Here is a 144,179-nt window from a genome sequence, read left to right on the forward strand (position 1 = left end):
CCTAATCTACCCGCCACTCTGTCCCTGCCTACTTGCAACGACCCGCCCTAGGCGACGGGGTACAACTGGGCGGCGGTCCCTACGCTCAGTAAGTGCACGAGACAAACATACAAGGGAATACAAAGCAAAGGGAAAGGGGCAGTTGCCCACGGCAACACCGTGAGCAACCAGAGTGGTGAACGAGCCAAGTCAAACCAGGAGAGCACGAGGTACCAAACGCAGAGCAGGAGAGTAGTCAGTAAGCCAGGGTCAGTATGGAGCAGGATCAAATAGTTAGGAGCTGTAGCTGGGCCAGGAAACCACACGAGAAGAATCACAAGCAAAGGAGGAACAGGAAAGGCAGGTATAAATAGACAGAGGGCGGGAGCTAGATCCGTCTGGCCAGGCTGCGATAGGCTCTCCCACTCCTAAGCCTGCCATCCTGAGTGGTGGAAGATGGAGTCAGTCTCAGAGACGTAGATTCAGGTGCAGACTGATTACCTATGGGAGTTAACCCCGAAGCTGTGTCTGGCAGATCCTTTACAATTACTTTCAATTTTGCTTATTTTTGTTGGGTTGTGTAGTAACCCTTGGGGGGTGGGGATTCCTAGAATGGGACTGCCATCCATGGGTAGATTCCTCTGTATACAATGATTTGTTCACTTTACCATATTTTTGACTTTACCATGTTACACTATTTAACAGACGTTTCATTATTTGGACCTTACCCCTGATGAAGCCGGTAACACGGCGGTACACATGGGGTCCTCTTATCCTCATGGAGCCATAGCCATAAACCCACCCGTTTTCTTCACAGCTTTTGTAAGATCGTACATATTTATATATGCTGTATGCAGCGTCGGCAGTCGCTGGTCCCGCTCACCCCAGCAGCCTCGTTGTTCTCTGCGCCAGCGTCTCCCTGCTCTGGGACGCTGGCGCACTCTGCTCTCTCCACAGATCGGTGTCTGTAGGGTGCGTGTGCTCGCCACCATTCTTAAAGGGCCAGCGCGCAAACCAGGAATATTGATCCCCAAGCTATCCCAGCACACCCTGGACTTTAAAAGGAACTCTGCCCACTTCCTCATTGCCTGAGGAATGTTGAGTCTTACCCGGTGTTTGTCTGCAAAGGTTCTCCAGCCCAATCCTGTATCTGTGTCCGAGCCAAGCCAAGTGTTTGAGACAACTGCACTATCCATTTCCGGTGTCATTGCCAAGTCAAGTGTCCGAGACGACTGCACTATACGTGTCCAGTGTCCGTATCAAGTGTCCGAGTCTACTTCAGTGTTCAAGTCTGGTTGTCCAGCACCAGCCAGCTACCCAGGTACTCTCGCGCTAGTGCCTGTCATAGACTTTCCATTTGACCAGCTGCTACTCCGCTACAGCGGAGCGGCTCAGTGGGTCCACATACCCCAAAGTCGTGACACTCTCCTTGTATTGCAGGGATATTTAGATGGTTCTGATCGGGTAGCGCTACACAGAGGAGTACCTAGGTTCTCCTGCACCCGGGACAAAGGTTCAAAATTGGCACCCCCCCCCCCCCCCCCCCACAACTTATTTCTCACTCTTTACTTTTCTCTCAACATGTTTGCTTTCTCTACCAATTAACGAGGTGTAATTTTTTTCCCCACAATTTTTATTTTTTTAATGTAACTCAAACATAAAACCATTTCTACATTTTACAAGCAATATAGTTATATAAGGGAGTTACCATAACAATAAATTAAAAGAAAATTAATTAGAAAGGCACCACGCAACCCCCTGTAGATAGCGCCACACATAGCCCCTCACTTGTAGATGGTGCCACACAGCACTGTAACAATCCGATTCCCTTTGCCACGGGTGTGTTTAGGTCCGAGGTACTCAACTACTCCCAGGAGTTTAATGCCTCTAGCTAGCCTGGCAGTTAGTTCTCTGGATAACGTCAACAGGTAGGGAATAGAACAAAACAGAGGGACTGGAGATAGGGACCATGATGGGTATAACACAGAGAGGAATGTCAGGTAGAGGCAGATGTGCTACCTGGGAAGAGACCTAATGTAGTCAGAAGAGATAACCCAGATAAAGCAGCAGTGCCGTTGTAGTAGGTAGGAGAGTAGTCAGACAAACCAAGGTTGAGTAACAGCTCACACCACTCCATCCTAGATCATCCCATATCACACCACTTCATGTTATATCACATACCATATCACACTATTCCATGCGGTCATCCTAAATCATATCACACCATTCCATGCTATATCATCCCATACTATATCCCACCATTCCATGCTATCCCATACCATATCACACCACTCCATCCTATATCACCCCATACCACACCACTTTATGCTATATCACATACCATATCACACCATTCCATGCTATATCACCCTATACCATTTCGCACTATTCCATGCTATATCATCCCGTACCACACCATTCCATGCTATATCACCCTATACCATTTCGCACTATTTCATGCTATATCATCCCATATCACACCATTCCATGCTAGATCATCCTATACTATTTCACACCACTGAATGCTATATCATCCCATTCTATGCTATAACTTCCCTATACCATAGAATATCCCACCATTTCTTGCTATGTTATCCCATACCATATGAGAACATTCCATACCATTCCATGCTATAGCATCCTAGACCATATCATACCATTCCATGCTGTCATCCCGTACCATATCACGCCATTCCATGCTATATTATTCCATAACAATATCATGCCATTCCATATCATATCACACCTTTCCATGCCATATTATCCCATATCACACCATTTCATAATATATTATCCCATACTATATCAGATAATTCCATGCTATATGACCCCATATCACTCCAAGTCATGCTATACCATCCTATAGCATATTACACCATTCCATGCTTTAATCGCCCCATACCATTTCACCCTTATCCATGCTATATCATGCCATACCATATCACCCCATTCCATGCTATATCATCCTATAGCATATCAAACCAATCCAAACAAAATCATTCTATACCATGTCACACCATTCCATATCACAGGATTGCATGCTATAACATCCCATCTTCACTCCATTCAATGCTATATCATCCCATTTCATTTTTACATCATTCCATGCAATATAATCCTATACAAGATCATACCATTCTATGCTACGTATATCATCCTATAGCATATCACACCATTACATCTTAGATCATATAATACCATAGCACACCATTATATGCAATATTATTATACAATCTTGTTCTTTGTTGATGCCATGTATGTGTGTGTGTATATATATATATATATATATATATATATATATATATATATATATATATATAAAATATTTTTTTTATTTTTTTTACGATAATGTAATTAGTAATGTGTGCAGCAGACTTTATTGCCTCAGCCACTAAATTATTTACTGTACTACAAGGGCTGTTTCACATGGATGGGTTCCCTAGAGGTACAATATAGCAATAAGTCACTAGAGATGAAGGAATCTTTTGTTGTTTCTCCAAGTTGTAAATCCATCTTATTCTCGGTGAATGTGACACCTGGTGAATTGTTTCTACCACCTCTGTGTGTAAAGAATGTATTGGTGTTGGTATTTGCAAAATTAGTAGTTTCAGAATGGAGACAATGTACACTCCAAAAAAGTAACAACCCTTCTAAGATCAATATGGGGTGAAAAGAGCCAGTTTGGTTGATAAAAAAAAAAAAAACACCAAAATCTGGTGAAACAAGTATAGGACTCTATTCATGTTTATTATCCTCAAAGAGAATCAAACTATAATTTACCCTTCACATAAATAGCAATTAAACCGGCTTCACAGGTGAAATGTCCACCCCTACTATGATACATGGATGTAGGATTTATGGTGTATTGCAACATAGCCTGCGTTGCATTGCAGAACATTGTATGTTTGATTTCAATGGCTGATTGGAGAAGGGGTTGTCTCATGAAACAAGCCCTTTTAAGATAGAACCTAGGTGATCGCTGCGTGTTCAGCTTCTCTATTGCTGCTATCGCCTTGTAAGTAAATCTCCAATGTGTCATGCAATAAAATCCAGATTGATCCTGACTGAGGGCCCCATGCACACGACGGTGCCCGTAATCATGGTCCGTGATTACGGTCATGGCCGCCTGCGGACAGTCATCCACATTTGCAGACTGTGCTCCCATTATAAAAGTATGGGAGTAAGGTCCATAAAATAAAAAAACAGGACATGTCCTATTTTTTTATGGAAGGTTTCTACGGCACGGAAACCTTTGCATAAATATACGGGAAAGTGTCTGTCGGCCATTGAGATGAATGGGTCCGTAATTATGGGCGAAATCTACGGTCATGTGCGTGGGGCCTGACATTGCACTAGATAGCCACAAGAATTAGATATCAGAAAGCAGGACATGCTGTAAACGTGGAATGTAGTGCAGGAAATAATGACAACAAGAAACAATGAACCAAAACAACAAGTAAAATATAACTTTATTACAAAATGATCATACAATTATCACATAAATATACTCCCTTTTAATAAGAACATGAATATGCAGCCTTTAGAAACCCGACTGATGGACATCCAGGCTGCCCGTTTCATTACTTGGAGACCATTAGGACTAAAGCTGCTGGTTGCAGTAGGTGGTGGTTGACCGAACAATCGTTAGGGTATGTGCACACGAGAAGTGGCTTTTACGTCTGAAATGACAGACTGTTTTCAGGAGAAAATAGCTGCGTCGTTTCAGACGTAAAAGCTCCTCTTCGCATTTTGCGAGGCGTCTTTGACGCCCGTAATCTTGAGATGCTCTTCATTGACTTCAATGAAAAACGGCTCAAATTACATTGCAAAGAAGTGCCCTGCATATAATGTATATAAGTGTCCTGCACTTCTTTGACGAGGCAGTCAAATTACGCGTTGTCGTTTGACAGCTGTCAAACGACGACGCGTAAATGACTGGTCGTCGGCACAATACGTCGGCAAAACCCACTCAAATGAATGGGCAGATGTTTGCCGACGTATTGTAGTCTTATTTTCAGACGTAAAACGAGGCATAATACGCCTGAAAATAGGTCGTGTGAACCCAGCCTTAGTCCGACAACCATCTTCCTTGACTCCCCCATAAACATGCCTGTTCAGGTCGGGACAGCAGGAAATGACTGCTATAGAGGTTGCCTTCCAGCTTTCCCTGAACCCTGAATGGCAAATCAGTCAAGTAAGGCAGTGATGCACAAGTAGGTGATGGATCCACTGCAAAACTTTTCAAATGTACTATTCAGTTGAGTGAGAAATCTGGGTGACAACCCTTGTGGGATTTTAGGATTCCTAGGCAAAGGAATAGATAACCAAGAAACCGTTGACAATTTCGTTTTTTTAGTGAAAAGTTAAAATTTTTTGTTTTTGTAATTTCATAATATACATTGTAGAGGTCTTTCTTATACAGTGCTTCAAATCCTCTGCTTCCATTCTCAGCCCTCGCGTTAAATGATGACATTCAGGCCACCTCCAATCACCATTAGGGGGAGTTTACTGTATACAGATTTATACAGCTCCCATCCAGTTCAATGATAAATCTGTATGCAGGGAGTTTCCAAGATCCCCCTAGTGGCGACTGAAGGCGGCCATTATTTTATCATTTAACTCTAAGGGTCTATTCAAATATAAGGGTCTATTCACACAGGGAGCTGACATCACTACTAATTGCCATAGTTACAGCGAATTTGCTAAATCATGGCTATAAATTACAATTTGACTGCACTGTGTGAATAGACCCTATGCAGGGGATTTGGAGCTTTGTATCAGAAGAATAGAGTCCAGACCACACTAAACATATATTAAGAAATTAATCTGCACGGAATTTTGGACCCAACATGAATTGGTGAATTTTTATTAAAAGGAGGAGATTTTTTTTTTTTTAATTCTGTCAACAGAATTTCCACTAAAAAAATGACACTTGAGAAAACCCAAAAAAAAATAAAAACCTGTTGTAAGCTAAACAGCACGCTTGTCTGGATACTGGGAAACAGTAGGATTAGGTTACATGGCTCTTTGACAAAGATGAAAAGACTGCCGAGAAGCCACCTAGACTGCTTTCCAGTAGGAAACACTACGTCACGTACTCCTATACAGATGATGAGGAGCCGAGTTGGTCAATACAGCAGAGCCGAATTTGTCAGGGCCAATAACCATGGAGATTTGAGGGATCATAATGACAGTGTGAGGGAAGGAGAAGATAAACGGTTAAACTATTGATCTGGCCAATGTAAAAATCATCATATCGTCATTTACATTACACAAAGCACTGCAGGCTGGCACGCCGCTCTTACGAGAATCGTCACTAGGCAACAATGATGCCGGTTGCTAGTGTCACCCTGATAGCAAAGTCCATCAGATCCTCGCCACTTTTCAAACCACTGATGAACGTGGCCATTCGCGCAACTCATGTAGCGATCTGAAGGCAAAACTACTGCATTGGGGTGAATTATTCACGTTTATTTCATTTAAAAAAATGTGGTGCTTTGGGTTTTGGTCATCACTGCAAAAAAGGGCTAATGTAAATACACTTATCTTAATGTTAAAACAAACACCTCGACGTCAAATTCAGCTCTGCTAATCAGCGGACAGCGTCATTCAGCTCGTCATGTAGCTCTGATACAGAATATATAATTTCCTGGTGTTGCAACATCTGAAAGTTTCAATGGGCTCGTTAAGTAAATATTTAGGGGATTGCTGACAGATAAAGAACAGGTGGCTTTGAACAATGAGCGATGATGCAAATAGTGATCACTAACTACGAAATGGAAATGGCTTTTACGGTGTCTCTAAATAATAAGGTGAAAGTGCTCTGTGGGTTTTGCAAGCACAAGGATGCAGATCCTGGACAATATCTCGAATGTTGCTCAGAAAGAAAAATCCTTGCTGAACACCTGCAAGGTTTTGTTAGCAATAGTCTGCATGCTGAACGTAGGTACGTCTGGCTTGAATACGAGGAAGAGCAGATGCAGCTCGGTCTTCACTGCATAGCATTTGTGGGTGCTAGATACAGTGTAGCACTGGTGAGCATGGTGAGTGAAGCCGGATGCGAATGTCTCCTCATAAGGAACTGAGAGAAATACAAAATGTGAAAAATTATGGAAAGAAATTAAAGGAACATTGCAGATTTAGAGTCATGGAACTCTACCTTCCCCAATAGTTTCACCGTTTTGGAGATCCATGGCTCTCCTATTCTAGGGCTGGGCTGAAGCCTGTGCTGACCTGACTTCTGAGCAGCACTGTGACGCGGAAGTTCGTATAGGACATTCTCCAATTGCCAACCACAGCAGGATTTCCGATAAAAGCTCCTATGTTTCTCATGACATCACTGCGGAGTTGTCAGGTTATCGAGGCCAGCAAAGGACTCAGTTGCTGCCTTGAAGAGGACAATTGGGGGAAGATTGCCATTCAGACGAGTGATAAATTAGGAGGGGCAAACATAGCTCTATAGACTGGCCAAATTTTCAGTTTTCTTTAATACAAAATGTACTATAATATTTAAAGAAGCGCTCCAGCGTTGTTGTTTTTTTTTTTTCTTTACATAATCATGCTAACTCACCTGCAATATTCTAGCAGTGTTATTTGTTTCTTCCCAGCTCAGTTGTATCTACACATTTTGAACCCTTTCATTATGGGCAGCAGTGTCATGTGATCTCAGTCTGATCACCAGAATAGACCATGTGTAGACAGAAGGTCAGCGTCTGCTGTGTAGATGACTTCCTGTGAACTACAGGATCATTTCATCACCAATCACATCCCTCCTGGTAGCTTTGAATCTCCTCCCAGGTCTGCCCACCCATCTACACCCTCCTTGTTCCTCTGTATGTCCATCATGTATATAGTGCTGCTGAAGAAATTATTTATGCCCTAAGGGGGAGTTCACACAGAGTTTTTTGATGCGGAAACCACGTCACAAAACGCGCCAAAAAACGGCCAAAAATGCCTCCCATTGATTTCAATTGGAGGCGAAGGCGGTTTTTTCCCGCGAGCGGAAAAACCGTCTCGCGAGTAAAAGAAGGGACATGTCCTATCTTTGGGCGTTTACGCCTTTGACCTCCCATTGACATCAACGGGAGGCAGAGAAAGCGTATATCGCAGCGTTTTTTTGCCCGCAGCGCTCAATGGCCGCAGTCGAAAAACGCCGTGAAAATCGGCGTGCAAGCAAAGCAAAATCTGCCCCAAAATTCCAAACAGAATTTTGAGGTCGATTTCCGCCTGCAAAAAACTCTGGGTCAACCCAGCCTAAGGGAGCAAGAGTGAAGTGATATAATTGGCGAGTCCATACAATGATTAGCTGCAGAGTTATAAACGGACTCACACGGACTGTCCATACTATCTGTAAATGCTTTGTGCAGAGTCTAGTGTATTTCTATGAGATGCTGCTCTCCCGTGCAACAACGGACATGGAGAAATAGATCACTAGCAAGAGGCAGAGGATACATGCTAAAGCTGCATCACATAGGATACACAGACACTGTAGTGTGAGTACATCAGTTCTGTCACTGATCTATCACTTGCTGAACTTAGGACTCAGAGCAGAGCACGTGAAGTGTGACTCCGTCCCCTCTACCTCTGCAAAACCAGAAGAATCGTGGGAAATGTAGTCTGCATTAGGGGAAACATATCAGAGGGAAAGAAGGAACCAAGATGGCATACAATGCATAAATGGCACATCAACTAGAACAGGTATATACAAGACTCTCTACATTATTCTTTAATAATAGCCTATGCTGCACTATATAGGCAAACATTTTTTTGCTGGAGTACTTCTTTAAAGGCAACTTGTCACCACTATTAAAGGTTTATTCCTAGCTCATAAAGTGATGGCATATGCTTAGAATACAGGACCCCCAACTGATCCTTAGAACGATGGGGCAGATGCGCTGAATAAGCGCTGCATCCCCTTCTAAGTTTTCCCTGGACCGCAGCACTCCCAACTGCGCAGGGAACTGAAGACAGCCGCATTTACTTAAATGGAGCAGTGTCGCAGTTCCCTTCACAGCAGGTGGCCAGGGTGAAAACGGTGAAGGGGTCAAAGCACTAAATCAGCACTGCGGCCCATTCACCGTTTTTACTGCACAAAGGCGATCTCTGCAGTCCCATAGAAACGAAAAGAAGTGGCAGCTCACATGTGTGAACTGCCACTCCGTTCATACAGGAGACTAGGAACTCCAGTTTCCTTGGTCGGTAGGGGTACCAATGGTGGGACCCGCAGCGATCAAACACTTATCTATCCTGTGGATAGGTGATAAGTTGTTGTGGTGGAATAACCCCTTTAAGTCTGCAAGGATACTGCTGACCACGTGGATGCAGGAGGTCCAGAGCTTTTTGATGGTGGCCCTGCTTCTATAGGTCAACTGTAAATGGTGAATAAAGGTGAACATAGGCTTTAATAGTTTCTGATATTAAGGCTTTCTAATTGGCCCCTGATCTCGGGCCTCAAGTATCCTAGTTGAGGCTCCAGCAGTGTTTACACTGCAGCATTTGTGTATAGAGCTACAAGGATGAATGACATTTATAGGGGTCAATGTATGCAGTTACGGTAGTTTTATATCCAGGTAAATGGATACGGCAGTTTAAACAAACATTGTGTCTCCTCGACAACAGGTTGTAATTCCAGAAACTTCTAACTTCCACAACTCCTCTAAGCCACTCCCCCATAATAAATTTAGACCACGCCATGTAACCAGTTTATTTTGGCACAATTAGAGACATAAATTGGACACATTTTGCCTAGTAAATCACCCCGTGTTCCTAAAACCATACATCACACGTTCATGCATCATTTTTCAGGGTTGCGTTATATTGGAGTCGTGTATTCTATGGTTGAAGTTGATCATGACATTACTGAACAATGCCCGGGCTCATTTTACAGAGCCTGTCAGAATAGAAGGGAGCTCCACTGAAGAATAATGGCAGGTGAGATACAATACTCATGTAAGAAAAGACCTCAGAGCGGAATCAGATGTCACTGAACTGAAAAACGTTCCGGTGAACACGGCATAAAGCGATTTCTGGACACCTTCATTCAATGCTTACTATCGCTGGGCTTTAGTTACTAAAGCAAAGGGGGTGTACAATTTTGACCACAGGGCTTATAGGTGAGAACAATGGGATTTGGTTATCTTGATATTGATATCCAGAGCTGAAACTATACTTCACAGTGCGTGCGAATCTCTTGACAGGTTTTTGTAAAAAAAAAAAAAAAAAAAAAAAAAAAAAAAAAAAAAAAAAGATTATGCTAGTTAAGCTAATTTACAGAAAGTCAGCACTGAAAGGGTTAAATGGAGTCTGTCATCAGATTTTAGCCTTCCAAGCGGCTAACACCGCAAGTTAGCGATAGGGTAAGGCCAAATTCAGACGACTGTGGTATACGCCCTTGTGACGACCTTCACACGGACGCATATATTTCAATGGGGCCGTTCAATGGAGCGTGTGAAGGGTCTGTTGAAAAATGGAACATGTCCTATTTTGTTCCATTTTCACGGATCCCTCGATAGATTCAAGTCCATGGGGATCTGAAAACGGGACCCGCAGGGGTGCAATCCAGATGTGAAAAACGGCTGTTATTCACATCAGAGTTTGCACTCGTTCGTGTGAATCTGGCCTAAGGGGGTAGAAACATACAAAAGGTAGAATATGTTAGTCCGTGCGTCGTGGTAAGGAGGACGTTTTATTCTGTCGCACACTGTATGCCAATTAGCTTTCCCATGTCCGCCGAACCAGGAAGGGTCCGGCATCTTGAGCTCCAACCCCTCCCTTCCGCAGTTGACAGCTCCGAAGAGGAGAGGGAGCTCAAGGTGCCGGACACTTTCTGGTTCGGCGGACATGAAAACCTAATTTGCATACGGCATGTGGCAGAATAAAACGTATTTTTTGGTCATTTGGTCTCCATTAAAGAATAGAGTAATCTGGGATTGGTTACTAGGGAAATGCTGCTTGACAACCACATATAAAAGCCTGCAGCTAACAGGCAATGTGTCCATAGCAACCAGTCTGTCTCAAGTATCTTAGCTGTTGGGCTTGATAAAGCTCGGTAAAGCTATCCCAATCATCATCATCTATGCCTTACAGTCACCCGTGTCTCCTTATGTAACGATCACTAGCTGAACCTTACATACATACGGGTCAGAGAATTTGGTAATGATTTCAGATTACTACTTTACATTTCTTTCTATATGGCCTCTCCACGTTACATAGCACAAGGCAGGCTCTGTAGCGGTCGTAGCCGAGTCGTAAGCATGTAGAACATGTATTTACTGCCATCAACGAAGCATGAACCGAAATTTAATTGGCGATGCATCAGTGGCGTCACTAATTCAGAGTTATGGTCTGATGAATATTAGCTCTGCCCCAAAAAATTCCTGACTTAACTATGTATAAGTAAAAGGCACAGCCCTGACCATAAACATGCTGCGGTGGGAACTGAAACCAGTAGTAAATGCACAAAAACCGGTCAAAGTGAAAAACAGATGAAATTATAGGAAGCGTTAGGCACTGGTGCTAAACTTGGTGCTACATTGTCCTACCACATCACATAAGAAATGTACAGTGGGTATACAGTATATTTCAATTAGTTATGTGGAACTAGAACTTACTGTTTTTTCCATCAACAACGTCAGGGTTAAAGTAGCGCGAAAGAGCAAGTGTATAAAAAGAGCGAAGCGCTGCTCTGCGCTGCTCCAAAGAAAACTTCAGCTCTGGAAAAACAGAAGCAAAGAACATTAGTATCATCTAAAAGATTTGCATAGTCCTAGATATAAGAAACAACACATCGTAAAAAAAACAACAAAAAAAAAAAACAGGCGGTATTGCTAACGGAAGTAGTTGGCATCCAGTAGTGACGCTGTAGGGAAAATGTGCAGAGCAGCCACTCACATGAACGGGGGACCATGTAATACATGGTCATGGCTCTCCATGCTGGGGGTTACAGAGAAGGGAAACTCCTTCAGCCGATTTGTGCCACTTTTTAGCGCCGATTCCAACACGGTTCCCGTGTCAAAATCAGCAACAAAAAAACTGTGTGAACTGACCCTATTACATCCTGCGCCGCATTTCCCCTACAGCCAGTCTCGCCTATTATTCCCCACAATAGTAAGGGGAGGAATTCGACTAGTAGAAATATAATAGGGATTTTTTTTTTTTTATAAAAGATGTTCCCTAATATTACCTCAGATTCCCCCACACAATTTGACTATGTGATTAAAACAACTAATATTAATATGTAGCAGACGCAATTCAGTCAATTAAAGGGACCCTAGACTTGAAGCGTGACTTTTCCTAAAATGTTGGGGTCTGCAGTTATATATTCAACCCTTACATTTTATTTCTTAGCACATCATGCGGGCAGTTGTTACCATGGGGTACATAGTATACAACACAGAGGTATTTTCAACTTCCTCCATAGACTGTCGATGCCTGTTGTCAGGTGCCAGTATAGTGCAGTGAACACAGCAGACTGGCACACGGATCTGACATCCGAATTTCCCCACCCGCTGCAGTGTTTTTATTCTTTTTTTTTTTTTTTTATGCAAAACATAGTTGGGCTTCAGACCAAAGGATTCCAGTACCACGGTTTCTAAACTTACATAGGGAGCATAATGTAGTGCGTTCACCTGCAAACCTATATCAAAAGGACAAACTGAACACTGCTACATCTGTACAACGTACAAATGCAAAATAGACAAAACACGAAGTTACAGGTAAGGCAGAAAGTACACGGCTGATTAAGTAAATCCTAATGTGACATAATAACACGACATGCTACGTGACAGCTAATCTGGCCTCGCCTGTAACTTGTACTTGTTGGGTCTCTGCCCATTCATTATTGTTCTAATTGTCATGGCATCAACAAGGATAAGTCATGTGTACGATAGCTTCACCCGCCTTACCTAGTCTCATGTTCATTGTCACAATTAATGTAAAAGGTGCCGCAACTGGCATTATATTCTTGCATTGTGTTTGACATAATGAAAGAAAGAGATCAAGTACCGACATAGATACACAATCATGTTACGGATTACACACACAAATAAATTACATATTTGTAGATTTTTTTATATATATATATATATATATATATATATATATATATATATATATATATATATATATATATATTTTTGTAATTCATATATGTGGGGTTAGTGACTGCCTCCATTTTTTGATCTTGCACTCCTCCCACTCCTCCCATTCAGTACTGGGTGATTTTAATTAGTTTAATGGTGGTTCCTACCATCCCTAGATATATGTAGGCTTAGTCCCAGTTCTGGGTGTATGTGCAGCGTAGGTTCCCACCTCATAGAGGTCACCTTGTCGTGGCAGGTGGGCTCACACAATTTGATCAAAATGTGTGCTAAGAACCTCCCTATTGTAAGTAGATTGAGCAGTAATGCATATTTATTTACACTTAGCGGCTTATGTGGCATTCGTGTTTGCAGTGTACAGTCGCCATTTTATTGTGTGCTGTGTATACACACACATACATATATATATACACACATACATACATATATATATATATATGTATGTGTATATAGATGTATGTGTATATATATGTATGTGTATATAGATGTATGTGTATATAGATGTATGTCTATATATATGTATGTATGTGTATATATATGTATGTGTGTGTATATACAGCACACAATAAAATGGCGACTGTACACTGCAAACACTAATGCCACATAAGCCGCTAAGTATAAATAAATATGCATTACTGCTCAATCTACTTACAATAGGGAGGTTCTTAGCGCACATTTTGATCAAATTGTGTGAGCCCACCTGCCACGACAAGGTGACCTCTATGAGGTGGGAACCTACGCTGCACATACACCCAGAACTGGGACTAAGCCTACATATATCTAGGGATGGTAGGAACCACCATTAAACTAATTAAAATCACCCAGTGCTGAATGGGAGGAGTGGGAGGAGTGCAAGATCAAAAAATGGAGGCAGTCCCTAACCCCACATATATGAATCAAATATATATATATATATATATATATATATATATATATATATGCGCATATACACACACACACACACACACACACACACACACACAAACTAGTCCTTCTCAGTGAATTAGAATATCAAAAAGTTAATTTATTTCAGTGATTCAGTTCCAAAAGTAAAACTCATATTCTATAGATTCATTACACACAGAGTGATCTATTTCCAGCATTTTTTTCTTTTAATGTTGATGATTATGGCTAATAGTTAATGAAAATCCAAAATTTAGTCTCTCAGAAAACTAGAATATCATATAAGCCCAATTTCAAAAAAGATTTTTAATAATGATGCAGCCTAGTTTGGGCCTTAAAGAGGCTCTGTCACCAGATTTTGCAACCCCTATCTGCTATTGCAGCAGATCGGCGCTGCAATGTAGATAACCGTAACGTTTTTATTTTTAAAAAACTAGCATTTTTGGCCAAGTTATGACCATTTTTGTAGTTATGCAAATGAGGCTTGCAAAAGTCCAAGTGGGTGTGTTTAAAAGTAAAAGTCCAAGTGGGCGTGTATTATGTGCGTACATCGGGGCGTTTTTACTACTTTTACTAGCTGGGCGCTCTGACGAGAAGTATCATCCACTTCTCTTCAGAACGCCCAGCTTCTGCCAGATCACGCTGTGACGTCACTCACAGGTCCTGCATCGTGTCAGACGAGCGAGGACACATCGGCACCAGAGGCTTCAGTTGATTCTGCAGCAGCATCGGCATTTGCAGGTAAGTCGATGTAGCTACTTACCTGCAAACGCTGATGCTGCTGCAGAATCAACTGTAGCCTCTGGTGCCGATGTGGCCGACACGATGCAGGACCTGTGAGTGACGTCACAGCGTGATCTGGCAGAAGCTGGGCGTTCTGAAGAGAAGTGGATGATACTTCTCGTCAGAGCGCCCAGCTAGTAAAAGTAGTAAAAACGCCCCGATGTACGCACATAATACACGCCCACTTGGACTTTTTCCTTTAAACACACCCACTTGGACTTTTGCAAGCCTCATTTGCATAACTACAAAAATGGTCATAACTTGGCCAAAAATGCTCGTTTTTTAAAAATAAAAACGTTACGGTTATCTACATTGCAGCGCCGATCTGCTGCAATAGCAGATAGGGGTTGCAAAATCTGGTGACAGAGCCTCTTTAACCCCTTCGCGCTCAGCGACGTAATAATCCGTCGCGCTAACTGTATCGTTAGCGCTCAGCGACGGATTATTACGTCGCGGGAATAACGGCCATTTCGGCCGTCTTCCCGACACATACAGGAGCTGTGACAGCTGCTGTCTCGTACAGCAGCTGTCACAGCTCCTACAGCGGGGACCGATCGCTGTGTCCCCGCTGATTAACCCCTTAAAAGCCGTGTTCAATAGTGATCACGGCTTTTTAGGGGTTAAGCTACAATCGCCAGCCTGCTACGCGATAGCGGCTGGCGATGGTGGCTATGGCAACCGGACACCAAACAATGGCGTCCGGCTCTGCCATCGACGGAAGCCTAGTGGGTCCTGACGAAGTCAGGACCCACTATGCTTGCTGTCAGTGAGTAGCTGACAGTTCTAATACACTGCACTACGCATGTAGTGCAGTGTATTAGAATAGCGATCAGGGCCTCCTGCCCTCAAGTCCCCTAGTGGGACAAAGTAATAAAGTTAAAAAAAAGTTAAAAAAAAGATGTGTAAAAATAAGAAAATAAAAGTTTTAAAAGTATTAAAAGTAAAAATCCCCCTTTTTCCCTTATCAGTCCTTTATTATTAATAAAAACATATAAAACAAATAAACTATACATAATTGGTATCGCCGCGTCCGTAACGGCCTGAACTACAAAATTATTTCGTTATTTATCACGCGTGGTGAACGCCGTAAAAGAAAATAATAATAAACCGTACCAGAATCACAATTGTTTGGTCACTTCACCTCCCAAAAAATGGAATAAAAAGAGATCAAAAAGTCGCATGTCCCTAAAAATGGTACTGATCGAAACTACAGTTCGTTACGCAAAAAATAAGTCCTCGCACGGCTTTATTGATGGAAAAATAAAAACGTTATGGCTCTTAGAATAAGGCAACAGAAAAAGTGAATGATAAACGTATTTTATTGTGCAAACGCCATAAGACATTAAAAAAAACTATAAACATCTGGTATCGCCGTAATCGTATCGCCCCGCAGAATAAAGTGAATATGTCATTTATAGCGCACGGTGCACGCTGTAAAAAAAATTGATTAAAAAAACAATAGTAGAATTGCTGTTTTTTAGTCACCACGCCACCTAAAAATAGAATAAAAACTGATCAAAAAGTCGCATGCACACCAAGAAAACTACAATGGATTCCTCAAGGGGTCTAGTTTTCAAAATGGGGTCACTTTTGGGGGTTTCCACTGTTTTGGCAGCACAAGACCTCTTCAAACCGGACATGGTGCCTAATAAAAAGGATGCCTCAAAATCCTCTAGGTGCTCCTTTGCTTCGAAGGCCGGCGCTTCAGTCCATTACCGCCCGAGGGCCACATGTGGGATATTTCTCAAAACTGCAGAATCTGGGCAATACGTATTAAGTTGCGTTTCACTGATAAATCCTTTTGTGTTATAAAAAAAATGGTATAAATAGGATTTTCTGACAAAAATTTTTTTTTAATTTCACCTATACTTTGCTCTAAATTCCTGTGAAACACCTAAAGGGTTCATAAACTTTCTAAATGCTGTTGTGAATACTTTGAGGGGTCTAGTTTCTAAAATGGGGTGTTTCATAGGGGTTTCTAATATATAGGTCCATCAAAGCAACTTCAGAACTGAACTGTAACCTAAAAAAAAAAAAAAAAAAATCAGGCAATACTTCGCTTCTTACATTATACTGATAATGAGCCGTGCCCACCCCGAGATGACCCCAGTTTTGACCGTTTGTATAAATGGAGACCCCTATTAGACTGTTTCAGTGCCCGGTTTTCCCAAGCATACACCCCTGAGAAGTGTCTTTCTATTGATGAGTCCTTGGTGGATTTTAAAGGGAGGCTTCAATTCCGCGAGTACCTGCCGGGTAAGAAGGCAAGGTATGGCGTGAAGATGTATGAGCTGTGCGAGAGTGTATCAGGGTATACCTACAAATGTAGGATATATGAAGGGAAGGACACCAGTATTCAGCCCCCAGAATGCCCCCCCCCCTTACTGGGAGTTAATGCAAAAATTGTGTGGGATTTGGTGCACCCACTGCTGGACCAGGGTTACCACCTCTACCTGGATAATTTTTATACCGGCGTCCCACTCTTCAACTGCCTCGTTTCCAGTCCTGTGGCATGCGGCACTGCTAGAAGAAATCTGAGAGGCCTCCCTAAGACTCTGCAGGGCAAACAAGAAGGGGTGAGCGCAGGGCACATTCTAGCAGCAACATATTGTGTGTCAAGTACAAGGACAAGAGAGATGTCACACCAGTACCCATGTACCTGTACGAGGTACCAGTACAGAGACCCCTAAACCAGACTGCATCCTGGACTACAATAGGTACATGGGAGGGGTGGACTTGTCAGATCAAGTCCCGAAGCCCTACAGCGCAATGCGGTGTGGTATAAGAAGCTGGCCGTGCACATCATACAGATGGCATTGTACAATGTGTACGTGCTACATCGATGTGCAGGCCAGACGGGAACTTTCCTGGAATTTCAAGAGGTGATTATCAAGAACCTAATCTTTAGGGACCAGGAACGGGGGGGCACCCAGTACTTCTGGAAGCGGGGCCACACGCATCGTACCAGGGCAACACTTTCCAGGAGAAGTTCCCCAAACTGGCAAGAAGGGAAAAAGTCAAAAGAGGTGCAAAGTCTGCTATAAGAGGGGTATAAGGGAGGACACAATATATCAATGTAACGCGTGTCCCGAAAAACCAGAGCACTGTATGAAAGAGTGGTTTAAAATTTATCATACATCCCTTGTTTTATAATTTACCCCAATTCTACTTACCCTGATGCACTCCGCACAGCTTATCCCCCCTCGTCTTTCCCCTCTGAGCCCTGCTGTGTGCCCAGGCAGCTGATAACAGCCACATGTAGGGTATTGCCATACCCGGGAGAACCCACATTACAGTTTATGGGGTGTATCTCTCCGGTCAAAATGCTCACTACACCTCTAGATGAATGCCTTAAGGGTGTAGTTTTTAAAACGGGGTCACTTCTTGCGGGTTTCAACTGTACTGGTACCTCAGGGGCTTCTGCACACATGACTTTGCACGAGAAAATCCCCAGTAGGCCAAATGGTGGTCCTTTCGTTCTGAGCCCTCCCATGGGCCCAAACGGCAGTTTATCACCACAAATGGGGTATTGCTGCACTCAGGACAAATTGCGCAACAGAATGGGGTATTTTATTTCTTGTGAAAATAAGAAATTTTCAGCCAAAACTACATATTATTGGAAAAAATTAATTTTGTTTTAATTCCAAGCCCAATTCAAATAAGTTCTGTGAAAAAACTATGGGGTCAAAATGGTCACAACACCCATAAATGAATTCCTTGAGGGGTGTAGTTTCCAAAATGGGGTCAGTTCTAGTGGGTTTCCATTGCTTTGATACCTCTGGGGCTCTGCAAATGCGACATGGCACCCGAAAACCAATCCAGCAAAATCTGCACTCCAAAGAACACACAGCGCTACTTCACTTCTGAGGCCTCCCATGGGCCCAAACTGCAGTTTATCGCCACAAATGGGGTATTGCTGCACTCAGGAGAAATTGGGCAACAAAATGGGGTATTTTGTTCCCTGTGAAAATAAGAAATTTTTATAAAAAATTACATCTTATTGGAAAAAATGTAATTTTTTTCATTTCACAGCCCAATTCAAATAGGTGCTGTGAAAAAACTGTGCGGTCAAAATTGTAACAACAACAATATTTGAATTCCTTGAGGGGTGTAGTTTCCAAAATGGGGTCACTATTTGGGGATTCCTACTGTTTTGGCACCTCAACACCTCTTCAAACCTGGCATGCTGCCTAAAATATATTCTAATAAAAAAGAGGACTCAAAATGCACTAGGTGCTTCTTTGCTTCTGGGGCTTGTGTTTTAGTCCACGAGCGCATTAGAGCCACATGTGGGACATTTCTAAAAACTGCAGAATCTGGACAATACATATTTAGTAGTGTTTCTCTGGTAAAACCTTCTGTGTTACAGAAAAAAAATTAATAAAATTGAAATTCAGCAAGAAAAATGAAATTTGCAAATTTCACCTCCACTTTGCTTTAATTCTTGTGAAATGCCTGAAGGGTTAAAAAACTTTCTAAATGCTGTTTTGAATACTTTGAGGGGTCTAGTTTTTAAAATGGGGTGTTTTATCAGGGTTTCTAATACATAGGCCCCTCAAAGCCTCTTCAGAACTGAAGAAGTACCTTAAAAAAAAGGATTTTGAAATTTTCTTAAAAATATGAGAAATTGCTGTTTATGTTCTAAGCCTTGTAACGTCCAAGAAAAATACAAGAATGTTCAAAAAACGATGCCAATCTAAAGTAGACTTATAGGAAGTGTGAACTAGTAACTATTTTGGGTGGTATAACCATCTGTTTTACAAGCAGATGCATTAAAATTCTGAAAAATGCTATTTTTTCCAAATTTTCACTAAATTTTGCAATTTTTCACCAATAAACACTGAATATATCGACCAAATTTTACCACGAATATGAAGCCCAATGTGTCACGAGAAAACAACCTCAGAATCGCTTGGATAGGTTTAAGCATTCCAACGTTATTACCACATAAAGTGAAATATGTCAGATTTGAAAAATGGGCTCTGAGCCTTAAGGCCAAAACTAGGCTGCGTCCTTAAGGGGTTAAGGCTCAGAGCCCATTTTTCAAATATGACGTGTCACTTTAGGTGGTAATAACTCTGGAATGCTTATACCTATCCAAGCGATTCTGAGATTGTTTTCTTGTGACACATTGGACTTGATGTTAGTGGTAAAATTTGGTCGATATATTCAGTGTTTATTGGTGAAAAATAACAAGAGAGAGAAAATTTGGAAAAAATAGAATTTTTATGTATTTGCTTTTAAGTCAGATGGTCATACCACACAAAATAGTTACTATTTCACATATCCCATATGTCTACTATATGTTGGCATCATTTTTTTAACATTCTTTTGTTTTTCTAGGACGTTACACGTTCAGTCCTGAAGTAGCTTTGAGGGGCTTTATATATTGGAAACCTCCATAAATCAAGCCATTTTAAAAACTAGACCCCTCAAAGTATTCAAAACAGCATTTAGAAAGTTTCTTAACCCTTTAGGCGTTTCACAGGAATAGATAGCAAAGTAGAGGTGAAATTTACAAATTGCATTTTTTATTTTTTTTGCAGATAAATCCTTTTCAGTCCATTTTTTTGGGTAAAACAGAAGGTTTTACCAGAGTAACGCAACTCTATATTTATTGCCCAGATTCTGCAGTTTTTAGAAATAACCCACGTGTGACCCTAGTGTGCTTATGGACTAAAACACCGGCCTCAGAAGCAAAGGAGCACCTAGTAGATTTAGAGGCCTCCTTTTTATTCAACTATATTTTAGGCACGATGTCAGGTTTGAAGAGGTCTTGTGGTGCCAAAACAGTGTAAACCCCCAAAAGTGAACCCATTTGGCAAACAACACCCCTCAAGGAATTTATCGAGGGGTATAGTGAGCCTTTAGCCCATACGTTTTTTTTTGCTGCATTTTTTGGAACTAGGCTGTGAAATTGCAAATCACATATTTTTCCGATAAAAGGTACACAGAAAAAAACACCCTAACATTTGAAAAGCAATTTCTCCCGATTACGGCAATATATGTGGTCATAAACTGCTGGTTGGACAAACGGCAGGGCTCAGAATGGCAGGAGCGCTATTTGGCATGTAGATTTTGCTGGATTCGTTTCTGGGAACCATGTCGCATTTGCAGAGCTTTTGAGGTATCAGTATAGGGGAAACCCCTTAAACGTGAACCCATTTTGGAAACTAGACCCCTTGAGGAATTAATTGTAGCTTTCATGGGGTGCATGCGACTTTTTGATGAGAATTTATTCTGGTTTTTTTAAGAGGCTTGGTGACAAAAAAATAGCAATTCTACTATGGTTTTTTTTAGGTTTTTTTTACAGCGTTCACCGTGCGCTATAAATTACATTCACTTTATTCTGCGGGGCGATACGATTACGGCGATACCAGATGTTTATAGTTTTTTTTATGTCTTATGGCATTTACTAAAATACTTTTTATAAAAAATCTCATATACTTTTTGTGTTGCCTTATTCTAAGAGCCATAACTTTTTTATTTTTCCATAAAGAAAGCCATGTGAGAACAAGTTTTTTGTGTAACGAACTGTAGTTTCAATCAGTACTATGTTTGGGTACATGTGACTTTTAGATCTCTTTTTATTTCATTTTTTGGAAGGTAAAGTGACCAAAAAATTGTGATTCTGGTATGGTTTATTTTCTTTTACGGCGTTCACCATGCGGGATAAATAACTTTTGTAGATCATGTCGTTACGGACGCGGCGATACCAATTATGTATAGTTTATTTATTTAATAATAAAGGACTGATAAGGGAAAAGGGGGATTTTAACTTTTATTACTTAAAAACTTCTATTTTTATGCAACTTTTCTTTTTACTAGGGGACTTGAAGGCAGGAAGCCCTGATTGCAATTCTAATACACTGCACTAAATGCATAGTGCCGTGTATTAGAGATGTCAGCTACACGCGGACAGCAAGCATAGGGGGTCCGGACTTTGTCAGGACCCACTAGGCTTCCGTAAATGGCATAGCCGGAGGCCATTATTAGGCTTCTGGTTGCCATTGCAACCGTCAGTGCACGCGACAATGTCGCAGGACGTCAATGGTGCCTAAACCCCTGAGAAGCCGCAATTGCTATTGAACGCGGCTTTTAAGGGGTTAATCGGCGGGGACAACGCGATCGGTCCCTGGGGAAGGAGCTGCGGCAACTGCTGTACAAGACAGCAGCTGTCACAGCTCATAAAAGTGCCGGGTGAGGGAGCGGAAGGGTGGTCATTCCCATGACATACTATTAGGTCACGGAGCGCAAACTTTCTATTTAGCGTGACCTAATAGTAGGTCCTGGAGTGGGAAGGAGTTAATACCGAAATGTTGGCCTACTGAAAAGTATGTCCAGTATATGCACTCAATAATTGGTCGGGGCTCCAACTCTGCATGAATTACTGCATTAATGCGGCATGGCATGGAGGCGATCAGACTGTGGCACTGCTGAGGTATTATGGAAGCCCAGGTTGCTTTGTTAGTGGCCTTCAGCTCGTCAGCATTGTTGGGTCTGGTGACTCTTCTTCTTGACAATACCCCATAGATTCTCTATGGTGTTTAGGTTAGTATCATTTTCCAGCACTACTTGGCACCTGCTCACACTGCCAAAAGTACCAATACCTGTTTAATAACCCCAGTATCACTGCACTTGATTGGCCAGGAAACGCGCCTGACCTAAACCCCATAGGGAATCTATGGGGTATTGTCAAGGGGAAGATGAGACACTAGACCCAACAATGCAGACGAGCTGGAGGCCGATATCAAAGCAACCTGGTCTTCCATAATACTCAGCAGTGCCACAGCCTGATCACCTCCATGCCACGCCGCATTGATAACACCTCAGCAGTGCCACAGGCTGATCACCTCCATGCCATGCCACATTGATAACACCTCAGCAGTGCCACAGGCTGATCGCCCCCATGCCACGCCACATTGATGCAGTAATTCATTCAAAAGGAGCCCCGACCAAGTATTGAGGGCATACACTGGACATAGTTTTCAGTAGGACAACACTTCGGTATTAAAAATCTTTTTTGAAATTGGGCTTATATAATATTCTAATTATCTGAGCCACTAAATTTTGGGTTTTCATTAACTGTTACCATAATCATCAACATTAAAAGAAAAAATGCTGGAAATAGATCACTCGGTGTGTAATGAATCTGTATAATATATGAGTTTCACTTCTTGAATTGAATTACTGAAATAAATTAACTTTTTGATGATATTCCAATTCATTGAGAAGGACTAGTATATATATATATATATATATATATATATATATACACATATATATACATACACACATATGCTGGAGACATCACAATTTGATTGTTGTCACCTTATTCGATTTTATCTACAGGATCCATAGTCATTAAAGTTACAGAGTGCGTTCTGAGAGCCGTAAAACCTTTCTATTTTTCTATCAAAGTAGCCTATGAGGACTAGTATTTTCCGAGATGTGTTATATTTTTTAATGCCAATAATTTGGAGATATATATATATATATATATATATATATATATATATATATATATACACACACATACATAAAAACAGAAAAACTTTTTATTAATTTGTTTTTGGGAGGGGGGGGGGGATATATGCTCTCTTGTCCCATCGAGAAAACCTCTGTCCTTGTGCTGTTTTAGGGCTTTAAATGCCCTTCTATGATTTTCCTTACATGGTCGGCCATTCATTTGAATGCTACATTTTCCCTGCAGCAGGACGTGGCTTCCCCTGACCACTGTAGATGATCCTCGGGGGTTAGGAAAGTCAGACCAGCAGTCATTAGCGGATAACCTGGCTTGCTTCGAACAACCCCTTTTCTTGAGAAAAGAAAGCACCCCTTTAAGGTTGGACGGTTTTAACGAACACCCTAAGGCCTTACATACGACAGGGATAATCGGCCGGGTGACGGCCGTCTTTTTTTTACGGCTATCACTCGGATGTATTAAAATCAATGCATATCTATAGCCCGATTTGACACGCAGTCGTGTGAATAAAAGCGTTAGACACAACCTCGAGAATTTCTGTTCACTACAATGTATATCCTAGAAAGCATGCTCACCTGTTCTTTGTAAGTCTTCCATAGGATGTACCTGCACGGTGTATAAGCTTTTATTCAGATCCTGGTTCACTAGTAAGAATCTATAACAGGATGGACATATATTAGGGAACAGACTACAATCGTGTAAAGCAAATATAGTTTTGCGAGAAGTTACAAAAGCCAAACATGTTACCAATAACCTAAATAAAATGCAAATAGCCTGCTGTCAGCTTTGTAGAATTTAGGGTATGTTCACACTATGAGAGGCATTTACGTGTGAAAAGACAGACAGTTAACAGCTGCCTCGTTTCACACGTAAATGCTCCTCCTCGAATTTTGAGAGCCGTCTGAGACGCTCGTAAATCTTGAGCTGTGCTTCATTGAGTTCAATGAAGAACAGCTCAAATTACGTGGCAAAGAAGTGTCCTGCACTTCTTTGCCGAGGCAGTCCATTTACGCATCATCGTTTGACAGCTGTCAAACGACGACGCGTAAATTACAGGTCGTCTGCACAGTACGTCGGCAAACCCATTCAAATGAATGGGCAGATGTTTGCCGACGTATTGTAGCCCTATTTTCAGGCGTAAAACGAGGCATAATACGCCTCGTTTACGCCTGAAAATAGGTCGTGTGAACCCAGCCTTATAGTGCCAGAAAACATGGGACGACAGCCAAGAGATTTAATAGGACTTCCTTTAATATGTGTGGTGGTAGGGAACAGATGTGATGCAATCTTGTAGTAACTGAACATAGTATAATGGCTCTGTTTTATCATCTACTAATACCTAAAAAGAATAAGATCCTCATTTAACAAAAGACACATGAAAAAAAAAGAGGAAGCAAAAGTTTCCCATCAATAACGTAAATCGCTTGAGTGACCTACTCCCATGTTACGGTTTGTATAGTGTCATACAGCTGCATTTTAGGGCCTGTATTACGGACGCAACATCCAGTTCTCCAGTAGTTCCACTGAACTGAAATGACCATAGAACCCTATTGCTATCGAAGTTCAGTAGAACTACAGGGGCCCTGGTGTTGTAGTTATAAAGCAGACCAGAAAATGTATCTCTATTATGAACGGATACTTGCTTTTCGTACGTTACTTTTTGCCCCCGAGTACAGATTCAGCGTCGGTCCGCTCTATAAAAGGGGAGTTCTGTTCTTTTAAAGGAAACCGATCATACTGAAAATTCAGTCCGATCTGCAGCATGTGATGGGGCAGGAAGAACTGAGCAGATTGATATATGTTTTTGTGTAAAAATAGTCAGTAGAACTTGTAATTTATTTATCTAAACCTTTGCTCATTCTGTGCTTAGGAGTCCAGTGGGCGGTCCTAATCAGTGATTGACAGAGATCTCTATATTCACACTCATGCACGGAAGGCTGTCAATTAAGGACTAGGACCGCCCACTGGACTTCTAGTCATAGAATGAGCAGAGGGTTTAAATTAATAAAATACTAGTCATACTGAATATTTTCTCACAAAACTATGTATCAATCTGCTCAGCTCCTCCTGCTCTATAACATGCTGCTTGCAGACTGGACTACATTTTAAATGTGACAGGTTCCCTTTAATTATTGATAACATATCCCCAGAATATTCCATTAATGTGTGCTCCGTAGGAGTCCAGCCACTCGGCCCCACCAATCACAATCCCACTCTTATACTTACGTTGTGTCTGATACTGAAGCCCAGTCAAGCAGGCAGCTCCCACCGATCACAAATTGATGGTATATGCTAGATAAGCTATCCTATATGTCATCAATAGTTAAAAATATAATCTTTTTCAAGCAGTTCTTCAAGTCTTTGATAAAGACAAAATCACTTTGAAATGGTCTTTATTGTCACCTGTACCAGTAGGAGTATTGCGTAACTAAGCACAGATTCAACATAGGCATGGGGCCACCAAGAACAAGGAGAAATCCTGCGCCACCAAATGCCACTTACCCCAAAATCCCATGATGGAGCGGGACGGTGGCTGGAAACGATCTTAGTTGTACTCTTAGGCAGGATTTGAGTGGATCCACAACCGGTTTCCAAAACCTCTCCACCAGCTACACAGCAAGATAAGAAAAGATCATTAGGCCATGACCACACTGATAAACAAAAAGTTACTTTATTTAAGTGCCATTCTCCATAATGGGGGGGGGGGGGGGCAGCAAAATAACTATCTCCTCCTCTATTCACCCCTGTTAAAATCCCAGAAGCGAGAGATGGTCAGGATTTTTAGCACATTCCTCTATAGAGGGTGAAAGTCATCAGTGAGACTTATACTGTATTGCATAAAGCACAATACTTGGGTAGGAATGGGGCAGGGGTTCTGGAACTAAGATAACGCCATCATTCTGACCCACTGGCAACTTTGAGTACATTTTATTTTTTAAAAGGGGAAGCCAAAATTCAAAAAAAGGGTCTGCCCCCCCCCCCATAACAGCGCCATCCTCGTCTGTTGGCTGTGTCTGGTATTGCAGCCCATCACCATTCAAGGGAATCGGACCGAGCTGCAATACCAGCCTTATTTTCTTTTGCTGGACAGCCCCTTTAATGTTACTTTCCCTAGGAGTGGTAATTATTTTTTTTCTAGAAGTATTTAGCAAGTCTTACAGGGGATGTCGATCGGCTTTCCCAGGCCCCTGAGTGCCAAATCTGTTTCCTTGTGCCTTGGTATATGCTTGAAACCACAGTGAGGCACATTTGCTTATATTGGAGTTGGGAAAGCTGAGTGACAACCGTTGGCGGAGATGTAATAGTGGCTATACTGGTTGTCACCCAGTAGAAATGTCTGAATAAGATTATTATACTTGATAACTTGCTAGACGAGGACTGCGCAATAAGTGTATGTGTACACACACTAATTACGTCCGTAATTGACGGACGTATTTCGGCCGCAAGTAGTGGACCGAACACAGTGCAGGGAGCCGGGCTCCTAGCATCATAGTTATATACGATGCTAGGACTCCCTGCCTCACTGCAGGACAACTGTCCCGTACTGTAATCATGTTTTCAGTACGGGACAGTAGATCCACGGAGAGGCAGGGACTCCTAGCATCGTACATAAGTATGATGCTAGGAGCCCGGCTCCCTGCAGTGTGTTCGGTCCACTACTTGCGGCCGAAATACGTCCGTCAATTACGGACGTAATTAGTGTGTGTGCGCATACCCTTACACATTTACCAGGTGGATTTTAAATTTCAGGGGAAATGCGCTTTTAGGTTCACCCTTAGTATGAAGAAGCCCTTTACTTGTAAAGTCACATGACTTGCCCCAGACAGCAATATAGGACTGGATAATTTTCAAGAAAAATCATTCTCGGGCATGACCAGATATTTATTCATTAATGTAGAAAACAAGCATCAGAGGACACTGACAGAACTGAAGTTAGGGTATGTTCACACAGGGCGGATGCGCTGCGTAAAAGTACACAGCATATTCGCTCTGGTCCCCGCAGGGAAAATGATGGTGCAGTTTTTCAGCCGGAATGTCCTCTGCGGAAAGCAACACTTTAAAAAAAAAAAAGTCTACACTTACCTGTAGCCATAGCCACATGTCCCTCTGACGTCGTGCAGCCCAGCCTCCTGGGATGCGGTTTCATCCCATGTGACCGCTGCAGCCTGTAATTGGCTGCAGCTGTGTGTATATATATATATATATATATACACACACACACACACACACACACACACACACACACATATATATATATATATATATATATATATATACACACATATATATATAAAAATAAAAAAAAACTCACCCAGATCTCTCTGCTTCTGCGTCCAGCCCTGCCTCCATGGATGAGGTTTCATCCTGTGTGACTGCTGCAGCCAAATCACACACACACACAAAATATATATATTATTTTTCCTGAGTAGCGAATTTTGCGACATAATCGCAGCTTTTCTAATTAAAAAAAAAATCACAACATCTGCTATTTGTTGCCGCCCCCCCCCCCCCCATTGAAATCAATAGGGAAAAACCGCAACAGAATAGCAACAATAAATTGACATTCAGCAGATTTTTATTTTTATTTAAAAAGCGGATGTTTACACAGCGTGTGGATGAGATTTGTTCAATTATCACCCCCTCTGCTGCTACTGTATTACGCTGCGGATGCTCCGCAATTAAATAAGTTGCGGAAAATCCACAGTATTTACGCTACGTGTGAACCCGACCTAATACTCCCAACTGGATGCTCAGCTTCCAAGGGTTGACTCCAAACTTATTCAGTAGTACAAACGAAAAAAAAGGTGAAGCGGCACTCCAGAGAAATGGAAAAAAAATAAAAAAATAAATGGTATAAGCTTTATTCACCCATGGTACATAAAAGAATGCAACATTTCAACATCCATGCTGGATTATCAGATAGAATGGGTTAATGGACGCACATAGGAAGGTATATTAGACGTTGAGTTCTCACACAGAAGACTTTTTTGTAGAATTTCTGCATCTGTCCAGTTCATCTGAATGAGGCTTGAAGAAAGCCATGTACCTCTGCGGGCTACGCCATTTCCCTAAGTTCCATAGGACTGAATGGTAATTACGGAAACGGAGTAGCTCGCATGCTACGCTGCATACTCCGCTGCACAAAAATGGGACAAAGCCCTGCTGCGAACGCACCACACACCTCTGCTGCGCACACTACACGCGCACGCATGCTGCTGCTCTGCCAGGCACGCTGCTACACACACAGCTTTGCTACACAAACACACAGATCTGCCACACACCCACACTGCTCAACTCTGCTCCACACACAGCGCTACACACACCTCAAGGGGGTGGGTGGCCGTAAGACAGACATCCACACATTACCAGCAGTGCGACCCGTCTCCAAGATGGCACTGGCTTTTCCCCCTACAAACCTGCTTCTATGCAGGGTCGCTCTGAACTCTGCATGCGCAGTACAGAGCGAGACAGCAGAAGCACAGGATGTAAGGAACAGGTCTCGTTTGTTATATCCCATGCACTGTGGCTGCCATATTCCATCTGTGTATGTGTCGTGAATTGACACATACACAGATGAAAGAAAACATGGCAGCCCCCAGTAAAGTACGAAAGTGTTAATAAAAAAATAAAAAAACATTGTGTGTGAAAAAATAAATAAAAAGTCAATATAATATTTTGTTAAATAAAAACACAAATTAATAAAAAAATAAAAATCATGACACCTTTCCTTTAGGCTATGTTCACACGGGGTATTTTGCCGAGTTTTGACGCGGAAACCGCATCGCAAAACTCGGCAAAAACGGCCCGAGAACGCCTCCCATTGATTTCAATGGGAGGCGTCGGCGTCTTTTTCCCGCGAGCAGTAAAACTGCCTCGCGGGAAAAAGAAGCGACATGCCCTATCTTCGGGAGCTTCCGCCTCTGACCTCGCATTGACTTCAATGGGAGGCAGGAGAAAGCGTATTTCTCGCTGTTTTATGCCCGCGGCGCTCAATGGCCGCGGGCGAAAAACGGTGCGATAATCGCCGCGAAAATCGGCGTGCAGGGAGAGGAATATCTGCCTCAAAGTTCCAAACTGAATTTTGAGGCAGATATTCCTCCCCCAAAATACTCCGTGTAAACATAGCCTTAATGTATAAACTGAATTTTTTTTTCAGATTTCACTTTACTGAACTAATATTTAGTGGTATAACCGTTATTTGTGAGAACTGCTGGACATCGGTGTTGCATGGAGTCGACCAACTTCTGGCCCCTCTGAACAGGTGTCCAGTCCAGGAAGATTGGACGGCATAACACAGTTCTGCATTTTTGGGTTTTGCCTCATAAACCGCAATTTGGATGACACCCCACAAGTTTTCTTTAAAATTGAGGTCAGGGCTGGCCAATCCTGTTTGTCTGTAACTGCAGTGTTGTTCGCTTACTGCTGTGTTTTGGGTCATTGTCGTGTTGAAACACCCATTTCAAGGTGTTCAATTTCTTCTTCGGCATAGGGCAACCTGATCCCCCTCAAGTATTTTGATATATTCAAACTGATCCATGATCCCTTGCATGCGATAAATAGGCCCTACACCAGGTATGAGAAACATCCCCATATCATGAATTTTGCAGCACCTTGCTTTACTGTCTTCACATTGCACCGTGGCTTGAATTCAGTGCCCGGGGTTCGTCTGACTCACTGTCTGCGGTCACAAGACCCAAAAAGAAAATTTTTGCTTTCATCCGTCCACCAAATGTTGCGCCATTTCTCTTTGGGCCAGTCAACGTGTTCCTTGGCAAATTTTAACCTATTCAGGACATGTCTTTTTTGCGGGGAGTTCTTGCTGGTAATGTGGCTTCACGTAATCGTCTTCTGATTGTAGCAGATCACTGGTAACTTCACATCTTCTTTGATCTTTCTGGAGGTGATCATTGGCTGAGCCTTTGACATTTTGGCTATTCCAGTCGGACAGTAGTTCCCGCTTCCTTCCGCGTCTTTTAGGTTTTGGTTGCCACTTCAACACATTTCAGATCATTTTAGCTGCGCAGCCTATAATTTGCTGCACTTCTCTATAGGTTTTCAACTTTTTAATCAAAGCTCGTTTTTCATCAGAACAATGTCCGGAACGCCCCGTTTTCCCCAGTATTTCAGAAGGAAATACACTATAACCAACATTTGCCACCTTCTACTTTAAATAAGTGCAAAAATTGACACCGGTTGTTCCACAGAATGAAGGACTTCACTAATTTAACTCCTCACTGCTATTTTTAATGATTCAATTCCTCAGTACAAGCGGCTCGCATGTCCTAATTGTTGGCTCTGTTTTTTTCTACTCCACTTACAAGTAAATTATTTGCCATGTAGAAATATCACTCCTACCAAAAACATGGATTTATCAGGTTAATGATGATGGACTGATATTTGTTTGAACACAACTGTATAGGACATATTAAAAATGAAATTCTACATAAAATGTGCTTCATTACCTCAGACTCCACCTTCTGTAGCGATGGAGTGGGGCCGCAAAGTACACACACATCTACCCCCGGAACCAACTGAAAGGTGAGCAGCCTGTGAGGAACCTGAAAAATACCAGGCGAACCATCAAAGTCTGAAGTGATAACTGTTTCCAAGAAACAAAAACATTCTGTGTATGTGTCAGAGAGTCCAAAATATACAGTATATATACAGTATATATACACAATATATATACCGATCAGCCAGAACATTAAACCCACCTGCCTAATATTGTGTAGGTCTCCCTCGTGCCACCAAAACAGCTCTGACCAGTCGAGCCATGGACTCTACAATATCTCTGAAGGGGTCATGTGATATCTGGCACCAAGACGTTAGAATCAGATTCTTTAAGTCTTGTAAGTTGTGAGGTGCGGCCTCCATGGAACGGACTTGTTTTTCCAGCCCCTCCCACAGATGATCGATCGGATTGAGATCTGCTGAATTTGGAGCCCAAGTCAACCCCTTAACTCTTTGTCATGTTCCTCAAACCATTCATGGACAATTTCAGCAGTGTAGCAGAGCACATATTTTCTGACACCATCATAGCCAGTCGTACATTTTTCAGCAATTTGTGCTACAGTAACGCTTCCTTAGGATGGGACCAGATGCGCTAGCCTTCAATCCTCACGTGCATTGATGAGCCATGGGCGCCCATGACCCTGTCTGTCATTCACAGCTTCTCCTTCCTTGGACCACTTTGGTATGTACTAACCACTGCATAACGCAAAACACCCCACCAAGACCTGACATTTTGGAGATGCTCTGACCCAGTCATCTAGACATCACAATATATATATAGATCTTTCAAGTAAAAAAAAATTGAGGCAGCACTCCAAAGTAGTGAATGAAAGAAGGAAGTACGTTTAAAATCACACCACTGTGCTGGGGGGTGATAAAAACGGACTTCCTTTTTTCATTCACTACATTGAAGTGCTGCCGCAATTTTTTTTACTTGCTGTCTATCTAAAAGGGCTCGTAGCCTGAGCCTAGGAAGTCTGGCACCCACCACTGGCGCTGTGTGTGTGTGTGTGTGTGTGTGTGTGTGTGTATATATATATATATATGCTTGAAGAAAAGTATCCTATAGCAGGATGGAAATGTTGCAGCTTGTGCTGATTGAATAAACCACCATTTTTTCACTATATCGGAGTGCTGTGGGATTTTCTTCCATATTTACCCATATCCCCTGGGTCGGGATTACCTGCCTGCACCCTATACCATCTTGGAATTGGATTTTGAGTGCTGCTTTTTTCTGTTTGTATATACTATAGATGTACTAAAGTTTAGCGCCTGCGCGGAAACAGCCATAGAAAGCGGAGGAAGTGGTCAAGTGCGTAGATCACATGATCGATGTCATATTATATCATGTCAATTTCATGGCATACTTTGTTTGAAGAATACAATGTAGCATATGCTTTCCCTTGTGGTTTTGTCAATGTTTTTTCCATTACATTCAATAGGAAGCCATTTGTAAAAATCTCAGTTTCTTAGTATTTAAAAAAGCAGTTTTAGGAAATATTTTTATAAGACTGTTCACACTTACAACACGGTTTCTGTTCACAGCATCCATGACAGATCAGATTGTTTCTAAACAGACGGAATAAAGCTCTGCTTGTTCTTGTGGTCTACGACATGGGACACGGGCCCTCCCTTCTCCCAAAAAAGTGTAAGTCCCAGCAGTAAGACTCCAATCTAACAATCAACTATGGCAAATTCTGTGTCTGTTGTCGGAACATCTCTTTAAGAAGTGCAAATCATCCTACACACTTCAGACAGTTGCAAATTTCCCAAAAACAACTCACCGTAGGGCTCCCTTGAGGCAGGTACACCGGGTAATCCCGTGATGAATGAGGAGACAAGGAGGCTACCAACCAGCACAGAAGCATCACATCTTGAGACGCCAGTCTCCACCACTTTTCTGTGGCTACAACTACTTTTCCTCCAGCCATAAGGCAGCCAAAGTCACTTTCTGCAGCTTGGGTGAAACCATCAAGGCATTCCTGGAACGATAAAATATCACAGCTAAAAAAAAATATTACAACGTTTTTCTTATTTTTTCATTTTGACAGGTTCAAGGATTTAGGTTTTGAAAATGTATAAAATTTCAAACATCGCCTTTAAGGACACAGCCAACTTTGGCTACAAGGAGTAGAAAAATTGTTTTATGCCTAGGCAATGTATGGACCATCATTTTTTTTTTATTCATAGCTGTATGGTCGTATTTATATGTGCCAGTTCGGGGGTAGGTTCATATGGGCTTGAGAAAGGCCATTGTATGGCCGAAACGTCGCCTTCACTGTATACATATCTGTCTATCACGAAATAAAGAGATCGTCTTATTGGTAGTCCGGATTTGGATCTGGTGTAGTGGCATTGTATGTTGGATGGATATTTATGCCAGGAACTGGTGGAACCTGATCTCCACAGATGGTGGTAGGGGTCCACGCTTTACCTTTGGGTCATTCCTCCTGGAAATGTATGAAAAAAAACTTACAACTGGGTATTACCATTGCCCTTGTCAAAGGGGTGTTGCCCTTAGACACTCTGGCAGATGGATAAAACTCTGAACTGGTAACACCCAGTTGTCAATTTATTCATACATTTCTAGGAGGAATAATAGAGGCACGGCACAACACAGAGTTCTAAGAAAAGATGCTCCAAAATTGTTATTTTATGGGGTATACAAGTATTTACTAAAACAGACAAATAGTATGAAAAAGATCCAAGTGTTGAAATCTCATTGCACCTCTCTGAACGGCTGATATGACATGTCGTTGCAATGACACCTTTGTGGAGATAACCTACAAAAACTCAACAGAGATAAAGATCTCATTAGAAAATTACAAGTTAAAAACATACAATTGATGGATCACCCTTTTAAAATGTTGAAGGACGGCATTTCCAATATTCCTCCTTCAGGGTAATCTAACTGAAGATTGCTGTACAGGTGTTAGTCAGTCTTGTATGGAGATTATTGTACATGTCACTATTCATACTGGGTAGGTAATTGGTCTATTGTTTCTTTTTTCTGCTATGGAGACTAGACCGTCTTGTTCCTTGTAAATGAATAGGCTTTTAGCTCCATTGAGTGGTGTGTTATATCTTGGAGTAGATCAGGGTCAGGGTCAGAGTGAGAGTGAGAAATTTGTCTCAAACTTACATTAATATGATGTTGGACTCTGACCTCTGAGGATGTACTACTATGGACACTGTACATGAGAGCAATCTCAGGTGACGACTAGAATTAATATGCATATATTGAACTATCAATTGGTTTAATGACATTTGCGGAATTAAAAAAAAAGGCCCTCCCACTCAAAAGAATTAACAAAACCTAACAGAAGAAAAAAAAAACAGGTGCAGCATCTACCGAGCCTTAGGAGACTAAGATGGTCATAAGTCGTACGGGAACATTTTTGTGTACGGAAAACGGTTGGCAAATTTTATAAATGTTTTAAGTTTTTTTTTTTTTGTATGTTTATTTTTTTTTATAAATGTGCCCCATATCCCTTGATCGGTTTCTAGTTCCCCAAACCGGTCTTAGCACATTTATAAGGGTTGAAACCGTGTTTTAGAGTAGGCCTGGAGCAGAACATTACGCATTCACCAGCACCAAACTTATACACGGTCATGTGCAGCCACGACACGTCAACACCGGCAGCTTCTAAACAAAGACTGGCGAAGGACCACCCGAGCTTCTGTGCTGGATCACTGGGGTACTGGAGAGAGGAGTAGTGTTTCTTTTTGTGATTTAAGAAAATTTTCATTTTTTTTTTTTATTTTTTTTTTACTTATGTATATATTTTTATAACAACCTCTGGTTGTTTTTTTAGGACATTTTTTGATTTCTTTTTTAAATAAGTCAATGTTTTATGAGATTTGAAACAATGTTTTTACTTTTTAAAATACAGCTTCTATGTACCCCGTAGAAGCTGTATCGTTCCATCAAAGCTCATTCCGTCAGTTCAGCTGAAAGCTGGTCCTGCACGTCTCTGACACACATGATCAAGCTGATAATGAGAACTTAGATGTGATCGATATTAGCTGTATCCTGTGTCTCAGAGATACCCAGGATCCGTTTACAGCTGAGCCGTCAGTTCATCTGAACGGACGGCCGCGGCTTTGACAGAACGATACAATTTCTATGTATACAGGATACATAGAAGCTGTATCTTAAAAAGTAAAAACATTTTTTTAATAAAAGTCTATTTAAGAGTGGTTTAGAATCACATAAAAAAATTAGTTTCTTAAAAAAAAAAAATCCTTTCAAAAGGTGTACATAGCCTTCAAGGCTCTGTTTACATCTGCCTTATTGGTTCCATTTCTAACGGAAGCCATAACACTGTGCCAAAACCATCGTATGGCAGTCCTGAAATTAGCCAGACAGACCCCATTGACTTAAATTGGGGTACCCCGGAGTTCCGTTCAGGTTTCCATTGTTTTGATGGCAAGAACAGCAATGCATGATGCAATATTTTTGCCACTAAAACGTAACAAAAACCTCAACAGGACCCGACTGAAGAGACAAATACAGGTGTGAACACAGCCTGAGGTCAATCTGCTACTTCCACCTTCCCAGGAACTAACCTGGAGAATAGCCACATCATGAGCAATGATGCAGTCCACGCATTGTGTTAGGTCTGCCATCTTCTCAGACTCGGATAAGAAGCTGTCAATCAACTTGTAGCACGCCTGGGGGAAAAAAAAACAAAAAAAACAAAAACACAGGTGTAAGAAAACCACTCCAAAATTACCAAGCAGAAAAATAAAAAAAAAGTGATGCTGATCCTCACAGACAAGACTATGTTTACGACTAATAGCAGGAACGTCCTTTATATTTGTTAAAAACACTTTAACCCTTAGGCTACATTCAGACGAGTGTGTCCAATTTGCGCGCGTAAAAAAACGCAGCGTTTTTCCTACATTTTTTTTTACGTGCGTTGCATATTGGCATCGGTGCGCTTTGCGTGTGGCATGCGTTTTTCACGTCCGTGCAAGCATTTCATTTAAAAATAAATAAATGATTTCTCTGCTTTTCAGCGTATTTGATGCGTGAAACACGGACAGCACAAGGATGTCGTCCGTGTGCTGTCCGTGGTTTTCATGCACTCAGACTTTAATGGGCGACTAGGCGTGTGAAAACGCACAAATATAGGACACGCAGTGAGTTTCACGCAACGGACGCACGCTGTGTGAAAAACAACGCATGTGTGAATGGCCCCATTGAAATGAATGGTCCGTGTGTTGAGTGATTTCAACTCACAGCACACGGACGAGTATTACGCTCATCTGAATGAGCCCTTAAGGACACGGGCAATTTTGGCCTTGAGGACAGAACAATTTTTTTAATTATTTTTTTCCTCTTTACATCCCAGAGGTCATAACTTTATTTTTTTTGGACGTAGCCATATAAGACATTGTACCAACAAATGACACCTACATAAAGTACAACTTGTCCCGCAAAAAAACATTTACATTATCTTTAAATTTTTATACATTTTTATTTGGGCAAAAATGCAGAAGAAAAAAAAAAGAAAAAAGCAGTTCCGCTGAAGTATTCATTTATTTTTTACAGCATACACCAATCACCATAAAGGACGCTATGCATTTGTTGTGCAGGTTGTTTTACGGTTGTAGCGATACAAAATAGGTGTATATTATTTTAGGTTTTGGGACTTATATTTTGTAAAGTTTATTCATTGTAAAAAAAGGTGTGTATTTTCTTTACGGGTTTTTTTTTAAATTTATTTAACTTTTTTTTGTCATCTCACAGGGGTGTTTTTCACTATGATTTTTATTTTTTAACTATAATGTACTGGCATATATCTATATAAAAGTACATTAGCCTGTGTAGTGAGAGCAACATTCAAGGGGTTAATGGCATAGAGAAGAGGTTTCTCTTATCTCCGCTATTAGAGCGGGAGTGCGGCTTTGTATTACAGCTGTTCCCCCGCTCCTGATCGCGCGTGCAGCGTTGTTGTGCCCGCGTGATCAAAATGACGTCTATGCTCGTCATGATGCGGGAACGTCCAGCCGCTCATGAGAAGCATAGACGTCATGTGTCCTCCAAAAAGATGAAAGAATATATTAGGAAATTGCTTAAACAACAATTCTGAATAGAATATTATTGCCTTAAAGAGGCTCTGTCACCACATTATAAGTGCCCTGTCTCCTACATAAGGAGATGGGCGCTGTAATGCAGGTGACAGTAATGCTTTTTATTTAAAAAAAACTATCTTTTTTCACAACGATTTTGGTTTATGCTAATGAGCTTTCTTAATTACTACAGTGTCCTGATAATGACTACACATGAAATCCAGCCTGGACGTCATGTGTACTCAGAATCCTGACACTTCTGAATCTTTTTTTGTGAGATTCTGGCAAGTGAAACCAAATCTCGCGAGATCACGGAGCTAAACGAGATTTGGTGTCACTTGCCGGAATCTCACAAAAGAAGTGTCAGAAGTGTCAGGATTCTGAGTACACATGACGTCCAGGCTGGATGGTCATGTGTATTCATTATCAGGACACTGTAGTAATGTTAGGGCTTGTGTATGAGGCTGCACATAGTGATATATCTATATCGCTAGTGCAGTGTAAATGAATGGAGAGGAGTGCATGATGCCGATTGGTCAGCATCATGCACTCCTCTGTACAACGCCCACTTGGTCGAAAGTAAAAGTACGCCCACTTGGGCATTAAGAAAGCTCATTAGCATAAACCAAAATCGCTCCTAACGTGAAAAAAGATCGTTTTTTTAAAATAAAAAGCATTACTGTCACCTACATTACAGCGCCGATCTCCTTATATAGGAGACAGGGCACTTATAATGTGGTGACAGAGCCTCTTTAAGAACAGGTATTCTGCCCGTGCAGGTCATCTGGTCTGCAGTCCCTGTTGGTCTGATGTATTTCTAAGGCTTCAGCGACGTTGAATACGTAACGTCATATGGCTGTGTCATCCCATACCGTGTAGCTGCAGCAGGACGCCACATTGGACAACCTTCACTATAGGCGAAACCTCATTGAGGCCTAGTAAATAAACAAGACGGTCAGCGAACATTTCAATGCTACTTATAAAAAAATTTGTCAATGTAGGGTAATGCACGGCTACAATATTTCCATCAGGAAATCATTTATATTGAGATGGGGGCAGGTGTATGGCCAGCTATAAACATGCCGTGGAGATAGAAAAACGTAGGTAACAACAAAGATGGAAGGCGGGGGGAGGGGATGTTCTTCATCCAGACCCGTCAGCCTTTTCGCATAAACAATCTCCTATTCTTCACGTAGAATATTTGCTCTGTGCATAACACGTGCTGGAGAAAACTGGTTTGGCCTAGATGCTGCACATCAACGGTTGTTTAATATGACAAAATAGAGTCCTTAACAATAGTTATATATATGGTTGATGTAAAATATGTTGTAATACTGGTTTAAGGAATCATTCCAGGAAGCAAACTGCTGTGAAGTCACCTATAAAGTAGATAATGCCCCTAAGATACGGGACCCACACTGATCACTAGACTAAGCTATTTATTTATTTTCGATCGTCACATTCAAAAAGCTAGAACTTTTTTAATCTTTCCGTAGCCATAGCTGTGTGACGACTTGGTTTTTTGCAGGAGGAGTTGTATTTTTCAATGGCACCATTCTGGGGTACACTTTTTTTTTTTTATCACATCTTAATTAACTTTTTTGGGTGGGGAAATAGAAAAAAAGAAAGTCTACGAGTCCGTACACCGCTTGCTCGGCTTTCCCAGGATAGGCGATCTGAAACTAAGCGGCACAGCACTCACCCGAGTGATTCCGCCATTTCGTATTAGCGATCAGTGGGGGTCTCAATGAAATGTCAAAAGTTTTTAAAAAGTTTAGTTACACTTTAACCCGTTAATGACCGCCAATACGCCTTTTAACGGCGGCCACTAACGGGCTTCATTCTGATGCATATGCCTTTTTACATCACTGCATCAGGATAAAGTAAACAGAGCAGGGAGCGTCAAATCTCCCTGCTCTCAGCTGCTAGAGGTAGCTGAGGGCTGGGGGCGTCCCTGCTCTGCCGGGTGAGATCGATATAAGTATCGATCTCACCCGTTTAACCCCTCAGATGCGGTGCACAATAGCGTGCACCGCATCGGAGTGGTTTTGGAGAGAGGGAGGGAGCTCCCTCTCTCTCCCACCGACACCCGGCGATACGATCGCCGAGTGTCTGTGTCTCCAATGGCAGCCGGGGGCCTAATAAAGGCCCCCAGGTCTGCCTTGAGCGACTGTCTGCTAGATCATGCCGGAGGCATGACCTAGCAGATGCCTGTCCGTGTTAAACGGACAGGCAGTAATACACTGCAATACAGAAGTATTGCAGTGTATTATAATAGCGATCGGAGAATCGCATATTAAAGTCCCCTAATGGGACTAGTAAAAAAGTAAAAAAAAAAAGTTTAATAAAGTTAATTTAAAAAAAAATGTGAAAAAAAATAAAAAACCCAGCTTTTCCCCTTACAAAATGCTTTACTATTAAAAAAAACTAAATAAAGTTAAAAAGTTACACATATTTGGTATCGCCGCGTCCGTAACGACCCCGACTATAAATCTATTACATTATTTAACCCACACGGTGAACGCCGTAAAAAATGTATGGAAAAATTGCTGTTTTCTGTGAATCCAAACTTTAAAAAAAATGTGATAAAAAGTGATCAAAAAGTCGCATCTACTCCAAAATGGTACCAATAAAAACTACAAGTCTTCCCGCAAAAAAAAAAAAAAAAAAGCCCTCACACAACCGCATCGGCGAAAAAATAAAAACGTTACGGCTCTTCAAATATGGAGACACAAAAACAATAAATAAAAATAATTTTGAAAAAAAAACGTATTTACGGTGTAAAAGTAGTAAAACATACAAAATTTATACAAATTTGGTATCTTTGCAAGCGTAACAACCCGCTGAATAAAGTTATTGTGTTATTTATACCACACGGTAAACGGCGTAGATTTAGGACGCAGAAAAGAGTGGCGAAATTTCAGGTTTTTTCTATCCCCCCCCCAAAAAAAAGAAAGTTAATAAAAGTTAATCAATAAATAATATGTCCCCCAAAATGGTGCTATTAAAAAATACAACTTGTCCCGCAAAAAACAAGACCTTATACAGCTATGTCGACGCAAAAATAAAAACGTTATAGCTCTTGGAATGCGACGATGGAAAAACGTAAAAAATGGCTTGGTCATTAAGGCCTAAAATAGGCTGGTCATTAAGGGGTTAAAGGCCCACCGTGCCCAGGAAAGCCAGAAAGAAAGAGCCAAATAGAGAAAAACTCCTGACAGATTGTAGCTAAAACAAGTAACTGTGATAAGACTATTCGGGCATTGTTGATTATACCTGCGTTGCAGCAAGTCATGTGGCCTGACCCAGAAAGCAACCAAGTTCATAGAAGTGCCCCTGCCCTCTTATCCTTACACAATCTCTGCTTCCCTCCATGGCCGACCCATTATTCTCAATGGTTAACCACGCAGCATCCAGAGAAAGCCGAGCAAAGCCAACAAGGGGACTAAAGTGGCTCGGTGCTTTGCTAGCGCCGCTGCCACTTTGTTCTAGCCACTGGCGGGACTCAAAGCGGACCCCTATCAATCAGGCATCCTAGCGATATGCGATTCATTAATCTCCCGAGACCACTCCTTTCATTTGGATTGTGCGGTTCATAATATGGTCATCCTCTTACACTTACTCTTAGGTCCTTCTTCAAACGTTCCACATTCTTTATATTGACAATGTCCTCCAAGCCAATAACAAGAACCTATAAAAATAATATGAATATATGATCTTTGGCAAATACAATAACGTCTAGGCTTTACACTGTGTAAAGTTCTTCCGCCTTATATGGAATAGGTAACTCATTTTTACAAGTTCTTCACAAGTTTTACAGCTGTTCTATGTGCCCAAGAGCTGAAAACCGCTCCACCTACCTGCCCTTTAGCCGAAAACCCACATAACAAGCGCTAAAGCACACAAATGACTTCTAATAAAACTTTATAATACAACCTTCCGTGTCGGCAGGAAACAAAATTACGTTCCTACCTATAGAATTTGGACTGTGGCGACTTAGATGTGATCGGTATTACGTGGATCCTGTGTGTTAGAGACACGCAGGACCCGCTCTCAGCCAAGCCGTCAGTTAAGCTGACCTGACAGATTCAGTTGAGAGAGAACGATACAGCTTTTATGTATAGAGGAAACATAGAAGCTGTATTGTAAAAAGTAAAAAAGATAAATTAAATTTGAAAGCTGCTTAAAAAAAAACAACACATAGATTTAATAATAATAAAAAAAATTCCTTCCAAAAAGTGTACACAGCCTTTAAGTAATCAAAGACCTTCAACGGCCAGTAAATCAGCCATAAAGGTCTGTAATAATGGGTTTTATTCTTTATACCATCTGAGTAACAAGGTCTTTCTTATTGTAAGAACGACATCAGCCCTTGTGCTTCTTAAAGAAATACTCTGAGCATAACTGATACCAAGTCCAGGGCCTGAGGGGGCGGAGCATGACACTGGGATTCAGAACACAACAAAAATAGAATCCATGTGTTATGTACCGCCCCTCAGGCCCTGCACCAGTCACAACACAGTATCAGTTTGCCTGGAGTGTTCCTTAGATTACGGACTATAAACAGGGTAACCGTCAGATTAGTTACAATTCTCGCTCTGATCACACAATGTACACTACATGGCAGTGAGATCGCAACACAGTTCTCCTTGCAGGAGGGAAGACCACCAAAAAGTTTTAAAAATCCTATTAAGCTATTTTTGGCGGTTATATTTGGTTTCCCGGGGCAGTATTGTCGCCATTACAGCTACTCACACTCGTGAATGGAAAATCTGCTAAGTTATGCCGTTAACCCTGACTCTCCCATAATTTATCATAACTATGGAGAATTGGTCTTCAGGTCTCTAGGAGAGTTGGCTGAACAGAATGCTTAACAACTAACAACTTGACAGAAGATGATAAATAACCTTTTAAAAGGACCAAGACATTTTTCATTTTTTTCATCGTCGCATTCCAAGAGCGATAACTTTTTTATTTTTCAGTCGATGTAGTTGTATGAGGACTTGCTTTTTTAAGTATGAAGGTATTTCAATGGCACCATTAGGGTACACATAACTTATTTCATTAACTTTTGTTGACTTGGGGGAGGTGGGGACACACAGAATTTCCACCAATGTTTTTTGCATTTTGAAATTCAAAAATAGGGGCGTTAATTGTATTTTGTTAATTGATAAAAAAAATAACTAAGTGAATGAACAGAAGAGAAATCTGAATCAGGTCAATATTTGGTGTGACCACCCTTTGCCTTTAAAACAGCATCAATTCTTCTAGGTGCACTTGCACACAGTTTTTGAAGGAACTCGGCAGGGAGGTCGTTCCAAACATCTTGGTGAACTAACCACAGATCTTCTGTGGATGTCGCTTTCCTCAAATCCTTCTGCCTCTTCATGTAATCCCAGACAGACTTGATGATGTGGAGATCAGGGCTCTGTGGGAGCCATATCATCACTTCCAGGGCTCCTTGTTCTTCTTTACGCTGAAGATAGTTCTTAATGACATTTGCTGTATGTTTGGGGACATTGTTCTGCAGCAGAATAAATTTGGAGCCAGACGCCTTCTTGATGGTATTGCATGATGGATAAATACTCTCTTCTGTTCATTCACTTTGTATTTTGTTAAAATGATAAAAAAAAAATATTAACACTTCTATTTTGAAAGCATTTTTCCACAACTTTTGCACAGTACTAAAGATTATTAACTTTGTTATGATTTTAGGAGGAAATGGGGGGGGGGGGGGGGTTCTGCCATTATTGCCTGCCAATGTAAACTGACTGGCAATCTATTAGGCTTAAAGGGGTTTTGCAGCCACTAAAAATTGATGGCCTATCCTCAGGATGGGCCATCAATAGAATATTGGTTGGGGGCTGACTTTCCAGCTGCTTCCCCTTCATTTCTTCTTGCTCACTGTGAATCGTCAACACGCATTTAGTGGCGATTCACAGGTATTGCAGCCTTTTTTCCCTTTCAATTTCGTTGTACTACTGTCCCCTACTGAAAACATAATTACAGTACGGGACATTGTCCCCCAGTGAGGCAGTTACACTTAGCGTCACAGATAACTATGATGCTAGGAGCCCGGCTCCCTGCAGTGTGTTTGGTCTGGGAAATGCGTCCGACGTACGGACCGTATATCACGGACCGAACACGCTCGTGTGAATCCGGCCTAAGGGGTTAACCTTTTTAAATGAGGTTGTCCCAAATGGACAATTCTTCCTCCCAGCTGAAACTCCCAACAATCACAAGTTACCGCCGAGTCGTCCAGAGCAGGAGACGCTATTTGAAGGGCTCTCAATGCGGTCTATATAACCGAATAGAGCTGAGGCAACTGGGACAGCCCTGTTGCGTAATAAAAAGTCATCCCCATTTCTAAAATACTTTTTGTTTCAATTCCTCCAAGGTTTCAATATCCCTGCTTGATGTAAGTGAATAGATGAAGGCTTAATTACATCAAGAGGTTTTAAAAAAAAGATTAAAGATGGTATGTAGTGCCAAGCAGAACTATGAAGGCAGCTCTAAATTTGATGACCTACATACCATGGCACCGAAGACATTCTCCAGGAGTTTGTTCAAAGAGAAGTCGCTGGCTGTGTTTTCACAGGACATCACAATGAGGTTGATGCTACAAAAAAAAAAAACAGTCAAACATTGATGAAATACCATATAACATTTGCGCCTTTCCTGGCAGATATCAAGCCTGGGTCTGTTTAGCATAATCGAAACGAGTTATACAAACAAATGTGTCAGAAATAGGAGAAATCAGGAAGGGGCAAATACTTATTTACGGCACGGTACACAAGGCAGATCAGACTAGCAGGTATTTGTTTGACTGAGGCGTCTGTCAGTGATTGTAGAGCGTGCTGTATCATTCGTAATCTCAGCTCTGATAATAGGATACGTTATCTGTGTTAGTCAATAGAAGAGATCATTTATTAATAGTCTGTACGTAACGACTAGCACCTACTGGACCTGCAGCTAAAAACGTCCTGTACGATACGTTATCATGGACTTCTACTGATTCATCGTGATTCTGGGGCACACGTGTCCTCTACGGATACATTGTTAGAAGGTGCGGCCTATTCCCATGTATCATATGAATGAGTGAAATACTCTACTAGCGTTATACAACGCCATGGGAACTCACATCAATATGTCCGTACATAACATATAATCGATGTGTTCTCTTATTAGAAGCCATCTGTCACAAATCAATTCTGTTAGGCCGGAACTTCCTCCTCCTGGCACAAGTTGGGAATGTTACCGGAGGCTCCGGACGGTGCTGCTCGTAGATAACATGAGGGTATATGCTTGTGGTTAAAGGGGTATCCCCCATCTCAGACATATATGGCATATCCGAATTAAAAACTAATAGAGAGAGGCAGCATTATGTCCATTCATTCTCCGCCTGGATGCGGTAGCCCTATCAGACCTGCACCTAAAATAAAACCTAAATAAATGTCTGAGATAGGAATACCCCTTTAACACCTTCCCGACCGCTCCCTGTCTTTTGACGTCAGGCGGTGCGGGTGCTTAATCTACAGAGACGTCTTTTGGCGTCGCTGTAGATCAGGCTGATGAGCGCTCGTGTGAGCACTCATCCTCTAAGCAGGAGCTGTTACTAACAGCTCCTGATCTTAGAGCAGCCTCCTGAACACAGCTGGGGTCGGCAAACATTCGGACCCCAGCTGTTTAACCCTTTGATTACCGCGGTCCGTGACCGCGGCATGATCAAAGGGAATTCCCCTCTTTGATCGCATCACCGGGATTCCAGTGATGCGATCAAACACTGGGGAATCCCTCTGCAGTCAGCCCTGGGGACCTACAAAGGACCCCAGGGCTGTCTGTTCCGTGTGCCGGCTGTTCGGGCACACTATGTGCTGCCCGATCAGCAGCCTGTGTCATAGTGACACAGTGTAATGTATTAGCGTACAGAAGTATGCTAATACATTACAAGTAAAAAATAAAGTTACAAATAAAGTTATCCATGGATGGGATAAAAAAAAAAAAAAAGGAACAAAACAAATAAATTAATAAAAAAAAGTCTCAAAAAGAGTCTTTATTTTGCATTAAATACATTTTATTGCCCCTACACTAAATAAAAACAAAAAAACCTACACATATTAGGTATCTACACGACCGTAATAACCTGAAGAATTAATCGAATGGGTTATTTAGCGTGAAACATGAACGGGATAAAAAACAAAAAAAAACTATTCCGAGAATCGCTTTTTCCTATATTCACGCCGTAAAAAAAAATTTTTTTACTCCCAAACTGTGGGGAAAAAAAAATACTATTTCTCTCACATAAAACAAGGCCTCATACAGCCACGTCAATGAAAAAGTAAAAAAGTTATGGCTGCTGAAACGCAGAGAGGCAAAAACAGAAAAGTTGAGCTGGTCATTAAGGTCTTTTCAGGCCCGGTCATTAAGGGGTTAAGTTTTGTAGCTGGGGATGCGGTGTCTGACGCCGGAGTGAGGATTTTGGCAAACTATGGAGGGTATTTTGGCTTATTTGAGTGGCGTTTTGGCAAGCTTTTGTGGAAACTCTTCAGCTGTTACTGTATGTGGGGGGGGGGGGAGGGGGGTACACTGTGGCTGGCACTGCAGGGGGGGGGGGGGGGGGGACATTGTTTGCCGGATCCTTGCACTATAGAGTTGCCTTAAGATTGTCACAAATGTATAGATGTCTTAGGGACATTATCTATAAGTGAAACAGCTGCCCGTCCACAGATCCCCATGCCATGCAGCCGCAGCACAGAGACTTAGGTGATCACAGACCTCACAAGTATAGTATATGTAACATGTCTTTACAGCTACGGTAACCATTTCCGGCTGTCAGAGGTGCAAGACTTTTACCATGAATGGAATCATTATTGTGGAGGATGAATGTATGTCGGAGAAATGGCAACAATGATAGGGATGATGATGAGGATTATGACAATGCTGTGAAGGATGCATGTCTCCCCCCCCCCCCCCCCCATCAGTCACTTACCTATCATGGAAGCTTCTCCACACCACCTTGCTGTTCCCGGTGCGGGTAGATGTCAAAAGAACATCCTGATTATTGGCAAACATGTGCACGCCATTCAGTGACCCGATAACAGAAAACGGCAGCTGGAAAAGAAAGTACAAAAAGTCACCATAGAGAAATACATTTGTCGTGCAGGTGAAATAGGACAATGTAAGGTTTTACTGCAGCCAAAATTTGACCGGCACAACATGAGGAAACACTTGCCTACTCTCCAGGTCCTCTGTTAACCCCCTTCCCTCTTTGGCCACTTTTGACCGACTCATTTTTCAAATCTGACATGTGTCACTTTATGTGGTAATAACTTTGGAATGCTTTTAGCTATCCAATTGATTCTGAGATTGTTTTCTCTCATGACACATTGTATTTCAAGTTAGTGGTAAAATTTGGTCGATGAAGTCAGTATTTAATAGTGAAAAACACCAAAATTTTCTAAATTTATATGTATCTGCTTGTAAAACAGATAGTAATACCACACAAAATAGCTGCTAATTGACATTTCCCATATGTCTACTTTAGATTGGCAGCGTTTTTTGAACATCCTTTTATTTTTCTAGGACGTTACAAGACTTAGAACTTTAGCAGAAAGTTCTCACATTTTCAAGACAATTTCAAAATGCCATTTTTACAGGGGCCAGTTCAGTTGTGACGTGACTGAGGGGCCTATACAATACTAACACCATAAACCACCCCATTAAAAATTGCACCCCTCAATGTATTCAAACCCGCATTTAGAAAGTTTCTTAACCCTTTAGACGTTTCACAACAATTAAGGTAAAGTAGAGGTGAAATTTACAAATGTAATTATTTTTGCAGAAATTCATATTTAATCCATTTTTTTTTGTAACACAGAAAGATTAATGACGTCGCCGTACACTGTCTGCCCCAAAGAGATCAGGGTGCGCCCAGTCAAGATTGTGAGGCCCGCCCCAAGTCCAGCTTTGTAGCTCCGGAAGTCCAGCGCCAGAGAAGGAGAAGTCCGAGCCAACCAGCCTGGCTATGGAGAGCACGTCAGAACGGTCGTAACCGACCACTGGGTACCAGAATAGAATAATGAACGGGACGTCAGCGGAAGCACTGAAAGAGCAGAAGATGGGCCTCACGTGACCGACCGGCAGAGCGAGGGAAAGAAGAAAGCAAAGAAGTGAAGGTACATTAGAAAGATGTTGTTTTCAAGGTGTTAGTTTAGTTAGGGAAAGGTTATATGGGACCGGAAAACTCCTTTAATGTGTCACTGTTTATTGGCGTAGCGACCACTCCGCCGTCACTGTTTATTGGCGTGGCGACCACTCCGCCGTCACTGTTTATTGGCGTGGCGACCACTCCGCCGTCACTGTTTATTGGCGTGGCGACCACTCCGCCGTCACTGTTTATTGGCGTGGCGACCACTCCGCCGTCACTGTTTATTGGCGTGGCGACCACTCCGCCGTCACTGTTTATTGGCGTGGCGACCACTCCGCCGTCACTGTTTATTGGCGTGGCGACCACTCCGCCGTCACTGTTTATTGGCGTGGCGACCACTCCGCCGTCACTGTTTATTGGCGTGGCGACCACTCCGCCGTCACTGTTTATTGGCGTGGCGACCACTCCGCCGTCACTGTTTATTGGCGTGGCGACCACTCCGCCGTCACTGTTTATTGGCGTAGCGACCACTCCGCCGTCACTGTTTATTGGCGTAGCGACCACTCCGCCGTCACTGTTTATTGGCGTAGCGACCACTCCGCTGTCACTGTTTATTGGCGTAGCGACCACTCCGCTGTCACTGTTTATTGGCGTAGCGACCACTCCGCTGTCACTGTTTATTGGCGTAGCGACCACTCCGCTGTCACTGTTTATTGGCGTGGCGACCACTCCAATGTCACTGTTTATTGGCGTGGCGACCACTCCGCTGTCACTGTTTATTGGGGTAGGGAACCACTCCGTGGTCTCTGAGAAGAGAGGGGGGAGACCAACCTGCTGGCAGTGGTGATGTGGGCTGTACCCCTTTGCTGAGGGTGGGGGACCAGGAAGCTTTCTCCAGGCAGTGTTTTTGAGGGGAACCATTCTGCAGGCACTGTAATGGAGGCCCTTTGGGTGTCATTCTAGGGCATGGCTTATACTTGTGGTCATAGTTTACATAAAAAAAAATTTTAAAAACTCTTCCAGAAAAAAATTCTCAGAAGTAGGTAAGTATGCATAAAGAGGACTTGTCAAATGGGCACAACTTTATGTAGTAACGGGTTTTTTCTCGTCTGGTCGATCCACTTTCTAAATGCAGCCCACACGTGATCAGCCGTCTCCGCTGCGGGATGCAAGTACTGACTTTATATGATTCGGGGACACCCAGTGTGGTTATTTACATAAGGTGCCAGGATTTGGAGGGGCTTTCTTAACGGGTAGACCCTAGAATACTAAGCATTATATCCCCAAGATATAAATCCAGTGGTGGCCACGATATCCCAGTATTTATATCATTTTTGTACGTCAATGTAATGACGCAGGTTAATAATAAGCGTTTCAACTAACTGATATTTAATCCTTCCACATAGATTGCTGCGAATAAGGAACAAGGAAAGAGAACAAATGATGAGGTTAAGTAAATTCTAGCAGGTCGGCTCTTCCCTTGTTTCCTGCATTCGTTATGGAAAATAACAGAAGAAACTAGATTTAAAAAAAAACTGTTAAAAGGAAAACGGCACGGGTCAGACTCCCTTTAGACTGGGAAATCTTTGTTATGGCCTCTCTAGGTTGAGCTGGTGGGGGAAATTGCACCAACGAAAACGCTGCTAAAAACAGAACACCAGTAAGGTCTTATTCACGCAGCCGTATTGCGGCTCTGCTTTGTATGGAGTCGTAATAGGACAACCATAGTAGTGCAAAGGGCCATATGTATTCCTCCAATCTTACTCAGCAGGTTAAACGGATACTATTACGGTTTTCGAGTGACGAATGCCACTATTAGGCATCTGTTTAAAGGGGTTGTCCAGGATCGGGGCTTTTTTTATGCTGATGACCTAACCATGATAGGTCATTATATGATCGGTGAGGGTCTGACACCCGGACCCTGTACCGATCAGCTGTTCCGGCTGCTCTGAGGGCAAGAAGCTATGCAGGGGGTCGATGCCGGAAGTAGATGGCTCCGACCACTGTATAGAGCCGTGCAGGTTTACTACAGCTCTGCTCCTACTGCACCGTCGATGGGTGCGGGGTCCGGTGTCAAACCCCCACCGATTATATACCGATGACCTATCCTGTAAATAGGTCATCAGTATAAAAAACAGCCCACAGCCTGGACAACCCCTTTAATGCATCACCCATAGGCTATAATTGCATCAGTTTAACGGATACGTCACGAAAAGCTATTGAAAAGCTCATGACTGACAGATTCCATACAGTGAAATCCATCACCTATAGGCTACCATGTTAAAAACATATACAGTAGTCCATACTTTTTTTTTTCTGCGGTATACTAACCTATACTGGCCAGACAGAGGACAAAGGGACACACTCTTCACCTCCGTCTGGCAATGGAGCCCTCTGGACACATTTAGCGTGTACCTCGGTAGCCTTCCTGACGTATACGCTCAGGGCCACCATCAGGGCAGTACTACTAGTACTGCCATCATGGGCCCGGCCACAATGATGAAAAAAAGGGGCCCGTCCGCTTCTCAGCCGCTTTAAACATTTGAATGAGGGCCCCAGCGTTAGTTACTTGGAGAAAGGAACGGACCCTGCAACGTAATGAGGCCCCTTCTTTACTCTGAAATAACGAACACTAGGGCCATGAGAAGACTTAGGGCTTGTCCACATGTAACGGAATTGCTGCAGAAAATTTCTGCAGCATTTCCGCTGAAAATAGCAGACATTCCGCTGCGGAAAAACCGCACCATTTTCTGCGTTTTTTACTTCAGAAAATAGTGCGGATTTTGCTGCGTCTTTTTTCAAGTCTGTGAGATGGTGCAATTCAGTCCACTTTCCGCATGCTGTGGAACAAAAAAAACGCACCGCAGATGAATTTCTGATCGGAAATTTTACGCAGCGTGTGGATGAGATGTGTTAAATCTCACCCACTTTGCAGCTACTGTAATCCGATGCGTATTTTCCATCAGTAATTCCGGACAGACAATACGCAGCAATTCCGTTACATGTGGACAAGCCCTTACAGAAGCGGAAGATGCTGCATGTAAACAGAAGCTCCGTTTGGAGAGAGCTGCCCCCCCACCAGACACGTCCTTCTCTACACAGCCGACTGGACCTGCAAGTTGGGGAGTGTCCCCCATGCTGCTTCCCATTCCTCCCGACCCTACTTGTAGAATATATAAAGTATAGTTTGTTAAAAAAAAATAATTTTGTTTTCATAGCGTTTTTGTCACAATTTTCGTTTTTTGCCTCGATAATCTGCTGGTCATACCGTTTAAAAAAAAAAAGTGAAACATTATCATTGTTGGCAGCACATCTCCCTGTATAATGTGTAGGGACGAGCGATCAGAGTAACGACCGCTCATCCCCATCCATAGCTCCTTGTGGGAGGAGCAAATGAGCGCCGATCAATGATGTCTCGTTGATCAGCGCTCGCTGCACCGGCCGATTATCGGCCAGTGTAAAAGGGCCTTAAAGCCTCATTCAGGTGGCCGTGTTCGGTCCGTGATATACGAACCGTGCATTGGCCGTATTTCCCAGGCCGACCACAGTTCAGGAAGCCGGGCTTCTAGCATCATACTTACCTATAATGATAGGAGTCCCTGCCTCTCCACGGGAATACTGTCCTGTACTGTAATCATGTTATCAGTACGGGACTGGGGACAGTATTCCCGCGGAGAGACAGGGACTCCAAGCATCATAGATAACAGTGATGCTAGAAGCCCGGCTCCCTGAACTGTGGTCGGTCCGGGAAACACAGCCGACACATGGTCCGTATATCACAGACTGAACATGGATGTCTGAATAAGGCCACGTGTCTCCTATATTTGGTGCGGATTGCGCACTGAAAACAAATTACAATATATATATATATATATATATATATATATATATATATAGCAAACAAGAAAGCAGCAGCACTCACACGGAATCAATCGATCAGGTGCCCAGCAAAACGTCCCGATCCTCGGACGTGTATTGATATATAAAGAAAGAAGATTTGCAGCACTCCAATGTGAAAAAAGTTGTGGTTTATTCAATCCAAGAACAACAGCAACGTTTCAATCCTACAATAGGATCTTTGTCAAGCCTAGTGACACATCTACTACAGGAAACTAATATAGGGTTGAGACTACTTAACATAATTAGTCTCATTATAATACAATCAAGTATACAGTGTTGAAAAACTCATATAATGCATGTTATAAGGTATCATTATGAAACACAAACATGATACAGAAAGTGCGAATGTGTATATATAACAGTGTAAGTGGCAATGTACAGTGACACAAACATTAAAAACAACTGATTACAACATAATCATTTATGCCTCAGTGGTGTTAGAATCAATCGTCATAACCACACTCACCAACCAGAACTTCAGATACATCAGGTGAATCATTAGTATGTAAATTCGTAAGCATACATTGTAGCAAACCACTGCACACCTAAAGTCATTAGACTTTAATACATACGTATAAAGCCAAGAGACGGAAGTGTAACGTCGATCAGTAGCGAGACGCATCGGACGCATCAAAATGATGTAATGCGTGTCAATGCGTTCCACTGAACTGGTCATGTGTGAAGCGGCTTCATAGGTTGCCAAGCAACTGATGCAACTATGTAACGGATAACTAGTAACACGGCTGTGTCGGACAAAAAGTCTGTATTGTAACCAAAACAAGTAAATTAATCAATGCTCCTCATGGTAAGGAATGGAGATATTAAAATAGTTTTGCAATATTATGTTATTATATCAGCTTCTTATGAATGATCCACACGTTGGCACAGAGAGCTCTGTCCGCAATTAAGTATTCAGAGCGTCCTTCTACCTAGGGTTTTAGGAACCACATAGCATCGTCTTCACATGCATAGGATGTCCCATCCCCCTCATCCGTGTAACGGACCAAGATTGTCGTATCAACGACCCCATTTCTCATAAAGCATATATATATATTTTTTAAAAGAAATCTTTTATATATAAATATCTCTACATCACTAACACCACAGTAGGAGACTAGAAAAAATTCAACAAATGATAAATATCTTTATTGATATCATAAGACAAGATGAATATGGCACAGCCGTGTCAGGTATCCCTAATATCGTAATATTACTATTAAAAATAAAAAAAGAGAGATTCCGAAATTCTGTTGGGAGTGGTATTTCGATCTAGAAAAGTACAAAAATATAAAAATTAGTATTAATCACATATTGACAAGAAATTCATCATAAGAAATACAAATACTAGTGTGTCATCATTCTTTATACTAAGGAGGACATCAAAGAACTCAAGGAGAGAGATATGTGAGCGTCATACAGCTAACCTATCTACAGCAAATTCAACATTAAGTCCAAATGGTTTCAATGTATTTAATTGGAATATCCACCTCAATTCTTTTTTATGTAATATCACATGACGATCGCCGCCTAATTGTAGTATAGGAACATGGTCCAGGATCATAAATCTTAGATCCCTCTCATTGTGACCATACTCCGAAAAATGCTTAGACACAGGTAAGTCAAGTTTCTTTTTGCGTATCGAGAAACGATGATTATTTAATCGGGTTTTGAAAGCACAAGTAGTCTCCCCTACATATAGGAGGCCACAGGGACACCATAACACGTATATGACCCAATCCGAATCACAAGTGAAATTGTGTCTAATTTTAAATTGTTGTCCAGTAACTGGATGTTTAAAAGAATCACCCTTGCACATCAAAGTGCAATTGACGCATCTGTAACACGGAATATTACCCGGTTTCAGGGGTTTAAAGATTGATTGTGATACTTTCTTTTGTTCTGACACTCTGGTTTTCACCAGTCTATCGCGAAGATTTTGAGAACGTCTATAAGACATAAGAGGATTATTATTCAATTCCTCAATGTGTCCAAAGCTCTTGCTAATAATTGGCCAATGTCTGTTCATAATCTTAGAAATATCCCCACTAATATCATTGTAAGTTGAAATGAATGGAATACGTTTCCGTTTTCCACCCACTAGAGTTTTTTTAGGTTGTAGCAAGCTATCCCTCGCTGTATTGTCAATCTTATTTTTATATGTACACAGTAGTGCTTTAGGGTAGCCTCTTTGAAGAAAATTGCCCATCATAATATCTAAAGATGTATCAAGATCTTCCTGTCTGTCAGTGTTACGTTTGGCCCTAATCATCGGGCTATAGGGCAAGGACCTGACCATGTTCCTCGGATGACAACTGTCAAATCGTAGTAAAGTATTGCGGTCAGTCTCTTTGGTATACATTTTAGTTCTTAATGTGTTGTTATCAATCAATACTGTAACATCCAAAAATTGGATATTGTCCACAGAGTGTGTCATAGTAAACTGAATATCCTCATCCAAGGAATTGAGAAATTGATGAAAATCAGTTAGTGTAGTGACAGAATCAGTCCAAATGAGGAAGATGTCGTCTATGTAACGCCACCACCTCAAAACATGTGAGAAGTGGTGGGATACATAGACTGACATCTCCTCAATATTGTCCATAAAAATATTGGCATACGTGGGAGCCATATTGGATCCCATGGCCGTCCCTTTCAATTGTATATAATAACTATCATTAAAAAGAAAATAGTTAGAAGTCAAAATAAGTTCTACCAATGACATAATGAACTCGCATGAATTATTATCATAGTTAGAAGTCATTAATTTCCGTCTTACAGCATCAAGCCCTTTAACATGACTAATAGAAGTGTAAAGAGAAGTGACATCAAAAGAGACCAAAATAGATCCCTCTGGTAAGTCCACTGATCTTAATTTTTGTAAAAAATCAGTGGTGTCCCTGATATAAGATTTGGAGTTAATGGCAAAATTTCTCAGCACTTTATCCACAAAGATAGAGATATTACTCATTAATGAACCCCGGCCAGATACAATGGGGCGGCCTGGGGGGTTCATTAGATCCTTGTGGATTTTTGGTAATAAATACAGGCAAGGAGTCACAGGAGATTCAATCATGAGAAATTTATGTAACTTCTGATCGATTATGTCTTCATCTAACGCTGTCTTAATAAGTAAAGCAATCTTATTTGTGATGTCATGTTTAGGATCATTTTTCAATAATCTGTATACATTCGTATCGGATAGTTGTCTATAACATTCCCTCATATACATGTCTGAATCCATAACCACGATTGCTCCACCTTTGTCAGCAGGTTTTATTGTGAGATCGTGGTTATGGATCAGTTCATCCAATGCCACCATCTCAAGAGTAGTCATATTTGGCTGTTTAAAACCCAATTCACATGTTTGGGTCCTAAGTGTAGCAATATCTTTCTGTACCAGTTCTCTAAAGGTTTCTATTGCATGTGATGTTACAGGAGGTTGAAACAAACTTTTATTATATAATCCCAATTTTTTAAGTGATAATTTTGGAAGGGTATCCTGAACTATTACATTGGTAGGTTGTGTATCAAACCTTCAATTTAATAGCTCTGACAAAACTATATAAATCCAACTCGAGTTGAAACCAATCAACCTGTTGATTGGGGCAGAATGACAATCCCTTAGATAATAATTGCAAATTAGACAACTGATGACTAGAAATATTTACCACTGTTGTTTGGGCAGAGTCCCCTTGTTGCTGTCTTGCAGCGGTTTCTGTCCCTTCTGGTAAACAGATTTTTGAAAGCGGGTTCTTCCTTCCTCGATTTCTCCTGCGGCCTGCTCGTCTGGTTTTCTTCTTTTTGATTTCTCCAATGGACTGGAATCTAAAAAATCTTGGTCGTTTCTTGGAGGATTTTTCTTATTGTGCTCTTGGATACGAAAGTCCCCCTACACAACCTACCAATGTAATAGTTCAGGATACCCTTCCAAAATTATCACTTAAAAAATTGGGATTATATAATAAAAGTTTGTTTCAACCTCCTGTAACATCACATGCAATAGAAACCTTTAGAGAACTGATACAGAAAGATATTGCTACACTTAGGACCCAAACATGTGAATTGGGTTTTAAACAGCCAAATATGACTACTCTTGAGATGGTGGCATTGGATGAACTGATCCATAACCACGATCTCACAATAAAACCTGCTGACAAAGGTGGAGCAATCGTGGTTATGGATTCAGACATGTATATGAGGGAATGTTATAGACAACTATCCGATACGAATGTATACAGATTATTGAAAAATGATCCTAAACATGACATCACAAATAAGATTGCTTTACTTATCAAGACGGCGTTAGATGAAGACATAATCGATCAGAAGTTACATAAATTTCTCATGATTGAATCTCCTGTGACTCCTTGCCTGTATTTATTACCAAAAATCCACAAGGATCTAATGAACCCCCCAGGCCGCCCCATTGTATCTGGCCGGGGTTCATTAATGAGTAATATCTCTATCTTTGTGGATAAAGTGCTGAGAAATTTTGCCATTAACTCCAAATCTTATATCAGGGACACCACTGATTTTTTACAAAAATTAAGATCAGTGGACTTACCAGAGGGATCTATTTTGGTCTCTTTTGATGTCACTTCTCTTTACACTTCTATTAGTCATGTTAAAGGGCTTGATGCTGTAAGACGGAAATTAATGACTTCTAACTATGATAATAATTCATGCGAGTTCATTATGTCATTGGTAGAACTTATTTTGACTTCTAACTATTTTCTTTTTAATGATAGTTATTATATACAATTGAAAGGGACGGCCATGGGATCCAATATGGCTCCCACGTATGCCAATATTTTTATGGACAATATTGAGGAGATGTCAGTCTATGTATCCCACCACTTCTCACATGTTTTGAGGTGGTGGCGTTACATAGACGACATCTTCCTCATTTGGACTGATTCTGTCACTACACTAACTGATTTTCATCAATTTCTCAATTCCTTGGATGAGGATATTCAGTTTACTATGACACACTCTGTGGACAATATCCAATTTTTGGATGTTACAGTATTGATTGATAACAACACATTAAGAACTAAAATGTATACCAAAGAGACTGACCGCAATACTTTACTACGATTTGACAGTTGTCATCCGAGGAACATGGTCAGGTCCTTGCCCTATAGCCCGATGATTAGGGCCAAACGTAACACTGACAGACAGGAAGATCTTGATACATCTTTAGATATTATGATGGGCAATTTTCTTCAAAGAGGCTACCCTAAAGCACTACTGTGTACATATAAAAATAAGATTGACAATACAGCGAGGGATAGCTTGCTACAACCTAAAAAAACTCTAGTGGGTGGAAAACGGAAACGTATTCCATTCATTTCAACTTACAATGATATTAGTGGGGATATTTCTAAGATTATGAACAGACATTGGCCAATTATTAGCAAGAGCTTTGGACACATTGAGGAATTGAATAATAATCCTCTTATGTCTTATAGACGTTCTCAAAATCTTCGCGATAGACTGGTGAAAACCAGAGTGTCACAACAAAAGAAAGTATCACAATCAATCTTTAAACCCCTGAAACCGGGTAATATTCCGTGTTACAGATGCGTCAATTGCACTTTGATGTGCAAGGGTGATTCTTTTAAACATCCAGTTACTGGACAACAATTTAAAATTAGACACAATTTCACTTGTGATTCGGATTGGGTCATATACGTGTTATGGTGTCCCTGTGGCCTCCTATATGTAGGGGAGACAACTTGTGCTTTCAAAACCCGATTAAATAATCATCGTTTCTCGATACGCAAAAAGAAACTTGACTTACCTGTGTCTAAGCATTTTTCGGAATATGGTCACAATGAGAGGGATCTAAGATTTATGATCCTGGACCATGTTCCTATACTACAATTAGGCGGCGACCGTCATGTGATATTACATAAAAAAGAATTGAGGTGGATATTCCAATTAAATACATTGAAACCATTTGGACTTAATGTTGAATTTGCTGTAGATAGGTTAGCTGTATGACGCTCACATATCTCTCTCCTTGAGTTCTTTGATGTCCTCCTTAGTATAAAGAATGATGACACACTAGTATTTGTATTTCTTATGATGAATTTCTTGTCAATATGTGATTAATACTAATTTTTATATTTTTGTACTTTTCTAGATCGAAATACCACTCCCAACAGAATTTCGGAATCTCTCTTTTTTTATTTTTAATAGTAATATTACGATATTAGGGATACCTGACACGGCTGTGCCATATTCATCTTGTCTTATGATATCAATAAAGATATTTATCATTTGTTGAATTTTTTCTAGTCTCCTACTGTGGTGTTAAGTGATGTAGAGATATTTATATATAAAAGATTTCTTTTAAAAAATGAAAAAAAAAATATATATATATATGCTTTATGAGAAATGGGGTCGTTGATACGACAATCTTGGTCCGTTACACGGATGAGGGGGATGGGACATCCTATGCACGTGAAGACGATGCTATGTGGTTCCTAAAACCCTAGGTAGAAGGAAGCTCTGAATACTTAATTGCGGACAGAGCTCTCTGTGCCAACGTGTGGATCATTCATAAGAAGCTGATATAATAACATAATATTGCAAAACTATTTTAATATCTCCATTCCTTACCATGAGGAGCATTGATTAATTTACTTGTTTTGGTTACAATACAGACTTTTTGTCCGACACAGCCGTGTTACTAGTTATCCGTTACATAGTTGCATCAGTTGCTTGGCAACCTATGAAGCCGCTTCACACATGACCAGTTCAGTGGAACGCATTGACACGCATTACATCATTTTGATGCGTCCGATGCGTCTCGCTACTGATCGACGTTACACTTCCGTCTCTTGGCTTTATACGTATGTATTAAAGTCTAATGACTTTAGGTGTGCAGTGGTTTGCTACAATGTATGCTTACGAATTTACATACTAATGATTCACCTGATGTATCTGAAGTTCTGGTTGGTGAGTGTGGTTATGACGATTGATTCTAACACCGCTGAGGCATAAATGATTATGTTGTAATCAGTTGTTTTTAATGTTTGTGTCACTGTACATTGCCACTTACACTGTTATATATACACATTCACACTTTCTGTATCATGTTTGTGTTTCATAATGATACCTTATAACATGCATTATATGAGTTTTTCAACACTGTATACTTGATTGTATTATAATGAGACTAATTATGTTAAGTAGTCTCAACCCTATATTAGTTTCCTGTAGTAGATGTGTCACTAGGCTTGAGAAAGATCCTATTGTAGGATTGAAACGTTGCTGTTGTTCTTGGATTGAATAAACCACCACTTTTTTCACATTGGAGTGCTGCAAATCTTCTTTCTATATATATATATTATAAGGCTATAGTCAGACAAACGTGTGCGAAATCAGCCGTGAATAGCGACCGTTTTTTCATTGCCGATTTGCACCCATGCGGGACCCATTTTCACAGATCCCTCAGACTTAAGTCTATTGAGGGATCCGTGAAAATGGACAAAAATAGGTTATCTCCTATTTTTTGACAGGCCCTTCACACGGTCCGTTAAGACAACGACCTTGTGAATAGCCCCATAGAAATACATGAAGCCGTGTGACGGCCATTAAAAAAAAACGTCCTTCGCACGGACGATTAACACATTCGTCTGAATAAACCCTAACTCATGTGAATGGGGTTTTCAAAACCCTATGTACATGCAGCAGAAAAAAAATCTGCATGGAATTTAGGACGTGCTGCTGATTTTGAAATCAGCTGCATGCCTATTATGTTGCAGAATTGTAACGTATTTCATCCTTCACAATGTAAAGCCTTCAGCGTTGGGAAAACTTCTGTGCGATGTATCTCACTGTATGTCATACAGTGGGATACGTTTTGCCTAAATACATCAGAATCCAGAGCATTAACCGGTCACTGACTGCTCCATGGTTTCGTTCACTGTAATTGACATCAGGACCAAAGTTAGTTAATACGTATAACGTACAAACGTGAGTTCCACACTTTCCGTTGCCCAACCACCGGTAATGGACAGGGGGGCCCAGACATCTTGGCTGTATGGGGGCCAGAAATTCCTGATGGCGGCCCTGTATACGCTAAAGGTATGGCCATGTGTGAACAGGCTCCAAGTAAATGTGGACCAAAGCTTCAACATGGAAAACAGTGAAGTTCAATGTCGCCATCTAGTGGACAATAAACATCATTAACTATAGGTAGATCAAAGGAAACAACTGCACAGTAAGGCCTCATGCACACGGCCGTGCACGCAATTACAGAGATTTTTCACGGTCGTGTGCACAGGGCAAAATTCCACTTTTTTCTATTGCTACACCCAGAGGCATAACTTGAAGCTCCTGCACCCCAATGCAAAATTTGTAAAGGGGCCTCCACCTATTTCATACCATTTATAATATTGCTGTCTTCCTATGTGTCAGTCTTTAGACAGTGAATTGGTGCCACTGCTACCTCTGCACCCCCTACAGCTACACCCCTGGTCACACTGCAGGATGACAACTAAGGAAAAAATAAGTGAAATGTTATGGACGTCGACTCTGCGTGGCAAAGCTGACGGATTTCCACACGCGGAAAAGCCCCAGTGAATAGGGCTAATCCTCATGTGGATCCGCAGCACATCAAACGAGAAATCCGAAAAAATTAATCTGCGAGTAAATGTGCGTATTTACTTGAAATCTCTTTTGGGTTTCCGTGTGAACATATCCATGCCCACACCAGTAATATCTTCTAGAGAGCACTTTTCCCCCAATACTGCCCCATCACACACCTGCTGGCATGTTTTGTTAGATGTCCCGGTGATAGATTCCAGCAGGGGGCGCAAGCAATCAAACTGACTGCAACGTCAATAAGTATTTAAAGAGGCTCTGTCACCAGATTTTGCAACCCCTATCTGCTATTGCAGCAGATAGGCGCTGCAATGTAGATTACAGTAACGTTTTTATTTTAAAAAAACGAGCATTTTTGGCCAAGTTATGACCATTTTTGTAGTTATGCAAATGAGGCTTGCAAAAGTCCAAGTGGGTGTGTTTAAAAGTACAAGTCCAAGTGGGTGTGTATTATATGCGTACATCGGGGCGTTTTTAATACTTTCACTAGCTGGGCACTCTGATGAGAAGTAACATCCTCTTCTCTTCAGAACGCCCAGCTTGTGACAGTGCAGATCTGTGACGTCACTCACAGGTCCTGCATCGTGACGGCCACATCGGCACCAGAGGCTACAGCTGATTCTGCAGCAGCATCAGCGTTTGCAGGTAAGTCGATCTTACCTGCAAACGCTGATGCTGCTGCAGAATCAGCTGTAGCCTCTGGTGCCGATGTGGCCGTCACGATGCAGGACCTGTGAGTGACGTCACAGGTCTGCACTGTCACAAGCTGGGCGTTCTGAAGAGAAGAGGATGTTACTTCTCTTCACAGCGCCCAGCTAGTACAAGTATTAAAAACGCCCCGATGTACGCACATAATACACACCCACTTGGACTTGTACTTTTAAACACACCCACTTGGACTTTTGCAAGCCTCATTTGCATAACTACAAAAATGGTCATAACTTGGCCAAAAATGCTCGTTTTTTAAAAATAAAAACGTTACTGTAATCTACATTGCAGCGCCTATCTGCTGCAATAGCAGATAGGGGTTGCAAAATCTGGTGACAGAGCCTCTTTAATAAGAGAACAACATGTAGCAAATTCCTGTGCAAAAACGTCTCCAGGGCCGTGGTTGTAGATGTGGGGGGTTCACATAAGCTTATCCATAAGGACAATATAAATACACAGATCCCTATGTGCATATCACATATATACAGACCACTTGTACATGTAAGAAGTGTCCACCTGCTCATCGGATTAGTGCTCAGACAGAACTTTAGGACTGGATATAATACAAATTTTCCTGCCCTGTGTACGGAGATATACGAGTTCCTAGACCAATCCAAATACTAATAGTCACACTCCACAGGAGTCAATAGGAGCCACTCACAACAGTCACTCTCTCTATAGAAATCAATGGGAATCGCTCACAACAGTCACTCTCTATAGAAATCAACGGGAATCGCTCACAACAGTCACTCTCTATAGTAATCAACGGGAATCGCTCACAACAGTCACTCTCTATAGTAATCAACGGGAATCGCTCACAACAGTCACTCTCTATAGTAATCAACGGGAATCGCTCACAACAGTCACTCTCTATAGTAATCAACGGGAATCGCTCACAACAGTCACTCTCTATAGTAATCAACGGGAATCGCTCACAACAGTCACTCTCTATAGAACTCAACGGGAATCGCTCACAACAGTCACTCTATAGAAATCAACGGGAATCGCTCACAACAGTCACTCTCTATAGAAATCAACGGGAATCGCTCACAACAGTCACTCTCTATAGAACTCAATGGGAATCATCACAACAGTCACTCTCTATAGAAATCAACGGGAATCGCTCACAACAGTCACTCTCTATAGAAATCAACGGGAATCATCACAACAGTCACTCTCTATAGAAATCAACGGGAATCGCTCACAACAGTCACTCTCTATAGTAATCAACGGGAATCGCTCACAACAGTCACTCTCTATAGAAATCAATGGGAATCATCACAACAGTCACTCTCTATAGAAATCAACGGGAATCGCTCACAACAGTCACTCTCTATAGAAATCAACGGGAATCGCTCACAACAGTCACTCTATAGAAATCAACGGGAATCGCTCACAACAGTCACTCTATAGAAATCAACGGGAATCGCTCACAACAGTCACTCTCTATAGAAATCAACGGGAATCGCTCACAACAGTCACTCTCTATAGAAATCAACGGGAATCACTCACAACAGTCACTCTATAGAAATCAATGGGAATCGCTCACGACAGTCACTCTATAGAAATCAATGGGAATCGCTCACAACAGTCTCTATAGAAATCAACGGGAATCACTCACAACAGTCACTCTCTATAGAAATCAACGGGAATCGCTCACAAGTCACTCTATAGAAATCAATGGGAATCGCTCACAACAGTCACTCTCTATAGAAATCAACGGGAATCGCTCACAACAGTAACTCTCTAGAAATCAACGGGAATCGCTCACAACAGTCTCTCTATAGAAATCAACGGGAATCGCTCACAACAGTCAGTCTCTATAGAAATCAACGGGAATCGCTCACAACAGTCACTCTCTATAGAAATCAACGGGAATCGCTCACAACAGTCACTCTCTATAGAAATCAACGGGAATCGCTCACAACAGTCACTCTCTATAGAAATCAACGGGAATCACTCACAACAGTCACTCTATAGAAATCAATGGGAATCGCTCACAACAGTAACTCTCTATAGAAATCAACGGGAATCGCTCACAACAGTCACTCTATAGAAATCAATGGGAATCGCTCACAACAGTCACTCTCTATAGAAATCAACGGGAATCGCTCACAACAGTCACTCTATAGAAATCAATGGGAATCGCTCACAACAGTCACTCTCTATAGTAATCAATGGGAATCGCTCACGACAGTCACTCTCCATAGAAATCAATGGGCATATGTGTGTGCCTCCTACACCCACATGGTCGGGGGCCCTGAACCCCCTATTATGCCAATCAAACCTCCATCTTCTACCATATTGCGGACATTTTCTGGGCACCTGAGGAAGACTTCTCAACACGAAGGGGAATAATATGATCTATATGCACCCTATAAAGCCCATACCATATATGTGGCGGGGCTGAGGGGGGTGATAAGTTGGGCCTAAAAATGTACACTTATTGAAATGAAGGGCACCGTGTTGGGTACCAGTTTTGTCCATCATTACCTATTAAACAGATACTTACATTTTATAAGGGAAACATCACTGCCCCCCCTGCAGCGCCTATTAAGTAGTAAGATGGCAGCAGGTGCCAGGCAAATTTTGGACCCTATATGTCTGGGGCCAATCAGCAGTATTGGAGCGCGCTCACGTCTGCGCAGCAGATCCAGCCAAAAATGCAGAAAAAAGTGCAGCATTCGGCGCTACTTTTTCCCGGTAAAAAAGACACCCAACAGAACCCATTAATGTCAATGGGTTCTGTCGGGCGCCGTTGCATCCGGCACTTCCGTTTTTTTCCCCATTGTTCATCTCCTTTGACAGAGCAGAACATCGTAAAACTGAACACAGATGTGAACAGCGCCCTGTCACTGTAGAGCGCTCAGGATACTTCATAAAAGTCATTGTAAACATCACATGACCTCCGCCATCACCATTAACTCCCATGAGGTGCGGTTTTATTGGTCGCCGCAACGGTGAGGCCCATACACTGTGCGAATCAGCGCTCATCTACAGCCCACGATGTGATGCCCTGGTCCATGCCACGCACCCCCAAAGAAAAGTAGTCATCATCCAGCCCCAACTTACTGCTAAGAAATCCACATACCAGGGACTCAGCCCAGATCCCTGCCCCCCATGTGTTCTTATTACCTGCCTGCTGCTGCCCTTGCTCCTGCAGTACAGTGGCACACCGCTACTAGCCGTCAGGCACAGCAGAAATACGGAACTTTCCTCCATTTCATTCACGAAACATCATCTCTCCTCGAAATCATCACAGCTGATAGCAGCCATCTTGCCTTCCAGACGCATGCCGGGAAGAGAAGCCAGCAACAAGAAGCCGTTGCTCGGTTACAGAAAGGGGCGGGAAAAAATGTCACCGAGTGACGTAGAATTGTAGTAATAGGACGTTACGGTAAATAACCGCTAGAGCTCGCTGTGGAGGTAGTTTCCCCCTATTTAGAACAGCTAGTGGTACGATCCGGAGCGTCGCGCTGTCAATCATAGCCCGCGTCATTTGTGCTAGTGCAGTACTGCTGCATGTGGGAAGCGGTGGAGGAATGCAGCAGAACAGCACGTACCATATTAAGTTATTAGGGGGGTGTGGCGAATCGTTATTGTAGTATCAGATGTTACTGGAATCAATGAGTAAAAACAGGGTGGGTTTTGGGATAGAAAAATGGATCAATTTGCGTTATATTCAAAGCTTATTGATCTTATAATGAAAAGTTCGGCAACTTTCTGTCAAATGCCCTATTGGTGGAAATGCGTCACATTTATTAAGAGGAGCACCTCTAATTTGGCGCATCTTTGGCTGACTGAAATGAAAATTTACTCCTGCGATGAGCAGGTGTGGATTTGCATCATAATTTACATCAGTTTATGGTAAATCTGTCAGAGGTCCCGTCCCCTCTCGCTAAACCCCGCCTCCTTGTCTCGACACTTTCGTAGTTTTAGCGCAACTATGTTGTGCTCCCAAAATTAGCTTTTTTTTTTTTAAATGGTCGTTTCATTACTTCACATTTTTCAATAGCTCTGCTTGCAGCCAGTGAATCAAACCCTGTCCAGATCATGTTCAACTGACACAGGAGAGCGCTTGCTTATACTCACATTGCAACGGAAGATTTGCGCCAAAATCTGCACGTTTTACATGCAGACTTATTTTGCCGATTTAGTTGCATTGCAAAATCCGGAGCATGCAGCGTGTGAACATAGGCCTAGTTCACAGTTTGCAGTTTTTTGGAAGCCATATATAAGATTATATTCTTCGCCGTAGGCTCCACTTCTGCTTTGGGCTAAAAACAAATATAACTGCATCAAAATTTCAGTGTGAACTGGTTTTTAACCCTTCCCTGACATGCACCCTATATACACAGCGCTGTCGGGAAAGGGTTCCCGCAAACTGCAGTACAGTTACGTCGCGGTGATGGAGCGGGCTCAGAAGCTGACACTCTGCTGTAACGACCAGGATCAAAGCTAGCTCCGAATCCACGTCTTTTCACTTTTTAAAAATAGTGATTTTATTATACAAACACTGTAAAACATAAACAAAAACGACATACATATGGTATCGCCGTAATCGTATCAACCCGCAGAATATGTCTACGGGAGGGTGTCCGTGCCGTAGAATCCTGCCGAAAAAAATGGGACATGTCCTATTTTTTTATTTTACGGACCGTGCTCCTATACTTTATAATGGGTCGTAATTACGGGCACGGTCGTGTGCATGAAGCCTAACACAGCTCCATCGACAGAAAAATAAAAAAGTAATGGCTCTGGTAAGGCGCGGAGGAAAAAACATCCAAAGGAAAACATTCTTTCCTGTAGTAAAATATACAAAAACGATAAATTTGGTATCGCCGTAGATGTACTGACGCGCGGAATAAAGGTAACATGTCATTTATACTGCACAGTTCAGACTGTAAAGGAAAATAAATAAAAAAAACAATGCCAGAATCACTGTTTTTGTTGTACCTGGCCTCCCAAAAAAATGTAATAAAAAGTTATGAAAAAGTCGCCTCCCCCCGAAAATGGTAACAATAAAAACTACAGCTCGTCCCTCAAAAAAAGCCCTCATATGTCTAGCTGGATGGAAAACAAAAAAGTTATGGCACTGGTAAGGCGGTGATGAAAAAAAATACCCGATGTGCAGGCCAGAGGGGAACGTTCCTTCAGTTTCAGGAAGTGACTATCAAGGCCCTAGTATTTGGGAACCAAGAAGAAGGGCAAGGCCACAGCACATCTGCTGGAAGCGAGGGCGCCCGTATTATACCAGGGCACAACAAATTGTGCGGTGGGTTGCTCCCTCTGCAGGCACTGGTTGTATACCTCCCAACTTTTGAATTCGGAAAAGAGGGAAATTTTTAAGCCACGCCCCTAACCACACCCAATATCCGGCATAAACACATCAAATCAGTGGCGGATTAAGTAGACGATGGGCCCTGGGCTGTTACCCAAACTTGGGCCCCCCTTGCGCACCGCCGCCCTGCCGCGCCGTAACTATTTTTAACTACCTTTTTGGGCAAGCATTAACAAATGGGTGTTACGGATTCCCTACATACTGACAGGATCCACACTGCAGGGAGACGTCCTCCTGACAAGGGGAATTGTCTATCAGTCCTGGACTGCAGAAAGACTTTTTGTGAAATACAAGGATTTCCTATAATAAAAAATGTCAGGAGAGGTGACAGATTCTCTATAAATCTAGTGCCTCACAGGTGACGACGTCTCAGATTCTAGTAGTTTTTTTCCTCTTTTCTTCTCCATCCGGTCCAGAGCACATGACGACTTCTCCCGGCCATCACGGATTTCTGCAGAATTTGCTAATCAGATGTCTTCGACTCCTCACTTTTTCAACATTTCCACACTTAGAAATGAAAATAAAGTTATCATGGTGCCACATACTGTGCCCCTAAATATAATAGCACCAAATACTGCGCGTCTGAATATAATAATACCACACACTGTAAAACACCACATACACACAGCCCCCTGTACATAGTTCCACACATAGCCCCCTGTACATAGTACCACACACAGCCCCCTGTAGATATTACACACCCCCATAGATAGCGCCATACACAGCCCCCTGTACATAGTGCCACACACAGCCCCCTGTACATAGTGCCACACACAGCCCTTGTAGATATTACACACCCCATAGATAGCGCCACACACAGCCCCCTGTACATAGTGCCACACACAGCTCCCTGTAGATATCACACATCCCCCCCCCCTGTAGAGAGCGTTACACACAGCCCCCTATAGATACAAATGAATATCCCCCCAAACGGAAATCTTTAGCAAAGTTTCCATCACTATTGAGATCAATGGTGATGCAAACGGAAGCTCAGGTTTCCATTTGTCTTTCCGTTGAGGGGTTAACCAGACGGAGCCCCGCAACGGAAGGGCAGCGGTGATGTGAACAGGGCCTTAGATACAGGGCCCTAGATACAGGGCCTATGTGCATGTGTGATACTGTTTGTTGGACCCTGTATCTAAGCTTAATGTGGGCTTAGATACAGGGTCCAGCAGACAGTATTCTTATGCAGTATAAGCTGGGGCCTTGTATCTAAGCCCAACACATGGTAGGCTTTAAAGTTTGTCCAGTCCCTAAACATTGATGGCCTATCTTCAGTATAGGCCATCAATAGCTGACGGGTTGGGGTCAGACACCCGGGACCCCCGCCAATCAGCTGTTTTGAAGGGGTTGCAGCCGCTCGTACGAGTAAAATTGTTGGTGACTTTTCTCCTTAATTTTTTCAGAAAATGAATAATTTTGAGCTAAAGCTACTGTACATCTTATTGGAAAAAAAATTGTTTTTAATTTTCACTGCCCAATTGTAATAAAATCTATAAAACACCTGTGGGGTCAAAATGCTCACTACACCCCTAGATAATTTCCTTGTGGGGTGTAGTTTGTAAATGGTGTCTTTTTAGGGATGTTTCCTTTCTTTTGTCACCACAAGACTTCTTCAAACATGACATGGTCCCTAAAGAATAATCTAATAAAAAGAATGCCCCCAAAATCTTCTGAGGCCTGTGTTTCAGACCACCAGGACACTAGGGCCACATGTAGAATATTTCAAAAAAAGTCAGAATCGGGGCAATAAATGATGAGTTGTGTTTCTCTGGTAAAAAAAAATAGGCTTTAGTTGGTCATTTTAAGCTATAATTAAGAACCCCAGAGGTTTGAAACACGTAAGCGTGGTTGTAGCGTCTATGGCCGAGGGCCGTCGCTCAGACTTACCCTCTGACGGCTCCGGCTGTGTTCTCAGCGACATATCCCTCCAGGGAGACGCCGGCACTCACTTCCGGTTTCTGGGACTGTTTCCTGCAGGGCGCGCCCGCACATGCACGGCCTTAAAGGGCCAGTACGCGTCCAGCTTTCATCACATAATAATTTGCCCAGAATGCTGCTGAACTATAAAAAGGGCTCTGCCCACTTGATCCTTGCCTGAGCGTTGTTGTCTACCTAAAGTTTGTCTTGCAAATGGTCTCCCAGTGTTTTCCAGTTCCCAGTGTTACCCATTCCTGCTGCCTGTACCCTGTAGCCCGTGTAATCGTATCTACAGAGAGAGTCAAGTCGTGTCTTCCGCTGCATCTACCAGCCTTCTACAGTGAAAGTCAAGCTGTGTCTCCGCTACTGTCTACATTGCTTCAGGTACCCGTTCTGGACTATAGACATTGTTTTGTACCTAGTTGGCCAGCTGCTAACCCGCTATGCGGTACGGCCCAGTGGGTTCACACCCCGCGCCGTGACAGTGGTTCCGGGATTTTAATTTTAATTGTTCTGTTTTTTTTTTTAAATGACCAAATAAAGCCTATTTTTTACAAGAGTGCTGGATACACCATTTTTTATTTTTCCATTGCCTTGTATACCTGCTGTCGATTCAGTATTCTCCTTGGGATATTTTCGAGCACCTTTGCCATTTATGCCGTGGATTCAACTAATGCAGTGGAAACGCGGTGAGTGAACCTTTGTAATCTTTTTTCTACTTTTTCTCTGGTAAAACCTTCAGCGTTACAGAAAAAATTGATCAAAATTTAATTTCTGCAAACAAAATGAAATTTGTAAATTTCACATCCACTTTGCTTTAATTCCTTTGAAATAGCTAAAGGGTTAAAAAAAACTTTTTAAATGCTGTTTCGAATACTTTGAGGGGTGCAGTTTTTAAAATGGGGTGATTTATGTGGCGTTTCTATATACAGACCCCCTTAAAGCCACTTCAGTACTGAACTGGTCCCTAAAAAATGGGCTTTTGACATTTTCTTGAAAATTGAAATTGCTGCTTACGTTCTAAGCCTTGTAACGTCCGAGAAAAATAAAAGAATGTTTAAAAAACGATGCCAACATAAAATAGACATATGGGAAATGTTATTTACTAACTATTTTGTGTGGTATAACTATCTGTCTTACAAGCAGATACATTTAAATTTAGAAAAATGCTAATTTTAGCGAATTTTCTCTAAATGTTGGTGTTTTTCACAATTTATCGACCAAATTTTACCCCTGTCATAAAGTACAATGTGTCACGAGAAAACATTCTCAGAATCGCTTGGCTTGGGGAAAGCATTCCCAAGCTATTACCACATAAAGTGACACATGTCAGATTTGAAAAATGGGGTTGTGTCATTTAGTCCAAAAGTGGCTGCGGGAGAAGGGGTTAATGGGAAGCTAATGTTTAGGTATGTGGGAAGGAACGGGAACACCCAGAGAATACCTTAGTGCCACAGAGCAGCAGCGCTTACTTGTCTGCCAACTGATTGTCTGCCCCTTCTGTATGCCACTGCCCATCACAATCAAGTATATGGTATACAGTATATTTGTGGCAGATTAGAGTGTCAAGTCTCCATCAACTTCTAAGAAAAGAGAAATCTGAAAAGGCGGAAGATTAGTAATCTTAATTGCCGCTTGTGCAGTGAGATGACTCCATTAGCTTTTCTGCTGAAACTGTATCAGAACATGATTATTAATTGGTTGTCTGATCAAGTGAATAGAGAACAAAAGACGGAGCTAAACAATTCATTTCAAGAACAGCAGCAAATGTAATGGTATCAAAAATGAAACCGACTGACCTGCAAGTCAGAGCACATACAGACAAAGTTCCATGTAATTGCCGTTAATAGCTTTTTTTTCTTGTATTATACTTATTTGTATCTCGGGTATTGAATCTTTCACCATTACACTGGGTACGTTGTGTCTTTTGCTAACAGAGATATTGCTGGATCCATAGTTAAAGATATGCAGGGTCAGAATACCTACAAGGCAACCTTGGCATTGCCCTGTGGGGGCATTAACGCAACTCAATAGAGACCTTATGCATGGGGTGCCACAGGCCCACCAACGCAGCAGAGGAAAACAGTAGCTATATAGCATTGCAGTTTGGACACCCCATGACATAGGCTGGTTATGATGGCTGTAATATGGCCACATTTTAAAGCCAAAATTACGCCCCAATTGACCCAGAACCAAACTTAGATAATTATAGAACCATATGTTGAGTTTGGTGCGTGATAATTGTAGAATGATATAGCGTTATCTCATTATACAGGTGAATATGTATATTGTATATAGTTCCTGTCACATAGGCCAGCATGTGATGCTTAGGTTGTGTGCCCAAATATACTACCAGTCCTTAGGATAGTCAAGCTCAGGGGCAGACTGACTGATCTTATCAACCAGGCATTAGAGCTCTGGTCTTCTTACCAACCACTATAGCCATGATACACCTGGTTTGGGTAGCTTTAAATGACCAAGGGGCTGTGGACTCTAATGGTCAGTCTGGACCCGGTCAGGCTACAATCATGACTTGAACCAATGATCATAAATGCCATGTTGGAAAAAACTGTACTTTTTATTTTTTTTGTATTGTTACAGGTGAAATTCTGTTCCTTTTGTGCACTTTAAAAGTTAACGGAGTTAGGCCTCATTCACATCGAGTTATTATTTTTCACTGTCGGAGGTGTACATTCGGTGGAGTCCTGACTTATATCTTCTATGGAAGGTAGCGACGTATCCCACTGTATAGGCATACAGTGGGATACTTCGAACTACTTGAAACGCTGTGCCCAGGGAAGCCCCTGATGTCACTATCCATATTTGGACAGTAATGTCATGGACTTTCAACTACAGAGTCCGCAGTCAAAGCATCGGAAGCTCTATTTTCGGGGACTCCTATCTTTGGAAAGCCATGTGGATAGTGACGTCAGGAACTTCTTCAGGCCCGGAATCTCCAGCCAGAGCGCTACCGATGCTCTCGCCAGGAACTCCGTAGTTGAAAGCCCCTGACGGCACTATACATATACGTATGAGCAATGCTCTTTGTTGTAATGGTTCGTTACAGTGTACCTAATATATATTTTTCCCCTTTCCTACTTGCTAAGAAGATTACCGAATATGTAAGTGCCCTTGAGTAAACAGTGGATGCTACATCCAGATCCAGTAGTGTCACTCACTATACTAGTTAAGAGTTTTTGGCATGTTTTGGTGCAGCACAATCATCTATTTTGCGTCCTCAAGGGGTTTTCTACTCCTCCAATCTTACAACAACTCAGTTAGAAGATTACATTGATGGGAGTCCCAGAGTTGGGACCTCATCCATGCCTTAATCAATGCCCTTGTAAATTGTTAGACTCCTTCATCTCTGGTCACCATTGCCCACTCTGACAAGTACTGGCAACTTTCAATAATGAAAATCCACTTAAAGAGGACCTGTCGCCTCTCCTGATGTGTCTGTTTTAATAAATAGCTGGATTCCCCATTATATAACAATTATACTGTATCTTTACTTAGAACTTTACTTGTGCCATTCCTCTGTTATTCCTCCTAGAAATATATGACTACATTGACAACTGAATGTTACCATTACCCTTGTCAAAGGGGAGTGTGCCCACAAAGTCCGGAACACTGATTGGACAGTGTCAGACTGTGTAGGAACACGCATCCAACTGGTAACACCCAGTTGTCAAAATAGTCATTCATTTATAAGAGGAATAACAAATTGACAACTGGGTGTTACCAGTTGGGGGTGTGTCCCTACACAGTCTGACACTGTCCAATCAGTGGTGACAGTGCCAGACTGTGTAAGAAAACGCCCCTTTGACAAGGAGAATGGTGACACCCAGTTGTCAATGTGTCATAAATTTCTATGGGGAATAACAGAGGAACGGCACAACACAGAGTTCTAAGAAAACATTCCCCGGAATTGTTATTTCATGGGGAATACAAGTATTTACTAAATCAGACATGTCAGAAAAAATATCAGGTCCGTTTTAAATATTTTAACAAAACAGTGAAGATAGGAGGCTGCCAGGCACCTCTGGTGCCACTTATCTCTGGGGGTGGGAAAGTAGACTGTCTGCCCATTCCTCCCGCTTTCAGGCATCTGTTATATGGTCACATTTTAGCATCTGCGTTGCCGCTGCAATACCCGGACCTCCTGCAGATCTTCTGAACACACTGCAAAATCACATGTGATACATGTTATATGTTATTACATGACAGGAAATCGTATTTGTAAAATCACATGACATTTTAAATGGAATTTTGCTGTGATTTAGCGGTGGAACCTTTTTTAGGTACAAAAAAAAAAAATCGCATTGTGATATCACCTAACATCACGATTGTATAATATTGCATACAATTTCACTATGCCCCTATGGAGGAAAAAACATCACGTCATTTGCGATTATTGGATTATGGATTTTTTTTGCCATCCCAATAACGTAATCGCATGCAATGGTACGTGTACATGCAATATTATGCAGCCCCATAGGCTTATATTACACGTGATAATACCTGATCTCACGCTGCGATCCAATGCAGCATGTTACGACTATAACCTTCTCTAGAAGGTTAGCTCCATAATACAGCATCAGATGGAGCAACAACTAGTTTTCAGTTTTTAGTAACTGCGTTCCAGATTTTTTCATATCAATTATAAAAAGTTTTTGCACCCAAAAAATAAAATTATTCCAGCAGCAACTTTGTTGTTTAAGGGTTAATTAGAAACGACCCACTTCCAAATCCACTATTGAGCTGGTTGACCGTCAGCAGCTTCATCTCATGGTTAGTCATGTGCTTATTTAACAATTATCATCCGAGTGTCTGGACCACAGAGTGACAAGTGAGAGGACCAATTCTGTGCCACGCAGAGGGGCACGTTACAATCCGACTGCCCACTGGTATGCAGAAAAAACTCAGCAAACACTCCACAAGATGTAAAAAGTTGACTGTGAAAACCACCAAAGAGGAAGCTAGCTGAGCAAACGAGACAAAGCGAGCTGTGTGCGCTCTTCAATAACTGCCCTGACCTCAGACACGACAAGAAGCACAATGAAGATTCAGATATGTATACTTCTTTTCTTAATCTCATGGAGCACCAATGCACTGATTCGGTGAGTGATGGTTATATGCAGGACCTATGGATATAGCAGTGATAAGTTTGTCACTTGGTCGTACTCAATTGTTTTAGCCTGGTGTTATCTGTGGTTGTGTGTTGGATTTTAGGTGAAATCATGCAACGCGGCCCCAAAGAGTTCAGATCTGCTACATCTGTAGGATGGAGTCTCACACACATTTTAACACCCTACCTAATCTATACTTCAATACGTTACAACCTATAGTCCATATTATCCTAGATTTGACACGTGCCATCACAATTTCGAATGACCCTATGCAATATTTTTGTTATATCAATCCCTCAGCATGCACGGTCACACTTTTCCTATATATTGTGCTTAGCTCTTCCATGATGCCCCCTATAGAGTGGCACAATAGGTGCAGTATTGCTTGCATCACATTGTAGGCCGCATGCCCACAGCGGAGCCTGTAAGGTGGCACACAGTCTCCCTATGGTTCCATACTATGGACCCGTAGGCACTCCATGTGCCGCTCTATGGTGGAAGCATTGCTCCGTATGGCTGTACACGAGTCATAGTAGGGGGGCATGTATTCTATATTATGTGTTATATTATTGTATATAATATAAAATACAGTTTGGCCTTGTTCACATGACGAAAAATTCAGACTCATTTTGATGCGTATTCCATGTCGGAATCAGCGTGAATTCCGCTTGTAAAAAGACTTTTATCGCTTTTAATGGGGAATTTTAAGCAGGTAGAATTGCAAATCGTCTCTCTGAAAAAAAGAAGTGACATGTCACTTCTTAGGCTGGGTTCACACGACCTATTTTCAGGCGTAAACGAGGCGTATTATGCCTCGTTTTACGCCTGAAAATAGTGCTACAATACGTCGGCAAACATCTGCCCATTCATTTGAATGGGTTTGCCGACGTACTGTGCAGACGACCTGTAATTTACTCGTCGTCGTTTGACAGCTGTGAAACGACGACGCGTAAATGGACTGCCTCGGCAAAGAAGTGCAGGGCACTTCTTTGCCGCGTAATTTGAGCTGTTCTTCATTGAACTCAATGAAGCACAGCTCAAGATTTACGAGCGTCACAGACGGCTCGTAAATTACGAGGATGAGCATTTACGTGTGAAACGAGGCAGCTGCAAACAGTCTGTCTTTTCACACGTAAATGCATACCCTTAATGTGGTTTCCGCGTCTTGTTCTGCGTTGGGTAGCCACAAGCAGACTATCCTTATTGAGTGGGACTAATCTGCGCCCAGAAACGCGGCTGTTTTTACTGCAAAACAGTGGACGAAATTCAAAGGTCAGCTTCATACTTTTGCCGCAGAATCTCTGTCCACATCGGATGTTTCCACATGACAAATATGCCGTGTGAAATTTTGTACCCCCTCCTATATGGGTGCTTTTATCAGAAATCATTCTTTCCCTGTCCAACTGTACAGATAGTTATCGCTATATCTGGTTAACTCTTTGCACTCTTAGCAGTTGGCTCAAGAAGGTTTATCTGCGTAAGGGATTGACCACACGTAACAGAATTTTCTGCAGAAATTCAGTTGAAAATAGCAGACTTTAGCGTTTTTGACTGCAGAAAATGGTGCGTATTTTGCGGCGTTTTTCTCATGCTGGGAGTTGGTGATATCTCCTCTGAAAAAAGCAGGAATTCACATGCTGCGGTCCAAAAAATACGCAGCGCAGGTAAATTTCTGTTCGGAACTTGTACACAGTGTGCGGATGACATTTGTTAGATCTCATTCACTTTGCTGCTACTGTATTCTGCTGTGTTTTTTCCGTCTGCAATTCCATACGGAAAAAACGCAGCAATGCCGTTACGTGTGGACAAGCCGTAATTGTGCTCTGACTTACTGCTACTATGTACAATAAAATAATAATGGCCTGTGTGAAGCTCAGCATACCGCAAGTTATGAATATGTGTCCGTACGCCTCATCCCTTTAATAAGTAATGCCATACTTTACAGGTTATTGGCATTCGCAGGGACGCTGACTTCTACAACACTTTAAAGATTTGTCTTATAAAAAAAAAAATCAAAAGTTTAATCCAGTAGATGTCTTAAAAATTATGCCAAACCAGGGGCATAACTAGAGAGTACGGTGCCCCATGACACTTTTTTGAATGACCACCCCCCCAGTATAGGCTCCCCAGTATGGAACCCCCAGATCTAACGCCTAAATCATACACCGCCCATGACTTCTGTTCATGGCCCGCCCACTCTGAATCCTTACAGACTGCCACATCAGGCCCCGGCACGCAAGGTCTGTGCCGCGGCACATAGAAGGTCCTGACATCGGGCAGCGTCAGTACATTGTTTGCTATTCAGCACATAAACCCTTAATGTCAGGACATACGATGCAACATTAACTCGCCCACTTTCTAATTATAATGTGATGACCTTGCTAATCTGTCCCAATCTATACAGCAAAGTCTATGGATCTGTTCTAGTGGCGAATGTGAAAACTGGAATATTTAAAGCTTTTCGACACATAAAAAATATGAAAAATAACATCACCAAAATGGTTTGAAAACATATTTGTAATAAATACCTGATTTAAATAATTTGTAATTTTCTGATGATAATTCTGTTTAAAGGCCTCTTTCTCCACCTGTCTCCTATTGCCACCAATGTTGCTCCACTTCTAGGGGGCCAAGAGGAAGGTGTCCAGTCAGGGGTTGGAGAATACTGGGCCCACCCACAATTTCTTGCACAGGGGCCCTTTGCTGCCTATGTCAACCCCTGCTGCTCAATGATTGGCAGAAAGCCGACAACCGTACAGGTATTACATTTCCAGGATTTTTTTTTTATTTTGAAGGGTGATGCTCTTGAAAGATCGTGAAACTATGGTTTAAGATCCTCCAACATAATGCAAAACTTCAGCAGCTGTCCTCCTTGGTATTGCTAGCAACAACCATATGTTAAAGTTTATATCCATCTTTGAACACCATTTTACCATTTATATTTAGATATATTCTACATAAAAAGTGAGTAACTTTGTGAATACATTGCATAACCTACCTTGCACTGATCTTGAGTAACAGCCTGTATTATAGTTCAGAGCTGCATTCACAATTCTGCTGGTTGTCATTGGAGTCAGTCAACATGCTTGTCATCAGACACACCCCTAACAACTTAGCTAAGCTCCTATAATGCAGTGGTACAGCTTGTTTTTCCTTCAACTCATAGTCTACAGAGAGCAAAATATCCTGGCAATCCTTACAATCCTGGCGAGCAATGGTGATGAGGTGCCTTTAAAGGTTGTAACTAAATTATGGAATGGATGATCCTTTTTCGATATGCGTCATGGAAATTGAGGTGGCCAGTGTAGGACAGAAGTCATTTGGGTCAAATAATTGAAGATGTAAGGAGCTCCAAAAACTGGTTCTTTCAACCTAGCACAATGTTTAACTTGGGTAATTTCAGGCCCCCGTATACCTTATGGTCCCCAGTGTTTTGGGCATGAGCAGATCAAGGGTGGAGAGTGACCCACTCTTGATGGCTGCCCTTCGTCTTCCCTCTGGCTGGCGAAAGCCATTCCTTGGCAAAAATGACTCTCCCGGATATATGTTCATCAGATCCTTAGTCAGTGGTTTGAAAAGGCTGGATGATCTTGGAGATGTTGGATTTATCCACCTCCTTGACTGCCATTCCTTATGGGAACTCGGGACATCATTACATCGTTCAGCCAGTGCTGAAGAATTATGGTAAATAAGATGCGCACCATTTCCTGTTCTAAAGGGATCATGAACAGGGAGATCAATGTAAGATAACTTGGTGCTATATGTACTATATGTTATGTTTTGATAAATCTCCACTCCATTATATATTTATTTAGCACATAATAACTGAAATGTTGCAAATTAAATGTAATAATTAATTGGAAATTATCCTACGATAATGTACAACATTATACACTTTAGAAAAACCTTTCAACAACAGGTCCGAGCCATTCGGTAGCTGGTCCACAATGTTTTGGAGTACAAAATGTTGCATTCTTAAATTAATTTCAGGGTGAACTGTTTTGGATGAATTCACATGCAACAGATTGGTTGCAGAAATTTCTGTGAACGAAAATCAGTGCCATTCATCTGGGGTTTTTGCAAGCTTTTTCGGATGAATAGGACAGTTGCAGAAATATCTGCAACAAATCCTCAGAATATCTGTGAATATATATGCTGAAAAAGTCTTTTTTATGTAGGCGAAGGCGGCAGTGGCTGGAATTTTAGCAAGATGCATTAAAAATAAATTCTAAGTATTGCTCTATAAGGGCCTATTTAAACGAGTTGTATACTTTGGACTATCTCTTTTTGCTGTAAGGGTTCCCCCAAAAATAAGCTGGGTGTTCGTTTACTAGGATCCTTAGTGGTCACCTGTAATCTGTGAGGGAACTTGGCATTAAGTGTGCAATTTCCCTGAAGTGCCACCACAGGAGAATTTAGGTATTACACATTTCCAAATAAAATTAATGGGTTGTCCTTGTAATGCACAAATATGCCAGGTTCTCTGGAGCAAGAGACACTCTTTGTAGGCGCTCTACAGAATGCCGGCACCTACACACACTATTAGCTCAAAATTCCCTAATAGGGTATTTGGAAATGTGTTTTTTTCTAAAGCAGAGAACTCCTTTAATCAATCAATGGATATGCTGGTACACAAGATTTTTGGTTGAACTGTTATAGTTTGTTCTGTACATCAAGTGCATAAATATGTAGGCTGAATAGATGCAAATAATGAGTGTCATATTAACAGCTTTGGATATTGTTAGCATTGCTATTTCCTCTGCATTTCACAAACCCACACAAGTGTTTCTCAGAATATGGTTATACACTCACATGTATTATATGTAGACCGATCTCCTTTATAACTTCCTGCTTCACGTACTTCTTATTTCTTTTTTTGCGCCCAATCATAAATACAAGTGCCGACTAAAAGCTCTAAATCTAAATGCATGCGTTTACAAATAATTAAAGTATGTTTCACCAGATTATCATATTTGTGGATGCTTTAGATGAAGTGTGATGGGTGGGGGATGTTTTCCTGCACAGACTTCCTGTTCCATTATCTCATTCGGGCTTTGATCACATGTGTCTATCAGCTCTGTATTCCCAGATACATAATACACCATAACATAAAAATCTACTGCCTAATATTGTGTAGGTCGCCTTCGTGCCGCAAAAACAGCTCTGACCCGTCAAGGCATGGGCTCCAAAAGACCTCGGAAGGTTTCTGTGGTATTTGGCACCAACACGTTAGCAGCAGATCCTTTACGTCCTGTAAGTTGTGAGGTGCGGTCTCCATGGATCGGATTTGTTTTTTCCAGCACATCCCATAGATGATCGATCGGATTGGGATATGGGGAATTTGGAGACCAAGTCAACACCTTGAACTCTTTGTCATGTTCTTCAAACCATTCCTGAACAATTTTTGCAGTGTGGCGATGGCATTATCCTGCTGAAAGAGACCACTGCCATTAGGGAATAGGGGAATAGCGTTGCCATTAAGGGGTGTACTTGGTCTACAGCAATGTTTAGGTAGGTGGTACATGTTAAAGTGACATCCACCTGAATGCCAGGACCCAGCGTTTCTCATCAGAACATTGCCCAGATCATCACACTGCCTCCTCCAGCTTGTCTTCTTCCCATAGGGCATCCTGGTGCCATCTCTTCCCAAGGAAATTGATGCACACACACCCAGCAGTCCACATGATGTAAAAGAAAACGTAATTGATCAGACCAGGCAACCTTCTTCCATTGCTGCATGGTCCAGTTCTGATCCTCACGTGCCCATTGTAGGTGATTATTCCGGTGGACAGGCTTCAGCATGGGCACTATGACTGGTCTTCGTCTATGCAGCGCTAAATGCTATGTGTGTTCTGACGCCTTTCGGTCATTAGCCAGTATTATCTTTTTCAGCAATTTGTGTTACAGTAGCTCTTCTGTGGGATCGAACCAGAATTGGTAGCCTTTCCTACTCACGTGCATCAATTCGCCCAGAGCTCCCATGGCCCTGTCGCTGATTCACCGGTTGTCCTTTCTTGGATCACTTTTGGTAGGTACTACCCTTCATACCAGGATCATCCCACCAAACCTGCCGTTTTGGAGGTTCTCTGACCCAGTCATCTAGTCATCACAATTTGGCCCTTGTCAAAGCCGCTTAAAAGTAGCTTTTTAGATATAAAAGCCCATTAAATGTGTTCTCCCGACTGGAAAACCCCTGTACAAATTCCCAATTATACTCTGTATTATCTAGAATGGGGAGATGCTGGGAAGGGCGCCTGCAGCTCCGATTTCCCCTGCGTGACCATATTTATCTGAATGGACGCCTTCTAATATTATATTTCTCCCCTTTACAAACCCTTTACAGGTCCCTGCTGCACCTGTTGTTGCCATGGTGCCATGCCTTATGCACCTGAAGAATCGTGCTTTTTGGTTGGGAACTGCCTGTGGTTAGGCATCTCTCCTACCCTCTGCCAGTGATTAGGCATCTCTCCTACTCTCTGTCTGTGGTTAGGCATCTCTCCTACTCTCTGTCTGTGGTTAGGCATCTCTCCTACTCTCTGTCTGTGGTTAGGCAGCTCTCCTACTCTCTGTCTGTGGTTAGGCAGCTCTCCTACCCTCTGCCTGTGGTTAGGCATCTCTCCTACCCTCTGCCTGTGGTTAGGCATCTCTCCTACCCTCTACATGTGGTTAGGCATCTCTCCTACCCCCTGCCTGTGGTTAGGCATCTCTCCTACCCTCTGCCTGTGGTTAGGCATCTCTCCTACCCTCAAAGGCCCTTTTACACGGGTTAATGATCGGGCAAATGAGCGTTCTTATGAACGCTTGTTCTCGATCATTGTCTGTGTAAACAGGACAACGATCAACCAATGAATGAACAAATGCTTATTCATTGGCTGATCGGATTATTTATGTGGCGAAAAAAATTATTACTAGTCGGCAGCACATCTTTCTGTGTAAACAGGGAGATGCGCTGCCGACATGATGAAAATGCATACGACCAGCGATCGTGTTAACGATCGTTCGTCCCAATACATTGGGACCAATCGACATGCTGTATCGTTGATCAGCACTTGTTTTTCTGTCCAGTATCGGCCATGTAGAAGAACCTCTACGTACTTTTGGTCTGCTTTTTTTGAGATTTCTGTCACTTCTTACCCTCACAAGGCCACCTCCATCACATCACATAACCTCCATTTGATAGTTCATGACTAAGCTGATTACAAATATTTTCATTATTGGGGTGCCAACCCTGAAATACATGACAGATATTTGAACCTATGGGGAACATTTTTTTGGGAGAAAATTAATTTCTTCATATGCAACTTGGATGTATAAGAACTACTCGCCAAGAAAACATTGGAAACACATCCAAGAAATTGCCATCGGAACCATAGACCTAATAATTGCTAATGACCTTTCTTATTGGTTGCATCTGTGGAAAAATCACTATGTTTATGGCCACCTATACATTCTGGGAATAACTGATAGCTTGCACTCTATATGTGATCATTTGTGCCAAGTAAAACACACAGTGGCCTACATAGAAGAGAGGGGGCCCCATAGCAAAGATCAAAATGGGCACCCCATCATGTTTTTGCCACCCATGGCACTAGGGCCTGATGTTTAAATTCCCCCTCCACACCCTCTCCATGATCCTTGTGCCAATTCCTCTGTATAGGGGAGTCCTGTACAGGTTATCACCACCCAATAACAAACTCTAACCTGGGCTGGCTCCCTCTCCAAGGGATCCATAGTAGCCACATGTTCTGCCTCTATGGTATGTATATCCTTGGATACACATACCGTATACTTTTCCTTTTAGACTCAGTTTCAAGGGGCCCTTGGTCAGACATTAAGCTTAGCTACTTACGTATAAGTATCTTTGATTTGTCTGCTGTCCTATAGATTTGTGACACATTGCTATTTAACAAGACAAAATAAAGTCTGGTGAGGACACACTCAATAATTTTCCATTTACCATATACATTAGATATGCGTTCTGTATTATTTATAATGCAATTATTTTAAAAGACGTACTCCTTACATTGGGACATCTGCTTCTCTTGCAAATATTTGGCAAGAGATTGAAAGGTTATAAAACCTTTCTAACTGCTGTGATGAAAATGCGTGATAAAAGTACAGGATAGTAAAACTGTTTGGATTTTATTTGGATGTCTTTATTTCATAGGTCAAATAAATGAAAAGTTTATTTTATATCATATCAGTTAAATCAGAAAATTGTTCAATCAAGAAGACCCTTATTCCTAGAGACCCAAGAGGGCCATAGGCCACACCAACTCTATGATGGCCCCTGTAGGCAGGGCTTGGAAAACATTTTTGGTGTTGGCCAAGTAATAAAAAGAACCCCTGACCCTTAGTTATAAAACCTGCATAATAGGCTCTATACTCATATTAACATAATTAACTTTTATATTGTTGGATGTACGCTTTAAATCTTTTCAAATATCCATATCTTGCTGCTGTGAAGAACTGTAGGGAACTGGGTGGTGGAGGCCCCTGGATCCCCAAAGTAGTGGAGGCCCTGTGACGTGCCACATGTGCCCTTACCATATGCTCTCCCTTCTGTAGGGTGTAAGGGCCAACTTACAAACCCCTATATTCCATCTGCTGATTCCAGAACTGGTGCTTAAGTGAGGTACAGAAAACAAGTACCCGGGATGTGGGTTGTTATGGTTTGTTAAGATGTGATCTCCTGTGGTATGCCCTTGGTGAAGCCCAACAATTTACAAGATAAAAGGCATGGGGGAGCTTGGAAATATATCGCTTTCTGCAGTCCATGACCAGGAAACCAAACATAAGGTAGATTATAGTGGGACCATAGCTACAAACCAATGTATTCTTTGTGTATATAGAATAGCTATCTGGTTGGTTGGTTGGTTGGTTGGTTGGTTGGTTGGTTGGTTGGTTGGTTGGTTGGTTGGTTGGTTGCTTGCTTGCTTGCTTGCTTGCTTGCTATATCCAACACCACCTATTGTCGGCACTATAATAATTTTTTTATAAATATGCTGCAAATATCACAACAGACAAATGTGATCATGGCACTGGATGAGACATTAAGGTGTGCCTTACCACTTATGAAGAAGCTAATTCACTCTTAGACCCTGTTCACATGGCGATTTTGTGTGGCGGGTCCCACCGCAAAATACGCCGTGGAACTATTCTTGCCATCGGCAGAAAGATTCCTCTCTCCCATTGACCTCAATAGGGGGTACAGGCAAAAACCGCACGAATATCGAGCAGGATTCTTCTTTTTCCCACTAGCTGAAAAAATCAGCTAGCTGGAAACAGAAGTGTCTGACTCCCATTGAAATTAATGGGACGCGGAAATGTACGGCAGATTTCCTCCGTGTAAACTTACCCTTAATGTCTTTGTGTTTCAGGATTCCCCTCAAGAAATTTCGATCCATCAGACGTACGCTGAGTGACTATGTGACCACAGACGAGCTAGAGAGCAGACTTGTTAATAATAAAGTGGTGACGCAAAGCCCAAACTATCATTTGACACAAATCCCTGAAAAACTCACCAACTACTTAGATGTGAGTATGAAGGACCATAAATTGTTTGGTTGGGTTGCGACCCGTGAGACCACGCCAATCATGAGAACAAAGGGACCGAGTTCAATCTAATGGCTGTAGTCCCCATTGGCTGTGAGTATCGCTGTCTGATAGATGCAGGTCTCAGCTCTGGGATCCATACCTATCTCCAGATAGGTGGCTGGATAATGAATGGAGAGAGCTGCATACATGCGGGGCCACCTTTCCACTCATTCTCCGCCTGGATGTGGCAGCCAAGGGTGACCCTCGTTCTGGACATAGGTATGGGTTAAACAGGTTGTACCATAAATGTCTAAGGTACCCCTTTAACCAGCTCTGCAGTTGGACTCCAATGATCAGTAGGTGATGGCATAAGCTAGCGAAATGTCATCACTTACAATAATAAGGACCTCGGACACTACAATATTAGAAAGTTTGAGGACTTGTTCATTTGGTCTTATCTATGTTTTCCTCTTTGACCATATTTAGCAAGGAGTCAACATTTATTTTTACGTACTTCTTATGTCTTCCTTTGATGAGGAAGGGATTATTGTGGAACAGATGACCACCAGAAAAAAGGAGTAGATAAGTAATAATAATAATAGAGACTGTTCTGATAAATGTCCCCTCTCAGTGACTGCTTTCCTTGTGTCTCACAGGCCCAGTACTATGGTGAGATCTCCATTGGAACGCCTCCACAGAAATTTACTGTCATCTTTGACACCGGTTCCTCCAACCTCTGGGTTCCCTCTGTCCATTGCTCCTTCTTCGACATAGCTTGCTGTGAGTAATAAAGCAAATATGATTGCCACCCGCAGCACCTTCATGTCACATTAAACATCTTAATTCTCTCTAAAGGAAACCACTCTGAGGGCTTTATTTATTAATGAATTATCTATTTACAGAGCTTTATCAGCACCATCAATTCTGTTTAGAAATAAATATGGCCTCATGGGGCCAATTATGCCCCGATCTTGGTCCAGAAATACTTTGGAGGTTTTCACCTTCATATTAGTTACTGTTCTGAGAATACGGTAGATTATTATTTACTTTCAGGCCTGCATGGGGAATAGATCATCAGTCAGAGCAACAGGGAACACTTCACAGAGCGAGCACAGGCTTCAAGCCGGGATGCGGCCTTTGCATCTCTTCTCTTCTGATCTATGCTTGTTTAGATATATGGCTCAGATGCTATCCGGAGGTTCATTTAAATTCTATTTCAATGGTGCAGTCGCTGCAGAAAAGAGAAATGTATTGAAGGAAACACAGGATATCAAAGCACTTAAATGGTTTAGCACTCTGTTTTAAATCCTCCTTAGCAAGCTATACAATAAAAATTTAGTCAAGAGGCAGAAAAGAGATTGCTTCCTTTAGGAGAAAATGACAGGCGTGACTAACCTTTCCGTTCTCTCCTCCCTCGAAAAAAAAAAAGTAATGTTTAAAATATTTATGTCGGACTAATGTAATGTTTAAGGATCAAGAAATAGGGAACACAGCACTAAGGACTTTCTACAGACAGAAAAGATCAGCGACTCTCAAAGTGGACTCTCTATACAGGGCTTGCCTTATGTTAGATGGTGCCCTGTGCAATACCTTCTGTTGGCAATCCCTACTCCCATAAGTTGAACTGTTTTTACCATACCAAAGAGTGCCCAAGTATGCCCAAGTTACAGTATTGTGCCCAAATAACACCTCCATACAATTAACTAAATAACAATGTTATACAGAACCGCCAACACCATACACTGAAAAAATTATATACCGTACGCTGTCTAAGTACCAGAGCTGCAAAAGGAAATACCACCATGAGGTGCCCATTTCAGCAGGGTCATCTGACGCCTACAAGGCCAGGCCAGTTTATACTGTATATTACAGAATTGCTATATGTACTTCTTATATCTGTTATCAGAATGTATCGATTTTTAGGGACAAGGCAAAACTGGGATGAACATATGTAGCAGTCTTTAACTTGATATTTTACGTGTTATACACTTGACTTTTTTTAATGGCTTTTGTTGTGTTAAAGAGGACCTGTCACCAGGTCCTAACATCCAATTTACATATATTACTTTTAGCCCGTTCCTACCCGGATTTCATCGTCTTTTTTTTTGCTCTGCTCCCCCCGTTCCTGAGTAATTGTCCTCTGTTCTTTTGGCACCTGATATGGTAGTTCATTGCTGTTAGCCAGCAGGGCATGAACTACAATGAATCTCCCTGGGTGTAGCCACCTTCACTGCCTCTGATGCTGTCCAATCAGCGCGAGGCAGCTTATGACAAATGTGGTTGATGAGAAGTCTTCTGCCAGCATGGTCTCATGACTTCAGGCTGGGCAAGGCTTGTCATAAGCTGCCTCGCACTGATTGGACAGCATCAGAGGCAGTGAAGATGGCTCCACCCTGGGAGATTCACTGTAGTTCACGCCCCGTTGGATTCTTACAATGAATTACCATAACGGGCGCCAAAAGAATGGGAGACAATTACTAAGGAATTTGGGGGTGCAGAACAAAAAAAGACGGCAATGGAAACAGGGCGGGAGCGGGCTAAAGGTAATATATGTAAGTTGGATGTTAGGACCAGGTGACAGGTCCTCTTTAAGTGGATAAGTTATCACGCTTCAGTGAAAAAATTGTCTCAATTCAGGAAAAAAGGGGATGCGGGCAGCAAGACCCCCTTTTGCAGTTGGTTAGGAGTGTGGTATTGTCAAGAAGTACCTGAAAGTGACTTAATTTATCTTGAAAGACTATAGGGTCCCCATACAAGTCAGCCTGTATAACACCTGTATACAGGCTGCCATTTAGCAACTATGGTAATAGTGATGCTGAACTTCACAGTCTGGTTCCTTTCCTCTCAACACGATGTCATACCTGCCAACACTCCCGTTTTTGCATTGCTGTTCAGCGAACTGGACTGTAAAAGAGGCAAACTCATGTAAATTTGCACAAGAGAGGCGTGTATAGTTGGTTTGGGGGGTGTTCCAGATAGAACAGGGGTGTGGCTAAAAGGATATGTACACATTTGAAGCTATTTCTTTTAAAACAAGTCAATTTTAAAATTGTTGCAAATCCCTTACAACATTGATAAAAAAAAATAAGTGAAATTACTCATTTATTGGTCTTTAAATGTTGTGAGAGTTGTAACCTTACTGATTATTCTGTGTGGTTGCTCCTCAAGCTCGCCTACATATAGTATATATACAGTTATGTCCATCCTTCCCTTTGCTTGAATTTGGTTAAGGACTCCAATTTATCATGAAACCTAATCAATACAATATCACGACATGCTAGTAAAACCCTTGACAAGCTGCAATTCACATCACAACCACTGGTTGGCCACACATAGACACATATAGCATCGAAATCTCGTGATATAGTATCGCAAAATCATATATTTTTTTCAAACCTGGTAATCTTGCTGCAATATCTCAGGATATGCTGAGATAAATGGAAAGGTATGGAAGGACACATGTTTATGATCTATAGTCTCCATATGTTGCACTGACAAGGGCTGATAAGTCCAAAACTACTGTATTCAGATTGGAATACATGGCTCTGTAATTGTAGACTATATCTATGCTTTACAGATCCGCATACATAGTTAGTCAAAAAGGAATGTTTTTCAGGGTTTTCCCAACATGCAAGTGCCATCTGTTATAAGAAAGCAATGCTGCACTTCAGAGTATTTCTGTGGAGGGCACATAGTGAACTCATACAGAGAAGTGAAGGCTACAAAAAAAGGTTCAAAATACCTTTATAGCAATAGGTTAGCCTTATGACACCCATGATTTCAACATCTATATTAACACAAGCTCATACTTAGGGACCATACACATGGCCGTCTTACTGTTTTATGTGGCAGAGATCCGTAATATGTCGCTGGTAGCCTTCTATGGACCCACACTATACTGTGTGCCTCCAATACTATACACTCATGGAGGTATCATACTGCAACACATAACGTACCTACGAGTCCATAATATGGACCTATATGGACTCCGTGTGCTGCTGTACAAGGTCCGTGCGCATTGTGGGCATAGACCCTAACGGTTCACAATATCTACATGTGGCATAATAAATCCAATATTTTTCGACTGTAATATCAGATTGAGTGCTGGTGTCATTGAGCCACTGCAGTTAGTGGTAATACAAAGTTGATGTAATAACTTTTCCTATTCTGCTATATTGTAGGGTTTCACAAAAGATATAATTCTGGGGACTCCAGCACTTACAAGAGGAATGATACAGCGTTTTCCATACAGTATGGATCGGGCAGTCTCACTGGATTCTTGAGCCAGGATACAGTCGCAGTAAGTCCACTTGTTGTAAAGAGTATGACTTTTGTAATAGAAGTTTCCCCTACAACCACGTATCGCTCATGCTCTCATTGGCACTATAGTGGCACTGGTATTGGCAGAAATGGATCAAGGTTGGTGGAGACGTCCATGTGAAAAATGTAATTGGGTCCTCTCCCCACCAGCAGTGTTATATTATGTGTAACTAACTTACATGATTATCAGCAAGTCCCTCTAATAACAATCTAATGTGTATGGGGGCAACCCGACTGTAAACCGGTTAAATGTTGGCATTTAATTTTAACTAAGTCCTCAAGCACACTTCAGTGATTTTCTGCAGTGTGCTGTCTGTTTTTTTAACGGATAGCACACAGACACATTAATTTCTGTTATTTTCGCGGATCTGTGTGTCCGTTCCGCAAATAATAGAACATGTCCTACTCCTGTCCGTTTTTTGAGGTTCCGTCTCGCCCATTGTAGCCTATGGGTCCGTCAAAATAACAGACCTCACGCAGAAGGCATCCATTATTTGCGGATCCATTGCCAAGCAACAAACTCAAACAGTTCTCTATGCTAGGAAAGCTACTGAAAACAGCGCCAAAACGATCATGTGACCTTCCTATGGGTGTTCCCTGTGACAAGTTCAGCTCAATTTTACTTCCTTCCGTTTTTTTATAAAACGGACGACATTAGGAAGCACAATGGACGCAATATACAGAGCAATGGAATGGATGCGGAGTGAAAACGGAAACCATACGGATGTCAAAACGGACACACGGATCTGTTTTTTACGGCCTTGGAAACGGTGAAGCATGTGTGCATGAGGCTTTAAAGAGGACCAGTGACCTCTCCTGGCCTGGCTGTTTTAGTAAATACTTGTATTAACTATAAAATAACAATTCTGCAGCATCTTTTCTTAAAACTCTGCGTTGTGCCGTTCCTCTGTTCAACTGGGCGTTACCCTTCCCACGTCAGTACTGATTGGACATTGTCAGACTGTGTAGGGACACCCCCCAACTAGTAACACCCAGTTGTTAGTTTATTCATAAATTTGTAGGAGGAATAACGGAGGAATGGCCCAACGCAGAGTTCTAAGGAAAGGTGCTGTAGAATTGTTATTTTATGGGGAATACAAGTATTTACACGTCGGGAAAGCTGGCAGGTTCTCTTTAAGTGATCCCCCATTTAATCTGAACATTACCCTCTGCTAGAGATATCCCATGAACTCTCGCCCACCAGATTTCTTCTAGGAGAATAACTCTTCAACCCTTAGTAATATATATATATATAGTAATACATAATCACCTTTTCTGTAAAGGGCTGGAAGGAACTTAATAATGGAGGCCCTCAAGTGTTGAGGCCCCTGGACAATTGCCATTTTTGCCTTCCCGATATCCGGCCCTGGGCATTGTAGCTAAATGCTTACAGTGCTACACATTGGAGTTTATTTGCACATTGGTCTGGTATGCAAATAATTCCACTCTAAAAAGAGTAGCACAAACCCTTTCTACCTTCCAGCTTATAACCCTTGAAGCACTATGTCAACTGAACAACAGCTCATGTAATAGTCATCATGTTATAGGAATTCATAGGAATGATGTGGGAAACGTCTATATTTTTTTTATTTTTTTTATTTCGGTAACCCCTTTGTCATAGTGCAATTTAAAGTGACACCACTTTAAAGGTTATATAGAAAATTTACCTTATAGAAACCACTACTCGAGAGTATAAGTTATATAGTTAAAAGGGCACATTCGTAATTTTTCTTTCAGATAACCCTCCCCTTCATGCTATTTGGTCTCAAAATAAAAACTGTAGAGTTTCCAGACTCCAACAGTTATTTTGTATGGAAGGCACTGGGCCCCTGGACTGGCAACTCTGTTTGTGCATAGATCTGCCCCCCAGTGAAGAGCTCCGGAGCACTCATGTCTGTGGTGAACATCAGCATCCCATAATTAAATAAAGATGGATATTTTTTCCAGAGGCTGAGGGGGTGAAAATTACAATGGTCGGCTGCCTGGCATGCATTATTAATTTTAATCATTATGCTACATGATATGGTTTAGTGGCTTCTGACTAAAACAGGGCTGGAAATGTTGTTTTCTAGCCAAGGCTGCTTTTTCTGTTGAGCACTGGTGAATTCTTGTAATTACTGGGTGAAGGGGACGTAATTGTCCTGGTACCGGCCTGAGGTGACCAAGCTACAGGGACTTACAATGATGTATGGGCACACACATATGTTCCTTACACCTCTATGCATTTGCAGGGCTATATGGTAACCTTCACCCCATATCGGGATGAGGCATAGTTGAGGCATCTTGATTTTGCATAGAATAGTCTCATAGTAACATAGTTTGTAAGGCCGAAAAAAGACATATGTCCGTCCAGTTCAACCTATTATTCAGCGATGTTGATCCAGATGAAGACAAAACCCCATGAGGTAAAAGACAATTTTCCACATCTTGGGGAAAAATATTATTACACTCAAGAAAGACATTCAGGCCCTTTTTGAACTCTTTCAGTGAACACCATAACAATTTCCTCTGGCAGCGAGTTCCATAGTGTGACTTCTCTTACAGTAGAGAGTTTCATAGTCTCACTGCTCTTACAGTAAAGAATCTACTTCACTGTTTGTGTAGAAACCTTCTTTCCTCTAGCTGTAGAGGTTTCCCCTTGATATAGTTACAGTCCTGGGTATACTGTAAATCGATCATTAGATAGCTCTCTGTATTGACCTTTGATATATTTTTACATAGTTATAAGGTCACCCCTCATCCGTCTTTTTCGAAACTAAATAACCCTCATTTTAATCATCTTTCTGGGTACTGTAGTACACTCATTCCATTTATTACTTTGGTTGCCACCTTTGAACCCGCTCAAGCTCTACAATTTCTTTGTTGTGCACTAGTGCCAAAAACTGTACGCAATATTCCATGTTTAGTCTTACTAGACATTTATAAAGTAGTAGAACTATGTTTTTGTCATGTGCATCTTTGCTTCTTTTGATGCACCCCACAATCTTATTTGCCTTTGCAGCAGCTGCCTGACACTAATCGCTAAAGTTAATTTTACTATCAGCTAAAATCCTTTTTCATGTTTGTTTCACCCATTTTTTTCCCCATTTTTGTTTGTAATGGTGACATATATTTCCCTTCCCATGTGCATAACCTTACATTTATCAGTGTTAAACCTCATTTTCCACTTTTTTGCCCAAGTCTCCAACTTCTCCAGATCCATTTGTAAGAGAACACTATCCTCTTTTGTGTTAATTACTTTACACAGTTTAGTATCATGTAGTAGTCGTACTAACAATAGCATTGTTTTATTCCCTTATTGGGTTCAGACTAATGTAACAACTAGAGATGAGCGAACTTATGATAAGATACGGACCGAACTAGTTCGGACCGAACCTGTAATTCATGAAAGCCCATAAAAATCGTGTATGGAGCTCCCGTAATGACGGGTGGCTACATATGTGCACCCGGCATTACGGCAGCGTTGCTAGGTGACGTCAGTAAATAGTCACTGTCCAGGGTGCTGAAAGAGTTAACTGATCGGCAGTAACTGTTTCAGCACCCTGGACAGTGAATTCCGATCACAATATAGAGCAACCTGTAAAAAAATAAAAATAAAAGACGTTCGTACTTACCGAGAACTTCCTGCTTCTTCCTCCAGTCCGGCCTCCCGGCCGTTGGCTTGGTGACGCGTCCCTCTCGACATCCGGCCCGACATCCCTGGATGACGTTTTAGCCAATGTGACCGCTGCAGCCAATCACAGGCCAATCCCATGCTGCAGCGGTCACATGGACTGTCACGTCATCCAGGGATGTCGGGCTGGATGTCAAGAGAGGAACGCGTCACCGTTGCCTTGGTGACGCGTCCCTCTTTCGGCATCCAGCCCGACCTCCCTGGATGACGCGGCAGTCCATGTGACCACTGCAGCCTGGGATTGGCCTGTGATTGGCTGCAGCCTGTGATTGGCCTGTGATTGGCTGCAGCGGTCACTTGGACTGAATCGTCATCCCGGGAGGTCGGACTGGAGGAAGAAGCACGGAGTTATCGGTAAGTAGGAACTTCTATTTTTTTTTTACACGTTGATGTATATTGTGATCGGAAGTCACTGTCCAGGGTGCTGAAACAGTTACTGCACCCTGGACAGTGACTATCTCCTGACGTCGCGTACCGGAAAATCAGTGACTCATAAGCCGGGTTCGGTCAAAACGTGTTCGGCCGAACACGGTGAAGTTCGGATTCGCTGCGAACCGAACTTTTCACGATGTTCGGACCGAAACCGGGTTCAGTTGTCCCGGTTCGCTCATCTCTAGTAACAACCCAAAACCGTGCTAGGTTTTTCTTCATGCATTGCCAGGGGCTTAGGAGAAATACTGCTGTGGGGTACATTTTGCAATACAGTATCATCCTCAGACTACGGCGGTTGAGGAGCCTTCTTCCACCGTTAGTGGGAGGGTACCGTTAGTTAGTATTACACTACAGCACTAGTGATGTCTCCCTGGCATGCTGTTTGCATGGGTACTATGCAGCTGCACTAAGGTTGTATAAAATAGTACTTTTAAATTATTGGTCCAAATCATGTGGGTATTTTGCAGTTGGTTCTAGGTAGGTATTCTCCCTTCTACACTCTCAATATATTCTGTAATCTCTGCAGATATTATACTAGCAATAAACAATAACTATTATATAACCCATACAAGTACAAACTCCAGCAAAAGTGGATCTACTATTCCAATAGTGTGAGATGGGTTGATTATCTTTGGAAAAAGGGAGATGGAGAGTAATAGGGCCATAATATGCCACTAGGCTATGTGGTGCCTAAATAATACCATCATACAGTACCAAATAAAAGTGCCCACATAACAGTGCCATACAATGCCAAAATAACAGTGCAGTTATGTACCCAAATAATGATGTGTAGCCTCGACAGCGTCAGACAGGTAGACCACAAGCAGGATTTGGTGTAACAATGCAGAGTTTTATTCACAGCAAATTAAACAGGGTGTTTTTCCAACAACAAATATAGTCCAAAGGAAAAACAATAGATGTGCTGTCTTCAGCCAAACAGAAATTCTTAAAGAACCTTGTGTTTTTGTTAGTAACCAAAACTCAGGTTGTTGCTCACCTAGGAACCGTGTCGTTTCTGGCAATAGTCTTGCACTTCAGTAGAGCCCACCAGACTCCGCACTTCACCTTCATGCAGCTCACACATAACAGCTTCTCTGCCTAAGTCAGTTGGTCTCTTTTAATTAAACTAGGAGTCCCACCTGGACTCTAGGTCAGACAGGGGCTCTGGGGTTTATACCACTGAGAGTAGCAGACTCAGTGGCACATACCTGCCATCTATCACTTTGCCTGCTAACTGCTTACAGATGCTTTACAATTCTTACATAATATCAGAGCTGGTACCATGGGGTATATTTAGACTTTTGTGGGGGCTCAAAAATGTCCAATTTCCCCTGTTGCCCATGCCGAAGCAAGATATATGTTCAAATTATTCATATTATTGCTACGCAGATACTGTCATTCTGCTCGGGAAAAAAAATGTACATTTACATATTAGGTCTATGTCCCTATGTTGTTCCTTCCCACAGATTGCCGAACTACAGATTCTAAACCAGACCTTTGCCGAAGCAGTAAAGCAGCCTGGATTTGTTTTTGTTGCTGCAAAATTTGATGGCATCCTCGGAATGGGATACCCTAACATCTCTGTGGATGGCGTCCTGCCACTGTTTGATAACATGATGCGTCAGAAATTGGTTGATAAGAATGTCTTTTCATTTTACTTGAATAGGTGAGATATTTTTTTTGTATTATGATCATTTATATATAGAGCTTAATGAACTAAACTTCGGGATTGACCTTGTAAGGCTGGGGCTTCACCTGCGAGTGGCTGTAAAATAAACTTGTGTATATATACTGTGTGTGTATATACATATACACAGTCGAGTCACATTATTATGACAACCAGCTAATATCCAGAGTAACCGCCATGTGCAGCACGGACAGCAGCTAGACGGGCGGGGAGTGACTCAATAAGGTGCTGATCGATGGTCTCAGGTATCTGGCGCCTCGCTGACTGCAGTGCACACAACATTTATTGGCGGGTGTGTTGGGTGGATCCATAGAGCAAACAAGACGATAGAGGTCCCACAGATGCTCAATTGGGTTCAAGTTTGGCGAATTAGTAGGCCAGGGAGGTACCTGCAAGTCTTGGTCATTCTTTTCGAACCACTGTCGGACATTTCTAGCCGTGTGACATGTCGCATTGTCTTGCTGGAAAATTCCATCTGCCCCAGGGAAGACAATCAGCATGTATGGGTGGATGTGATCTGCAACGATGGATTCATAACCAAATCGGTTCAGAGTTCCTTCCACATGGGTGAGTGGCCCAGAGAATGTCATGAAAAAATACCCCAGACCATAACGCTGCCGCCACCAGCTTGTGTTCTTCCAGCATAGTTGCAGAGTGCTTGTTCTCTGATGTGGCCTGACACGCCAACGTCCATCCGTTCAATGAAGCAGAAAACGTGACTCATCGGAGAAGGCAACCCTTTGCCAATCATCGGTGTTCCAATTCCAATACTGTCATGCAAATTGAAGCCAGTTTTTCCAATGCACCTTTGTTATAATAGCAGCAGTGACCATCCATCTGCTTCGGAGCCCCATACGCAGTAGGGTTAGCTGAACTGATGTTTTAGACACACATGTCTGGTAGCCCCCTGTTTGATTTTCACTATGAGGTGCTTCACTGTAGCATGCCGTTCGGCCCTCGTGCACCTTCCTGGCCGACGTTCACCTCTCACGTCAATGGCACGTGGTGCTCCACAGTTTCCACATCGGTTATTCCCAATGGTGCAATATGTCCACTCACGATACACTTTCACCACAGCAGCACGCCAACAGTTCACAAACTGCGCTGTGTGAGAAATACCGCCACCCACGGCCTGAAAGCCAATAATCATTCCTTTATGCAACTCTGATAAATCGCCCCTTTTACCCATGACAACAACGAGTGATGTGTGTTCAGACAGCCTATCACACACCTTATATACCCACCAAGCCAGCCCACAACACATCACTTCCTTTATAGGCTACGTAGGAGAAAGTAGGAGGTGGTCATAATAATGTGACTTGACTGTGTATATATAGATATATATGTATCTATATATATATATATATATATATATATACATATATAGATATATATATATATATATCTATATACACACATATATACACATACATATATATATATACACATATATATATATATATATATACACATATACATACATATACACACATATATATACATATATATACACACACACACACACACACACACATATATATATATATAGATATATACACGCATATATACATAAATATATAGACATATATATATATATATATATATACACATATATATACACACATATATACGAAGACATATATATATATATATATATATATATATATATATATCAAGAAAAAGAGCAGCACCTAGTACATCCAAATTTAATGGTGTGCCAGCAAAAATAAGTCCGGATACAGGATCTCATTGTATACATTTCCAGAACTGAGTGCTGTAAGTTCTTGGACTGTTTGTGTATACAGGGCCGGCCTTAGGTGGCGCCCCGTGCAAAATTATCTTTTGGGCCTAACCCCATCATAAAAAAATGCTCCATAAACAAGTATAATGACCCTCCACATTATAATGCCCTTTATAGTGCCCCCACACAGTATAATGCCCCTTTAGTGCCCCACACACAGTATAATTCCCCTTTAGTGCCCTTTAGTATAACAGTAATATTTAATAATATAATATATTATAACCCCTTCAAGGACACGGTAATTTGTCCTCTAATTTGTCCCACACAGTATAATGCCCCCTAAGTGCCACACACAGTGTATTGCCCCCTGTAGTGCCATACACAGTATAATGTCCGCTTAGTGGCCTCCACACAGTATAATGCCCCCTCCCCCAGCTGCCTCACACAGCCCCCCGCCTTGTAGATAGTGCTCCCCGTTTAGATTGTGCCATACATCCTCCCTGTAGACAGTGCCATAAACCCCCACCTACACCTTGTAGACAGTGCCATACAGCCATCCACCTCCCCCTTGTAGACAGTGCCATACAGCCCCCACCTCCCCCATGTAGACAGTGCCTTAGGCCCCCCACCTCCCCCTTGTAGACAGTGCCCCCCAAACAAAAAAATTGTTTCTTACCTAGGCCCCGTTCCCACGACGAACTGAGCTGCTCCACAATGTTGACGACAGGATCCTTGCGTAGGCCGGCGTGATCCTGTAGCCTAGTACAGTTTCCCAACATTTTCGGACACGAGGCACCACTGGGAAAAATACATTTCCTCAGGGCACCACAACCAAAAATTGTTTACAGAAAGACAGAAAACGCCCAAAAACAAGCACTACACTCTTAGTTTATGTTCAGAACGTTTTTTGTAAGGTAGAAAAAAATCTGCGTTATTTCTCGGTTTTGTTTTGCGTTTTTTTAAGCCGTTGAAGCTAATGCAAAAGAAGCATGGCAAAAAAAATCACAGTAAAATGACCATCAGCCCGCCACTCACATATGCCCCCTGTAGATAGTGCCACACAGCCCCCTATAGATAGTGCAACACAGCTCCTTGTTGGTAGTTCCACACAGCCCCTTGTAGGTAGTGCCACACAGCCCCCTTGTAGGTAGTGTCACACAGCCAGGGGTGAACCTAGACCCTCTGCTGCCTGAGGCGAACTATAAAAAGACGTCCCCCCCCCCCCCCAAATCTATCCGAGTTTTTGTCATTACTAGCTTTACACAACAAACACGCAATATATAAAAAAAATAATAATATGAAAACATTTGTTGTTATGTATAGAAAAGAGTTAAAGAATTGTACTTACTGTATTACTTTAGTATCATAGATCAGCAACGGTTTAACACATCTTCTATGCCCCCTTTTTATTACCTAATTGACTTATGATTTTTAACCGAGTTCAGTGGCCCGGCGTGGACGGCATAATGCAGTGACATCATCGTGCCGAGCAGTTCACGTCATCAGCGTGCTCCCGATCTCTTGTAGGCCTCAGGCCTAAACCAGGCTGGGGCCTACAAGAGCAAACGGCGGAGCAGGGAGCCAATGGCCAGGAGTTGGCTGGCAAATTTTAGTCTGTGGGACAAGCACACAGCCCTAGCCCAAGAGTATTCTGGGGGCACTGGGCAATTGGCGAGTTTGCCCCCCTAACACAGCTCCGGAAGAACTCTGCTACCTGTCAACGGAAAAATCATCCGGCAGGAGGAAAAACGTTTCTTGATGGCGGAGTCCAAGAAAGCCTCAGCTGGGAATTAGACTTTCTTGTACTCCGCCATGGGGAAACATTTTTCCCTCTGGCAGATGACTTTTCAGTTGATAGGTGGCAGAGTTACATGAAGGGGAATTATTTTTCCTTGACCTCTAGTTTCTATTGTGGCAAATTTAAGTTTTTGGAATTTTTATACTGCTAACTTTTTTTGGGGTAGGTTCCGCTGGACCGTTTGGACTACGTTGTAGATTCATTGGACTACTTCGATCTACTTTTAAAAAAATAAAAAATAAAATGGTGAAAGCGGGTTGCATGGGGGAGTTTTGATCTCAATAATTTTCCTTATGTCTGTTTTTTTTAATACTTTATTATGGCCTTAGTAATGGCTGCTGTCTGATTGACAGCATTTAATTACTAAGGCTGGGGCTTAGCATTAGCCAGTAACAAGGCTATCACTAACCCCTATTATTGTCTGGGTTCCCACTGCCGCCAGGGATACCGGGAAGAGCCGAGTACGATCCAGTACCTGATCATCTGAACCGACAGTTAGGCAGTGGGGCGACCACAGGCTGGTATTGTCAGGCTGCAAAGGGCCAAAAACCGTGTCCCTTCCCACCCTGGTAATTCTAGCCTGCTTCTGCTTTATTGTATCTGGCTAGTTATGAAAAAAAGGGGGAACCCCACGTCATTTTTTAAAAATTGAAAAAAAATTACGTGAGATACACTCCATTTTTCATAACCAGTCAGATACAATAAAGCAGCAGCCTAGCATTACCAGGGTGGGAAGGGCCACGTTTTTTGGCCCTTCCTAGCCTGATAGCACCAGCCTGCGGCCACCCCAGTACCCTTCACTTCAGATGGTCGGGTACTGGATCGTACCCGGCTCTTCCCGATACTCCTGGTGGCGGTGGGTACCGGGGTAATAATAGGGGGTTAGTGCTAGCCTTTTTAAAAATTTATTTTATTGAAATAACTCTTCCACACAATTCCATTTTATTAAAAAAAAATAAAAAAAACTTAAATCAGCGAAGTAGTCCAACGGATCTACGACGTAGTCCAAATGGTCCAGCGGAACCTGCAAAACAAAAATTAGCAGTATGAAAATTAAAAATAAAGATGGCTGCCCCCACAAAAGTACAAACATATGAATAAATAGTTACTTTAAGGAACATATTAAAATAATGAGAAAAAATAGGCCCATAAAGTAAAACATATAAAATAAAATAAAAAAAATGAAACAATTATAACACCTTTCCTTTAGAACCCATGCACACGACAGTAAAAATGCCCGTAATTACGGGCCCATAGACTTCTATTGGCCACGGGTACCTTCTCGTTTGCTTACGGGAAGGTGCTCGGGTTGTTGAAAAATATAGATCATGTCCTATTTCAGGCCGTAATTACGGCACGGGCAGGCCCATAAAAGTCTATGGGACTCCCGTAAATACGGGAGGCTACTTGTGTGTACCCGTAATTACGGGAGCGTTGCTAGGAGACGTCAGGGGATAGTCACTGTCCAGGGTGCTGAAAGAGTTAAACGATCAGTGCAGGATAGGGAGAAAGGGCTGCCCTGATCGGCAGTAACTCTTTCAGCAGCCTGTACAGTGACTACCGCTGGAGACTGGGTAAAAACCCACCCTAAAAAAAAGTTCATATTTACCCAGAAATCCCTGCTTCTTTCTCCAGTCCGGCCTCCTGGGATAACGTTTCATCCCATGTGACCGCTGCAGCCAATCACAGGCTGCAGCGGTCACATGGACTGCTGCGTCATCCAGTGAGGTCGGACTGGATGTCAAAAGAGGGACGCGTCACCAAGACAACGGCCGGGATACGTATGAACTTCTTTTTCATTCTATCGCTGCATTCCACTGTGGAAACTCTGCCCAAAAGGGCTGCCCCTTCTCTCTATCCAGCACTGATAGAGAGAAGAGGCTGCCGATCAGTGCTGGATAGAGAGAAGGGGCTGCTGATTAGTGCTGTGCAATACAGCAGAGAAAACGGGTCCGTAAATACGGGTGGAATAAGGGTGACAACGGACCCGTATTTACGGGCACGGGTCCATAAATAAGGGTAGAATATGGGTGACAAAGGACCCGTATTTACACCAGTATTTATGGGAGGGAAAAAATACGGTGCATGGGACCTTAAAGAGAACCTTTCACCTGCCCATACGTGTGCAGAATGTAATAGGCAGGGCTGCACAAACTCTGGGGCACTTAATTTTTTTTTCTATCCTCCTTCGTTATGTAGATATCGGTGCCGTAATATTTGGCGCCCGATATTTAAATAACCCCCTGAACTGTCAATTGGGAGGTAATTGGCAAGGGGGCGTGTAACATCGCTGTGATACTGTCCAATCAGCTACGGACAGCGTCACAGCAAGAGCTGGAGAGAGAACGCGTGCGCGCGAGCGCGCAGCTCCGCCACCACTACGGAGCAGAAGAAGAGAAGAGTGTGAATTCTTCTGTTTCATGGCATCGGAGCTGTGCGCGCATGCACGCTCTCACTCTTTAGCCCTCGGCAGAGAAGGACGACAAGACTGATCTCTCGCGAGAGATCACACAGTCTTGTACTTGCCTGCCGAGAGCTGAAGCGTGAGAGCGTGCGCGCGCACATGCTCTCCTCTCTCCAGCTCTTGACATTGTCCGTAGCGGATTGGACAGTGTCACAGCGATGTTACACGCCCCCTTGCTAATTACCGCCCCATTGACAGTTCATGGGGTTATTTAAATATCGGGCACCAAATATTACGGCACCGATATATAAATAAGGAAAGAGAGTAGGAAAAAAAAGTAAAGTGCCCCAGAGTTTGTGCAGCCCTGCCATTACATGCTGCACTCAAATGCACATCTATGGGCAGGTGAAAGATTCCCTTTAAAGTGTTGCGGGGTTCACCCGACGGAAACCTCCGATGGAACCCCAGAATGGAAAGACAACGCTTATGTGAACAGGCCCTTATACTGCGCTCAGCTTCCTGCCCCTACTAATTTAAAAGGGGTCGGCCAACGCTGAGGGGCCGGGAGTATACTGCAAGGGGGGGTCTGGGCGTTTTACCGACAGCAGAGGGCTCTATAGGGGGGAATTATCCCCCCATAGGGCCCTGACTAGTTACTATACTGCAAGGTTAGGGGGGTTTGAGCATCTGACTGACTGCTCTAAAGGGGTGGCAGAATCCCCCCTATAGAGCCCTCTGCAGTAAGTCAGACGCTCAGACCCCCCCCCCATCCTTCCAATATAGTGATGTGAGGCCTCTATGGGGTGGATTATTCCAGCCCCATAGAGCCCTTTGCTGTCAGTAAAATGCCCAGACCCCCCCCCCTTGCAGTATACTCCCGGGTCCCGATCCCAGCAGCTTCGGCCGACCGAGTTAAGGCAGGAACGTACCTCGTGCGTCTCGTCACTTCTCCTCTTCGCTCGACCGCTCCTCCTGCAGACCTGCTTCTCTCTGGTGGCGCGTGCTGCGTACAGTGAGGAGGAGGAGTGTTACAGACGTGCCCATCATGTGGCACGTCTGCTAAGTCTGCATGCCCCCTCCCCCCGGTCCAGTCCGTCCCTGGCTGAAAATGCCGCCCCCCGTTTTCGGGTAGGTGCCGCCGCCTGAGGCTGTCGGCTCACCTCGGCTCATGGCAGGTGCGGCACTGCACACAGCCCCCTGTAGGTAGTGCCACACAGACCTCTGCAGGTAGTGCCACACAGCCCCCTTGTGGGTAGTGACACCCCCCTGTAGGTAGTGGCACACAGCCTCCTTGTAGGTAGTGCCAGACACCCCCTTGTAGGTAGTGCCACTCAGCATTTCAGGGAGCTACAGTGGCGCTAGTAGATAGCAGAGCAGGGAGATAAATACTATTGAATGTGGCATCACTAACGCTGTAGCAGCCACAGCACCTGCTAGCGGTGCTATCGGCCATGGGAGGGCGCACCGCCAGCCAGGGGAGGACCCGTCCTGACGGGCGCCACGTTTGCCCTCATGCCCATGTCGTCGCTGCTACAACGGCAGCGATGCCACTAAGAGAAGAAGTGCCCAGGCGGAAAGGCAGTTGCTGAGTCGCCGGGCCTGGGCGCTTATGAAACACAAGCAGGGGAAGGGAGCCAGCGCAACGCTCCTGCTGGAGTGATGTGCCCTGTGCAATGGCACACACCTAAGGCCGGCCCTGATATATATATATATATATATATATATATATATATATGTATATATATATTTGTGTGTAATAAGCAGACTATAAGACATGGTAATTTACTCACTTATCTAATAGACTATTTCTATATTCCTACTTCGATTCGAGGAAGTTGTGGGTGCCAGTTCTTGGTTGCAGTCAATGTACCTGCTGTTCTCTGAGTCTGGGCCAGTAGGAATATAATAACAACGCTTTGGCTGGTTCTAATCAGCTTGGCACCAGTTCAGGGTGTTCAGGAGAGAGACAAAATCTATATACTGCATGTTAAATAAGGAAGGATCTATTTAGTGAGATTACATTATTAGTCCTCTACCATCCAAATATATTTTACCAAAGAATTTATTACAGACCTAGTTAGCAATTATTACTATACACACAAACACCAAACTCTTCTATTTTAATGTCTTAAGATTTGCAGTGTATTCGCGTTCACAGTCTAAGCTCAAGTGATACCTTCACTGGCAGACAGCTGTCAGTGGCATTTATTTTCCCTTGGCACACCCTGGTTTCCGGCTATTATGGATAAAGGAATATTGCAATGTCACCATAAATTCTAAGATATGAATTCAAGGATATCATAGGAGAAAACACAGGTCTTGGAGCAGGGGCATAACTAGAGGGAAGTGGTGGGGCATGTGCCTTGTGTGCTGGGTGCCTGAGTGGGCGCCAACAAGCCATTCTGTCTTGGCCTGGGTATTTAGATACAGGACTAGGGCAGGAAACTGGATATTTGCCCTGAGTTAAGAAAAACATAGCTACATCTCTGCTTAGAGCTAATGGTATACCTCCTCCCTTATGTATAGACATGAATGGAAGCATTTCCCCCATAAATATAAGCCGGTGAGATTTCCTCTTCTGTCAAGTTGTTCCAAATTGTTATCTAAGTTTTTGCTAGTTTGTGGGACATCTGGGTGGCAAGCAATATGGTTGCCATCCAGCTTTCCCAGACTCCTGAACTCCTAGACTCATAAATAGCCTAGTCATACAGTGGTACAGGAGCAGAGTATACATTTCACATGACTAGACAGATTTGTCATTCAAGAACTAGGGAAAGAGTGACCATTTCTGAGGCAGATGGACATCAGTACAGAAAAAGCCCAAACTAAGAAACAACATACTAAGATACCAATACCTGTATTGTTTACAGTGAAGGAACACTTGAGGCAAAGTTATGGCTAGTACAGAGCCTTAGGGGCGGTGCATGACACAGGAATTCAAAGAACACCAAAGAGAGAGTCCCTGTGTCACACCCCGCCCCCTCAGGCCCTGCACTAGGCATAACATAGGGAATCAGTTTTTCCTGGAGTGTTCCTTTAAATTCAAGAATACAATACAATAGATTGTAAAACTTCCCATTTCTTGAAATACACTAATAAGTTATGTTGCATTTATTTGCTGAAGAGATCCTACTGCCCCGGTTGGAGGTGAACTTCTATTCGGAGGGACAGACTCTCAGTACTACACAGGAGGCTTCCATTACTTGAATGTAACTCGCATGGCTTTCTGGCAGATCAAGACTGATGAGTAAGTTCTTATCAATTCTAATTTAGTGAAAAAGATTTCCATATGTATGTTTGTTATTTGAGCACTGTAGGGTGGTATTAATTATCTATGTAGGCTCTGTACCTTTAGTATTCTGTTTTTTAGTGTTCCTTTGCTGTATGCTAATGAGCATAAATGCGTCATATCTTCATTTGAAAAGAGTCAAGCCTTTCTGAGTTAACCCCGCCTCCTTACTTTTGATTGACAGATCCTTACCCCCCACCCCACAGTGCACACAAAATCCTGTGCTTGCGCATCGATGTTCTGTTCTGGTACATGCGCACAATGGGAAATTCATAAGCTTAGTCCCTTACATGCAATCTAATATACAGTATGAAGCTGCTTTTAAGATGACAGTGGGCCCTCTTACCTACTGGACTCCTGTGCAAATGCAAAGGCAAATGCAAAGGTAGCACAAATGATATGTCCTGAGAAGGTGTAAAGTCAGGTGGGTCATGCTAGTATACTATGATTTGGAGTAGGTGCAAGCTGTGGACTTCACCTGCTTCAAACACTAAATCTGGCTGTATATTTTCAATAGCTACCAGCCAAACGCTTGTTCAACCGACAGCTGTTCTTCTCGACTCCCCCATACACATGCACACTTGGCTTGGCCGAGCGTGCAAGTGTTTTTAAGTAAAAAGCCACTGCCAGTCTCCTTTGGCAGTGCCTTACCTAATACCAACAAAAGGATTGGGCATGTTGAAATTCAACATGCTCAACCCTTCTCTCCCCACAAAATCTGCTATCGGGGAGAGTTGGGACACCGCCATACACATTAGATGTTCAGCTGGTCCCGCCAATCGTCGGGTTTAGCTGACATACATCTAATGCGTATGGCCAGTTTAAGGCAGGCTGACCTGGAGAAAAGTTTTACTGAATCCAGTCTTTGTTAAAGACCTTCAGCAGATGACAACGGATAGACTATGAGATGTTAGAAAACCATAGAAGAGGATAACATGGGGCAAGGTAGACATCAATTGGTTAGAGAGTCCTCAGTGTTGGAAATGGGATCCAAGCATAAGAACAAAGAAAAGTTATGTTCCCACCATCAGAAGTGAGATAAAAGGGGTTGTTGGCTTCTCTTAGGTTTAAAAGTCAACCTATCTCAGGATTTATATGCACGCAAAAATAAAACCTGCTCTCGTCGTTCGTATTCATAGATGGTGCACATCATTTGTAGGAGACATAAAGGACAAGCTGTGGTATATTTATAAAATCTCCTTTCAGTCAGTAGAAAACTGAGAAGTATGAGATGGATTGAAGCCATCCAAATGCACAGGACATAGGAATCCGGGGTTGGACTGGTCCACCAGAGTAGTAGGCCTAGGCTCTGATACAGTAATGTGCCCCAAAGGTATAGCAGAAAACCACCCCATTTGGAGAAGATTTTGCCGCTAGGGTCTATTTTTTATGGGTTGATTCAGAAAAACCATATAAGATATATGCAATGATAACAACAAAGTTGACAATGTAAATAAAAGTGGACATGCCCATGTTCTGTATAAATGGAGGGTGGACCCTCAGAATCATCTCGTTTGATGGGCCCAAGGAATTCCAGCTCGACACTGCAGGAATCATAATAATAAGGCTGATTTTATGGTTAGTATCATGTACTAGAGGACGTGGTTGAACATTTGTTAAAATTACCAACTGGTTATAAAGATACTCAAGCATGACACCGGTAATAATACATCTATAGGAAGCAAAAATTAACAAACTCATAGAGCAAAGCAGTCAACACATTCATTGATGGGTGGGGGGTGACCATGTAGATATAATAGAAGAACTTGGAAACTGCAGAAGGGGTCATATTTTTTCTACAACTCCATTCCCTCTTTAGAGTCAGAGTTGGAAGCCAATTGATTCTCTGCAAAGGAGGTTGCCAAGCCATAGTGGACACTGGGACGTCTTTGATTACAGGACCGGTCGCAGAAGTTGGAGCGCTTCACATGGCTATAGGAGCCTTTCCATTGTTTAATGGCGAGGTAAGAGATTATCATTCAGCACACAAGTCTTATTTCACAAAGGCAGTGGTACTGACCATTAATTCTGTTTTACTGAAATGAAGCATTGAAATAATAATCCTCCTTATTATATAATAAATTAAAAACTGCAAGAGAAATAAAACGAAGAAACATACAGTTAGGTCCAGAATTATTTGGACAGTGACACAATCTTCATGATTTGGGCTCTGCATGCCACTACATTGGATTTGAAATGAAGCAACTGAGATGTAATTGAAGTGTAGACTTTCAGGTTTATTTCAAAGGGTTGAACAAAAATACCCTGTGAAACATTTACTAATTGCAACCTTTTTTCTACACAGCCGCCTCATTTCAGGGGCTCAAAAGTGTAATGTCCGTGGTCGCTGACCACAAACTCCTTCCATCCAGTCGACGCCCTTCTCTCCAGAGATGTCTGCATATACGGCCGTCCTGTTCCACAGTGACCACCAGGGTGCGCTCGCGAGCTCAGTCCAGACTCAAGAAGCCAGAGTGCATGCATGTGGGAGATTTAGCTGATTGCCCCCAGAGCACCCTGGGCTATAAGAAGGTCTCAGCCCCTTCTTCCCACGCCTGAGGGTTGTTGTCGTATCCTAAGTTTGTCTTGCAAATGGTCCCCTAGTGTTTCCTGCTCCCAGTGTTCCCTGTTCCTGTTTCCTGTATCCTGATCTAGTGGCGTTTAGAGGTGTTGCCATGCTGTGCTGTATACCACGCCTGTCCTGCTACTCCACGCCTGAAGTCTACCTGCTGCCTAGTCCCAGCCAAGCCTGCTTTGCTACTGTCCGAGCTGCCACAGGAACCCTATATGAACTATAGACTCTGACCTGCGCCCTGTTGGCCAGCTGTCATACCGCCAAGGCGGTATGGCCCTGTGGGTCCACAAACCCTACGTGACAAAAAGTAATTGGACAAATTAACATTACCATAAATAAAATGTTTTTTTTTTATTTTCTTTTTTTAAACTTTGTAGAGAATCCATTGCAGGCTATGACTGCCTGCAGTCTGGAACCCATGGACATCACCAGACGCTGGGTTTCCCCCTTTGTGATGCTTTGCCAGGCCTTTACTGCAGCTGTCTTCAGTTGTTGCTTGTTTGCGACTCTTTCTGCCTTAAGTTTTGTCTTAAGCAAGTGAAATGCAGCTCGATTGGTTGAGATCTGGTGATTGACTTGGCCATTGCAGAATATTCCACTTATTTGCCTTAAAAACTCCTGGGTTGCTTTCGCAGTATGTTTTGGGTCATTGTCCATCTGTACTGTGAAGCGGCGTCTAATCAATTTTGCTGCATTTGGTTGAATCTGAGCAGAAAGTATATCCCTGAACACTTAAGAATTCATCCGGCTGCTTCTGTCTTCAGTCACATCATCAATAAACACTAGTGACACAGTGCATTTGGTAGCCATGCATGCCCATGCCATCACACTGCCTCCACCATGTTTTACAGAGGATGTGCTGTGCTTTGGGACATGAGCTGTTCCAAGCCTTCTCCAGACTTTCTTCCTCCCATCATTCTGGTACAGGTTGATCTTAGTTTCATGCTGTTCCAGAACTGGACGGCTTCTTTAGATGTTGTTTGGCAAATTGTAATCTGACTTTTCTATTTTGAGGCTGTTTATTGTTTTGCACCTTGTGGTGAACCCTCTGTATTTGCTCTCATAAAGTCTTCTCTTTATGGTAGACTTAGATACTGATACACCTGCCTCCAGGAGAGTGTTCTTGTGACGATGGGTGCGTGGACCCACTGGGCCATTCCGCCGTGGAGGGATACCAAGTCATAGTCTATAGTTCGGATAAGGGTACCTGTGGTAACTTCAGACAGTAGCGATCATAGGCTCGGATGGGACCTTGGCAGCAGGCAGACACCAGGAACGGTATAACACGGAAGGCGTAGTATACAGCACAACACGACTCCAACTCTTTATGGCACAGGATCAAAGTAGCACGGGATACAGGATACAGGTAGCAGGAATGGGAACACTGGGAACTGAAAAACACTAAGGGACCTTTTGCAAAGACTAACATGGGTAACACAACTATGCTCAGGCAATGAAGGAAGGGGCAGGGCCCTTCTTATAGTCCGGGGTAATCATGGGCTAATTTGGTATACAATTCAGGTGCGCACACTGGCCCTTTAAGACCGGGCACGAGCGTGCATACGCACCCTACGGGACACAGCAGAGTGAAGCGGAAGTGAGCGCTGGCGTCTCCTGAGGAGGTGATGCGGGCCAGCGTCCACTGATCCATGGCTGCGGCAGTCAGGGGTTGAGAAATCCCGACGATCCGCGGCCATGGGTGTCACAGTATCCCCCTCTTATCCCTCTTCTTAGGGCCTGAGCGGAAGAGAAACTTCTTCAGGAGGGTAGGAGCATTGAGGTTCTCCTCTGACTCCCAGGACCTCTCTTCTGGACCAAACCCTCTCCAATCTACCAAATAAAAAGTTCTTCCTCCTACTCTCTTAGTGTCCAGGATCTCCTTAACCTCGAATGTATCTGATGAACCGCTGAGGCGCAACTGCAGGACTAGGAATCTTGGTGTAGCGGTTCAGGACCACAGGCTTCAGGAGGGAGACATGGAAGGAGTTGGGGATCTTGAGGGTTGGAGGCATCTGAAGCTTGTAGGAGACAGGGTTGATCTGTTGCAAGATCTCAAAGGGTCCGAGGAACCTGGGAGCAAACTTGTATGATGGCACCCTCAGCCGGATATTTCTAGAGGACAGACAGACCTTGGTACCTGGAAGAAACTGGGGAGGTTCTCTTCTTCTTGTGTCTGCCTTTCGTTTAATGCGGTCGACTGCCAGCAGAATAGAGGATTGCGTTTGCTGCCAGATCTGTGGGAAGTCCGTAAAAGCAGAATCAGCTGTGAGCACCTTGGACGTAATGGACATCAGGAGAGGAATTTGTGGGTGTTGGCCGTAGACAATGAAGAAAGGTGTGGTTCTTGTGAACTCACATGTATGGTTATTATGTGAGAACTCGGCCCAAAGAAGAAGCTGCACCCAGTCATCATGCTGCCTTAAGATGAAGTGTCGTAGGTAGTTCTTCATGATCTGATTAATCCTCTCGACTTGACCATTGGACTGGGGATGGTAGGCTGAGGAAAAGTCCAACTTTACATCAAGGAGTTTACAGAGGGCTCTCCAGAACCAGAGGAGAACTGAACCCCCGATCAGACACGATAGGCCGAGGTAAGCCATGCAGGCAGAAGATGTGTTGGATGAAGAGGTTGGCCAGACGAGATGCAGAAGGTAGACCGGTCGGCAGAATGAAATGAGCCATCTTCGAAAATCGATCCACCACCACCCAAACCATACTGCATCCAGCAGAGGGAGGCAGGTCCGTAACAAAGTCCATTGCAATATGCTGCCAGGGAGCATCAGACACAGGCAGCGGCTGGATCAGGCCAGCAGGTTTGGTGTGAGCAACCTTGTAAGCCGCGCACACTGTGCGGGACGAAACATTCCATGAAGTCTTTGGGCAGTGTGGGCCACCAGAAATGCCGAGCAATCAGGTCTCGGGTCTTACAGGTACCGGCCAGTCAGGAGCTGTGGCCCCAGTGAAGGATTCTCCCTCTGTCTGCCAGGCGCACGAAAGTTCTCCCCGTAGGGATGTCTCCAACTTGCAGAGGGTTAACAGCGATAATGCAGGATGTAGCAATAATATTTTGTGGCGACTCTATGGTGTCCTGTCTCTCGAACGACCTGGATAAGGCATCGGCCCTCACATTCTTGTCAGCCGGGCGGTAGTTGAGCTCAAACTGGAACCGGGCAAACAACAGCAATCACCTGGCTGGACATGGGGGTCCAGTCGTTGAGCCGTCTGGAGATAGGTGAGTTTCTTGTGGTCAGTAAAAATCAGGATGGGATGAGCTGCACCCCCAGTAGATGTCTCCATTCCTCCAATGCCAACTTGATGGCCAGTAACTCCCGATCCCCAATCGAGAAGTGGCGCTCTGTGGAAGAGAAAAGCTTAGAGTAATAGCCATATACCACTGCCTTGCCTTTGGGACCTCTCTGGGACAGAAGTGCGCCAGCACCAACCGAGGAGGCGTCCACCTCCAATGAAAACTGTCGAGATACGTCAGGATGATGGAGGGTAGAGGCTTATGTGAAGGCACTCTTTAGGCTATTAAATGCAGATTCAGCCTCTGAAGTCCACATCTTGGCATTCATGCCTTTCTTGGTAAGGGTAGAGATGGGAGCTGTCAGTGAGGAGAAGCTTGGGATGAACTGCCGGTAGAAATTGGTGAATCCCAAGAAACGCTGTATGGACCTTAAGCCTTGAGGACGTGGCCATTCCAGAACGGCCTTTACTTTCTACAGATCCATCTTGAGACCTTGGTCCGAGATTATGTAGTCCAGGAAGGGTAGAGAATTCCTCTCAAGCATGCACTTCTCCAGCTTGGCATACAGACGATTCTCCCTCAATCGTAGCAGAAGTTGACGGACATGTCTCTGATGAGTTAACGGATCTGGGGAAAAAATTAAGATGTCATCAAGATAGACTACAACACAAACATAGAGGAGATCCCGGGAAAGATGTCATTGATGAATTCTTGGAAGACCGGGGGAGCGTTACACAGGAATCCCCTGAAGGTACTCACGTCTCTGTTGTAGCAAGGCGGTAGTGGTAGCGAGAATCGGGGATCAGCATCGGTGCTGACAGGAGGTGTAGCAGGAGGGTCAGCCGGAACAGGAGCTGAGGAGGCTGCAGCTTGCGCATCTAGCCGCTGTGCAGTGGAATTCACTGCCAGGAGGAGTTGGTCCTGTCGTGAACGAAGGTCTCGCAGATCTGCTTGCATGGCTTGAGATGTCGACATGGTCTTGGGTTGACCAGTGGGGTCCATGGCCGGAGCATACTGTCACGATGGGTGTGTGGACACACTGGGCCGTACCGCCGTAGCGGGATAGCAGCCGGCCAACAGGATACCAAGTCACAGTCTATAGTTTGGATAAGGGTACCTGTGGTAACTTCAGACAGTAGCGATGGTAGGCTCGGATGGGACCTTGGCAGCAGGCAAACACCAGGCACGGTGTAACACGGAAGGCGTAGCATACAGCAAAACATGACTCCAACTCTTTACGGCACAGGATCAAGGTAGCACAGGATACTGGTAGCAGGACCGGGAACACTGGGAACTGGAAAACACTAATGGACCATTTGCAAAGACTAACATGGGTAACACAACAATGCTCAGGCAATGAAAGAAGGGGCAGGGCCCTTCTTATAGTCCAGGGTGATCATGGGCTAATTTGGTATACAATTCAGGTGCGCGTGCTGGCCTTTTAAGACCAGACACAATCACGCGCGCGCCCTACGGGACACAGCAGAGTGAAGCGGAAGTGAACGCTGGCGTCTCCTGAGGAGGAGATGTGGGCCAGCGCTCACTTATACATGGCTGCGGCCATCAGGGAGTGAGCAATCCCAACGGTCCGCGACCATGGGTGTCACAGTTCTTCACTTGGGTAGATGTGAAGGGGTTTTTCTTCACCATGGAAAGGATTCTGCGATCATCCACCACTGTTGTCTTCTGTGGACGTCCAGGCCTTTTGAAGTTCACAAGATCACCAGTGCGCTCTTTTTTTTCAAGAATGTTCCAAACTGATGGATTTCTTCACTTTTTTCAGCCTAACGATTATATATTTTGATATTAATTATATAACTGTATATTCAATATGTTTTGGTAAACATCTAAAATGGCAAAACTTGTGTCACTGTCCAAATAATTCAGGACATAACTGTAACTTAGCGTAAATACATGGCAAATTGTCTGTGATTTTTCTAACATTTAACGCTACTGATTCCGTGAGATTTCTTGCACACTCTTTGGTCTTGAGACAGTGTGTGTGTGTGGGGGGCGATTATATAGTGGGTTTACTTGCAGCCCATTATATTGTAAGCCGAGTTATCAGTAAGTCAGGGTGGTTTCATTGCAATGATGACAATAGCCCCGATATGATGCAAATAACAGCTCCTTGACTAGACCGGTGGTCTCACACATACAGCCACAAGGGGGTATCAAGAAATTCCCACACACGAGAAGCACAAGAGTCTTTCGGAACGTTACACGACAGCAATGGCGGCAATGTGGGCGATGGTTGCTCACTAACTTTACTTTTGGAGAGATCATTTGAAACTCCTCCCCAAAACAGGGGTAGCGTCCTGGCAACTTGACCCAATATCAATGGATCCAATATAGCTTAAGGGTCTCCCCATACAGGGCCGTAGTGTAATGGTCAAGTATGGTGCCACCTGTCAAAGCAAATGTGTTTTCATAGTCAGATTTGGCGCTGCCCAGTCCGGTTAGCAGAGTCTAAGCAACCACAGCTATTCAGCCTTTTATCCCGGTACAGGGATCTTGTCCTCGCTACTGCAAAGGAATACAGGCAGCCGGGATTTAAATAGAGCGTCAAACTCACTGATTCAGCCGCTGGCCGTTTCTCACTGCCAACCGGCCAGATGAAACTCAGGTCCCTATTTGTTGGTACAGCTTCTCAAGGACTAGAGCGATTGCGCCCAGCACAAGTGATTACTGTTGGAACAGGTGTAGGTGAGTACTTGACACATAGTCCATGCTCTGAACAAATCCCGTTTGGTGGGAACAACTGCCTTTTTTCACTTAAGCACAAAGCAGCTTCCTTACACTGGTTATGTCCCCGCACCGCTGTTGAAATAACAAAATATATAGAAAAAATTACATCTGGGCCATTTCTCCCGATACAGCATTTGAAAGACACTGTGAGCCACCATTACCTGCAAATTACCAAGAAATACAACAAGCACAAGTATATTCTGTACATATTCCACATTTAGCAATACTCCATCTCCAGGATCTAAACTTGTGGAGAGAAATAAGTTAAACATGCACAACTGCTTATATTTAAAGAAACAGTAGCATCTTTACCAGGGAGGGGCTGCTCCACATCCTTAAGTTACAATATCAACTAATGAAAGTGTATTTTTTAACTGTAGGAAAACACAGCCTACTGCACTTTCCTGTGCAGTCGAATAATCCCCCCCCCCCCCCCAAAAAAGTATACCACATTTTTTTTAGCATGGGGACCTACTGTAAGCGTGTTGTATTCCACGGTATGATATACAGTGACATATGTTGGGGCCCAAATGTTTGGCTCATATGTGGGGAGATTTTTCTGACATGTGTAACGAACTAATAGCAAAAACTACATGTGAACAGAGCCTAATATTTTGCTCCAGTCATTTCTAAATGAAAGAACACATGACATTTAATAACTTTCTTTATATTTTCTCTTTATCTTAGTATATGATTGACTGTGATAGTATGTCATCTCTGCCCACAATTTCCTTTATCCTGGGAGGAGTGCAGTACAATCTTACTGGAGAAGACTATGTGCTGAAGGTAAGAGGCATTGGAACTGTTTTTGTATTTTCCTTAAATCTTTGTTGGGTTTCCATATCTTTACAACTCCCTTCCTGGAGTAACGCCGGTGTCAGGTGCTGCTCCTGATGGCGGTTCCTGTCGCCAGTCCGCTCACCTTCCTTCTTCTGTGTCTCCTATGGCCACGCTCCTCCTCCTGCTCGCGGCTGCATGTCCCTTAGGGTCGCGCACGCGCACCCTGGCCCCCTCTTAAAGGGCCAACGCACGTGCATTCACAAACCTCCCTAACCAATCCCTGTGGCCCTGGGCTTATTTAGGGTAGCTACTTTGACCACCTGGTGCCTGAGCAACTTTGGTGCCACTTAGTTGTTTTCTGCGAAGGTTCCTGTCTCCATCCCGCTTTCTGATGCCAGTTCGCATTTCGCTCCCTGCTACCAGTCAGTATCATGCTACCAGCTACTAGTCCGTATCCCACTACCTGCTACCAGTACATATCCAGCTATCCAATACCAGTCTGCACCCTGCTAACTGCTGCCAGTCCATATCCTGCTACCAGTTGGTATCACACTACCTTATTCCAGTCTGTATCTTGTTACCTGATACAAGATCAAGGCTAGAAACCTTTTGGCAACCTGTGTCTTGAAGACCCGCTACTTGTTATGAACTGGAACTTTAGATCTGCACCCCTGTCTCCCAAAGTATCATCTTCCAGTACCTATACCCACGATGTACTTCACCGTTATCTCCTGGTCTGCTGAACCAGCTGCTAGTCACACTGGGACCACCTCAAGAGGTAGTGATCTGGTAACCTCCCCACAGCGAAGTCCAGATCCCCTTATGGGGGTTAAAGGTGAATAACAAGGGGCTACTTAGACAACGCCCTTATAGGTGGTCCTAAGTTAAACCGGTTGAGGTTGAATAACACAGTGGGTACACAACCTGCTGGTCATTACACCTACCTAGGGTGGGACAAGCTCTCTTGGTGCCCAAGGCAGGCAGGGGTTTGGGAATATGCCACACCACCCTCAGTCCCTGAAGTTGAGCATGATAGCTGTCGAATGAAACATCATTAATTTAATCACCCTCACCAATATCTAGCATTTATATTTCTAAATACATGCTCCCCACATCCCTTTTCCCTCCTGTACCCTACAAACACAGTTCCCAATGCAGGGCTGCTGGGCTTCCCATGACGGATCTGTATATATGTACATATATATGCTTCCCAAAGCACTAAAAAGAAGTGTTCATCGTACCCCAGCACAAAAGAAGCCAACCAATAGTGGGGTACTAGGTGCTTGGCTACAATACTCAATTTCCATCCAGTAGGTAAGAAGGGCAGCATAACCCTGTGGCTGGCGTGTCCTTCTCTTCTTCACTAACATTTTTTACTGGAGTATGGGAATAACTAGGAATGGGGACTCGCCCCACCACAGGTCTCTATGGTACATATTTATTATACCAACATTTTTCATGTTAAATATGCTGTTGTATTCATAGGTTTATATCTTATCTGTACAGATATCAAAGATGGGAAAGACCGTATGCCTTAGCGGATTCATGGGATTGGATATACGACCACCTCTAGGACCTTTTTGGATCTTGGGGGATGTCTTCATTGGTCGGTATTACACAGTATTCGACCGAGACAGTAATCGGGTTGGCTTTGCAAGAGCAAAATAATACAAGAAAGATAACTTATTTCTTTGAAAATTATTCTTTATGACATTTATGGACAATGAGCAGGAACTATATATCTGTACTGGATAGAAGAACATGAAACATTTGTAAAAAAAAAAAAAAAACAACTACCATTAGACATTCCTATATGTAGCTGCATATTCTTGCATTGTGTAACTAGAGCCCATTGCTAAACTTTCACATTGCTCCAAAATCCACATATGTCCCCATAAGTTTACTTTGCTTTAGTGTTCTTGTAGCATTTTAATATCTATACAGACTTGGTGGAAACCCCCCATGTAAAAACACAATGCTAGCTGTAATATCTATGGAGCATTGACAGCTGTGTCTACGATACAGAAGGAACATAATATGGCTGCTTATAACAAGGCCCTTCATAAAAGTGCTTTATGTGCAATTGAATAAAATGCTTATTATTCTAAAGAGTTTTTTGTTTTTTATTCTGTGCAGTCTTCTTTTAGCCTGTTTTTTTACTCACTGCTTATACACATAGGTTTATGGATTTTACCCTGAGCTAACCTTTATAAACCGAACATTTAAAGTGGGTGTCTTTTTTCTGAATAGTAGGTTTGCTAGGCTTTGGTTTCCCCCTCCAAATTAGCAGCAATGGCTCCATATAAAAGGGGGTTGTCTGTGGTGAGGCAACCCCTTTAACTGTTACTTTTGTACACCAGATTTCGGAGATGTCAATCTAGGAGAGCCCTTTACAGGGTGATATTAGAGCAGCAGGTTATGGGCATAGCTATATATATTTAGACCCCCTATATTAATATCAGACCCCAGACTAGAACCCTAAATGAATTTTAGACCCCAGACAAGACACCCTAAAAATATTCAGACTTCAGACCAGACTCCCTAAATCTAACCAGAACCCAGACCAGACCCCCTAAATATATTATGATCACCTATATTAATATCAGACCCCAGACCAGACCCACTATATTAACATCAGATCCCTAACTCAATTTAGACCCTAGATCAGACAAAAAATAATAATATTTGGACCCCAGACCAGACTATATACTTACCCTCCTTACTACCGGCTTTGGTCGTGGCAAAAATGAGAATGGCCGTTTCATTGTGCCTGGCTTATATAAAAAGGCAAGTCTAAATATTTTCAGACCATATATATTAATATCAGACACCAGATGAGACCCCTAAATTAATTTCAGACCCCAGACTACACCCCCTAAATATATTCAGGCCAGAGCCCATAAATATATTCAGACCACCAATATTAATATCAGACCCCAGATAAGACAAAAAAATATATATATATTTAGACGCAGACTATATACTTACCCTCTTCCCTTCCGGCACTTGTTCAGATCCAGACGCCACGGTACTTGGTCCTGGCACTGTCCAGCGTCAGGACTTTTTGTGCACTGCTGCACACTATGTCTTTACATGGGCAGTGCCCCCAGAGCTCAACATGAGCCGGGATTGAGGAGGGTAACTATACAGGTCACTATATATTTTTTGTGTGTGTACCTACTCCCTGTCCATTGGGAACTATATAATCACTGGCTAATCAGGTGAGGGGGTCTAAAGATACGGTGGCCCAGTAAAACCAGTAGAGTTGACATGTCAGAGGTTGACTGTAGTACTACATGGCTGTGTGTCATACTACATTTCTCCTGTAGTGGCCTCTGCAGAACTACAGTATATAGCTGACGGCAACTTTCTCTAAAATGAGCTGTTTGCTGGGGTGATGAAAAGCTTTAATCTGAAAATGGGTTGTATGAGAATAGAATAAGGGTCTGTTTTTTTGATTGATTTTTTTTTTTTACAAAAATGGGCGTTCTCGGGTATTGAAGCCTACCCCATGCACCGCAATTTCATCATGAGATAAGTAAAAGTGTGAAGTTCAACTATACAAAGGTAGATAGTATGGTGGTAAGGGAGCAATAAGGGGCAGACTCATACTGATTATAAACAACATCCAAGTCCCAAAACATAAAATATTAAATTAATAAATTAAATGGAAGACATATTGATCATGTCTAGAATGCAGTGAGATGCAGACATGCCAACATGCTTTCATTAGCATTCCCTTAATTGCGCCTATAGTTCGAAGCGCTTTAATGGGCATGTACCTTTCCCAATAACTTGCCCTTGCCTCTGTACGGATATTAAAAAAGGAGGAGGCATTTACGCTAAACATATGCCATAAACCTCCACTGCATTTTCATATGGGCAGGCAGAATTTATTAATAACATAGCGCATTTTCAGTTAAAAGGGTTGTATAAGATTTCAAATAAGGGTCTGTTTTATTTCTAAAAACAGCGCCACTTATGTCCATAGGCTGTGTCTGGTATTGCAACTCCAGGCTCCATTCACTTTCTGGATTACAGCATAGGCCAGATTCCCCAGAGATTAATTAAATCACCATCAGAGAAAAGAAATAAATATATATATATCCGTGGCCCATTGCAGGTTTTGGTCCCTATCCATTTTTTTTTACTCTCACTGCAGTTCAGCTGGGCTCAAGCAGAAGTAACCTGCCATTTTTGCAGTATTGTGATGTATGGGGGCAAAGGAAGAGTAATATGTTCCAGTATCCCATGAACGCTACTACTGTATAAAAGGCCCTTTATACTCTAAGGGTATGTTCACACGGCTTATTTTTGGCCGTTTTTTGGGCCATAAACGCCTCCAACCATCTGCCCATTGATTTCAATGGGAAAAACGCCGTTCTGTTCCGACAGGGCATTTTTTTACGCGACCGTTTTGCATGTCACTTCTTGAGCCGTTTTTGGAGCCGTATTTCATAGACTCTATAGAAAAACAGCTCCAAGAACGGCCGTAAAAAACGCAGCGAAAAACGCAAGTTTGCTTAAAAAACTTATGAATATCAGGAGCTTGTGAGGGTTACATCCGGACTTACCTCTCTCCGGAGGACGGCGCAGGAACACTGGCTCGTCAGGCGCTGAAGAAGTGGCAGCTACAGAGGAAGGAGCGTCTTGGGCGTCATGGCAACGGCAGCACCGCCGACAGCCATGACGCATGCGCCCGACGGCAACCAGGGCGAAGTCTGCACGGCGGGACTGAAAGGAGGAGAAGGAGGAGGGACGCGGCCGAGGAGAGAGAGCGCGGGAAAGAGGAGGGGCGGAGTAAGCGGTGGCGCGAAGAGGAGGGGGAAGAGCGGAAGTGAGCAGGACAGTAAGAGGAGCAGGACAGTAAGAGGACGGGAGAACACGAGGAGAGGACTGGGAGAACAGGGGTCCGGACAGGGCCAGTGAGAGCTGCAAGGGAGGCCGCAGTAGGAAAGAGAAGGCAGGAGCCTGATAGAACGTGGGCTCTGCTCTCAGCCTTGGAGTAAGAGGACAGAGTACAGCACGGGTGTTCCTGCTATCATCCTGGAGAAGGACAGAGGACCGGCCGGAGCACAAGGAGTGTGCCAACAGCCACAGGTACCGTGCCCAGACCTTGAGACCCCTGACCAAGAACTAGAGGCCCGCCATAAGAGAAAGAGCCCTTGTCCTAGTCAGTGACTGTTGCACGCAGTGACGGCCCTCGCTAACGACCGCCACCGTACGCCCAGAAGATTAGTCCCAAAAGGGACAAACAATCCCCCGAGCTAGGCCCAAAGGCGGACTTGCTATCTTATTAACCGCGCCAGTGTCTCCGCATGTAACCCTGCATGGAACTGTTATTGATAAAGCACTGCATTTAACCCTGCATGGAACTGTTATTGATAAAGCACCGCATGTAACCTTGCATGGAACTGTTATTTATGAATCTTGTTGGAGCAGGAGCAGACAGAAGGAACGGTCGGGTTGACGGGACTTTGTTGGACTATTAGCTGGACTTCGTGTAACCCTTAGCGTCAGCCCGCCAGTTCAGTTGCGTCCTAGGGGTCCACCATTCGGACCACCGACTGAGGAGAGAGAGGGTTTGTCATGAAAGGTAGCGGATAGCTCCGCAAGGACCCGTGACGGTGCTAGTAGGTACGTTAGTCGCTGATTCCCACGACGCGACCCGTGGGCCGAGAGTGTGACTCTTACCCTAGGGTAGGCTGTCAGTAGCGGGTAGCTCCCGCCGTGACTGACAGCGGCGTATCCTTAGCCAAGCCGGCAACATGGGGTCAGGCACAACCTCTCTCCGGGGGACTTCCAGCGGGATCGAAGTCCTCAACCTCAGGCTTCCTGTCTGCTCCATAGAAAAGAAGTTATTGTTAATTGCTCTCCGCAGTAAAAGAAGTTGCCCCAAACCGAAGGTGTGTCTTGTTCATTGTGTACCAACCGCGGTAGTTTCTCCTACAAGCTGTTTTCCCTTGAAAACAGCTCCGTATTTTCAGACTTTTTTGCTAAGCGTGTGAACATACCCTAAGGGTATGTGCACACACACTAATTACGTCCGTAATTGACGGACGTATTTCGGCCGCAAGTACCGGACCGAACACAGTGCAGGGAGCAGGGCTCCTAGCATCATACTTATGTACGATGCTAGGAGTCCCTGCCTCGCTGCAGGACAACTGTCCCGTACTGAAAACATGATTACAGCGAGGCAGGGACTCCTAGCATCGTACATAAGTATGATGCTAGGAGCCCGGCTCCCTGCACTGAGTTCGGTCCGGTACTTGCGGACGAAATACGTCCGTCAATTACGGACGTAATTAGTGTGTGTGCACATACCCTAATACTGTTTTTGTCTGGTTTCTTAGAGTATGTTCACACGCAGTGGTTTCAGACGTAATTCGGGTGTTTTACGCCTCGAATTACGCCTGAAAAAACGCCCCTAATACGCCTACAAACTTCTGCCCATTTCCTGCAATGGGTTTTATGATGTTCTGTTCCCACGAGCCTTTATTTTATGCGTCGCTGTCAAAATACGGCACGTAAAATGATGGCTCTTCAAAAGAAGTGCAGGACACTTCTTGGGACTTTTTTGGAGGCGTTTTTCATTGACTCCATTGAAAAAAAAGCTCCAAAAACAGCCGTAAAGAACGCAGCGAAGAACTTGAGTTGTTAAAAAAACGGCTTAAAATCAGGAGCTGTTTTCACCTGAAAACAGCTCCGTAATTTCAGATGTATTTTGCGTTTGCCTGTGAACATACCCTTAGGCTGGATTCACACACAGCATTTTGCTGCACTTTTGTGCATTTTTTGTGGCGTTATCATTGGCGTTTTTTGATGCATTTTTCAGTGCCACCAGATGTTACATTAAAGTCTAGAGCGAAATATAAAATGCACTACACTCACCTGTGTTTTGGTTTGTGACGTTTTTGAGGCAATTTTGTGGTCAGTGGCGTTTTATCCAAACGCAGCATGCTCTGGGTATGGCATTTTTCCAGGCGATTTTCCCATAGGCTTCTCTATAGGACTTCAAAAATGCCAAAAATAATCATGTGCAGAATGACACTTAATGAAAAACGCCACCAAAAACGGTAACATTTTATTAATGCTTGCGTTTTTAGAAGTGTTTTCTGAGGCAGTGTGTGAAGGAGGCCTTAATAGAAAATGCCACCAAAAACACCACTAAAAATGCCATGAAAACCACTGTTACCATTTACAAAACGCTGGTTTAAAACGCCAGAAAATATCTATGTGTGAAAGAGACCTTACTATGTTGGCACCATATGGCAGTGCTTTGTGACACTACTATTTTTTTTATTTTCTTTTATTATCACTTTCTTTCTGGCTTCTCCAACATTTGGGTTTAACTTGACTTAATTTGTGCATCTTTTGTACATAGGGCCTAGCAACCAATCAGAGGTCAGTTTTAAATTTTCCAGAGCAGTTTAAAAAATGAAAGCTGAGCTCTGATTGGCTGCTATGAGCAACAAGGCCAGTTTTTCTGTGACACAGTTGAAATAAATGAGGCCCTTGTTTAATTATACAACATCCTGTATAATTTATTCGTGTTCACTTGTTTTTTTTAAAAAAAACTAACAAAATCTTTATTAACCATGCCACCATAAAAATCATCGCTATAGGTGGTGCAATCTGTAAATGTTCATCGCAACATTTACAATAGCTATTGATGTTTAGTGCACCACTCTGGCAAGATCTGTTGCTAGGCAACAATGACGCTCCCTTCTGGGCCAGGAGGAAACCCCTCCCCACCAGCTGCGAGGATCATTATGATAGAAATGTTGACCGTTCGGCGGCGGTTTAAAGAATCGTGAAGTGTTAAAGGGCCTTCAATGCCCGCGTGAAGTCATGTATTATTCAAGGGGCTGGGACACCTCCACCTGGAGTACAAGGAAAGTAAATGTGCAGAAAGGACTGAAAACTGATTGGCCTACTATTTTTTTCATCCATATGAACAATGATTTGCTTTACTAAGTGTTGCGTTTAGTTCAAAGGCACCATATTTGATCACAGACAGAATAGCTACAGCTTATTAATAATACACCTTGTCTCCTGTGTAATTGGTAAAACTACAAATATTCCTGACATCAAAGGACGAGAGAAGAAGAAGAGAAGCAAATATTTGTTTCTAACAAGAAGAAAACCTACATTCCTTTAAAGATATTGAAGGAAAGATAAAGGGATGTGAATATTAGTTCAACAGTATTGCCCGTAGCAACCAATGAGAGCTTAGCTTTCATTTCTTAAACAGTTCTGGAAAAATGAAAGCTGTTCTCTGATTGGTTGCTATGGGCAACAAAGACAGTTTTACTGCTAGTCTAACAGAGAAACTGGCCTGGCTGCCAATAGCAACCAATCAGACCTCAGCTTTCATTTCTTAAACTGTTTTGGAAAAATGAAAGCTGCACAGTGATTGGTTGCTATAGACAAGACTAGTTTCTCTGTTCGTTTTAAAATATGAGGCACTGTATCTCTATCCTGTGTACCAAACTATTAGCATGGGCAGCCTGGCAAATTCATTGTTACAGTCAGGCCGAATCAAGATTTCTGTAGGCCCTCAAGCAAAACATACATAGGGGCCCTCCCATTAGTCCTCCCGTAGTTTTTATCCACAATTACGGATCCGTAATTACGGATAAAATACTGACACATTCATTTCTATCGGCCATGCACACCCTCCCGTATATTTACGTGTGTGTCCGGGCCATAGAAACGAGCCGCAAAAAATAGGACATTTCCTATTTTTTGCATTTTCTATACTTATCACTGTGAGCACGGTCGGCAGATGCGGAGGACACTCCGCAGCCCCTCCGTGCAGTATTTATTGACCGTTAATACTGTACGGTCGCGTGCATGAGGCCTTACTTAATAAACCTAGAGGCAGATACTGAAGCCTAGTGCACATTTTATCCTACAGAAGTCCGAAGAGGTGAAGCATATTTACCCATAATCATTTATTTCTTAAGAAACTCATTAACTCAATGCATTATAATTAAAGGAATTGTCCGGTTTCAGCAAATTAATCTTATTTTTTATATTAAAAGTTATAATATTTTCCAATAAATTTCTGTATTAATTCCTCACAGTTTTCAAGATCTCTGCTTGTTGTTATTTCGTAGGAACATTCATTGTTTACTTTCATTGAATAATATTCTGTCCATGGTCATGTGATGTGTACACAGGTGCTGGGATCGTTACATGGTCATGTGATGTACACACAGGTGCTGGGATTGTTACATGGTCATGTGATGTACACACAGGTGCTGGGATCGTTACATGGTCATGTGATGTATACACAGGTGCTGGGATCGTTACATGGTCATGTGATGTATACACAGGTGCTGGGATCGGTACATGGTCATGTGATGTATACACAGGTGCTGGGATCGGTACATGGTCATGTGATGTACACACAGGTGCTGGTATGGTTACATGGTCATGTGATGTACACACAGGTGCTGGTATGGTTACATGGGCATGTGATGTACACACAGGTGCTGTTATCGTTACATGGTCATGTGATGTATACACAGGTGCTGGGATCGTTACATGGTCATGTGATGTACACACAGGTGCTGGGATTGTTACATGGTCATGTGATGGATACACAGGTGCTGGGATCGGTACATGGTCATGTGATGTATACACAGGTGCTGGGATCGGTACATGGTCATGTGATGTATACACAGGTGCTGGGATCGGTACATGGTCATGTGATGTATACACAGGTGCTGGGATCGGTACATGGTCATGTGATGTACACACAGGTGCTGGTATGGTTACATGGTCATGTGATGTACACACAGGTGCTGGTATGGTTACATGGGCATGTGATGTACACACAGGTGCTGTTATCGTTACATGGTCATGTGATGTATACACAGGTGCTGGGATCGTTACATGGTCATGTGATGTACACGCAGGTGCTGGTATGGTTACATGGTCATGTGATGTACACACAGGTGCTGGTATGGTTACATGGGCATGTGATGTACACACAGGTGCTGTTATCGTTACATGGTCATGTGATGTATACACAGGTGCTGGTATGGTTACATGGGCATGTGATGTACACACAGGTGCTGTTATCGTTACATGGTCATGTGATGTATACACAGGTGCTGGGATCGTTACATGGTCATGTGATGTACACACAGGTGCTGGGATTGTTACATGGTCATGTGATGGATACACAGGTGCTGGGATCGGTACATGGTCATGTGATGTATACACAGGTGCTGGGATGGGTACATGGTCATGTGATGTACACGCAGGTGCTGGTATGGTTACATGGTCATGTGATGTACACACAGGTGCTGGTATGGTTACATGGGCATGTGATGTACACACAGGTGCTGTTATCGTTACATGGTCATGTGATGTATACACAGGTGCTGGGATCGTTACATGGTCATGTGATGTACACACAGGTGATGGGATCGTTACATGGTCATGTGATGGACACAGGTGCACAGCTGGTTACATGGTCATGTGATGTACACACAGGTGCTGTTATCGTTACATGGGCATGTGATGTACACACAGGTGCTGGTATCGTTACATGGTCATGCGATGTATACACAGGTGCTGGGATCGTTACATGGTTACGTGATGTACACACAGGTGCTGGGATCGTTACATGGTAATGTGATGTACACACAGGTGCTGGTATCGTTACATGGTCATGTGACGTACACACAGGTGCTGGTATCGTTACATGGTAATGTGATGTATACACAGGTGCTGGTATTGTTACATGGTAATGTGATGTACACACAGGTGCTGTTATCGTTACATGGGCATGTGATGTATACACAGGTGCTGGGATCGTTACATGGTCACGTGATGTACACACAGGTGATGGTATCGTTAGATGGGCATGTGATGTACACACAGGTGCTGTTATTGTTACATGGGCATGTGATGTACACACAGGTGCTGCGATCGTTACATGGGCATGTGATGTACACACAGGTGCTGTTATTGTTACATGGGCATGTGATGTACACACAGGTGCTGTTATCGTTACATGGTCATGTGATGTACACACAGGTGCTGGTATCGTTAGATGGTCATGTGATGTACACACAGGTGCTGGTATCGTTACATGGTCATGTGATGGACACAGGTGCTGGGATCGTTAGAAGACACACCTCTGATATAAATACTGTAACTGTAACGTTCCCAGCACCTATGTGTACATCACATGACCATGAACAGAATTGTATCCACCTGAAGTAAACAATGAATGTTCCTACTAAATAAGAACAAGCAGAGATCTTAAAAACTGTGGGGAATTAATACAGAAAGTATATAGGAAAACTCTATAACTTTTAATTCTACAAAAAAAAATAACATTATTTTGCTGAAACTGGACAACCCTTTTACGTTTATTTGCATCATGTTCTACTCAAATATTGAAATGCGCTAAATGTTTCATGATCTGTAAATATAGCGTCACTTTTATTAACCCGTACTTGCAGTAGGTAGCATCTCGTATTTTCGAACCTTGTAATATAATGTATCTGATTTCACAACCCAGTAAAGCACACACTGATCAAATGGACCCACATGTGCCTGTCTGCCGGGGCTCATTTGTGTAAACGTGCTCTCGTGTTCTGCATATCGGAGGCTGGTGTAGTTGCTAAGCAGATTCAATTAGATTACGGTGAGTAAGAAAGTGACAAAAACCCTGTGTGACAGAATGAGGTAGCGGGCCTTGCCAGAGGATGAAGCGGAGACGTCCTGCTCGCCCTCTCCTCCAGCCTCAGTTCTTAGTCTTCTAGTCAAGATGCCATTTTCACTCCATAAATAAATATGAGATATGCGAATTGTTCCACCGGTTTTGCAGATTCGCTGAGCCGCAAATATGGCAGCCTGCTACTAACAAATGGGAAAATGAATTCACCAATGGTTCCCTTTACCTCGCCAGAAGTGAGCCACAAATGTGTCAAATGAATTTATCTCAATGGTGAGTGGATTGTCAGGCTGGATTAGGGTGCACATATTTGTTTATCGCAATAACTATATAGTGTAATGATGTCAACAGTTACAAGCTTTATGGATTATTATAGGCAAATCAGATATGTTTTTACATTGCTGTCACCCTTCGAACACTATTAATTTTTTTTTATCCGAATAGGTTGTCGAATCTGTGCTGATACATTTCTTAATATATCTTTATAACGCTTAGAGCTTCGCTTTTCTGATACAGAGCTCCAAATCTCCTGCATAGATTTAAAAGATGGCTTGCTAGCTACCTGCAGCCACCACTAGAGGGAGCTTAATGCATACTGTTGATACATTGAACTCCATAATAACACAGTATGCAGTAAGCTCCCTCTAGTGGAGAAAACCACCATATTATGTTTTAAAAGATAACTAAACGTTCAACAAACTTCTGACATGTCCTAGTGACATGTCAGAAGTTTTAATTGGTGGGGGTCTGAGCACTGAGACCCCACAGATCGCTAAAATGAAGCGGCAGAAGTGCGTTTATGTAGCGGTGTTTGGGCTCATAGACTTTCTATTGAGTCCGTACATCGCTACATTGATTTCCAGAAAAAGCTGAACAAAAACTAAGCGGCTGAGCCCTCACACGAGACCTTCTGCCGCTTTGTTTTTACGATTGGTGGGGGTCTCAGTGCTCGAACCCCCACCAATCAAAACTTCTGACATGTCACTGTGACATTTCCGAAGTTTCTTGAACATTTAGTTACCCTTTAGTTCTGTGTTTATGCAAAGGATTTGGAGCTCTGTATCAGAAAAACAAAGCTCTGGCCGGTATAAACAAATATTAAAAAAATTATTTAGCGCAGAATTTTGGATCTGAAAATGATATGATAATAAAAGGTGGAGATTACGCTTCATAATCGGCGCATGTGCAGTACACCCTTGACGTTTCACCGCTCTAATCGGCAGTACTGCGCATGCGCCGATTATGAAGCAGACTCGCGTGCGTGTTCAGGAGACTATGGGGTCAGGCATGAACTCGGCTATTACACTGCCTGGCCCCTGTCAATCAATGAAAGAAGGGATGGATGGATGGACTGGGGAAAGAAGACAGAGCATTACGGAGCAACAGTGACGCCTTTGTTGCTCCAAAATGCTCATTTGCATATATTGAATAAAGTGATGTTCTCTGAAAAGGAGGCACCCATGTGAAAAAGGGAAATAACGTTACATTCAGGTGAGCCTACATTATGTTACTCTGTTGCTAGGTAAATTTGATAGGTAAATTTCTGGTGGCAGACTCCCTTTAAAGCTCAATTCTGCCACATGTTGGGTTTCTGGGTTACTTTCTTTGCAAGTGCTGCGCTGCATCGGCAGTGGTCGCCGTATGGTCCTACACCAACGTCACCATGAAGTGGCAAGTGGGCCTATACAGTTTGATCAAAATGTGTAGAAAAAAATCTCATGTTCATGTTTGGAAAATTATGCTTAGCAGCAATAGATCACTGTAAAATATTGGATATTTGTTAAAATATATATGGTATTTGTTAAATTAACCTAATTAACAGACATTGGGGGACAGTGGAGCTGCACATATGTTTATATCCAGCCTAAGGTAGTCACTTTTTATATGAGGGGGACTCCACCAAATGTTTGCCTAGGTGGCAGCCTTGATCTGGCCCTGCATAGAATGTGGTATCTGGTTCAAAAGTTAAATGCTGTTTTGACCGAATAAGCTCTTCTTCACAAGGACATCAAATATCTCTCTGGACTTCAGACACAAAAGGGAATTTCCTAACATTTCTGTGCCAGTTTTCTGGGGTAGAAAAGTCAAAAAGGGCACAAAAGGTTTTGTGCTGTTTCCACCATTTAAAGCACTTTTCCAAAAAGTGTGCGGAGCTTTGCAGACAAATTTGCTGTCGAAAATATCATCGTTTACGCCAGAAGCTGCCATAAATTACGGTTCAAATCTACTCCGGTTTGTAGCTAACGTAGATTTGACTTTTAAGTACATGGGCGGCTAGAGATGTGCTCATTTATTCAAAGGCGTTCGCCTTTTAAAACATTAGACACATTTTACTCTAACTTTTTTTATATATGAAACACCAGTCTTAATAAATTTTTCCTCCCAATGTCTATGCTTTACACATCACAAGAAACATTTTGACTGACATTGTCCGATTGCTGGCAGGTTCTGCAATTGATAATTTTGAACCTTCAGGTCTCAATCACATAAGGAGGTTTGACGAAGTTCTTTTCATACAATACGTAGGTGCCTAGAGCTCACATGGTCACCTCACAAACAGAAGGCATAACTTAAAGCGTAACTAAACCTTCAAAAACCTTGTGACATGTCATTGACATGTCAGAAGTTTTGATCGGTGGGGGTCTGAGCACTGAGACCCCCACCTATCACTAAAATGAAGCGGCAGAAGCGATCGGGTGAGCACTGAGCCGCTTCGTTTGTCATCGGCTTTTCTCGGACTATGACATGTCAGAAGTTATTTGAAAATTTAGTTACCCTTTAAGCTGTAAAACATTCATCGGAAATTGTATTGATCCTTGTGATGTTACGTTGTTGGATTTATGTTCTTTTAAGTTTTTTTGTTATTTCCAGAATTGTCATATTTGCCTGTTTTTTGGTGTCTCTGAAAAGGGCAATACTGCAAAGTAAGTTTTATTTTAAAGGAGTTTTCCCATCACAAACATTTATGGTATATCGCTATGATATGCCTAAGGGTATGTGCACACACACTAAATACGTCCGTAATTGACGGACGTATTTCGGCCGCAAGTACCGGACCGAACACAATGCAGGGAGCCGGGCTCCTAGCATCATACTTATGTACGATGCTAGGAGTCCCTGCCTCTCCGTGGAACTACTGTCCCGTACTGAAAACATGATTACAGTACGAGACAGTTGTCCTGCAGAGTGGCAGGGACTCCTAGCATCGTACATAACTATGATGCTAGGAGCCCGGCTACCTGCACTGAGTTCGGTCCGGTACTTGCGGCCGAAATACGTCCGTCAATTACGGACGTAATTAGTGTGTGTGCACATACCCTTAAATGTTTAATAGGTGAAGGTCCAGTTGCTGCTGGAATTCCCACTGATCGAGATGAAGGAGTCCCAAATCCCCCATTTCGATAACTTCCTGTAGAGTATAATGCAGAGTGCTGGAGTATACAAGACCACCTCTAGTCTGAAAATGAGGGATATAGAACCCCCGTCCTCTAGTACATTGGGCAGAAGAAGAAGTTGGACTCTTACGATCAAACTTTAATGTCAAATCCTATCGATATGCCATAAATGTTTGTGTTGAGAAAAACGTTATAATTCACCATAGATGTGTTTTTAACTTTTTTTTTTTTTTTTAAGTAAATATTATGTGAGCCAGGTTTTACATGCACATGAATACCAGTGTATGATTCGTCTTACTCTACCATGTATCACCAGATCGATACATATGGATCAGGAAGTAATTGCTCACATCTGCGTAGGAGGCTCTTTTCGGAGCCTCCATTGCAGATTCCACCAAAATGACGGACACCCCAGTGAAACATGGTTGACCTCATTAGTCAATGGGGTTTGTCGGACACTGCTTATATCCGTCATGCGACGGATCCGGCACTGCATCAAGGATTCCATTACAAACGAATGCCACGACGCAGATGTGTACAGGGCTTCCCTTGAGGTGAGGTGACACCTGTTGCTTTCATTCATCCATTCATTCATTCATTCATTCATTTAGCCCAGTTGCACACGACTGAGTGACACTAGGGTCGTTTTTCACAGCATCCGAGCGGCACCCAATCGTTTTCACGGACCCATTTACTTTAGCAGGGGAATCGGGCCCGACTCTCCGATCCGCGGAATGATAGGACATGTCCTATCTTTTAACGGATCATGGACGGGACTCGGGTGGCACACATGGTCGTATGCATTAGCCCTTAGTCAATTAAAAAACTCAAAAACAACTTGTGAAAATTATTTAAATACATTTATTAAGGGTTTTCATTGATAACTTTTATTTTTCATAGTCTGCATAAAGAAATAGAAACATTATAGTTCATTAAAAGCCTGTCCTATAGGAGAAACAAGAAGGTGGATGACTATAGACTCTAATAGAGTTACCCTTCAACGTGAATGGCCTTGGGCACCAGTTAATATGTAGGACCCCTTAAGAAAACAAAAAACTTAGAATCAGTAGGTCCATCTTGTCTTTTCATTGTATAGAGGCTTCATAGAGTTGGACTTAATAATTGACATTATACTGCTCTCAGAATTGATTGATCCACTGAACTTGATATAATAGATTTTCTACCATTAGATAATTTACATGTAATGCATTGTATATGTACCCTAAACGATAAGAATATTAGCAGTCACCGTGGATTATAATAACCATATTTATAATTTTTCCTATTACTTATATAGCGCCAACATATTCTGCTCTGCTGTACAGAGATCGTCATCACTCACATGGGTCTCAGACATACACTAGGGCCAGTTTCGTAGAAAGTCAAATAACCTATCAGTATGTATTTAGCGTGTGGGAGAAAGCAGAAGAACCTGGAGGAAGACCATGCATACACACAAACTTCATGCAGATGTTGTCTTTAGTCAGTGCTAACCATTGAGCCACCGTGCTACCAACTTAAAAGTCCAAGGCGACAGGCTGAGTACATTTACACAGATACGAAACTCCAAGGCGACTTCTAATATTTTTAATAATTTATAGGAGATGGCACATTAGTCCTTTTAATACACACCTAAGCTGCTGCACGACCTCTTTTTGAAGCAATTTGTGTCGTTTCCTGTTTATCATTGATTAAAGGGGTTCTCCACTTTGGACAATCCCTACTTGTTAGAAGACATTAAGTGGATAACAAAGTTTCTCCTTGCTGGGACCCCATAGATCAGCTGTAATCTATGGGTAAACCTGGCAGTAAGTGTTCAATGTCCCTGCAGTGCCACCACAGGGGAACAGAAGTATTACATAGTGCCCACCCATATCAATGGGTTGACTGTGTAATGCATGACAGAACAGGTCCCCCAGAGCAAGAGATGCTTTTTGTATCCGCTTTCCACTCTGGCCAAGAGATCAAGATCCTGAACATTGGACCCCCTCTATTAACTCAAAATTCCCTAATAGAGTGCATTTTTTCTAAACTAGACAACCCCTAAAAGGACAGAAATAAGCATCACCTATGTAGCGCTTGTGAAGGATGGTCTATTTGCTTATATTCTCTGTATTAAATTACATTATGAATTATCAAGCAGGATGCCGAATTACGAAGATATTTATTCTCCATTATTTTAATGACCTTTCCTCTACATTGTTCTGCTCAAGTCTCAAAGAAATTTGTTCTCTCTATGTGTTCATCGTTTGGCCTTCATGCATCCATGGCTAGCGGGTTGGCTGAATGCCCAGACATAAAGTGCAACTATTTGTCGTTATCGCAACAAACTCCCTCACGGGAAATAACATCTAACACCACTCTATTGTATGATTGTCTCCAGGTGTTACCTGATGTCAGCATTTTAATGAAGAATTATAATTATGTATTTGAAATATTCTTATGGTCTGTTATTGGCTGAATAAGAATTATTGTCACATTGCCTCTGATTGGTTAACCTCAAGCCTACACCCCTTTTGAATGATATTATTGTAATTGAGTTTGGCAATAAACCCCCAGAGGAGTATTTTGAGCATATCAGCAGCGTCTGTGTGTTATTTCCCCTCTCTCGATATACATCGGTATGAAATCTCCTGAATAGGATGCCGGATAAAGTTCCTGGCGTGAGTGTCTGTCGGAACACTCATCTAAATTTCAATCTAATATATTTTGAGCCATTGACTTCCACGACATGCTCATCTCTGTATAGTATCTATAGAGTATGATATTTATTCAAATATTATTTACACATATCAATCTAAAATTATCATTGACAAGTATTATATAAAAAATCTATTGAAACCTTGCTTATTATATCCAAACATGACGTTGTCTTCATGACACTTGCATTGCGCAGGCCTGTATTTGAGCTGAGCATTGAGATGATGCCGTAGACCACTGTGTTATGTCAGAATCCTAGATGTATAAAAGAAAGAAAACCTTGTTATTTCATTGTCATAGTTATGACATTACATGACAGCATTCATGTTCTGTTTTCAACAAAGTCGCAGGTTAGAAGATAACAGAAAAATCCAAAAGATAAACTGCAGTAACATATTTATACATAATTTGATTCTTGTCCTGCTTTAGGGCATCCTGGTACTGTGCTCGAAAGAACTTTAGCAAGTGACTTTACAGACACTTGCTAAGTATCTATGGTAATTACGAACTGTTTAGGCAGAACTGATTTCAGTGCAGGTCTGGAGTAAGGTTGGATGGGAAAAAAATATGGCAGGGGGGACCCTTTCCCATCTGGACTCCTGATGAAGACCCCAGAATGGTACTGAAAGGAGGTGCCCATCTTTCAATAAAGGAAGTCTTTAAGGACCTTTCTCAAATTTGGTTGCATCCAATCATGATATCTCTGTGCATCGCCTGTTGGCAGAGCAGCTTCTTTCTTCTTCTATTGGTTATAGCAACATATAGGAGAGATGGACATGTATGCGTGTAGATAGATAGATAGATAGATAGATAGATAGATAGATAGATAGATAGATAGATAGATAGATAGATAGATAGATAGATAGATAGATAGATAGATAGATAGAGTGACTGCCAGGTCTAGAAGGTGAATGGTGGGGTAGGAAGCTGAAGGCTTCTCCCTAAAATCATATCTGGATCGAAAAATAATAGGCCTGGCAAGGAGTATGGTTGGTGGTGGACTATTAAAGGAGTTATCTGGGGACCGAAAATTATTATCAGTGTAGTCACTGCAGTATGTGAGTACACTCGCTAATATACATTCCAGTCCACTGTCACTCTGATTATGAGATTTTAATAGATTTTCATAGCGCTGGCGGGGGATAGGAAGTCTAGTGGCACAGTCTTCCTTCATAACGACATGACTCTCCGTCATGTGACCGGCCCCGCTGTACTCTATGTACTGGCTGTACTACTGCTCTATGTAATCGATCTAGCAGTAGTACAGTGATTACATAGAGTACAGCGGGGCCGGTCACATGATGAAGAGTCGCGTCGTTATGAAGGAAGACTGTGCCACTAGACTTCTGGTCCCCCGCCAGCGCTATAAAAATCTATTAAAATCTCATAATCAGCGGGGGACCGGAATGTATATTAGCGAGTGTACTCACATACTGCAGTAAGTACACTGCTAATATTTTGTGGTCCCCACATAACCCCTTTAATTCCCAAAGTGTTGGACGCCCCAGGGCATGTGTCCTGTGTGCCCTCACTATACTCCAGCCCTGGTACAGTGTCTTGTGCAGCATAAGGCCATCTTCACCATAAAATCTGAAATTTACGGGGCTTCTGCTTTAGATATCACAGTCATGAAACCCTCTGCTGCCTTTCGGATAGGATTCTTTGAACTGCTCTATGAGTAACCAGTCTGGTATGATGTTTCATTCATAGGTGATCTTATAATACCCTGATCCATTGGCAACTACTGGGCTAATGAAGTGTCACGTGAAGGAGTTTCTTCATTTAGTGGTGGAGTGTTATAATAATCCTGTTGTACCTGTATTTAGATTATTTCACCTCCTACGTGAAGTGCTGATGTGCCGATAAATGGAAAACAGTGGCTGATTTTGAGTAGCTGTAGTGACTTAATTCCTTGTGAATTCATAAAACCACATACCGAGAATATGTTTCAGCCAAGATCTCGACATTTAGAATGAGCAACACATAATATTATTTGAACAATGGCCCCAAACACCCACACAGAGCAAGCTGAACGCTAGGAGTTTATTAAAGAGACATCATGTGACCAGTCTGTGTATATGATTATAACCCACTGTGCTCTACGAGAGTATTGATATCAAAATTACACAATAAGGCTTCATTAGTCAAAGACTCGCGTAAATTATGTAAGGCAGGATATCGAAACTTCAATATTTAAAGAACATTGGTTCCCAGAATATATTTAGCAATCATCATTCTTATATGGATAAAGCATCGGGGAGAATTTGTCTAAGAGAATCTTACTATGCGGAAGGAGGACCCCAAGAAAAAATGCTCAATGCATGTACAATGGCCAACAAGACGTACGCCCGTTAGCCCCATGCTCGCGCTCGGTCAGTACCAAACACCTCCCTAGCTCAATCGATTGCAGTCTGGAGACTGTGTAGTGTCAGTTCTCCTACAGATCTCGGTACAAATAGAAGAGGAAAGACTCACTTTCTTCGAAAAATTGTGCAATTCGGTTTACCAATTTTTATGTCCAGCCGCAATTTCTTATTTTAAGTGGGACTGCTTGGCAACTTCAGGACGTTAAAATTGTAAATTAAATCTGACTGCAGCAAGTCTTCCAATGATTTCTCTGTATTTTGATGAACATATTTTTCCCTCTACCTTCCAGGAAGCATTTCCAAAGCAAGATCCTACTCCCAATATATATTAAGAATCGTGTGTTTTTGGAAGTGTGTAGTTTGGCTTACACAAAACAACGCATTTTTTTGTCCTCTGACGGATAACAACAATGGAATGGCCTGACGCAGATGTGAACAGGGCCTTACAGTTCAGGGATGATGTACACAGTGATGTCACAATTCAGGAATAATGTACACAGTGATATCACAATACAGGGATAATGTACACTATTATGTCAGAGTGTAGAAATAATTCAGACAGTGATGTTACAGTTCAGGGATCATGTACACAGTGATGTCACAGTACTGGGATAAAGTATACAGTGATGTCAGAGCATAGAAATAATTAACACAATGATATTACAGTTTAGGGATCATCTACAAAGTGATGTCACAATACTGGGTAGTGGGATAATGTGCACAGTGATATCACAATATAGGGATAATATACCTAGTGATGTCACAATACTGGGATAATGTACACAGTAATATTACAATACAGGGATAATGTATATAGTGATGTTAGAGCCACAGCCTCCCCTTGCCATAGAAGGCCCTTCAGAGCCCAGCACACAAGGTCCAGGCATTGGTTGGCATCTGGACCTGTGTGCAGGGCCCTGAATAAAAAAGCAGCCGGTAGCAAGGAGAGGTAAGTAAATACTAAAAAAATATTAATTTTAGAGTCTGATTTAGGGCCTTGGGGTCTGATTTAGGGGTTTAAACTGGGGTCTGTTTAATTTTGGGGTCTGGTCTGAGGTCTGAATTAATTTAGGGATTTAGTCATGGGTCTGAATTAATTTTGCCCTCCGTTCTTGAGTGTGAATTAATTTTGAGGGGTCTGAATAGGATTTGGTCTGGTGTCTGAATAAATTTAGGGCTCTTGTCTGGGGTCTGAATCAATTTAAGGGTCTGGCCTGGGGAATTAATTTAGACTAACATTCACATGATGCTCAGGAGCGTCATTTAAAGGTTTGGTAGGTGGCCCAGCACTTTCTAGTTACACCCCTGGTCAGATCATAGAGATAATTCACACAGTGATATCCCAGTACAGGGATAATGTACACGATTATATCAGAGTGCAAGATTCTTCTACCCAGTGTAGTTACAGCATAGGAATTATACAGTGATGTCACAGCTCCAGTTTAATAAAAACAAAGTGATGTCACAGCAAAGAGATAACACAGTGATGTCACAGTGCCTACGGGGGGGGGGGGGGAAGCCTCTCTGCTACATAAGAAGAGATAGCAATATTACAAATGGCACATAGTAGGTGGGTTAATTATTCCAGTTACCGATTTTGCATTGGGGCACAAAGATAATGAACACAGTGATGTCACAGTACAGGGACAATGGACACAATGATACATTAGCACAGGAATAACACATAGAAAAATGTCACCACTAACTGCACCATACCTCTGTGGAGAAGGACCCGTTAGTTGTTGTGGCCCATAGCAGCGTCTATTACTACTACCCCAGTAGTTATGCTAATGCAAAGATCTATATCATGGTTTGATTAGCCCGTCATTTACCTATACTGCAGGAATTGGTGAAGGACCTAAGCTACCATTATATGCAGAGTTAAATAGGTTCTATGAGATTAGAAAAAAAAAAATCTGTTTTTGTTCCAGAAACAGCACCACTCTTGTCCACGGGCAGTGTCTGGTACTGCAGCTCAGCCCTATTCAAGTAAATAGAGCTAAGCTGCAACACTAGATGTAGCCCATTGCCAGGTGTGGCGCTGTTTCTTGAAAAGAAGCACACTTTTATTTTCTAATCTCATACAACTCCTTAAATAAAAAAGAATGACCGTAATTTTAAATATAACCGAACAACAAGTGTTTCTATTACACAGACGGCTGTCATTTAAGATGAATGAAATATGCAATAAACTCAGTTATATTGTGCAGTAATGAAGAAGTGAGCCCGCCATTTTCCAAACAAACCAAAGAAAAGCAAAATGCATGAAACCACATGGTAAATTTATTAAAGTAAATTTATTAAATCAGTTGCTATTCTTGCAGCTCTAATCTCTAATGCTCTGAAGAGCTCCATTTAATAAATGGTTCTTCCTACAGGTCGAAATGCCCTTGTTTTCAGTGTGTGTTCCTGGCAATATATCTACGACTACAATATCCCTTCACTTCGGTATAATGTACCCTTGTCATTCTGAAACTCACATAAATTAAAGCAACTATAAATCAATGGTGGTACTTAAGATGCACAATAGTGGACGTTGTACCCAATGATGGAAAACTATAGTTGGGGATCCAAATTGGACTGTTTGGCTTAAAACTTCTTATTTTGCTCTATAGATGGGGGCACATTTATCTGGTGATCTGTAACCCATTACAATCTACTATTGGTTTGACAGCGCCATCCACGTACCATATAGACATTCAGTAGGTTGACTACTTTGTCAAGGGCAATGTTAGCTTCTAGTAGATCTCTGCTTGGAATCATTAAAGGGTAACTAAACGTTCAACTAACTTCTGACATGTCATAGTGACATGTCAGAAGTTTTGGTGGGGGTTCGAGCACTGAGACCCCCACCGATCGCTAAAATGAAGAGGCAGAAGTGCTTGTGTGAGCGCTCTGCCGCTTTGTTTCTGTTCGACTTTTTCCGGAATCCACTGTATCAGAGTACGGGCTCAATTGAAAGTCTATGAGCCCGTACTCCGATACATCGGCTTTCCGGAAAAAGCCAAACAGAAACTAAGCGGCTCAGCACTGACCCGAGCAGTTCTGCAGCTTCGCTTTAGCGATTGCAGGGGGTCTCAGTGCTCCAACCACCATCTTATGTTTTGAAGGGTAACTAAACGTTCAACAAAGTTCTGACATCTCATAGTAACATGTCATAAGTTTTGATTGGTGGGGGTCTGAAAACGAAGACCCCCACCAATTGCTAGAACGAAGTAGCAGAAGTGCGTTTCTGTTCGGCTTTTTCTGGAAAGCCGATGTAGCGGTGTACGGGCTCATAGATTTTCTATTGAGTCCATACATCGATACATTGATTTCCGGAAAAAGCCGAACAGAAACTAAGCGGCTCGGCGCTGACACAAGCACTTCTGCAGCTTCACTTTAGCGATTGGTGGGGGTCTCAGTGCTCGGACCCCCACCAATCAAAACTTATAACATGTCACTATGACATGTCAGAACTTTGTTGAACGTTTAGTTACCCTTTAATATCATATCGCAAAACCTTATGGACCTTAGATCATGTACTCATAGACTTAAAAAAATTATGACCATTATATCATTTTTATAGGTACACAATTCTATGCAGATTTTTTATTATATGTTTATAGTGCTTGGAGCATTGTTTGTCTAAAGCAGAGTTCAAAGTCCACCCGTATAAACAGGTATCCTGACGTTTAACCCCTTAGATGTTGCAATCAAGAGCGATCACAGAATCTAGGTGGTTTCGGAGGGAGGGGGCTACCTCTGTCACCCCATCAGCAGCCCCGCAAAGTGATCGCAGGGTTCCAATGGTTTACCTCGTTTCCTAACAAAGGCCCTGAGGTCTGCCAATAGTGAATGCCAATTGGGTCCTGCCAGAGGCTGGGCCTAACAGAATGGCTGTCAGTTTTGCACTGACAGGCATAATACACTGCAATACAGAAGTATTTTAGTCTATTATAAATGTGATTAAACATTTGCATAGTGAAGTCCCATATGCTTTACTATAAAAAAAAATCTACACATATATGGTATTTCCGCATTCGTAATGGCCTGAACTATAAATCTATTATGTTAATTAGGTCATAAGGTAGCAATAAAAACGTCAAGTCGTCCTGCAAAAAAATAAGCCCTCATACAGCTACGTTGTCAAAAAATAAAATATTATGGCTCTTAGAATATGACGACTTTTTAAAAAAGTCGTAATACAAAAAAAACCGATATAAATTTGATATCGCTGCAATCATAATGACCCACAGAATAAAGTTATTTAGTTCATTGTACCACACACTAAATGGCATAAATTTGAGATGCAAAAACGAATGGCAGAATTGCCCCCCCAAAACAATTATAAATGTAAATCAATAAATTAAATGTACCCGAAAATGGTGCCATTAAATAAATACAACTCGTCCTGCAAAAACCAAGCCCTCTATCTATGTATGTAAAAATAAAAAAGTTATTTGAAATGCGATAATGAAAAAATCACTTAGTCATTAAGGCCCAAAATAGGCTGCTCACTAAAGGGTTAGTGTACAGGGTGGGCCACGAAAAAAAGACCCACGTTTCCCTTGTGTGGTTTGTACAGGATAAGGATTATAGATCTCATTCATCAGCACTGTCTTACAGTAAAGTTGTCTTTGTTGCCCACAGCAACCAATCAGAGCTCAGCTTTCATTTTACCACACCAGTTTAAGACAAAACTGAGGCCCATCGTATCCTTCTCTGACAGTTGCGTGGTACTCTTTGCTGAGGGCAGTAGTGTTGTGCGTGAGTTTGCTCAACATGCCGTATTCGATTCAACAAGGAATTGTGATAGTGGAGGCCTATGTACGCACAGGCTCGTTCAAAAAAACACAGGACTGGTCAATTTCGAACCCTCCCGTTCCAGCAAAAAGCAGTACATGGTTTGGTGTGGAAGTGGCAGAACACAGAATCTGTGGGCGATACCTGAAAAATAAACAGACAACCACGGGTTTGGACACCCGTCGTTATTGCAGACCTCCAGGAGGGGATTATGAGAAGCCAGAGGAAATCGACACAAAAATTATCTCAGCAGAAGACTATGTCGAGATGTACTGAAACATGCGCTCCACCTGTAGCCATACATGTCAGTTGTGCGGTGCCATAGACAGTGAATGGAGTGGCAGTGCGCGTGCGCGACCCGCCACACCGTTCATTCGGAGGAACGGGACACCCATTCGCATGATTGGTACTAGCGGTCCGACCCGCACCGATCATCATGTTATAACCTATCCTGTGGTTAAGTGATGACATTTAATCTTAGGACAACCGCTTTAAAGGAAGGGCATAAATAGAAGCGTGTGGTGTATTACAATTGGCTACTGGATATGATCGTAGTCGGCCATTTGGACCCGTTGTATTACATTATGTCTGATGAAGCGTGGTTCCATCTAACAGGGTGTTTTGATTTGCAGAACAGTAGGTAGTGAAACACCGAAAATGCACACGAGCTGCACCAACAGTCACTTCATGATCCAAAAATCGGCGTTTGGTGTGCGGTTATGTGTACATGGATTGTGGGCCTAATATTTTTTTAAGAAAATTTGAACACAGCCGTGTACAAGGACATATTCAAGCAATTCTATGCACAGTTAACTGATCACGAGCTTGAGTATTGTTTCATTCAACAAGACAGGGCAACTTGCCATACGTCGCAGGGGTCCCTGTGCCAGGTTCATGCGACATTCGCAGAAGAATTTACGGTGAGCAAAGGGTTGTGGACTTCACAGTCACCAGACCTCGTGGTGTGCGACTTTTATCTGTAGGGTTACCTCAAGGGTAGGGTTCATGACACTAAACGCCAGACAGTGCCCAAACTAAAATGGAAAATTGAAATTCATGTACTCCAGCCCAGTACATATCGATTTAAATGACACACGGGTGCATAAAGGGAAGAGGGTTCACAGTCAAAATGAAGCTCCACATGCACAGCTTTACCAACCATGTGGGGTGCACCAAACGTTATCTAGGCCCTTCCATCAGCATGTACCCTATAACTCCCTACCATGTTGTACAGGGTCCGTCAGGTGCTTCATTCACAATGCTATTCACCCCAAGAAGCATTACTTCCTTATGTTACATACAGCAACTTATTGGTATGCTACTTTTTTCTGCCGGATTCATTCGGAACCTGACAGAAAAAAACCTCCTATGAAGCCTTATGCACCTCTATGGGTGCCCTATTATGGGCCGTAAAATAGCTATGTGCATGGGGCCAAAATCTATGAGAACCCTGACATATTTATGGTTATATGTGATTTTAACACCGGAAAATGTAAGTATCACTCCAGTTATCCCTAATCTCCCATCCTTTGACAAGTCATTCTTAGGGTATGTGCACACACACTAATTACGTCCGTAATTTACGGACGTATTTCGGCCGCAAGTAGTGGACCGAACTCAGTGCAGGGAGCCGGGCTCCTAGCATCATACATATGTACGATGCTAGGAGTCCCTGCCTCTCCGTGGAACTACTGTCCTGTACTGAAAACATGATTACAGTACGAGACAGTTGTCCTGCAGAGCGGCAGGGACTCCTAGCATCGTATATAACTATGATGCTAGGAGCCTGGCTCCCTGCAGTGTGTTCGGTCCGGTACTTGCGGCCGAAATACGTCCGTCAATTACGGACGTAATTAGTGTGTGTGCACATACCCTTATAAGTCAGGGTACTCAAAATAGAGAATTTCTTCAGCACTTTCTGTATCTGCAGAATTGACATGGTGGAAATAAGGCGGTCACTGGCAAATTTAATTCCATAACTAACAAAACAATGGTCTTATAGGGTAGAAAAAAATAATAATTCCACAGAAATACAACCTCACTGCCAATGACATTTTGACATTCTGTCCATGTGTAATATAATAATATACATTCCGTCCATGTGTAGTATATAGACGGCTCAGGTTCATCAGAACAAGAGCTAATATGGCTAAAAGTGGGGGTGCCGAGAAGGGACCTCTCTCTATGATGTCCATATGCCTTAATAGGGGCGCATTAAAAACGGTTATCTAAACTAACCCTTTTAAACTAACTCAAAAGACGGCGCATAAAAAAGACGCCCGTGTCAAAGAAGTGCCTGTCACTTCTTGGGACGTAATTGGAGCCGTTTTCCATTGACTCTATAGAAAAACAGCTCCAATTACGTCCGTAATGGACGCAGCGAAAAACGCCTGCAAATGCCATTACGTCTGAAATTCAGGAGCTGTTTTCTCCTGAAAACAGCTCCGTAATTTCAGGCGTATCGAACGTGTACGTGTGAACATACCCTAAGGCTGTGTTCACATCACCTATTTTCAGACGTAATGGAGGCGTTTTACGCCTCGAATTACGTCTGAAAAAACGGCTCCAATACGTCGGCAAACATCTGCCCATTACTTTCAATGGGCTTTACGATGTTCTGTGCAGACGAGCTGTCATTTTACGCATCGCTGTCAAAAGACGGCTCGTAAAATTACAGCCTCGTCAAAAGAAGTGCAGGACACTTCTTGGGACGTTTTTGGAGCCATTTTCTCATAGACTCCAATGAAAACAGCTCCAAAAACGGCCGTAAAAAAACGCTGCGAAAAAGGCTGCGAAAAGTGAGAGTTGCCCAAAAAATGTCTGAAAATCAGGGGCTGTTTTCCCTTGAAAACAGGTCCGTATTTTCAGACGTTTTTTGTTAAGCGTGTGAGCATACCCTTAAAGTCACAATCACCGGCACTGGGGTCAATGTTGTCCATGGGGCGCAGGTATCTGAACTGCAAATACATTTGTTTTATGATCACAAGTTACCGCTTCTGATTCGTGAATGCAAAAATCAATAGTTAGACTGAAAGGGCCCTTAGAAATGCATTTTTGTCTCAGCCCATGACTTGTAAAGTCCTATAGTTGTTGTATAAACCGCTGGAGATTAAATTGGTTTCCCAACCCACATAAACATTGATCGTGAGGAGTGGACGTGTGTGCAGCAAAAAGAAGGTTACTAGGTTACTAAGAGTGATGGTTGGTAGGTCAATATACAGATGTTGCAGAGCTGAGTTAGTCATTGTTAGTCATTTGGCACTATGTGTTATCAGTGGTGTTATATACATCTGCAGGAAAGATCAAGGTTGTGTATGAAATGGCAGAACTCGGTGAAACAACATATGGGCCATATAGTCCTATGCCGTATATGCCAACTACAACAGGTTTATGAAGAAGAGTGAAACCAATGATAATGGATTAATCCAGTAAAACCTGTGACCTTGACTGTGGTATGAATGTTATGCCAGAAGCGCTGTTTGATATGCCATTGACGTGGCACCAGTGAGCAGAAGGGCATTAATAACAAGGACCTGATCGTAATAAAAAGCAGCGCCTCTTGTGGAATATATATGGAATTACCTTGTATAGGCTGCTGACAGTACTGTAGGTACCTCTCCATTCACTAAAACCAAGAGCTACATCCAAGTTTACATACTACAATACAATAGACCTAAATGTCACATTCATCCAGGTCTATTGGTATAGTATGTAAGCATGCCTATAGGGGGCGCTGTATCTATGGGTATTCTAGACAAAGATCACCACCCTTAGGGCATGCCCACACGTGGCGGATTTCCTCCGCAACTGTCCGCATCAATGCCGCACAGAATCTGCGTTGCAGATTCTGCGGCGGATCTGCCCAAAATGTGCAGTAAATTGATGCGGACTAGCTGCTGCGGACTGCGGTAAAAGTGCTTCCCTTCTCTCTATCAGTGCAGGATAGAGAGAAGGGCCAGCACTTTCCCTAGTGAAAGTAAACGAATTTCATACTTACCGGCCGTTGTCTTGGTGACGCGTCCCTCTTTCGGCATCCAGCCCGACCTCCCTGGATGACGCGGCAGTCCATGTGACCGATGCAGCCTGTGATTGGCTGCAGCCGTCACTTAGACTGAAACGTCATCCTGGGAAGCCGGACTGGAGACAGAAGCAGGGAGTTCTCGGTAAGTATGAACTTCTATTTTTTTGACAGGTTGCTGTATATTGGGATCGGTAGTCACTGTCCAGGGTGCAGAAACAGTTACTGCCGATCGCTTAACTCTTTCAGCACCCTGGACAGTGACTATTTACTGACGTCGCCTAGCAACGCTCCCGTAATTACGGGAGCCCCATTGACTTCCTCAGTCTGGCTGTAGACCTAGAAATACATAGGTCCAGCCAGAATGAAGAAATGTCATGTCAAAAAAGCAAGACGCATCCGCAGCACACATAACATGTGCATGACATCTGCGGACTTCATTGCGGAATTTAGAATCTCCATTGAACTCAATGGAGAAATTCCGCCATGAGTCCGCAACCAGTCCGCCACAACTCCGCAACAGCCACTGCATGCTGCGGACACCAAATTCCGCACCGCAGCCTATGCTCCGCAGCGGAATTTTCCGCATCGTCTAAACGAACCCTACTAAATAGAAGTGGAAGTCAATGGAGAAACGGCTCCGCTGCGGATTAACGCTGCGGAGTGTCCGCAGCGGAATTCAAGAGGAATTCCGCCACGTGTGGCTTTGCCCTTACACCAGGGTCGCTATTGATACTAGCGATCAGGATATGATTCCCTAAAGACATGAACAGCAATGCCAACCACAGGACAAATATAATATAATCAGCATGGTAGAAAAGTGGCATCAAAAGTTGGTAAATAAGTCATGCTTGGCGATACTCTGTAGACCCGCGACACATTCATGTGCTGAGACAACATATTTCTCAGACCATTTACGCCAGAAGACTGACATAAAGACATTGATAGACCTGTCCCATTTGGGCCTTATTTCCTAAGTAGAAAATTGGCCTTGTTGCCCATTAGAACCAATCACAGTGCAGCTTTCATTTGCTCAGAACATAAAAACTGAGCTCTGATTGGTTGCTATGGGCAATAAGGTCAATGTGCACGATTATTGCAGTAATTTGCCATTGATCTCAATATGATATCACGTGTGATGTATACCTATGGGGGGGGGGGTCACATTTAATCACCTGTATACATAACTTTGATGCCACTGTGGCAAAAAATCCAACAATGTTGTTTTGGGGTTTTTTTTGCAAAAATTGCAAAATGAATACATTCCCCTCCTCCACTTGGAATAACCAAAAAAAAAGTTATTCAAACCGTATACTTTGGCGTGTTAGAGCATCGCGAGCACTATGACCTATTCAAGGACAATTGTATCTAAAATGTTACCCGATTTATGGGCACCATTAACCATAACCCTCATCATTCAATACAGACCTTCTAATGGGCCACAAGACAAAAAGGGACACAGGTCTGGATCACACCCACGCTTTTTAAGGAAAATACAAAGTTTTTCTCCAGCTCACCCGTTTTGGCGTTTTGATCCCAGATTGTGCACGGATCCTGTGCGTGGCAATTTTTGGCGTTGTTTTTTTAGGCCAGGATCAAACATGCAGTTTTGACGCAGTTTTTGGGTTCAAAAGGAAGGAGACGTATCAGACTTTTCTTTATATATTTCCGTTCTTTTGGTTTTGGCTTAAAAGACTGAGCCAAATAATGCCACAAAAACTGCGCCAAAAGCTGTGTGTGTGATCCTGGCCTTAACCAAACATAGGAGTGGACACAAGAGAAAAGAGATGCATCAGTCTTACTTTTGTACCTTTTCTTCTTTTTGCATCTACTTCTGGCTTTGGCTTAAAAAAACTGATCCAAAAACTGCATGTGTGATCCTGGCCTAAAGCTAATGAGTATTTGTACCATTACAATCTAATATCTCCCTTTTAACCCCTTTAGATTGTGAGCTCTTTGTCTTGCTATAGAAACGGCGTATCATTGATTTTATTATTTTGATAACTTGGCATAGATTCATAATTAATAAAAATATTACTACCTAAACTTCATAGTTCCACATACATACCCAGCATGGAGATCTGTCACCCCCTCACAGGGACCCATCCTGAAGACTGTTCCACATTAACTCTTTACCTTCTGAAGTGTTGTAGGGAACCTCCCTGCAGTAACGTCCCCATGCCCGCTTCACTCCAGCCGGTTCCCATTTCCAGATCCCACACAGGTCTGAGGATAAACAATATAATTTTATACAGTTCATGTTAATAAACCGGATACAGGTAGAAAGCACTGATTGTATTAGGCTAAACCCTCGTCTTGAGTCAGCACCAGCATTTCTGATATAATAGCTAGGTCATAATAACATACAATCTGGCGAACGTTCCCTGACCCCTGGAGCTTGCAATCGAAGTAACTGTTTCCATATTATACGAGGGCTCCATATAAACCTACCAATGAGTCTTGTAAGCTTCCCTTACATGTTCTTCTGGGGTCTTAAAAAAATTGAATATCACTAAATATAGTAAAAAGCAGCAACCCTATAATAAAGACTATACAAGAGCTCCTATAATAATCAGCGAAATAGCGTCTGCGTGTGATCAGCACCTCAAAGGAGGCGTCCAATATCTAAATACCAACTCTAAATACGGGGTCCCCAGTACATTTAGAGGCGTCCAACACATTGCAGCTATGTGGTTTTTAATAGGATCTTGCCACAACGCTACAGCATTCCCTTAAGGTGGTTCCTGCGCTAGATTCACTGCTGTACAATGTATTCCAGGTTATCACTACAGCCCTAATACTATTATTCACAATGTACCCCAAGCTGAAGGTCAGGGGGAACAATCAGTGCCCCCATCTTGCTTTTCTGCATTACCCAAGAAGCAACGCTTCAAGATTGCTTGCAGAAACGGCTACAGGTGCATCATGCTGGAGTCTATACACCGCTGCTATGTGCTGCTGGCGTGCAATCCTCTCGTCCGTGGACAATCCTTAAATCAATTCCTACCTCAACCCTCATCAGGTTAGGAATGTAGAATTTAAGAAAAGGTTGAAGATTGATAATCCACCTTAACGAGGCGATGATGTCATAACACAGTCTGCAGTAGACTGGGCACAACCCCATTCTGCATCTTGCAAGCTGGGGAGAGATACACACACAGGCTCAAACCATTCTCCTTTTTTTTTTTTTTTTTTTTTTTTTTTTTTTTTTTGAAACCTCCCATTCTTTTTGACACGGCGGTACCAGCAGGCCAGGCAAGGCAACAATATTAATCCTTTCTGCAATCGAGATGATGATTCCTTTTCCTCTATAGAATTCCTATATTTTTTTTTTTTTTCAATTTCCATTCACAAAGCCTGTGCTGGAGGCAACGTTGGATGCTAATCTTTGCTACATCTTGTAGGTAACCATAAAAGACTGCTCAGTATATTTTACAGGTTGCCTAGAAGAATGTCATATTTTTATAAGGTGCAACTTAAGCAAAGGACCTGTTTGATAGAGATGTAAGTGTCCATTTCCAAGTAAGTACTGCATGTCGGCTATTTCTACCTCAAGAGGGGATGGATGTTGGGGGAAATTGTGCAGTAAACAATGTGAATGGGGCTGGGGAGTTCTGCTGGGGGTTATTGTTTACGATTTATGGGTCAAATGCCCTTTATATACAAACCCTATAGGCAGCCGTTATATAGAATTATCCATTGACTTGATAGTTAATCCCCCCCAGAGTTGTTGAAGCTCAAGCTACTTGTGGATAAGGATGAGTATACAGCTATAGGGATGAGTATACAGCTATAAGGATGAGTATACAGCTATAGGGATAGGGATACAGCTATAGGGATGAGTCTAAAGGTATAAGGATGAGTATACAGCTATAAGGATGAGTATATAGCTATAGGGATGAGTGTACAGCTTAAGGGATGAGTCCACAGCTATGAGGATGAGTATACAGTTATAGGGATGAGTCTACAGCTATAGGGAACAGTATACAGCTATAGGGATAAGTCTACAGCTATAGGTATGTGTATACAGCTATAGGGATGAGTATACAGCTATAGGGATGAGTCTACAGCTATAAGGATGAGTATACATCTATAAGGATGGGTATACAGCTATAAGGATGAGTCTACAGCTATAGGGATGAGTCTACAGCTATAGGGATGAGTCTACAGCTATAGGGATGAGTCTACAGCTATAGGGATGAGTCTACAGCTATAAGGATGAATCTACAGCTATAGGGATGAGTATACAGCTATAGGATGCACCTGCTGCTGCTAGGTCTCACATACAGTGCATTGATAATAGGCTGGAGGACATTCTGTCCCTTTAACTATTAAATCGGTCAATGCAGCACAAGGAAAAGGGGGGCACTCACTATTAACCTTTT

At 42.6% G+C, this 144,179-nt stretch overlaps 2 protein-coding genes and 1 long non-coding RNA gene across 5 annotated transcripts; 1 reads left to right on the forward strand and 2 right to left on the reverse strand.

Annotated features, from left to right (window-relative positions):
• Positions 1–4,430: 4,430 nt before the first annotated feature.
• Positions 4,431–63,605, reverse strand: FUZ (fuzzy planar cell polarity protein). Of its 2 annotated transcripts, XM_075840190.1 has the most exons (11): positions 63,344–63,603; positions 45,827–45,948; positions 43,372–43,456; positions 40,460–40,528; positions 35,329–35,433; positions 32,544–32,741; positions 30,711–30,806; positions 25,750–25,856; positions 23,823–23,902; positions 11,589–11,690; positions 4,431–7,060 (listed from the first exon to the last, which is right to left on the reverse strand). In XM_075840190.1, the coding sequence occupies exons 1-11, from the start codon at positions 63,428–63,430 to the stop codon at positions 6,858–6,860; spliced, it is 1,254 nt and encodes a 417-aa protein (XP_075696305.1). In that variant the 5' UTR covers positions 63,431–63,603; the 3' UTR covers positions 4,431–6,857. The 2 variants fall into 2 exon arrangements, with proteins under 2 accessions (XP_075696305.1, XP_075696306.1); XM_075840191.1 differs by lacking the exon at positions 40,460–40,528 and having other exon boundaries at positions 63,344–63,605.
• An 8,760-nt stretch (positions 63,606–72,365) lies between these two features.
• LOC142662172 (cathepsin D-like) lies at positions 72,366–112,938 on the forward strand. 2 transcript variants are annotated; one of them, XM_075840192.1, is made up of 9 exons: positions 72,366–72,589; positions 81,979–82,135; positions 82,792–82,915; positions 86,317–86,435; positions 92,027–92,226; positions 101,315–101,437; positions 103,299–103,443; positions 110,737–110,835; positions 112,336–112,938. In XM_075840192.1, exons 1-9 carry the CDS (start codon positions 72,528–72,530, stop codon positions 112,495–112,497), a joined length of 1,191 nt encoding a protein of 396 aa, XP_075696307.1. In that variant the 5' UTR covers positions 72,366–72,527; the 3' UTR covers positions 112,498–112,938. The 2 variants fall into 2 exon arrangements, with proteins under 2 accessions (XP_075696307.1, XP_075696308.1); XM_075840193.1 differs by lacking the exons at positions 110,737–110,835; positions 112,336–112,938 and adding an exon at positions 103,785–103,857.
• A 13,861-nt stretch (positions 112,939–126,799) lies between these two features.
• On the reverse strand, positions 126,800–142,958 carry LOC142662174 (uncharacterized). The gene is made up of 3 exons (XR_012850879.1): positions 142,802–142,958; positions 141,863–142,020; positions 126,800–128,880 (listed from the first exon to the last, which is right to left on the reverse strand). It is a non-coding gene; the product is annotated as an uncharacterized LOC142662174 (long non-coding RNA).
• Between the last annotated feature and the right edge of the window lie 1,221 nt (positions 142,959–144,179).

This window comes from Rhinoderma darwinii, chromosome 10, assembly GCF_050947455.1.
Source record: "Rhinoderma darwinii isolate aRhiDar2 chromosome 10, aRhiDar2.hap1, whole genome shotgun sequence".
NCBI lineage: Eukaryota > Metazoa > Chordata > Amphibia > Anura > Rhinodermatidae > Rhinoderma > Rhinoderma darwinii.

Excerpts from the sequence above, each read along its gene's own strand:
- FUZ (XM_075840190.1), bottom strand. The coding sequence starts at position 63,430 with ATGGAGGAAAGTTCCGTATTTCTGCTGTGCCTGACGGCTAGTAGCGGT. Across the intron at positions 43,457-45,826 it reads TGGAGAAGCTTCCATGATAG|CATCAACCTCATTGTGATGT; the intron begins GTAAGTGACTGA and ends TTTTTTTTGTAG. Across the intron at positions 25,857-30,710 it reads TACAGAAGGTGGAGTCTGAG|CTGGTGGAGAGGTTTTGGAA; the intron begins GTAATGAAGCAC and ends CTTGCTGTGTAG.
- LOC142662172 (XM_075840192.1), top strand. The coding sequence starts at position 72,528 with ATGAAGATTCAGATATGTATACTTCTTTTCTTAATCTCATGGAGCACC. Across the intron at positions 72,590-81,978 it reads AGCACCAATGCACTGATTCG|GATTCCCCTCAAGAAATTTC; the intron begins GTGAGTGATGGT and ends TTTGTGTTTCAG. Across the intron at positions 103,444-110,736 it reads TTCCATTGTTTAATGGCGAG|TATATGATTGACTGTGATAG; the intron begins GTAAGAGATTAT and ends TCTTTATCTTAG.